Source organism: Rhinoderma darwinii, assembly GCF_050947455.1.
Source record: "Rhinoderma darwinii isolate aRhiDar2 chromosome 1 unlocalized genomic scaffold, aRhiDar2.hap1 SUPER_1_unloc_6, whole genome shotgun sequence".
NCBI classification, from domain to species: Eukaryota; Metazoa; Chordata; class Amphibia; order Anura; family Rhinodermatidae; genus Rhinoderma; species Rhinoderma darwinii.
Genome location: NW_027461670.1, coordinates 77,021 through 203,657, shown reverse-complemented (window position 1 = coordinate 203,657; position 126,637 = coordinate 77,021). Strand labels below are relative to the sequence as shown.

General features: G+C 42.6%; 1 protein-coding gene across 1 annotated transcript; it reads right to left on the bottom strand.

Moving 5' to 3' along the window:
* Positions 1–9,219: 9,219 nt before the first annotated feature.
* LOC142674681 (dynactin subunit 1-like) lies at positions 9,220–79,757 on the bottom strand. Its single transcript, XM_075847197.1, has 3 exons — positions 79,341–79,757; positions 11,220–11,468; positions 9,220–9,369 (listed from the first exon to the last, which is right to left on the bottom strand). The coding sequence occupies exons 1-3, from the start codon at positions 79,371–79,373 to the stop codon at positions 9,220–9,222; spliced, it is 432 nt and encodes a 143-aa protein (XP_075703312.1). The 5' UTR covers positions 79,374–79,757.
* Between the last annotated feature and the right edge of the window lie 46,880 nt (positions 79,758–126,637).

The following is a 126,637-nucleotide window of genomic DNA, read 5'->3' as shown; positions in this document are numbered from 1 at the left end:
TACACCATCACACAGGATATATAATATACACCATCACACAGGATATATAGTATACACCATCACACAGGATATATAATATACACCATCACACAGGATATATAATATACACCATCACACAGGATATATAGTATACACCATCACACAGGATATATAATATACACCATCACACAGGATATATAATATACACCATCACACAGGATATATAATATACACCATCACACAGGATATATAGTGTACACCATCACACAGGATATATAATATACACCATCACACAGGATATATTAGTATACACCATCACACAGGATATATAATATACACCATCACACAGGATATATAATATACACCATCACACAGGATATATAAATATACACCATCACACAGGATATATAGTATACACCATCACACAGGATATATAATATACACCATCACAGGATATAGTATACACCATCACACAGGATATATAATATACACCATCACACAGGATATATAATATACACCATCACACAGGATATATAGTATACACCATCACACAGGATATATATATACACCATCACACAGGATATAAATATACAACCATCACACAGGATATATAAATGGATTATATACACCATCACACAGGATATATATATACACCATCACACAGGATATATAATATACACCATCACACAGGATATATAGTATACACCATCACCACAGGATATATAGTATACACCATCACACAGGATATATAATATACACCATCACACAGGATATATAGTATACACCATCACACAGGATATATAGTATACACCATCACACAGGATATATAGTATACACCATCACACAGGATATATAATATACACCATCACACAGGATATAATATACACCATCACACAGGATATATAGTATACACCATCACACAGGATATATAATAATACACCATCACACAGGATATATAGTATACACCATCACACAGGATATATAGTATACACCATCACACAGGATATATACACCATCACACAGGATATATAATATACACCCACAGGATATATAGGTACCATCCACAGGATACACCATCACACAGGATATATAAATACACATCACACAGGATATATATATACACCATCACACAGGATATATAAATACACCATCACACAGGATATATAGTATACACCATCACACAGGATATATAGTATACACCATCACACAGGATATATATATATACACCATCACACAGGATATATAATATACACCATCACACAGGATATATAATATACACCATCACACAGGATATATAGTATACACCATCACACATGATATAGAATATACACCATCTCACAGGATATATAATATACACCATCACACAGGATATATAATATACACCATTACACAGGATATATACACCATCACACAGGAGATATATATATAGTATACACCATCACACAGGATATATACTATACACCATCACACAGGATATATAGTATACACCATCACACAGGATATATACTATACACCATCACACAGGATATATACTATACACCATCACACAGGATATATAATATACACCATCACACAGGATATATAATATACACATCACACAGGATATATAGTATACACCATCACACATGATATAGAATATACACCATCACACAGGATATATAATATACACCATCACACAGGATATATAATATACACCATCACACAGGATATATAGTATACCATCACACAGGATATATACTATACACCATCACACAGGATATATACACCATGTATACACCATCACACAGGATATATAGTATACACCATCACACAGGATATATAATTAACACCATCACACAGGATATATAATATACACCATCACACAGGATATATAATATACACCATAACACAGGATATATAATATACACCATCACACAGGATATATAATATACACCATCACACAGGATATATAATATACACCATCACACAGGATATATAATATACACCATCACACAGGATATATAATATACACCATCACACAGGATATATAATATACACCATCACACAGGATATATAATATACACCATCACACAGGATATATAATATACACCATCACACAGGATATATAATATACACCATCACACAGGATATATAATATACGCCATCACACAGGATATATAATATACACCATCACACAGGATATATAATATACACCATCACACAGGATATATAATATACACCATCACACAGAATATATAATATACACCATCACACAGGATATATAATATACACCATCACACAGGATATATAGTATACACCATTCACACAGGATATATAGTATACACCATCACACAGGATATATAATATACACCATCACACAGGATATATAATATACACCATCACACAGGATATATAGTGTACACCATCACACAGGATATATAATATACACCATCACACAGGATATATAATATACACCATCACACAGGATATATAGTATACACCATCACACAGGATATATAGTATACACCATCACACAGGATATATAATATACACCATCACACAGGATATATAATATACACCATCACACAGGATATATAATATACACCATCACACAGGATATATAATATACACCATCACACAGGATATATAGTATACACCATCACACAGGATATATACACCATCACACAGGATATATAATATACACCATCACACAGGATATATAGTATACACCATCACACAGGATATATAATATACACCATCACACAGGATATATAATATACACCATCACACAAGATATATAATATACACCATCACACAGGATATATAGTATACACCATCACACAGGATATATAATATACACCATCACACAGGATATATAGTATACACCATCACACAGGATATATAATATACACCATCACACAGGATATATACTATACACCATCACACAGGATATATAATATACACCATCACACAGGATATATAGTATACACCATCACACAGGATATATAGTATACACCATCACACAGGATATATAGTATGCACCATCACACAGGATATATACACCATCACACAGGATATATACACCATATATACACCATCACACAGGATATATACACCATCACACAGGATATATACACCATCACACAGGATATATAATATACACCATCACACAGGATATATAGTATACACCATCACACAGGATATATAATATACACCATCACACAGGATATATAGTATACACCATCACACAGGATATATAATATACGCCATCACACAGGATATATAATATACACCATCACACAGGATATATAATATACACCATCACACAGGAGATATATTATACACCATCACACAGGATATATAGTATACACCATCACACAGGATATATAGTATACACCATCACACAGGATATATAGTATACACCATCACACAGGATATATACACCATCACACAGGATATATAATATACACCATCACACAGGATATATAGTGTACACCATCACACAGGATATATACACCATCACACAGGATATATAATATACACCATCACACAGGATATATATTATACACCATCACACAGGATATATAATATACACCATCACACAGGATATATAGTATACACCATCACACAGGATATATAGTATACACCATCACACAGGATATATAATATACACCATCACACAGGATATATAGTATACACCATCACACAGGATATATAGTATACACCATCACACAGGATATATAATATACACCATCACACAGGATATATAGTATACACCATCACACAGGATATATAGTATACACCATCACACAGGATATATAATATACACCATCACACAGGATATATAGTATACACCATCACACAGGATATATAGTATACACCATCACACAGGATATATACACCATCACACAGGATATATAATATACACCATCACACAGGATATATAGTGTACACCATCACACAGGATATATACACCATCACACAGGATATATAATATACACCATCACACAGGATATATATTATACACCATCACACAGGATATATAATATACACCATCACACAGGATATATAGTATACACCATCACACAGGATATATAGTATACACCATCACACAGGATATATAATATACACCATCACACAGGATATATAATATACACCATCACACAGGATATATAATATACACCATCACACAGGATATATAGTATACACCATCACACAGGATATATAGTATACACCATCACACAGGATATATAATATACGCCATCACACAGGATATATAATATACACCATCACACAGGATATATAATATACACCATCACACAGGATATATAATATACACCATCACACAGGATATATAGTATACACCATCACACAGGATATATAATATACACCATCACACAGGATATATAATATACACCATCACACAGGATATATAATATACACCATCACACAGGATATATAGTATACACCATCACACAGGATATATAATATACACCATCACACAGGATATATAATATACACCATCACACAGGATATATAATATACACCATCACACAGGATATATAATATACACCATCACACAGGATATATAGTATACACCATCACACAGGATATATACACCATCACACAGGATATATAATATACACCATCACACAGGATATATAGTATACACCATCACACAGGATATATAATATACACCATCACACAGGATATATAATATACACCATCACACAGGATATATAATATACACCATCACACAGGATATATAGTATACACCATCACACAGGATATATAATATACACCATTCACACAGGATATATAATATACACCATCACACAGGATATATAGTATACACCATCACACAGGATATATACACCATCACACAGGATATATAATATACACCATCACACAGGATATATAGTATACACCATCACACAGGATATATAATATACACCATCACACGGATATATAATATACACCATCACACAAGATATATAATATACACCATCACACAGGATATATAATATACACCATCACACAGGATATATAGTACACACCATCACACAGGATATATACATCATCACACAGGATATATACACCATCACACAGGATATATAATATACACCATCACACAGGATATATAATATACACCATCACACAGGATATATAGTATACACCATCACACAGGATATATAATATACACCATCACACAGGATATATAGTATACACCATCACACAGGATATATAATATACACCATCACACAGGATATATAGTATACACCATCACACAGGATATATAGTATACACCATCACACAGGATATATAGTATACACCATCACACAGATATATAATATACACCATCACACAGGATATATAGTATACACCATCACACAGGATATATAATATACACCATCACACAGGATATATAGTATACACCATCACACAGGATATATAATATACACCATCACACAGGATATATAGTATACACCATCACACAGGATATATAATATACACCATCACACAGGATATATAATATACACCATCACACAGGATATATAATATACACCATCACACAGGATATATAATATACACCATCACACAGGATATATAATATACACCATCACACAGGATATATAATATACACCATCACACAGGATATATAATATACACCATCACACAGGATATATAGTATACACCATCACACAGGATATATAATATACACCATCACACAGGATATATAGTATACACCATCACACAGGATATATAATATACACCATCACACAGGATATATAATATACACCATCACACAGGATATATAATATACACCATCACACAGGATATATAATATACACCATCACACAGGATATATAATATACACCATCACACAGGATATATATATACACCATCACACAGGATATATAGTATACACCATCACACAGGATATATAATATACACCATCACACAGGATATATAGTATACACCATCACACAGGATATATAATATACACCATCACACAGGGATATATAGTACACACCATCACACAGGATATATACATCATCACACAGGATATATACACCATCACACAGGATATATAATATACACCATCACACAGGATATATAATATACACCATCACACAGGATATATAGTATACACCATCACACAGGATATATAATATACACCATCACACAGGATATATAGTATACACCATCACACAGGATATATAATATACACCATCACACAGGATATATAGTATACACCATCACACAGGATATATAGTATACACCATCACACAGGATATATAGTATACACCATCACACAGGATATATAGTATACACCATCACACAGGATATATAATATACACCATCACACAGGATATATAGTATACACCATCACACAGGATATATAATATACACCATCACACAGGATATATAATATACACCATCACACAGGATATATAATATACACCATCACACAGGATATATAATATACACCATCACACAGGATATATAATATACACCATCACACAGGATATATAGTATACACCATCACACAGGATATATAATATACGCCATCACACAGGATACACTATGCCGTCATACACTCCAGACTGATGTATACTAAAACTGATCAGGACAAGAGATCTGTGCTGATATCTACACTGCAGACAACTGTAACAAACCCTCAGCTGTGAGGAGCATTACGTCAGGACACATTTTCAGTCTCTTGAAATAGCGAGGAAAAAAAAAAACTACGGGGAGAAGAATCAAGACTGCGCCAGTCAATGAAAACCAGATGGAGTAAAGACGCAACAAAATTATTACGATTCACGCGCCTCCTGAAAAAGTTGTCGCATCTTTGGTTGTCCGGGCAACATTGAATGAAATCTACGCCAGCAACGCTACAACATACGAAAGTACCCAGCATAAATTATACTGGACGCGGCGGGACGGGGGAGAACACTCTCCATTTATAACCAGTGGCTACAGAGGGCCAAACGACCCAAAAGTCACAACATTTACATCATATGTGACTGATATCAGCCGCTCCTCTTATAACACTCCAGTACTATTATATCCTCCAGACATTACATCATATGTGTGACTGATATCAGCCGCTCCTCTTATATCACTCCAGTACTATTATATCCTCCAGACATTACATCATATGTGTGACTGATATCAGCCGCTCCTCTTATATCACTCCAGTACTATTATATCCTCCAGACATTACATCATATGTGTGACTGATATCAGCCGCTCCTCTTATATCACTCCAGTACTATTATATCCTCCAGAGACATTACATCATATGTGACTGATATCAGCCGCTCCTCTTATATCACTCCAGCACTATTATATCCTCCAGAGACATTACATCATATGTGACTGATATCAGGCCGCTCCTCTTATATCACTCCAGCACTATTATATCCTCCAGAGACATTACATCATATGTGACTGATATCAGCCGCTCCTCTTATAACACTCCAGTACTATTATATCCTCCAGAGACATTACATCATATGTGACTGATATCAGCCGCTCCTCTTATAACACTCCTGTACTATTATATCCTCCAGAGACATTACATCATATGTGTGACTGATATCAGCCGCTCCTCTTATATCACTCCAGCACTATTATATCCTCCAGACATTACATCATATGTGTGACTGATATCAGCCGCTCCTCTTATATCACTCCAGCACTATTATATCCTCCAGAGACATTACATCATATGTGACTGATCTCAGCTGCTCCTCTTATAACACTCCAGTACTATTATATCCTCCAGAGACATTACATCATATGTGTGACTGATATCAGCCGCTCCACTTATATCACTCCAGCACTATTATATCCTCCAGACATTACATCATATGTGTGACTGATATCAGCCGCTCCTCTTTTAACACTCCAGTACTATTATATCCTCCAGAGACATTACATCATATATGTGACTGATATCAGCCGCTTCTCTTATATCACTCGAGTACTATTATATCCTCCAGAGACATTACATCATATATGTGACTGATATCAGCCGCTCCTCTTAAACACTCCAGCACTATTACAGTATATCCTCCAGAGACATTACATCATGTATGACTGATATCAGCCGCTCCTCTTATAACACTCCAGCACTATTATATCCTCCAGAGACATTACATCATATGTGTGACTGATATCAGCCGCTCCTCTTATATCACTCCAGCACTATTATATCCTCCAGAGACATTACATCATATGTGTGACTGATATCAGCCGCTCTTCTTATATCACTCCAGCACTATTATATCCTCCAGAGACATTACATCATATGTGACTGATATCAGCCTCTCCTCTTATATCACTCCAGTACTATTATATCCTCCAGAGACATTACATCATATATGTGACTGATATCAGCCGCTTCTCTTATAACACTCCAGTACTATTATATCCTCCAGAGACATTACATCATATGTGTGACTGATATCAGCCGCTCCTCTTATATCACTCCAGCACTATTATATCCTCCAGAGACATTACATCATATGTGTGACTGATATCAGCCTCTCCTCTTATATCACTCCAGTACTATTATATCCTCCAGAGACATTACATCATATGTGTGACTGATTCAGCCGCTCTTCTTATATCACTCCAGCACTATTATATCCTCCAGAGACATTACATCATATGTGACTGATATCAGCCTCTCCTCTTATATCACTCCAGTACTATTATATCCTCCAGAGACATTACATCATATATGTGACTGATATCAGCCGCTTCTCTTATAACACTCCAGTACTATTATATCCTCCAGAGACATTACATCATATGTGTGACTGATATCAGCCGCTCCTCTTATATCACTCCAGCACTATTATATCCTCCAGAGACATTACATCATATGTGTGACTGATATCAGCCTCTCCTCTTATATCACTCCAGTACTATTATATCCTCCAGAGACATTACATCATATGTGTGACTGATATCAGCCGCTCCTCTTATATCACTCCAGTACTATTATATCCTCCAGAGACATTACATCATATGTGACTGATATCAGCCGCTCCTCTTATATCACTCCAGTACTATTATATCCTCCAGAGACATTACATCATATGTGTGACTGATATCAGCCGCTCCTCTTATATCACTCCAGCACTATTATATCCTCCAGAGACATTACATCATATGTGTGACTGATATCAGCCGCTCGTCTTATAACACTCCAGCACTATTATAAGCTTCAGATTACATGGGTTACTAGTCCCATGCACTTTCACGCCCATAGAGAACATGTAAAGCTTGATCATACGTTATAGTGACGCTCTTACCTCTCTTAAGAACCTTTGTAGCCACCGGTTCCGGGGTTTCGGGGGAGGTCGTGTCCGCTCCATCATCTACCACTTGAATCTAAAAAAAAAACAAAACACATTAGTCCACATAAGAACATCACATGGCGTCCGGCCGCTACAAACCACCAGAGACATCGCAGGGTTATAAGACGCAATTTAACCTCCACATGCTCTGGCTATAAGGGACACCTGGAATGACTAAAACTTGCTGGGAATTGTAGTTCGACAACAGTTTATAAAATACACAGGCAAACAGATGTAGCAGAGCGGAGTACATAAAGGAGATGTGTCACGAGCTTCATCTGCACAATAACCACAGAACAAACATCACAAGGTACAATAGAATAATGAACCGATCCGGAAACTGAGGTCAAGACAACCGGACAGGTCCCGGGTCACACAACACAGCCATCTCCCTGCAAACACCACGCATGACCAAATCTACACGCAGCAGATGTAAGCGGGAAACGAGAAGTCAGCTCTGCTGCAGCAAGATCTCATGACAGCTAGAGGCGCGCAGAACAGGGGGAGGGGTGCGATAGTACTGATCGCGAGAGCAACGTCTTGTATTATACTCCAGAGCTGCACTCACTATTCTGGTGGTGGAGTCACTGTGTACATACATTACATTACTTATCCTGTACTGATCCTGAGTTACATCATGTATTATACTCCAGAGCTGCACTCACTATTCTGCTGGTGGAGTCACTGTGTACATACATTACATTACTTATCCTGTACTGATCCTGAGTTATATCCTGTATTATACTCCAGAGCTGCACTCACTATTCTGCTGGTGGAGTCACTGTGTACATACATTACATTACTTATCCTGTACTGATCCTGAGTTACATCCTGTATTATACTCCAGAGCTGCACTCACTATTCTGCTGGTGGAGTCACTGTGTACATACATTACATTACTTATCCTGTACTGATCCTGAGTTATATCCAGTATTATACTCCAGAGCTGCACTTACTATTCTGCTGGTGGAGTCACTGTGTACATACATTACTTATCATGTACTGATCCGGAGTTACATTCTGTATTATACTCCAGAGCTGCACTCACTATTCTGCTGGTGGAGTCACTGTGTACATACATTACATTACTTATCCTGTACTGATCCTGAGTTATATCCTGTATTATACTCCAGAGCTGCACTCACTATTCTGCTGGTGGAGTCACTGTGTACATACATTACATTACTTATCCTGTACTGATCCTGAGTAATATCCTGTATTATACTCCAGAGCTGCAATCACTATTCTGCTGGTGGAGTCACTGTGTACATACATTACATTACTTATCCTGTACTGATCCTGAGTTATATCCTGTATTATACTCCAGAGCTGCACTCACTATTCTGCTGGTGGAGTCACTGTGTACATACATTACATTACTTATCCTGTTCTGATCCTGAGTTACATCCTGTATTATACTCCAGAGCTGCACTCACTATTCTGCTGGTGGAGTCACTGTGTACATACATTACTTATCCTGTACTGATCCGGAGTTACATCCTGTATTATACTCCAGAGCTGCACTCACTATTCTGCTGGTGGAGTCACTGTGCACATACATTACATTACTTATCCTGCACTGATCCTGAGTTACATCCTGTATTATACTCCAGAGCTGCACTCACTATTCTGCTGGTGGAGTCACTGTGTACATACATTACATTACTTATCCTGTACTGATGCTGAGTTACATCCTGTATTATACTCCAGAGCTGCACTCACTATTCTGCTGGTGGAGTCACTGTGTACATACATTACATTACTTATCCTGTACTGATCCTGAGTTACATCCTGTATTATACTCCAGAGCTGCACTCACTATTCTGCTGGTGGAGTCACTGTGTACATACATTACTTATCCTGTACTGATCCTGAGTTACATACCTGTGACTGACGCACAAATATCCCATGATTCTCTTCACAGGTGAAGTACTTCCTTCCCTGCACGTTGCCATCATTCTTCCCCTTGGCATCATCCAGGATGACTCCCACCCATTTCCCTGTGGCAAATAGTGTGGCCCCCACGAAAGCGACAGTACCGCGATGTCCCTTTCCGATCACCTCCACTCGAGAGCCCACCTTCAGGGGTTTACCCGTGGCCTCCACGCTCATCCTGGGCACCGAGCTCGGGGTCTGGAGGAGAAAAAAATACAAGTCACAGGACAAGTCAATATCACATGGTCAAAGGAGAATCACCCCAAAAATCAACTACTCCTCAGTTATGTTTATTTACATCCGTTTCCGGTAAAGCTGGGTGATAACCAATATGGCCGCCATTACAGCTACAACCCAGCGGATATAGCCCCTGCTCCTGTATCACGACACCCGAGTGACACCGACGACAGGCACCATACTAAAACCATCACAGTGTCTGCTTGTCAGGTGACCTCCGTGCCCCCAATGTGTACACTGCTGACACACAAAACCTAAAGCCACACAACAGCGGAGTGTTCTACAGAATAGCGCCCAGGCTGCGGGGGACAGCACTCTGGTCACATGACAGTCTAGCGGTATTTACAATCCTCTTCTGTATGAGAGAACATCAAGGATTAAGATTTGTACTCCAGTCACCTCCACTGCTGCAGTCACAACTGTTACACCATGTCTAATACTCCAGTCACCTCCACTGCTGCAGTCACAATTTTCACAAATGATCCAATCTAGAAGCTGCACTGTTCTAGAATTTTATACAGAGGAGGAGAGGACATTATATACAGGGAAATAGAGGAGGAGGAGGAGAGGACCTTATATACAGGGATATAGAGGAGGAGGAGGAGAGGACCTTATATACAGGGATATAGAGGAAGAGAGGACATTATATACAGGGATATAGAGGAGGAGAGGACATTATATACAGGGATATAGAGGAGGAGGAGAGGACCTTATATACAGGGATATAGAGGAGGAGAGGACCTTATATACAGGGATATAGAGGAGGAGGAGGAGAGGACCTTATATACAGGGATATAGAGGAGGAGGAGAGGACATTATATACAGGGATATAGAGGAAGAGGAGGAGGAGGAGAGGACATTATATACAGGGATATAGAGGAGGAGGAGGAGGAGAGGACCTTATATACAGGGATATAGAGGAGGAGGAGAGGACATTATATACAGGGATATAGAGGAGGAAGAGGAGGAGAGGACATTATATACAGGGATATAGAAGAGAGGACATTATATACAGGGATATAGAGGAAGAGAGGACATTATATACAGGGATAGAGAGGAGGAGAGGACATTATATACAGGGATATAGAGGAGGAGAGAACATTATATACAGGGATATAGAGGAGGAGAGAACATTATATACAGGGATATAGAGGAGGAGGAGAGGACATTATATACAGGGATATAGAGGAGGAGAGGACATTATATACAGGGATATAGAGGAGGAGAGGACATTATATACAGGGATATAGAGGAGGAGAGGACATTATATACAGGGATATAGAGGAGGAGAGGACATTATATACAGGGATATAGAGGAGGAGAGGACATTATATACAGGGATATAGAGGAGGAGGACAGGACATTAGATACAGGGATATAGAGGAGGAGAGGACATTATATACAGGGATATAGAGGAGAGGAGAGGACATTATATACAGGGATATAGAGGAGGAGGAGAGGACATTATATACAGGGCTATAGAGGAGGAAAGGACATTATATACAGGGATAGAGGAGGAGAGGACATTATATACAGGGCTATAGAGGAGGAGAGGACATTATATACAGGGATAGAGGAGGAGAGGACATTATATACAAGGCTATAGAGGAGGAGAGGACATTATATACAGGGATATAGAGGAAGAGGAGAGAGAACATTATATACAGGGATATAGAGGAAGAGGAGAGAGAACATTATATACAGGGATATAGAGGAGAGGACATTATATACAGGGATATAGAGGAGGAGAGGACATTATATACAGGGCTATAGAGGAGGAGAGGACATTATATACAGGAATATAGAGGAAGAGGAGAGAGAACATTATATACAGGGATATAGAGGAAGAGGAGAGAGAACATTATATACAGGGATATAGAGGAGAGGACATTATATACAGGGATATAGAGGAGGAGGATGAGAGAACCTTATATACAGGGATATAGAGGAGGAGGAGAGGACCTTATATACAGGGATATAGAGGAGGAGGAGAGGACATTATATACAGGGATATAGAGGAGGAGGAGGAGGAGGAGAGGACATTATATACAGGGATACAGAGGAAGAGGAGTAGAGGACATTATATACAGGGATATAGAGGAGGAGGAGAGGACATTATATACAGGGATATAGAGGAGGAGGAGAGGACATTATATACAGGGATATAGAGGAGAGGACATTATATACAGGGATAGAGGAGGAGAGGACATTATATACAGGGCTATAGAGGAGGAGAGGACATTATATACAGGGATATAGAGAAAGAGAGGACATTATATACAGGGATATAGAGAAAGAGGAGAGAGAACATTATATACAGGGATATAGAGGAGAGGACATTATATACAGGGATATAGAGGAGGAGAGGACATTATATACAGGGATATAGAGGAGGAGAGGACATTATATACAGGGATATAGAGGAAGAGAGGACATTATATACAGGGATAGAGAGGAGGAGAGGACATTATATACAGGGATATAGAGGAGGAGGAGAGGACCTTATATACAGGGATATAGAGGAGGTAGAGAGGACCTTATATACAGGGATATAGAGGAGGAGAGGAAATTATATACAGGGATATAGAGGAGAGGACATTATATACAGGAGGAGAGGACAATATATATAAAGGGATATAGAGGAGGAGGAGAGGACATTATATACAGGGATATAGAGGAGGAGAGGAAATTATATACAGGGATATAGAGGAGAGGACATTATATACAGGAGGAGAGGACATTATATACAGGGATATAGAGGAGAGGACATTATATACAGGGATATAGAAGAGGAGGGGAGGACATTATATACAGGGATATAGAGGAGGAGGAGAGGACATTATATACAGGGATATAGAGGAGAGGACATTATATACAGGAGGAGAGGACATTATATACAGGGATATAGAGGAGGAGGAGAGGACATTATATACAGGGATATAGAGGAGGAGGAGAGGACATTATATACAGGGATATAGAGGAGAGGACATTATATACAGGAGGAGAGGACATTATATACAGGGATATAGAGGAGGAGGAGAGGACATTATATACAGGGATATAGAAGAGGAGGGGAGGACATTATATACAGGGATATAGAGGAGGAGAGGACATTATATACAGGGATATAGAGGAGGAGGAGGAGGAGAGGACATTATATACAGGGATATAGAGGAGGAGGAGAGGACATTATATACAGGGATATAGAGGAGGAGGAGAGGACATTATATACAGGGATATAGAGGAGGAGGAGAGGACATTATATACAGGGATAGAGAGGAGGAGGAGAGGACATTATATACAGGGATATAGAGGAGGAGGAGAGGACATTATATACAGGGATATAGAGGAGGAGGAGAGGACATTATATACAGGGATATAGAGGAGGAGGAGAGGACATTATATACAGGGATATAGAGGAGAGGACATTATATACAGGGATAGAGGAGGAGAGGACATTATATACAGGGATATAGAGGAGGAGAGGACATTATATACAGGGACAGAGAGGAAGAGGAGGAGAGGACATTATATACAGGGATAGAGAGGAGGAGAGAACATTATATACAGGGATATAGAGGAGGAGGGGAGGACATTATATACAGGGATATAGAGGAGAGGAGGAGGAGAGGACATTATATACAGGGATATAGAGGAGGAGAGGACATTATATACAGGGATAGAGGAGGAGAGGACATTATATACAGGGATATAGAGGAGGAGAGGACATTATATACAGGGATATAGAGGAGGAGGGGAGGACATTATATACAGGGATATAGAGGAGAGGAGGAGGAGAGGACATTATATACAGGGATATAGAGGAGGAGAGGACATTATATACAGGGATATAGAGGAGGAGAGGACATTATATACAGGGATAGAGAGGAGGAGAGGACCTTATATACAGGGATATAGAGGAGAGGAGGAGGAGAGGACATTATATACAGGGATATAGAGGAGGAGAGGACATTATATACAGGGATATAGAGGAGGAGAGGACATTATATACAGGGATAGAGAGGAGGAGAGGACATTATATACAGGGATAGAGAGGAGGAGAGGACATTATATACAGGGATAGAGAGGAGGAGAGGACATTATATACAGGGATATAGAGGAGGAGAGGACATTATATACAGGGTTATAGAGGAGGAGAGGACATTATATACAGGGTTATAGAGGAGGAGAGGACATTATATACAGGGATTATAGAGGAGGAGAGGACATTATATACAGGGTTATAGAGGAGGAGAGGACATTATATACAGGGTTATAGAGGAGGAGAGGACATTATATACAGGGTTATAGAGGAGGAGAGGACATTATATACAGGGATATAGAGGAGGAGAGGACATTATATACAGGGTTATAGAGGAGGAGAGGACATTATATACAGGGTTATAGAGGAGGAGAGGACATTATATACAGGGTTATAGAGGAGGAGAGGACATTATATACAGGGATAGAGAGGAGGAGAGGACATTATATACAGGGATAGAGAGGAGAAGACATTATATACAGGGATATCGAGGAGGAGGGGAGGACATTATATACAGGGATATAGAGGAGGAGAGGACATTATATACAGGGATAGAGAGGAGGAGAGGACAGGACATTATATAGAGGGATATAGAGGAGGAGGAGGAGGAGAGGACATTATATACAGGGCTATAGAGGAGGAGAGGACATTATATACAGGGATATAGAGGAGGAGGAGAGGACATTATATACAGGGATATAGAGGAGGAGAGGACATTATATACAGGGATATAGAGGAGAGGAGGAGGAGAGGACATTATATACAGGGATATAGAGGAGAGGAGGAGGAGAGGACATTATATACAGGGATATAGAGGAGAGGAGGAGGAGAGGACATTATATACAGGGATATAGAGGAGAGGAGGAGGAGAGGACATTATATACAGGGATATAGAGGAGGAGAGGACATTATATACAGGGTTATAGAGGAGGAGAGGACATTATATACAGGGATATAGAGGAGGAGAGGACATTATATACAGGGATAGAGAGGAGGAGAGGACATTATATACAGGGTTAGAGGAGGAGAGGACATTATATACAGGGATATAGAGGAGGAGGAGGAGAGGACATTATATACAGGGATATAGAGGAGGAGAGGACATTATATACAGGGTTATTGAGGAGGAGAGGACATTATATACAGGGATATAGAGGAGGAGGACATTATATACAGGGTTATAGAGGAGGAGAGGACATTATATACAGGGATATAGAGGAGGAGAGGACATTATATACAGGGTTATAGAGGAGGAGAGGACATTATATACAGGGATAGAGAGGAGGAGAGGACATTATATACAGGGATAGAGAGGAGGAGAGGACATTATATACAGGGATAGAGAGGAGGAAAGGACATTATATACAGGGATATAGAGGAGGAGAGGACATTATATACAGGGATAGAGAGGAGGAGAGGACATTATATACAGGGATATAGAGGAGGAGGAGAGGACATTATATACAGGGATAGAGAGGAGGAGAGGACATTATATACAGGGATATAGAGGAGGAGGAGAGGACATTATATACAGGGATACAGAGGAGGAGAGGACATTATATACAGGGATATAGAGGAGGAGAGGACATTATATACAGGGATATAGAGGAGGAGAGGACCTTATATACAGGGATAAAGAGGAGGAGGAGAGGACCTTATATACAGGGATATAGAGGAGGAGGAGAGGACATTATATACAGGGATATAGAGGAGGAGGAGAGGACATTATATACAGGGATATAGAGGAGGAGGAGAGGACATTATATACAGGGATATAGAGGAGGAGGAGAGGACATTATATACAGGGATATAGAGGAGGAGGAGAGGACATTATATACAGGGATATAGAGGAGGAGAGGACATTATATACAGGGTTATAGAGGAGGAGAGGACATTATATACAGGGTTATAGAGGAGGAGAGGACATTATATACAGGGTTATAGAGGAGGAGAGGACATTATATACAGGGATAGAGAGGAGGAGAGCACATTATATACAGGGATAGAGAGGAGAAGACATTATATACAGGGATATAGAGGAGGAGGGGAGGACATTATATACAGGGATATAGAGGAGGAGAGGACATTATATACAGGGATAGAGAGGAGGAGAGGACAGGACATTATATAGAGGAGGAGGAGGAGAGGACATTATATACAGGGCTATAGAGGAGGAGAGGACATTATATACAGGGATATAGAGGAGGAGGAGAGGACATTATATACAGGGCTATAGAGGAGGAGAGGACATTATATACAGGGATATAGAGGAGAGGAGGAGGAGAGGACATTATATACAGGGATATAGAGGAGAGGAGGAGGAGAGGACATTATATACAGGGATATAGAGGAGAGGAGGAAGAGAGGACATTATATACAGGGATATAGAGGAGGAGAGGACATTATATACAGGGTTATAGAGGAGGAGAGGACATTATATACAGGGATATAGAGGAGGAGAGGACATTATATACAGGGATAGAGAGGAGGAGAGGACATTATATACAGGGTTAGAGGAGGAGAGGACATTATATACAGGGATATAGAGGAGGAGGAGGGGAGGACATTATATACAGGGATATAGAGGAGGAGAGGACATTATATACAGGGTTATAGAGGAGGAGAGGACATTATATACAGGGATATAGAGGAGGAGGACATTATATACAGGGTTATAGAGGAGGAGAGGACATTATATACAGGGATATAGAGGAGGAGAGGACATTATATACAGGGATATAGAGGAGGAGAGGACATTCTATACAGGGATAGAGAGGAGGAGAGGACATTATATACAGGGATAGAGAGGAGGAGAGGACATTATATACAGGGATATAGAGGAGGAAAGGACATTATATACAGGGATATAGAGGAGGAGAGGACATTATATACAGGGATAGAGAGGAGGAGAGGACATTATATACAGGGATATAGAGGAGGAGGAGAGGACATTATATACAGGGATAGAGAGGAGGAGAGGACATTATATACAGGGATATAGAGGAGGAGGAGGAGAGGACATTATATACAGGGATACAGAGGAGGAGAGGACATTATATACAGGGATATAGAGGAGGAGAGGACATTATATACAGGGATATAGAGGAGGAGAGGACATTATATACAGGGATAAAGAGGAGGAGAGGACATTATATACAGGGATAAAGAGGAGGAGGAGAGGACCTTATATACAGGGATATAGAGGAGGAGGAGGAGGAGGAGAGGACATTATATACAGGGATATAGAGGAGGAGGAGAGGACATTATATACAGGGATATAGAGGAGGAGGAGAGGACATTATATACAGGGATATAGAGGAGGAGGAGAGGACATTATATACAGGGATATAGAGGAGGAGGAGAGGACATTATATACAGGGATATAGAGGAGGAGGAGAGGACATTATATACAGGGATATAGAGGAGGAGGAGAGGACATTATATACAGGGATATAGAGGAGGAGGAGAGGACATTATATACAGGGATATAGAGGAGGAGGAGAGGACATTATATACAGGGATATAGAGGAGGAGGAGAGGACATTATATACAGGGATATAGAGGAGGAGGAGAGGACATTATATACAGGGCTATAGAGGAGGAGGAGAGGACATTATATACAGGGATAGAGAGGAGGAGAGGACATTATATACAGGGATATGGAGGAGGAGAGGACATTATATACAGGGATATAGAGGAGAGGAAGAGGACATTATATACAGGGATATAGAGGAGGAGGAGAGGACATTATATACAGGAGGAGAGGACATTATATACAGGGATAGAGAGGAGGAGGAGAGGACATTATATACAGGGATAGAGAGGAGGAGGAGAGGACATTATATACAGGGATATAGAGGAGGAGGAGAGGACATTATATACAGGGATATAGAGGAGGAGAGGACATTATATACAGGGATATAGAGGAGGAGAGGACATTATATACAGGGATATAGAGGAGGAGGAGAGGACATTATATACAGGGATATAGAGGAGGAGGAGAGGACATTATATACAGGGATATAGAGGAGGAGGAGAGGACATTATATACAGGGATATAGAGGAGGAGGAGAGGACATTATATACAGGGATATAGAGGAGGAGGAGAGGACATTATATACAGGGATATAGAGGAGGAGCAGAGGACATTATATACAGGGATATAGAGGAGGAGAGGACATTATATACAGGGTTATATAGAGGAGAGGACATTATATACAGGGATATAGAGGAGGAGGAGGAGGAGGAGGAGAGGACATTATATACAGGGATATAGAGGAGGAGGAGGAGATGACATTATATACAGGGATATAGAGGAGAGGACATTATATACAGGGATATAGAGGAGAGGACATTATATACAGGGATATAGAGGAGGAGGAGGAGATGACATTATATACAGGGATATAGAGGAGAGGACATTATATACAGGGATATAGAGGAGGAGGAGAGGACATTATATACAGGGATATAGAGGAGGAGAGGACATTATATACAGGGATATAGAGGAGGAGAGGACATTATATACAGGGATATAGAGGAGGAGAGGACATTATATACAGGGCTATAGAGGAGGAGAGGACATTATATACAGGGCTATAGAGGAGGAGAGGACATTATATACAGGGTTATAGAGGAGGAGAGGACATTATATACAGGGATATAGAGGAGGAGAGGACATTATATACAGGGATATAGAGGAGGAGAGGACATTATATACAGGGATATAGAGGATGAGAGGACATTATATACAGGGATATAGAGGAGGAGAGGACATTATATACAGGGATATAGAGGAGGAGAGGACATTATATACAGGGATATAGAGGAGGAGAGGACATTATATACAGGGATATAGAGGAGGAGAGGACATTATATACAGGGATATAGAGGAGGAGAGGACATTATATACAGGGATATAGAGGAGAGGACATTATATACAGGGATATAGAGGAGAGAACATTATATACAGGGCTATAGAGGAGGGGAGGACATTATATACAGGGATATAGAGGAGAGAACATTATATACAGGGATATAGAGGAGAGGACATTATATACAGGGTTATAGAGGAGGAGAGGACATTACATACAGGGATATAGAGGAGGAGGAGAGGACCTTATATACAGGGATATAGAGGAGGAGGAGAGGACATTATATACAGGGATATAGAGGAGAGGACATTATATACAGGGATATAGAGGAGGAGGAGAGGACATTATATACAGGGATATAGAGGAGAGGACATTATATACAGGGTTATAGAGGAGGAGAGGACATTATATACAGGGATATAGAGGAGGAGAGGACCTTATATACAGGGATATAGAGGAGAGGACATTATATACAGGGATATAGAGGAGAGGACATTATATACAGGGATATAGAGGAGGAGGAGAGGACATTATATACAGGGATATAGAGGAGGAGGAGAGGACATTATATACAGGGATAGAGGAGGAGAGGACATTATATACAGGGATATAGAGGAGGAGGAGAGGACATTATATACAGGAGGAGAGGACATTATATACAGGGATATAGAGGAGGAGGAGAGGACATTATATACAGGGATATAGAAGAGGAGGAGAGGACATTATATACAGGGATATAGAGGAGGAGGAGAGGACATTATATACAGGAGGAGAGGACATTATATACAGGGATATAGAGGAGGAGGAGAGGACATTATATACAGGGATATAGAGGAGAGAACATTATATACAGGGATATAGAGGAGAGGACATTATATACAGGGATATAGAGGAGAGAACATTATATACAGGGCTGGTACAGGACACATCTTGCACACACGGGACACACCTCCACCATGTCCCCGGTATACTTCACCCACCCCGCAGTTGACTGGCCCCCAGGATCCCCCGCACTTTGCCGTTATTCTGCTCTCAGTTCCGGGCACGGGCTGTGGCTCCGCTCACATCAGCCGGTGACAGCAATACCAAGCCTCGCTCTCACAACCAATCACAGCATAGGAAACAAGTCCCTCATCCAGTATCAACCAATCAGCACATCAGAAGTGGAGCACTCGTCAATCCACAGCTAATCAGAGAGCGGAAGACGCTGCCTCACACACGATTATCAAATGTGCGGGGAGGAATCAGAACGAGGCTTGAAACGCTAAAAGTGCTAGTACGCATGCGTATTATATCTGCCTATTCTATAAACCGTAAAGATACAGACCGTGCAATATATAATATCCACTGCATGTTTATAATACAATATAACATCCACTACATGTTTATAACACAATATAATATCCACTACATGTTTATAACACAATATAATATCCACTGCATGTTTATAATACAATATAATATCCACTGCATGTTTATAATACAATATAATATCCACTACATGTTTATAACACAATATAATATCCACTACATGTTTATAACACAATATAATATCCACTGCATGTTTATAATACAATATAATATCCACTGCATGTTTATAATACAATATAATATCCACTGCATGTTTATAATACAATATAATATCCACTACATGTTTATAATACAATATAATATCCACTGCATGTTTATAATACAATATAATATCCACTGCATGTTTATAATACAATATAATATCCACTGCATGCTTATAATACAATATAATATCCACTACATGTTTATAATACAATATAATATCCACTGCATGTTCATAATACAATATAATATCCACTGCATGTTTATAATACAATATAATATTCACTGCATGTTTATAATACAATATAATATCCACTGCATGTTTATAATACAATATAATATCCACTGCATGTTTATAATAGAATATAATATCCACTACATGTTTATAATACAATATAATATCCACTACATGTTTATAATACAATATAATATCCACTGCATGTTTATAATACAATATAATATCCACTGCCTGTTTATAATAGAATATAATATCCACTGCATGTTTATAATACAATATAATATTCACTGCATGTTTATAATACAATATAATATCCACTACATGTTTATAATACAATATAATATCCACTGCATGTTTATAACAGAATATAATATTCACTGCATGTCCATAATACAATATAATATCCACTACATGTTCATAATACAATATAATATCCACTGCATGTTTATAATACAATATAATATCCACTGCATGTTTATAATACAATATAATATCCACTGCATGTTTATAATACAATATAATATCCACTACATGTTTATAACAGAATATAATATCCACTGCATGTTTATAACACAATATAATATCCACTGCATGTTTATAATACAATATAATATCCACTGCATGTTTATAATACAATATAATATTCACTGCATGTTTATAATACAATATAATATCCACTACATGTTTATAATACAATATAATATCCACTGCATGTTTATAACAGAATATAATATTCACTGCATGTCCATAATACAATATAATATCCACTACATGTTCATAATACAATATAATATTCACTGCATGTTTATAATACAATATAATATCCACTCCATGTTTATAATACAATATAATATCCACTGCATGTTTATAACACAATATAATATCCACTGCATGTTTATAATACAATATAATATCCACTGCATGTTTATAATACAATATAATATCCACTACATGTTTATAATACAATATAATATCCACTACATGTTTATAATACAATATAATATCCACTGCATGTTTATAATACAATATAATATCCACTGCATGTTTATAATACAATATAATATCCACTCCATGTTTATAATACAATATAATATCCACTGCATGTTTATAATACAATATAATATCCACTACATGTTTATAATACAATATAATATCCACTGCATGTTTATAATACAATATAATATCCACTCCATGTTTATAATACAATATAATATCCACTCCATGTTTATAATACAATATAATATCCACTGCATGTTTATAATACAATATAATATCCTCTACATGTTTATAATACAATATAATATCCACTGCATGTTTATAATACAATATAATATCCACTCCATGTTTATAATACAATATAATATCCACTGCATGTTTATAATACAATATAATATCCACTACATGTTTATAACACAATATAATATCCACTGCATGTTTATAACACAATATAATATCCACTGCATGTTTATAATACAATATAATATCCACTGCATGTTTATAATACAATATAATATCCACTGCATGTCCATAATACAATATAATATCCACTGCATGTTTATAATACAATATAATATCCACTGCATGTTTATAATACAATATAATATCCACTGCATGTTTATAATACAATATAATATCCACTGCCTGTTTATAATACAATATAATATCCACTGCATGTCCATAATACAATATAATATCCACTGCATGTTTATAATACAATATAATATCCACTGCATGTTTATAATACAATATAATATCCACTGCATGTTTATAATACAATATAATATCCACTGCATGTCCATAATACAATATAATATCCACTGCATGTTTATAATACAATATAATATCCACTGCATGTTTATAATACAATATAATATCCACTGCATGTTTATAATACAATATAATATCCACTGCCTGTTTATAATACAATATAATATCCACTGCATGTTTATAATACAATATAATATCCACTCCATGTTTATAATACAATATAATATCCACTGCATGTTTATAATACAATATAATATCCACTCCATGTTTATAATACAATATAATATCCACTGCATGTTTATAATACAATATAATATCCACTACATGTTTATAATACAATATAATATCCACTGCATGTTTATAATACAATATAATATCCACTCCATGTTTATAATACAATATAATATCCACTGCATGTTTATAATACAATATAATATCCACTACATGTTTATAATACAATATAATATCCACTGCATGTTTATAATACAATATAATATCCACTACATGTTTATAATACAATATAATATCCACTGCATGTTTATAATACAATATAATATCCACTGCATGTTTATAACACAATATAATATCCACTGCATGTTCATAACACAATATAATATCCACTGCATGTTCATAATACAATATAATATCCACTGCATGTTTATAATACAATATAATATCCACTACATGTTTATAATACAATATAATATCCACTGCATGTTTATAATACAATATAATATCCACTCCATGTTTATAATACAATATAATATCCACTGCATGTTTATAATACAATATAATATCCACTACATGTTTATAATACAATATAATATCCACTGCATGTTTATAATACAATATAATATCCACTCCATGTTTATAATACAATATAATATCCACTGCATGTTTATAATACAATATAATATCCACTGCATGTTTATAATACAATATAATATCCACTACATGTTTATAATACAATATAATATCCACTGCATGTTTATAATACAATATAATATCCACTACATGTTTATAATACAATATAATATCCACTACATGTTTATAATACAATATAATATCCACTCCATGTTTATAATACAATATAATATCCACTCCATGTTTATAATACAATATAATATCCACTGCATGTTTATAATACAATATAATATCCACTGCATGTTTATAACACAATATAATATCCACTGCATGTTTATAATACAATATAATATCCACTGCATGTTTATAATACAATATAATATCCACTGCATGTTTATAATACAATATAATATCCTCTACATGTTTATAATACAATATAATATCCACTGCATGTTTATAATACAATATAATATCCACTGCATGTTCATAACACAATATAATATCCACTGCATGTTCATAACACAATATAATATCCACTGCATGTTCATAATACAATATAATATCCACTGCATGTTTATAATACAATATAATATCCACTGCATGTTTATAATACAATATAATATCCACTGCATGTTTATAACACAATATAATATCCACTGCATGTTTATAATACAATATAATATCCACTGCATGTTTATAATACAATATAATATCCACTGCCTGTTTATAATACAATATAATATCCACTACATGTTTATAATACAATATAATATCCACTGCATGTTTATAATACAATATAATATCCACTGCATGTTTATAATACAATATAATATCCACTGCATGTTTATAATACAATATAATATTCACTGCATGTTTATAATACAATATAATATCCACTGCATGTTTATAATACAATATAATATCCACTGCATGTTTATAATAGAATATAATATCCACTGCCTGTTTATAACAGAATATAATATCCACTGCATGTTTATAACACAATATAATATCCACTGCATGTTTATAATACAATATAATATCCACTGCATGTTTATAATACAATATAATATCCACTACATGTTTATAATACAATATAATATCCACTACATGTTTATAATACAATATAATATCCACTACATGTTCATAACACAATATAATATCCACTGCATGTTTATAATACAATATAATATCCACTGCATGTTCATAATACAATATAATATCCACTACATGTTCATAACACAATATAATATCCACTGCATGTTTATAATACAATATAATATCCACTGCATGTTCATAATACAATATAATATCCACTGCATGTTTATAATACAATATAATATCCACTCCATGTTTATAATACAATATAATATCCACTGCATGTTTATAATACAATATAATATCCACTGCATGTTTATAATACAATATAATATCCACTCCATGTTTATAATACAATATAATATCCACTCCATGTTTATAATACAATATAATATCCACTGCATGTTTATAATACAATATAATATCCTCTACATGTTTATAATACAATATAATATCCACTGCATGTTTATAATACAATATAATATCCACTGCATGTTCATAACACAATATAATATCCACTGCATGTTCATAACACAATATAATATCCACTGCATGTTCATAATACAATATAATATCCACTGCATGTTTATAATACAATATAATATCCACTACATGTTTATAATACAATATAATATCCACTGCATGTTTATAATACAATATAATATCCACTCCATGTTTATAATACAATATAATATCCACTGCCTGCTTATAATACAATATAATATCCACTGCATGTTTATAACACAATATAATATCCACTGCATGTTTATAATACAATATAATATCCACTGCCTGCTTATAATACAATATAATATCCACTGCATGTTTATAACACAATATAATATCCACTACATGTTTATAATACAATATAATATCCACTGCATGTTTATAATACAATATAATATCCACTACATGTTTATAATACAATATAATATCCACTACATGTTTATAATACAATATAATATCCACTCCATGTTTATAATACAATATAATATCCACTCCATGTTTATAATACAATATAATATCCACTGCATGTTTATAATACAATATAATATCCACTGCATGTTTATAACACAATATAATATCCACTGCATGTTTATAATACAATATAATATCCACTGCATGTTTATAATACAATATAATATCCACTGCATGTTTATAACACAATATAATATCCACTGCATGTTTATAATACAATATAATATCCACTGCATGTTTATAATACAATATAATATCCACTGCCTGTTTATAATACAATATAATATCCACTACATGTTTATAATACAATATAATATCCACTGCATGTTTATAATACAATATAATATCCACTGCATGTTTATAATACAATATAATATCCACTGCATGTTTATAATACAATATAATATTCACTGCATGTTTATAACACAATATAATATCCACTACATGTTTATAATATAATATCCACTGCATGTTTATAATACAATATAATATCCACTGCCTGTTTATAATACAATATAATATCCACTGCATGTTTATAATACAATATAATATCCACTGCATGTTTATAATACAATATAATATCCACTGCATGTTTATAATACAATATAATATCCACTGCATGTTTATAATACAATATAATATCCACTGCATGTTTATAATACAATATAATATCCACTGCCTGTTTATAATACAATATAATATCCACTGCATGTCCATAATACAATATAATATCCACTGCATGTTTATAATACAATATAATATCCACTGCATGTTTATAATACAATATAATATCCACTACATGTTTATAATACAATATAATATCCACTACATGTTTATAATACAATATAATATCCACTGCCTGTTTATAATACAATATAATATCCACTACATGTTTATAACACAATATAATATCCACTACATGTTTATAATACAATATAATATCCACTACATGTTTATAATACAATATAATATCCACTGCCTGTTTATAATACAATATAATATCCACTACATGTTTATAACACAATATAATATCCACTACATGTTTATAATACAATATAATATCCACTACATGTTTATAATACAATATAATATCCACTGCATGTTCATAATACAATATAATATCCACTGCATGTTTATAATACAATATAATATCCACTGCATGTTTATAATACAATATAATATCCACTGCATGTTTATAATACAATATAATATCCACTGCATGTTTATAATACAATATAATATCCACTGCATGTTTATAATACAATATAATATCCACTACATGTTTATAACACAATATAATATCCACTGCATGTTTATAATACAATATAATATCCACTGCATGTTTATAATACAATATAATATCCACTGCATGTTTATAATACAATATAATATCCACTACATGTTTATAACACAATATAATATCCACTGCATGTTTATAACACAATATAATATCCACTGCATGTTTATAATACAATATAATATCCCCTACATGTTTATAATACAATATAATATCCACTACATGTTTATAACACAATATAATATCCACTGCATGTTTATAACACAATATAATATCCACTGCATGTTCATAATACAATATAATATCCACTGCATGTTCATAATACAATATAATATCCACTGCATGTTTATAATACAATATAATATCCACTGCATGTTTATAATACAATATAATATCCACTGCATGTTTATAACACAATATAATATCTACTGCATGTTTATAATACAATATAATATCCACTGCATGTTTATAATACAATATAATATCCACTGCATGTTTATAATACAATATAATATCCACTGCATGTTTATAATACAATATAATATCCACTGCATGTTTATAATACAATATAATATCCACTACATGTTTATAATACAATATAATATCCACTGCATGTTTATAATACAATATAATATCCACTGCATGTTTATAATACAATATAATATCCACTGCATGTTTATAATACAATATAATATCCACTACATGTTTATAATACAATATAATATCCACTACATGTTTATAATACAATATAATATCCACTGCATGTTTATAATACAATATAATATCCACTGCATGTTTATAATACAATATAATATTCACTGCATGTTTATAATACAATATAAAATCCACTGCATGTTTATAATACAATATAATATCCACTGCATGTTTATAATACAATATAATATCCACTACATGTTTATAATACAATATAATATCCACTGCATGTTTATAATACAATATAATATCCACTGCATGCTTATAATACAATATAATATCCACTGCATGTTTATAATACAATATAATATCCACTACATGTTTATAATACAATATAATATCCACTACATGTTTATAATACAATATAATATCCACTGCATGTTTATAATACAATATAATATCCACTGCATGTTTATAATACAATATAATATCCACTACATGTTTATAATACAATATAATATCCACTACATGTTTATAATACAATATAATATCCACTGCATGTTTATAATACAATATAATATTCACTGCATGTTTATAATACAATATAAAATCCACTGCCTGCTTATAATACAATATAATATCCACTGCATGTTTATAACACAATATAATATCCACTGCATGTTTATAATGGTTAGAGGAGGAGCTTGTTTTTAATATTCTATTTTTACCTGTAATATTTTACACTTTGTTTCATTTTTCTATTATGTTGTGATTTATGATACCTCCTGTTTAATTTATAATAATGTGTAATATACAGTATATATATCGTCACTGGCGAGTCTCGCTCTATACAGATAACCAGGAGCCTCCTCTAAATATTCTTCATGCATATTATAAAGCATACCTTCCAACTTTCAAGTATTTTTTAAGCCAAACCTCTATCTCCGCCCATTTCCCACCCGTACACACCCAGTTCAGCCCAAACAGTATCATAATCCCATAGTGTCTCCCCATAGTAAAATGCCCCCATAGCTGCCTCCCACATATTATAATGCCCCCATAGATGCATCCATACAATATAATGCCCCCACAGCTGCCCCTATACAGTATAATGCCCTCATAGATGCCCCAAAACAGTATCATACTCCCATAGTGCCTCCCCACAGTAAAATGCCCCCATAGATGCATCCATACAATATAATACCCCACAGCTGCCCCTATACAGTATAATGCCCTCATAGATGCCCCAAAATAGTATAATACCCACTTAGCTGCCCCCATAGTATAATGCCCACATAGTTTTCACTATACAGTATAATGACCTCATAGCTTCCCCCACACAGTATAATGCCACCTTAGCTGCCCTCTTACAGTATAATGCTCCCATAGTTGTCCCCATAAAGTATATTACCTAATAGTGCCGCAATGTCCCTGTAGATACACAGTGCCCACATATAAATTGTCAGTTCTCACATATAAAGCACCAGTGTCCACTCAGTGTTCATGTAGATAGTGCCACACACAGTGCCCATGTAGATAGTGTCACACCCACCTTGGATAGCACTCCCCCCTTGTAGATAGCACTCCACCCTGTAGACAGCGCCATTGGGGCTCCCTCTAGGAGCGTAATCCCCAGCCAGAGCATTGGCCACGCTGTGGTCCGGAATTTCACCCTAGGAGGAGCCCCTGACATCATCGCATGTCAGGGGCTCCCTCCAGGAGCAGAATCCCCGGCCACAGGCAACGCTCCGGCCGGGGAGTCCGCTAATGCAGAAGCCCCTGACGTCACTGTCCATATATGGATAGTGACATCAGGGGCTTCTCCAGGAGTGGAATACCTGGCCAGAGCAACGGCAACGTTCTGGCTGGGGATTCCGCTCCAGGAGAAGCCCCTGACGTCACTGTCCATATATGGACAGTGAAGTCAAGGGCTTTCCCAAGACAGGAGTCCCGGCCATAGAGCTTGCATTGCTATGGCCGGGGACTCCATAGTTAAATGCTGAAGCAGGGAATTGACAGCTCCTTGCTGCAGCATTGTATTCAACTGTATCCGTGTCCTGAGGACGCAGATGTATTTGACATCGGTACATACCAACAGCCGCCCGAGACAGCAGGATACCTCCTGGAATCTGAGACTGTCCCGCTGAATCCAAGACCGTTGGGAGGTATGTATAAAGCAACCCCCCTCCAACCCCGGCGAAAACAGTCACACTTGGTGTCAGCCATATTTATTCAAAGGCTGAGACATTGAATTTGCCAATAACACCTAATAGCCGTATCTGATTCACCCTCCAGCACAAATCACAGAGCCGTATTGCATCACATTACAGATAAAGTGCCCCCACCTTTACGCCAGTCTCAGTCAAGGAAACAGTTGCATTTATTTGCGCCAAATTTATTTAAAAAAAATGCTCGCCACCTAATACTTTTTGCTCTATTTGAACCTGGTGGACATATTTCTTCTTCTAACTACACTGTGTAACTATGTAATACGCTGTAAGAACCACCATGACTACTGTCAGAACCACCATGACTACTGTCAGAACCACCATGACTAGTGTCTGAACCACTGTGACTACTGTCAGAACCACCATGACTACTGTCAGAACCACCATGACTACTGTCAGAATCACCATGACTACTGTTAGAATCACAATCACTACTGTCAGAACCACCATGACTACTGTCAGAACCACCATGACTACTGTCAGATCCACCGTGACTACTGTCAGAACCACCATGACTACTGTCAGATCCATCGTGACTACTGTCAGAACCACCGTGACTACTGTCAGAATCACCATCACTACTGTCAGAATTACCATGACTACTGTCAGAACCACCATGACTACTGTCAGAATTACCATAACTACTGTCAGAACCATCGTGACTACTGTCAGAACCACCGTGACTACTGTCAGAATCACCATCACTACTGTCAGAACCACCATGACTACTGTCAGAATTACCATGACTACTGTCAGAATCACCATGACTACTGTCAGAATCACCTTGACTACTGTCAGAATTACCATGACTACTGTCAGAACCACCGTGACTACTGTCAGAATCACCATCACTACTGTCAGAACCACCATGACTACTGTCAGAATTACCATGACTACTGTCAGAATCACCATGACTACTGTCAGAATCACCTTGACTACTGTCAGAATTACCATGACTACTGTCAGAATTACCATAACTACTGTCAGAACCATCGTGACTACTGTCAGAACCACCGTGACTACTGTCAGAATCACCATCACTACTGTCAGAACCACCATGACTACTGTCAGAATTACCATGACTACTGTCAGAATCACCATGACTACTGTCAGAATCACCTTGACTACTGTCAGAATTACCATGACTACTGTCAGAACCACCATGACTACTGTCAGAATCACCATCACTACTGTCAGAACCACCATGACTACTGTCAGAATTACCATGACTACTGTCAGAATCACCATGACTACTGTCAGAATCACCTTGACTACTGTCAGAATTACCATGACTACTGTCAGAACCACCGTGACTACTGTCAGAATCACCATCACTACTGTCAGAATCACCATCACTACTGTCCGAATTACCATGACTACTGTCATAACCACCATGACTAATGTCAGAATTACCATGACTACTGTCAGAATCACCATGACTACTGTCAGAATCACCATGACTACTGTCAGAACCACCATGACTACTGTCAGAATTACCATGACTACTGTCAGAATCACCATCACTACTGTCAGAATCACCATCACTACTGTCAGAATTACCATGACTACTGTCAGAACCACCATGACTACTGTCAGAATCACCATGACTACTGTCAGAATTACCATGACTACTGTCAGAACCACCATGACTACTGTCAGAATCACCATGACGACTGTCAGAATTACCATGACTACTGTCAGAACCACCGTGACTACTGTCAGAATCACCATGACTACTATCAGAATTATCATGACTACTGTCAGAACCACAGTGACTACTGTCAGAATCACGATGACTACTGTCAGAATCACCATGACTACTGTCAGAATTACCATGACTACTGTCAAAACCACCATGACTACTGTCAGAACCACCATGACTACTGTCAGAACCACCATGACTACTGTCAGAACCACCATGACTACTGTCAGAACCACCATGACTACTGTCAGAACCACCATGACTACTGTCAGAATTACCATGACTACTGTCAGAATCACCATGACTACTGTCAGAATCACCATGACTACTGTCAGAACCACCATGACTACTGTCAGAATTACCATGACTACTGTCAGAAACACCATGACTACTGTCAGAATCACCATGACTACTGTCAGAACCAACATGACTACTGTCAGAATCACCATGACTACTGTCAGAACCAACATGACTACTGTCAGAATCACCATGACTACTGTCAGAACCAACATGACTACTGTCAGAACTAACATGGCTACCTTTACATTGTCGAACCTCTGCCGCCTGCCCTGACCTATTACTACCTTTACATTGTCGAACCTCTGCCATCTGCCCTGACCTATTGCAACCTTCACCATGACGAACATCTGCCGCCTGCCCTGACCTATTACTACCTTTACCATGACGAACATCTGCCGCCTGCGCTGACCTATTACTACCTTTACCATGACGAACATCTGCCGCCTGCGCTGAGCTATTACTACCTTCACCATGACGAACATCTGCCGCCTGCCCTGACCTATTACTACCTTTACCATGACGAACATCTGCCGCCTGCCCTGACCTATTACTACCTTTACCATGACGAACATCTGCCGCCTGCCCCGACCTATTACTACCTTTACCATGACGAACATCTGCCGCCTGCCCTGACCTATTACTACCTTTACCATGACGAACATCTGCCGCCTGCCCTGACCTATTGCAACCTTCACCATGACGAACCTCTGCCGCCTGCCCTGACCTATTGCAACCTTCACCATGACAGACATCTGCCGCCTGCCCTGACCTATTACTACCTTTACCATGACGAACATCTGCCGCCTGCCCTGACCTATTGCAACCTTCACCATGACAGACATCTGCCGCCTGCCCTGACCTATTACTACCTTTACCATGATGAACCTCTGCCGCCTGCCCTGACCTATTGCAACCTTCACCATGACAAACCTCTGCCGCCTGCCCTGACCTATTACTACCTTTACCATGATGAACATCTGCCGCCTGCGCTGACCTATTACTACCTTTACCATGATGAACCTCTGCCGCCTGCCCTGACCTATTGCAACCTTCACCATGACGAACATCTGCCGCCTGCCCTGACCTATTGCAACCTTCACCATGACAGACATCTGCCGCCTGCCCTGACCTATTGCAACCTTCACCATGACAGACATCTGCCGCCTGCCCTGACCTATTACTACCTTTACCATGATGAACCTCTGCCGCCTGCCCTGACCTATTGCAACCTTCACCATGACAAACCTCTGCCGCCTGCCCTGACCTATTACTACCTTTACCATGATGAACATCTGCCGCCTGCGCTGACCTATTACTACCTTTACCATGATGAACCTCTGCCGCCTGCCCTGACCTATTACTACCTTTACCATGACGAACATCTGCCGCCTGCGCTGACCTATTGCAACCTTCACCATGACGAACCTCTGCCGCCTGCCTTTTGCTATGATTATTGTTACAAACCTCCACAGCCTGCCGAGACCTTTAGCGCCCTGAACACTCTGCTTCTACTAACATGAACTGTCACCAAGGAAGAATATTTCGGGGGTAGCGACCTGGGGTTCCCCCACATAGAAGCCAACATTTCTGTACCAGGGGTTCCCTTAGACTCTGCTCTCTGGAGTAGCCCCAAGCCAAATCCCTTGGTGACAAGAAGGTTTCACACCGCCCCCTGCTGGCCCTGCTACAGCCCACACTTCGGGCTCTATTACAGGCACCATGGGCATTACAATGAAGCTGCCACTATGACCATTACTATGAGGCTAGCACAATGGACATTTACTATTAGGCTGGCACTATGGGCATTACCATGAGGCTGGCACTATGGCCATTACTATATGGTTGGCACTCTGGCCATTACTACGAGGCTGGCCTTATAAGCATTTCTATGAGGCTGGCACTATGAGGCTGGCACTATGGACATTACTATGAGGCTGGCACTATGATAATTTCGATGGGGCTAGCACAATGGGCATTACTATGAGGCTGGCAGTATGGACATTACTATGAGGCTGGCACTGTGATTATTTCTATGGGCGTTACTATGAGGCTGGCACTATGATTATTTCTATGAGGCTGGCACTATGATTATTTCTATGAGGCTGGCACTATGATTATTTCTATGAGGCTGGCACTATGATTATTTCTATGAGGCTGGCACTATGAGGCTGGCACTATGATTATTTCTATGAGGCTGGCACTATGATTATTTCTATGAGGCTGGCACTATGATTATTTCTATGAGGCTGGCACTATGATTATTTCTATGAGGCTGGCACTATGATTATTTCTATGAGGCTGGCACTGATTATTTCTATGAGGCTGGCACTGTGATTATTTCTATGAGGCTGGCACTATGATTATTTCTATGAGGCTGGCACTGTGATTATTTCTATGAGGCTGGCACTGTGATTATTTCTATGAGGCTGGCACTATGAGGCTGGCACTGTGATTATTTCTATGGGCGTTACTATGAGGCTGGCACTATGATTATTTCTATGAGGCTGGCACTATGAGGCTGGCACTATGAGGCTGGCACTATGATTATTTCTATGAGGCTGGCACTATGAGGCTGGCACTATGATTATTTCTATGAGGCTGGCACTGTGATTATTTCTATGAGGCTGGCACTGTGATTATTTCTATGAGGCTGGCACTATGATTATTTCTATGAGGCTGGCACTATGAGGCTGGCACTATGATTATTTCTATGAGGCTGGCACTATGAGGCTGGCACTATGATTATTTCTATGAGGCTGGCACTATGAGGCTGGCACTATGATTATTTCTATGGGCGTTACTATGAGGCTGGCACTATGATTATTTCTATGAGGCTGGCACTATGATTATTTCTATGAGGCTGGCACTATGATTATTTCTATGAGGCTGGCACTATGATTATTTCTATGAGGCTGGCACTATGATTATTTCTATGAGGCTGGCACTATGAGGCTGGCACTATGATTATTTCTATGAGGCTGGCACTGTGATTATTTCTATGAGGCTGGCACTATGAGGCTGGCACTATGATTATTTCTATGAGGCTGGCACTATGAGGCTGGCACTATGATTATTTCTATGGGCGTTACTATGAGGCTGGCACTATGATTATTTCTATGAGGCTGGCACTATGATTATTTCTATGAGGCTGGCACTGTGATTATTTCTATGAGGCTGGCACTATGAGGCTGGCACTGTGATTATTTCTATGAGGCTGGCACTATGATTATTTCTATGAGGCTGGCACTATGATTATTTCTATGAGGCTGGCACTATGATTATTTCTATGAGGCTGGCACTATGAGGCTGGCACTATGATTATTTCTATGAGGCTGGCACTGTGATTATTTCTATGAGGCTGGCACTATGAGGCTGGCACTATGATTATTTCTATGAGGCTGGCACTATGATTATTTCTATGGGCGTTACTATGAGGCTGGCACTATGATTATTTCTATGAGGCTGGCACTATGATTATTTCTATGAGGCTGGCACTGTGATTATTTCTATGAGGCTGGCACTATGATTATTTCTATGAGGCTGGCACTATGATTATTTCTATGAGGCTGGCACTATGATTATTTCTATGAGGCTGGCACTGTGATTATTTCTATGAGGCTGGCACTATGATTATTTCTATGAGGCTGGCACTGTGATTATTTCTATGAGGCTGGCACTATGATTATTTCTATGGGCGTTACTATGAGGCTGGCACTATGAGGCTGGCACTATGATTATTTCTATGAGGCTGGCACTATGATTATTTCTATGAGGCTGGCACTATGATTATTTCTATGAGGCTGGCACTATGATTATTTCTATGAGGCTGGCACTATGATTATTTCTATGAGGCTGGCACTATGATTATTTCTATGAGGCTGGCACTATGATTATTTCTATGAGGCTGGCACTATGATTATTTCTATGGGCGTTACTATGAGGCTGGCACTATGATTATTTCTATGAGGCTGGCACTATGATTATTTCTATGAGGCTGGCACTATGATTATTTCTATGAGGCTGGCACTATGATTATTTCTATGAGGCTGGCACTATGATTATTTCTATGGGCGTTACTATGAGGCTGGCACTATGATTATTTCTATGAGGCTGGCACTATGATTATTTCTATGAGGCTGGCACTATGATTATTTCTATGGGCGTTACTATGAGGCTGGCACTATGATTATTTCTATGAGGCTGGCACTATGATTATTTCTATGAGGCTGGCACTATGAGGCTGGCACTATGATTATTTCTATGAGGCTGGCACTATGAGGCTGGCACTATGATTATTTCTATGAGGCTGGCACTATGATTATTTCTATGAGGCTGGCACTGTGATTATTTCTATGAGGCTGGCACTATGAGGCTGGCACTGTGATTATTTCTATGAGGCTGGCACTATGATTATTTCTATGAGGCTGGCACTATGATTATTTCTATGAGGCTGGCACTATGATTATTTCTATGAGGCTGGCACTATGATTATTTCTATGAGGCTGGCACTATGAGGCTGGCACTATGATTATTTCTATGAGGCTGGCACTGTGATTATTTCTATGAGGCTGGCACTATGATTATTTCTATGGGCGTTACTATGAGGCTGGCACTGTGATTATTTCTATGAGGCTGGCACTATGATTATTTCTATGAGGCTGGCACTGTGATTATTTCTATGAGGCTGGCACTGTGATTATTTCTATGAGGCTGGCACTATGATTATTTCTATGAGGCTGGCACTATGATTATTTCTATGAGGCTGGCACTGTGATTATTTCTATGAGGCTGGCACTATGATTATTTCTATGAGGCTGGCACTGTGATTATTTCTATGAGGCTGGCACTGTGATTATTTCTATGAGGCTGGCACTATGATTATTTCTATGAGGCTGGCACTATGATTATTTCTATGAGGCTGGCACTGTGATTATTTCTATGAGGCTGGCACTGTGATTATTTCTATGAGGCTGGCACTATGATTATTTCTATGAGGCTGGCACTATGAGGCTGGCACTGTGATTATTTCTATGAGGCTGGCACTGTGATTATTTCTATGAGGCTGGCACTGTGATTATTTCTATGAGGCTGGCACTATGATTATTTCTATGAGGCTGGCACTGTGATTATTTCTATGAGGCTGGCACTGTGATTATTTCTATGGGCGTTACTATGAGGCTGGCACTATGATTATTTCTATGAGGCTGGCACTATGATTATTTCTATGAGGCTGGCACTGTGATTATTTCTATGAGGCTGGCACTATGATTATTTCTATGAGGCTGACACTATGATTATTTCTATGAGGCTGGCACTATGATTATTTCTATGAGGCTGGCACTGTGATTATTTCTATGGGCGTTACTATGAGGCTGGCACTGTGATTATTTCTATGAGGCTGGCACTATGATTATTTCTATGAGGCTGGCACTATGATTATTTCTATGAGGCTGGCACTGTGATTATTTCTATGAGGCTGGCACTATGATTATTTCTATGAGGCTGGCACTGTGATTATTTCTATGAGGCTGGCACTGTGATTATTTCTATGAGGCTGGCACTATGAGGCTGGCACTATGATTATTTCTATGAGGCTGGCACTATGATTATTTCTATGAGGCTGGCACTGTGATTATTTCTATGAGGCTGGCACTGTGATTATTTCTATGAGGCTGGCACTATGAGGCTGGCACTGTGATTATTTCTATGAGGCTGGCACTGTGATTATTTCTATGAGGCTGGCACTATGATTATTTCTATGAGGCTGGCACTATGATTATTTCTATGAGGCTGGCACTGTGATTATTTCTATGGGCGTTACTATGAGGCTGGCACTATGATTATTTCTATGAGGCTGGCACTATGATTATTTCTATGAGGCTGGCACTGTGATTATTTCTATGAGGCTGGCACTATGAGGCTGGCACTATGATTATTTCTATGAGGCTGGCACTATGATTATTTCTATGAGGCTGGCACTATGATTATTTCTATGAGGCTGGCACTGTGATTATTTCTATGAGGCTGGCACTATGATTATTTCTATGAGGCTGGCACTATGAGGCTGGCACTATGATTATTTCTATGAGGCTGGCACTGTGATTATTTCTATGGGCGTTACTATGAGGCTGGCACTGATTATTTCTATGAGGCTGGCACTATGAGGCTGGCACTATGATTATTTCTATGAGGCTGGCACTATGAGGCTGGCACTGTGATTATTTCTATGAGGCTGGCACTGTGATTATTTCTATGAGGCTGGCACTGTGATTATTTCTATGAGGCTGGCACTGTGATTATTTCTATGAGGCTGGCACTGTGATTATTTCTATGAGGCTGGCACTGTGATTATTTCTATGGGCGTTACTATGAGGCTGGCAGTATGGGCATTACTATGATGCTGGCACTATCAGCACTGCTGTGGGTACTGTCAGTATTGTCTTGGGGGGCATCACCAGGTGGGACAGGACCAGTATTGAACTTTGGAGCTGGCGAAGAGTTTTCAGTGGATTCTTAATCACATCAAGTCCAACCTTCCAGACATGACGGGGCTGAAGCTGCGTCTAATCCCGGACATGTGTATCACCAGCAAATGCCAAAGTGGCGCCAGCAGATGACTGAGACTAATGAAGACGTGGCAGAATAACCATAAACGTGGGACCCACAATTCACCATCACTGTGATTATTGTACTGTATGGAGGTGTTCACACATGCAGACTGCTGGAGCTTTACTTTTTACACGTCCCCCTCCAATGTAGCACAAACAACAAGAGGCACAGCCCAAAAAGCATGCACATATATATATATACAGTAAGGTCATACACCAAGAAGAATGGGGGACATAAAGATGATGTTATAAATAGCGGCAGATAATGTAACAGTGACAGGTAAATAGTGCCATGCAGTACCCAGATAAATAGTGCCATGCAGTACCCAGATAAATATTGGCATGCAGTACCCAGATAAGTAGTGTCATCCAGTACCCAGATATTGCCATGCTATACCCAGATAAATAGTGCCATGCAGTTCCAAGATATTGCCATGCAGTTCCCAGATAAATAGTGCCATGCAGCACCCAGATTTTGCCATGCTATACCCAGATAAATAGTGCCATGCTGTACCCCGATAAATACTGTCATGCAGTACCCAGATAAATAGTGTCATGCAGTACCCATATATTGCCATCCAGTACCCAGATATTGCCATCCAGTACCCAGATATTGCCATCCAGTACCCATATATTGCCATCCAGTACCCATATATTGCCATCCAGTACCCAGATATTGCCATCCAGTACCCAGATATTGCAGTCCAGTACCCATATATTGCCATCCAGTACCCAAATATTGCCATCCAGTACCCATATATTGCCATCCAGTACCCAGATATTGTCATCCAGTACCCAGATATTGCCATCCAGTACCCAAATATTGCCATCCAGTACCCAGATATTGCCATCCAGTACCCATATATTGCCATCCAGTACCCAAATATTGCCATCCAGTACCCAGATATTGCCATCCAGTACCCAGATATTGCAGTCCAGTACCCATATATTGCCATCCAGTACCCAAATATTGCCATCCAGTACCCATATATTGCCATCCAGTACCCAGATATTGCCATCCAGTACCCAGATATTGCAGTCCAGTACCCATATATTGCCATCCAGTACCCAAATATTGCCATCCAGTACCCATATATTGCCATCCAGTACCCAGATATTGCCATCCAGTACCCAGATATTGCCATCCAGTACCCATATATTGCCATCCAGTACCCAAATATTGCCATCCAGTACCCATATATTGCCATCCAGTACCCAGATATTGCCATCCAGTACCCAGATATTGCAGTCCAGTACCCATATATTGCCATCCAGTACCCAAATATTGCCATCCAGTACCCATATATTGCCATCCAGTACCCATATATTGCCATCCAGTACCCAGATATTGCCATCCAGTACCCATATATTGCCATCCAGTACCCAGATATTGCCATCCAGTACCCATATATTGCCATCCAGTACCCAGATATTGCCATCCAGTACCCAGATATTGCCATCCAGTACCCATATATTGCCATCCAGTACCCATATATTGCCATCCAGTACCCAGATATTGCCATCCAGTACCCAGATATTGCCATCCAGTACCCATATATTGCCATCCAGTACCCAGATATTGCCATCCAGTACCCAGATATTGCCATGCTATACCCAGATAAATAGTGCCATGCTGTACCCAGATAAATAGTGCCATGCTGTACCCAGATAAATAGTGCCATGCAGTACACAGATAAATAGTGTCATGCAGTACCCATATATTGCCATCCAGTACCCAGATATTGCCATCCAGTACCCAGATATTGCCATCCAGTACTTATATATTGCCATGCAGAACCCAGATATTGCAGTATAGTACCCATATATTGCCATCCAGTACCCAGATATTGCCATCCAGTACCGAGATATTGACATCCAGTCTCCGGTAATATGGAATTGTCTCTGGTAATATAGAATTGTCTCCGGTTGTAAAGGATCTGCCAGACACAGCTTCTGTGTCGACGCCCGTGGTTAGTCAGTCTGCACCTGCTCCTAAGTCTGATCGAATGACCCCTCCTTCTACCAATCAGGCTGGGAGGCTGAGGAGTGGGAGAGCCTATCACAGCCTGGCCAGACGGAGCTAGCTCCCGCCCTCTGTCTATTTATACCTTCACTTCCTGCTCCTCCTTTGCCTGTGATTCTCCTGTTTCCTGATCTCTTCAATCAGGTTCAGGGGGCCCAATGGTTCTCTAAGTTTGATTTACGGGGGGCTTATAACCTTATCCGCATCAAAGAGGGGGATGAGTGGAAGACTGAGTTTAACACGCCCGAAGGTCATTTTGAATACCTCGTCATGCCCTTTGGGTTGTGTAATGCTCCCGCGGTCTTCCAGAATTTTATAAATGAGATTTTAAGAGACTACCTGGGGGTATTTCTTGTAGTGTACCTTGATGACATACTTGTGTTTTCCAAGGACTGGTCCTCCCACATTGAGCATGTCAGGAAGGTGCTCCAGGCCCTTCGGGAAAACAAACTGTTTGCTAAAACCGAAAAATGTGTGTTTGGGGTACAGGAGATACCATTTTTGGGTCAAATCCTCACTCCTCATGCATTCCGCATGGACCCCGCCAAGGTCCAGGCTGTGGTGGAATGGGTCCAACCTGCCTCCCTGAAGGCGTTACAGTGCTTCTTGGGGTTCGCTAATTATTACAGGAGATTTATTGCTAACTTCTCGGTCATCGCTAAGCCTCTTACGGATCTCACTCGCAAAGGTGCTGATCTCCTCCACTTGCCTCCAGAGGCTGTCCAGGCTTTTGAGGTCCTTAAGAAGTGATTTATCTCGGCCCCAGTGCTGATTCAGCCTAACCAAATGGAGCCATTCATTGTGGAGGTTGACGCCTCCGAGGTGGGAGTGGGTGCTGTCTTGTCCCAGGGTACCAGGTCCCTCACCCATCTCCGTCCCTGTGCCTACTTCTCCAGGAAGTTCTCGCCCACTGAGAGTAACTATGATATTGGCAACCGCGAACTCTTAGCCATTAAGTGGGCATTTGAAGAGTGGCGCCACTTCCTGGAGGGGGCTAGGCACCAGGTAACGGTCCTTACCGACCACAAGAATCTGGTTTTCCTAGAATCTGCCCGGAGGCTTAACCCGAGACAAGCTCGATGGGTGTTATTTTTTACTAGATTCAACTTTGTGATCACCTATAGGGCTGGGTCTAAAAATATTAAGGCCGATGCACTGTCGCGTAGCTTCATGGCCAGCCCTCCTTCGGAGGAAGATCCTGCTTGTGTTTTGCCTCCAGGTATAATCATTTCCTCTATTGATTCTGACCTAGTCTCCGAAATTGCGGCTGATCAAGGTTCAGCTCCCGGGAACCTTCCTGAGAACAAGCTGTTTGTTCCCCTGCAATTCCGGCTAAGGGTACTCAGGAAAAATTATGACTCTGCACTATCTGGCCATCCAGGCATCCTGGGTACCAAGCACCTCATTTCCAGAAACTATTGGTGGCCTGGGTTGCTTAGAGATGTTAAGGCCTACGTCACCGCTTGTGAAATTTGTGCTAGGTCCAAGACTCCCAGGTCCCGACGAGCGGGCTTACTATGTTCTTTGCCCATTCCTCAGAGACCTTGGACCCATATCTCCATGGATTTTATCAACGATTTGCCTCCATCTCAAGGCAAGTCGGTCGTGTGTGTTGTAGTAGACCGCTTCAGTAAGATGTGCCATTTTGTGCCCCTCAAGAAACTACCCAATGTTAAGACGTTAGCTACCTTGTTTGTCAAACACATCCTGTGTCTCCATGGGGTCCCTGTCAATATTGTTTCGGACAGAGGGGTACAATTTGTTTCTTTGTTTTGGAGAGCCTTCTGTAAAAAGTTGGAGATTGATCTGTCCTTCTCCTCGGCCTTCCATCCTGAAACTAATGGCCAAACTGAGAGGACTAATCAGTCTCTAGAACAATATTTAAGGTGTTTTATCTCTGATTGTCAATATGATTGGGTCTCCTTCATTTCCCTCGCCGAATTTTCCCTTAATTATCGGGTCAGTAACTCGTCAGGGGTCTCCCCCTTTTTCTGTAATTTTGGGTTTAATCCACGGTTCTCCTCCGTTTCACCTGGTAGTTCCAACAATCCCGAGGTAGAGGTCGTTCATCGGGAACTGTGCACAGTCTGGGCCCAGGTTCAGAAGAACCTAGAGGCGTCCCAGAGCATACAAAAGACTCAGGCAGATAGAAGACGTTCTGCTAACCCCTTGTTTGTTGTCGGGGATCTGGTGTGGCTGTCTTCAAAAAATTTGCGCCTTAAAGTCCCGTCCAAAAAGTTTGCTCCCCGGTATATAAGGCCGTACAAGGTCATTGAAGTCCTTAACCCTGTCTCCTTCCGACTGGAGTTACCCCCGTCTTTTCGAATACACGACGTGTTTCATGCCTCCCTCCTGAAACGCTGCTCCCCGTCCTTGGCTCCCTCGAGGAAACCTCCGGTCCCTGTTCTCACCCCTGAAGGGGTAAAATTCGAGGTGGCCAAGATTGTGGACAGCAGGATGGTCCAAGGCTCTCTCCAGTACCTGGTCCATTGGATAGGATACGGGCCTGAGGAGAGGACTTGGGTACCCGCCCGGGATGTTCACGCTGGGGTATTGCTCAGGAGGTTCCATCTTCGGTTCCCCAATAAGCCAGGTCCACCTAAAAAGGGTCCAGTGGCCCCTCATAAAAGGGGGGGTACTGTAAAGGATCTGCCAGACACAGCTTCTGTGTCGACGCCCTTGGTTAGTCAGTCTGCACCTGCTCCTAAGTCTGATCGAGTGACCCCTCCTTCTACCAATCAGGCTGGGAGGCTGAGGAGTGGGAGAGCCTATCACAGCCTGGCCAGACGGAGCTAGCTCCCGCCCTCTGTCTATTTATACCTTCACGTCCTGTTTCCTGGCTCTGCTGCTTAAACTATTTGTCCCTGCTTCATACTGACCCTGGCTTACTGACTACTCTCCTGCTCTGCGTTTGGTACCTCGTACACTCCTGGTTTGACTCGGCTTGTTCACTACTCTCCTGCTCTGCGTTTGGTACCTCGTACACTCCTGGTTTGACTCGGCTCGTTCACCACTCTTGTTGCTCACGGTGTTGCCGTGGGTAACTGCCCCATTTCCCTTAGCTTCTGTGTACCCTTGTCTGTTTGTCTGTCGTGCACTTATTGAGCGTCGGGACCGTCGCCCAGTTGTACGCCGTCGCCTAGGATGGGCCGTTGCAAATAGGCAGGGACTGAGTGGCGGGTAGATTAGGGCTTACCTGTCTGTCTCCCTTCCCCGTCATTACACCGGTAATATAGAATTCTCTACGGTAATATAGAATTGTCTCCGGTAATATGGAATTTTCTCCGGTAATATGGAATTGTCCCCGGTAATATAGAATTGTCTCCGGTAATATGGAATTGTCTCCGGTAATATGGAATTGTCTCTGGTAATATAGAATTGTCTCCGGTAATATGGAATTGTCTCCGCTAATATAGAATTGTCTCCGGTAATATGGAATTGTCTCCGCTAATATAGAATAGTCTCTGGTAATAAGATTTTCAGAGCATTTATGAGGTGGTGGGACTTATCCCCTTGGAGTATATAACGAATAAGCAGATGATATAATTGCTCATAGATGTATTTGATTTGGCCGGTTGCTGAGATCGCTGCCATTTCCACATGTTATGTTTGAATTATCGTCCTTATTATTTACCACCATAAATATGGGCCGGTAATAATAGAGAAGTCCCTGGGTGCAGCGGATCCATAATTAATGAATTGTTTGGTTGTCACGCCAGATAACACAGCCGGAGGTTAACACTTGACGTTACATCACTGTAGTATTATGTTTTGTTTAAAGGGGTTGCACCATTATTTTATATATTAGAGAAGCAAGAGAGCTGGGGTCAGAGAGTGGAGCTAGGGTGAGAGAGGAGAGCTGGGGAGACAAAGGAGAGCTGGGGAGACCGAGGAGAGCTGCGGTGAGAGAGGAGAGCTGGGGTGAGAAAAGGGAGCTGGGGTGAGAGAGGGGAGCTGGGGTGAGAGAGGGGAGCTGGGGTGAGAGAGGAGAGCTGGGGTGAGAGAGGGGGGCTGGGGAGACAGAGGATAGCTGGGGTGAGAGAGGAGAGCTGGGGTGAGAGAGGGGAGCTGGGGTGATAGAGGAGAGCTGGGGTGAGAGAGGAAAGCTGGGGTGAGAGAGGGGAGCTGTTGTGAGAGAGGAGAGCAGGGGTGAGAGAGGAGAGCTGGGGTGGGAGAAGAGAGCTGGGCTGAGAGAGGGGAGCTGGTGTGAGAGAGGAGAGCTTGGGTGAGAGAGGGGAGCTGGGGAGACAGAGGAGAGCTGGGGTGAGAGAGGAGAGCTGGGGAGAGAGAGGAAAGCTGGGGTGAGAGAGGAAAGCTGGGGAGAGAGGGGAAAGCTGGGGTGAGAAAGGAGAGCTGGGGTGAGAGAGGAGAGCTGGGGTGAGAGAGGAGAGCTGGGGTGAGAGAGGAGAGGTGGGGTGAGAGGGGAGCTGGGGTGAGAGAGGATAGCTGGGGTGAGACAGGAGAGCTGGTTAGAGAGAGGAGAGCCGGGGTGAGAGAGGAGAGCTGGGGTGAGAGAGGAAAGCTGGGGAGAGAGATGAGAGCTGGGGTGAGAGGGGAAAGCTGGGGTGAGAAAGGAGAGCTGGGGTGAGAAAGGATAGCTGGGGTGAGACAGGAGAGCTGGTTAGAAAGAGGAGAGCCGGGGTGAGAGAGGAGAGCTGGGGTGAGAGAGGAGAGCTGGGGAGAGAGTTGTGGGGTGAGAGAGGAGAGCTGGGGTGAGAGAGGAGAGCTGGGGAGACAGAGGAGAGCTGGGGTGAGAGAGGAGAGCTGGGGTGAGAGAGGAAAGCTGGGGAGAGAGGTGAGAGCTGGGGTGAGAAGGGAGAGCTGGGGTGAGGGAGGAGAGGTGGGGTGAGAGGGGAGCTGGGGTGAGAGAGGAGAGCTGGGTGAGAGAGGTGAGCTGGGGAGAGAGAGAGGACCTGGGGTGAGAGAGGAGAGCTGGGGTGAGAGAGGGGAGCTGGGGTGAGAGAGGAGAGCTCGGGAGAGAGAGGGGAGCTGGTGTGAGAGAGGAGAGCTGGGGTGAGAGAGGAGAGCTGGGAAGAGATAGGGGAGCTGGCGTGAGAGAGGAGATCTGGGGAGAGAGGGGAACTGGTGTAAGCGAGGAGAGCTGGGGTGAGAGAGGAGAGCTGGTGTGAGAGAAGAGAGCTGGGGTGAGAGACGGGAGCTGGTGTGAGAGAGGAGAGCTGGGGTGAGAGAGGAGAGCTGGTGTGAGAAGGAGAGCTGTGGTGAGAGAGGAGAGCTGGGCTGAGAGAGGAGAGCTGGGGTGGGAGAGGGTCGCTGGGGTGAGAGAAGGAAGCTGGGGAGAGAGAGGAGAGCTGGGGTGAGAGAGGGGAGCTGGGGTGAGAGAGGAGAGCTGGGCTGAGAGAGGGGAGCTGGGGTGAGAGAGAGAGCTGGTGTGAGAGAGGGGAGCTGGTGTGAGAGAGGGGAGCTGGTGTGAGAGAGGAGAGCTGGTGTGAGAGAGGAAAGCTCGGATGAGAGATGAGAGCTGGGGTGAGAGAGGAGAGCTGGGATGAGAGAGGGGAGCTGGGGTGAGAGAGGAGAGCTGGTCTGTGAGAGTGGAGCTGGGGTGAGAGAGGAGAGCTGGGGTGGGGGAGGGGAGCTGAGAACCCCTGTTTTTTCTCTTCACTCATTCTGACCACCATAATTTTTTTGCGGGACGAGTTGTAGATTTTTAGCCATTATTTTGGGTTACACGTAAGTTGATTTTTTCCTTTCTGTACATTTTTCCTAATGGCAGAAGTAATAAAAGAGCAGATACGCTATTGTTTTTGGTTTTCCATAAACCCGTGAGGCTTTGCTTATAACCGACACCAAGAGGCACGACTGTTTCCATCATGTGGACCCTAATGAATAACAAGGGGTCCGCCAGGACAGAAAAAATAGCGCTGCTTGGAAAAACCAAGCCATTGACGTTACTTCCAACGGAGGCTCCGAATCTTACATGTGAACGTAGACTTACAGGGATGCTAAATATATACCGTATATGTTGATTTTTTATTTTTTATTATTTTATTATTTAAAAAAAATTGGGTTTATTCTATTTTTCCACGTAAGACTATGATACTATGATATTATAGTGATCAGCGGGACATGACGTGATGAGTGGAGGTAATGGCGGACCTACGATGGTGAGAATATCCGATATAACAAGTCTGCAGGAAGAGAATAACCTCGATGAAGAGACCAGAGACGCCTGAACATCCCTCCAGGTCCTGATGATATCATTTCAGCATCGCTTCCAGTTACCACGGCAACTCCGAAAGCTTCATTTATAGACATTACAATACACAAAAACCCCAATTGTGGAGAGAAGTCCCCAAGAGACGTTCCCAGTATCACATCCCGTAGAGAACAATCACCGCTCTATATCCGGATACTGGATCCATGTCATAGTAACTGATCACCAAAAAATAAACTGCCAAGCAGATTTCATATATTCTCCCTAATGAACAACTTATCTTTACGATACCAGGGTAAACAGGAGGGGTGGTGCAGAACCGGACAGCGGTGGCAAAGGAGAGGAGTTTTGGACATTTTGCAGACCTTAAACCTACAAAACACCTTTAACTTAATATCTATGGAGACAGACACTGAGAGAGATCAGACAGGTTAGATATACATCCCATATAATACCACCATACAGTGCCAAGATAATACTGCCATATACATCCCATATAATACCACCATATAGTGCAAGATAATACTGCCATATACAGTCCACATACCACCAAACAGTGCCAAGATAATACTGCCATATACATCCCATATAATACCACCATATAGTGCTAAGATAATACTATCATATACAGCCCACATAATATCACCATATAGTGACAAGATAATACTGCCATATACAGCCCACATAATACCACCATATAGTACCAAGATAATACTGCCATATACAGCTCACATAATACCACCGTATAGTGCCAAGATAATACTATCATATACAGCCCACATAATACCACCATATAGTGCCAAGATAATACTGCCATATACAGCCCATATAATACCACCATATAGTGCCAAGATAATACTGCCATATACAGCCCACATAATACCACCATATAGTGCCAGGATTATACTGCCACATACAGCCCACATAATATCACCATATAGTGCCAAGATAATACTGCCATATACAACCTACATAATATCAACATATAGTGCCAAGATAATACTGCCATATACAGCCTGCATAATACCCCCATATAGTGCCAAGATAATACTATCATATACAGCCCACATAATATCACCATATAGTGCCAAGATAATACTGCCATATACAGCCCACATAATACCACCATATAGTACCAAGATAATACTGCCATATACAGCTCACATAATACCACCGTATAGTGCCAAGATAATACTATCATATACAGCCCACATAATACCACCATATAGTGCCAAGATAATACTGCCATATACAGCCCATATAATACCACCATATAGTGCCAAGATAATACTGCCATATACAGCCCACATAATACCACCATATAGTGCCAAGATAATACTGCCATATACAGCCCACATAATACCACCATATAGTGCCAGGATTATACTGCCACATACAGCCCACATAATATCACCATATAGTGCCAAGATAATACTGTCATATACAGCCCACATAATACCACCATATAGTGCCAAGATAATACTGCCATATACAGCCCACATAATATCACCATATAGTGCCAAGATAATACTGTCATATACAGCCCACATCATGCCATCATACAGTGCCAAGATAATACTGTCATACAGCTCACATAATACCACCATATACTGCCAAAATATTACTGCCATATACAGCCCACATAATATATCCATATAGTGCCAAGATAATACTGCCATATACAGCCCACATAATACCACCATATAGTGCCAAGATAATACTATCATATATAGCCCACATAATACCACCATATATTGCCAAAATAATACTGCCATATACAGCCCACATAATATCACCATATAGTGCCAAGATAATACTGACATATACAGCCCACATAATACCACCATATAGTGCCAAGATAATACTGCCATATACATCCCATATAATACCACCATATAGTGCAAGATAATACTGCCATATACAGCCCACATAATATCACCATACAGTGCCAAGATAATAATGCCATATACAGTCCACATACCACCAAACAGTGCCAAGATAATACTGCCATATACATCCCATATAATACCACCATATAGTGCCAAGATAATACTATCATATACAGCCCACATAATATCACCATATAGTGCCAAGATAATACTGCCATATACAGCCCACATAATACCACCATATAGTACCAAGATAATACTGCCATATACAGCTCACATAATACCACCGTATAGTGCCAAGATAATACTATCATATACAGCCCACATAATACCACCATATAGTGCCAAGATAATACTGCCATATACAGCCCATATAATACCAGCATATAGTGCCAAAATAATACTGCCATATACAGCCCACATAATACCACCATATAGTGCCAGGATTATACTGCCACATACAGCCCACATAATATCACCATATAGTGCCAAGATAATACTGCCATATACAACCCACATAATACCACCATATAGTACCAAGATAATACTGCCATATATAGCTCACATAATACCACCGTATAGTGCCAAGATAATACTATCATATACAGCCCACATAATACCACCATATAGTGCCAAGATAATACTGCCATATACAGCCCACATAATATCACCATATAGTGCCAAGATAATACTGCCATATACAGCCCACATAATACCAACATATAGTGCCAAGATAATACTGCCATATACAGCCCATATAATACCACCATATAGTGCCAAGATAATACTGCCATATACAGCCCACATAATACCACCATATAGTGCCAGGATTATACTGCCACATACAGCCCACATAATATCACCATATAGTGCCAAGATAATACTGCCATATACAGCCCACATAATATCACCATATAGTGCCAAGATAATACTGCCATATACAGCCCACATAATACCACCATATAGTACCAAGATAATACTGCCATATACAGCTCACATAATACCACCGTATAGTGCCAAGATAATACTATCATATACAGCCCACATAATACCACCATATAGTGCCAAGATAATACTGCCATATACAGCCCATATAATACCACCATATAGTGCCAAGATAATACTGACATATACAGCCCACATAATACCACCATATAGTGCCAAGATAATACTGCCATATACAGCCCACATAATACCACCATATAGTGCCAGGATTATACTGCCACATACAGCCCACATAATATCACCATATAGTGCCAAGATAATACTGTCATATACAGCCCACATAATACCACCATATAGTGCCAAGATAATACTGCCATATACAGCCCACATAATATCACCATATAGTGCCAAGATAATACTGTCATATACAGCCCACATCATGCCATCATACAGTGCCAAGATAATACTGTCATACAGCTCACATAATACCACCATATACTGCCAAAATATTACTGCCATATACAGCCCACATAATACCCCCATATATTGCCAAAATAATACTGCCATATACAGCCCACATAATATCACCATATAGTGCCAAGATAATACTGACATATACAGCCCACATAATACCACCATATAGTGCCAAGATAATACTGCCATATACATCCCATATAATACCACCATATAGTGCAAGATAATACTGCCATATACAGTCCACATACCACCAAACAGTGCCAAGATAATACTGCCATATACATCCCATATAATACCACCATATAGTGCCAAGATAATACTATCATATACAGCCCACATAATATCACCATATAGTGCCAAGATAATACTGCCATATACAGCCCACATAATACCACCATATAGTACCAAGATAATACTGCCATATACAGCTCACATAATACCACCGTATAGTGCCAAGATAATACTATCATATACAGCCCACATAATACCACCATATAGTGCCAAGATAATACTGCCATATACAGCCCATATAATACCAGCATATAGTGCCAAAATAATACTGCCATATACAGCCCACATAATACCACCATATAGTGCCAGGATTATACTGCCACATACAGCCCACATAATATCACCATATAGTGCCAAGATAATACTGCCATATACAACCCACATAATACCACCATATAGTACCAAGATAATACTGCCATATATAGCTCACATAATACCACCGTATAGTGCCAAGATAATACTATCATATACAGCCCACATAATACCACCATATAGTGCCAAGATAATACTGCCATATACAGCCCATATAATACCACCATATAGTGCCAAGATAATACTGCCATATACAGCCCACATAATACCACCATATAGTGCCAGGATTATACTGCCACATACAGCCCACATAATATCACCATATAGTGCCAAGATAATACTGCCATATACAGCCCACATAATACCACCATATAGTGCCAAGATAATACTGCCATATACAGCCCACATAATATCACCATATAGTGCCAAGATAATACTGTCATATACAGCCCACATCATGCCATCATACAGTGCCAAGATAATACTGTCATACAGCTCACATAATACCACCATATACTGCCAAAATATTACTGCCATATACAGCCCACATAATATATCCATATAGTGCCAAGATAATACTGCCATATACAGCCCATATAATACCAGCATATAGTGCCAAAATAATACTGCCATATACAGCCCACATAATACCACCATATAGTGCCAGGATTATACTGCCACATACAGCCCACATAATATCACCATATAGTGCCAAGATAATACTGCCATATACAACCCACATAATACCACCATATAGTACCAAGATAATACTGCCATATATAGCTCACATAATACCACCGTATAGTGCCAAGATAATACTATCATATACAGCCCACATAATACCACCATATAGTGCCAAGATAATACTGCCATATACAGCCCATATAATACCACCATATAGTGCCAAGATAATACTGCCATATACAGCCCACATAATACCACCATATAGTGCCAAGATAATACTGCCATATACAGCCCACATAATACCACCATATAGTGCCAGGATTATACTGCCACATACAGCCCACATAATATCACCATATAGTGCCAAGATAATACTGTCATATACAGCCCACATAATACCACCATATAGTGCCAAGATAATACTGCCATATACAGCCCACATAATATCACCATATAGTGCCAAGATAATACTGTCATATACAGCCCACATCATGCCATCATACAGTGCCAAGATAATACTGTCATACAGCTCACATAATACCACCATATACTGCCAAAATATTACTGCCATATACAGCCCACATAATATATCCATATAGTGCCAAGATAATACTGCCATATACAGCCCACATAATACCACCATATAGTGCCAAGATAATACTATCATATATAGCCCACATAATACCCCCATATATTGCCAAAATAATACTGCCATATACAGCCCACATAATATCACCATATAGTGACAAGATAATACTGCCATATACAGCCCACATAATACCACCATATAGTGCCAAGATAATACTGCCATATACAGCCCACATAATATCACCATATAGTGCCAAGATAATACTGTCATATACAGCCCACATCATGCCATCATACAGTGCCAAGATAATACTGTCATACAGCTCACATAATACCACCATATACTGCCAAAATATTACTGCCATATACAGCCCACATAATATATCCATATAGTGCCAAGATAATACTGCCATATACAGCCCACATAATACCACCATATAGTGCCAAGATAATACTATCATATATAGCCCACATAATACCCCCATATATTGCCAAAATAATACTGCCATATACAGCCCACATAATATCACCATATAGTGACAAGATAATACTGCCATATACAGCCCACATAATACCACCATATAGTACCAAGATAATACTGCCATATACAGCTCACATAATACCACCGTATAGTGCCAAGATAATACTATCATATACAGCCCACATAATACCACCATATAGTGCCAAGATAATACTGCCATATACAGCCCATATAATACCACCATATAGTGCCAAGATAATACTGCCATATACAGCCCACATAATACCACCATATAGTGCCAGGATTATACTGCCACATACAGCCCACATAATATCACCATATAGTGCCAAGATAATACTGCCATATACAACCTACATAATATCAACATATAGTGCCAAGATAATACTGCCATATACAGCCTGCATAATACCCCCATATAGTGCCAAGATAATACTATCATATACAGCCCACATAATATCACCATATAGTGCCAAGATAATACTGCCATATACAGCCCACATAATACCACCATATAGTACCAAGATAATACTGCCATATACAGCTCACATAATACCACCGTATAGTGCCAAGATAATACTATCATATACAGCCCACATAATACCACCATATAGTGCCAAGATAATACTGCCATATACAGCCCATATAATACCACCATATAGTGCCAAGATAATACTGCCATATACAGCCCACATAATACCACCATATAGTGCCAAGATAATACTGCCATATACAGCCCACATAATACCACCATATAGTGCCAGGATTATACTGCCACATACAGCCCACATAATATCACCATATAGTGCCAAGATAATACTGTCATATACAGCCCACATAATACCACCATATAGTGCCAAGATAATACTGCCATATACAGCCCACATAATATCACCATATAGTGCCAAGATAATACTGTCATATACAGCCCACATCATGCCATCATACAGTGCCAAGATAATACTGTCATACAGCTCACATAATACCACCATATACTGCCAAAATATTACTGCCATATACAGCCCACATAATATATCCATATAGTGCCAAGATAATACTGCCATATACAGCCCACATAATACCACCATATAGTGCCAAGATAATACTATCATATATAGCCCACATAATACCACCATATATTGCCAAAATAATACTGCCATATACAGCCCACATAATATCACCATATAGTGCCAAGATAATACTGACATATACAGCCCACATAATACCACCATATAGTGCCAAGATAATACTGCCATATACATCCCATATAATACCACCATATAGTGCAAGATAATACTGCCATATACAGCCCACATAATATCACCATACAGTGCCAAGATAATAATGCCATATACAGTCCACATACCACCAAACAGTGCCAAGATAATACTGCCATATACATCCCATATAATACCACCATATAGTGCCAAGATAATACTATCATATACAGCCCACATAATATCACCATATAGTGCCAAGATAATACTGCCATATACAGCCCACATAATACCACCATATAGTACCAAGATAATACTGCCATATACAGCTCACATAATACCACCGTATAGTGCCAAGATAATACTATCATATACAGCCCACATAATACCACCATATAGTGCCAAGATAATACTGCCATATACAGCCCATATAATACCAGCATATAGTGCCAAAATAATACTGCCATATACAGCCCACATAATACCACCATATAGTGCCAGGATTATACTGCCACATACAGCCCACATAATATCACCATATAGTGCCAAGATAATACTGCCATATACAACCCACATAATACCACCATATAGTACCAAGATAATACTGCCATATATAGCTCACATAATACCACCGTATAGTGCCAAGATAATACTATCATATACAGCCCACATAATACCACCATATAGTGCCAAGATAATACTGCCATATACAGCCCACATAATATCACCATATAGTGCCAAGATAATACTGCCATATACAGCCCACATAATACCAACATATAGTGCCAAGATAATACTGCCATATACAGCCCATATAATACCACCATATAGTGCCAAGATAATACTGCCATATACAGCCCACATAATACCACCATATAGTGCCAGGATTATACTGCCACATACAGCCCACATAATATCACCATATAGTGCCAAGATAATACTGCCATATACAGCCCACATAATATCACCATATAGTGCCAAGATAATACTGCCATATACAGCCCACATAATACCACCATATAGTACCAAGATAATACTGCCATATACAGCTCACATAATACCACCGTATAGTGCCAAGATAATACTATCATATACAGCCCACATAATACCACCATATAGTGCCAAGATAATACTGCCATATACAGCCCATATAATACCACCATATAGTGCCAAGATAATACTGACATATACAGCCCACATAATACCACCATATAGTGCCAAGATAATACTGCCATATACAGCCCACATAATACCACCATATAGTGCCAGGATTATACTGCCACATACAGCCCACATAATATCACCATATAGTGCCAAGATAATACTGTCATATACAGCCCACATAATACCACCATATAGTGCCAAGATAATACTGCCATATACAGCCCACATAATATCACCATATAGTGCCAAGATAATACTGTCATATACAGCCCACATCATGCCATCATACAGTGCCAAGATAATACTGTCATACAGCTCACATAATACCACCATATACTGCCAAAATATTACTGCCATATACAGCCCACATAATACCCCCATATATTGCCAAAATAATACTGCCATATACAGCCCACATAATATCACCATATAGTGCCAAGATAATACTGACATATACAGCCCACATAATACCACCATATAGTGCCAAGATAATACTGCCATATACATCCCATATAATACCACCATATAGTGCAAGATAATACTGCCATATACAGTCCACATACCACCAAACAGTGCCAAGATAATACTGCCATATACATCCCATATAATACCACCATATAGTGCCAAGATAATACTATCATATACAGCCCACATAATATCACCATATAGTGCCAAGATAATACTGCCATATACAGCCCACATAATACCACCATATAGTACCAAGATAATACTGCCATATACAGCTCACATAATACCACCGTATAGTGCCAAGATAATACTATCATATACAGCCCACATAATACCACCATATAGTGCCAAGATAATACTGCCATATACAGCCCATATAATACCAGCATATAGTGCCAAAATAATACTGCCATATACAGCCCACATAATACCACCATATAGTGCCAGGATTATACTGCCACATACAGCCCACATAATATCACCATATAGTGCCAAGATAATACTGCCATATACAACCCACATAATACCACCATATAGTACCAAGATAATACTGCCATATATAGCTCACATAATACCACCGTATAGTGCCAAGATAATACTATCATATACAGCCCACATAATACCACCATATAGTGCCAAGATAATACTGCCATATACAGCCCATATAATACCACCATATAGTGCCAAGATAATACTGCCATATACAGCCCACATAATACCACCATATAGTGCCAGGATTATACTGCCACATACAGCCCACATAATATCACCATATAGTGCCAAGATAATACTGCCATATACAGCCCACATAATACCACCATATAGTGCCAAGATAATACTGCCATATACAGCCCACATAATATCACCATATAGTGCCAAGATAATACTGTCATATACAGCCCACATCATGCCATCATACAGTGCCAAGATAATACTGTCATACAGCTCACATAATACCACCATATACTGCCAAAATATTACTGCCATATACAGCCCACATAATATATCCATATAGTGCCAAGATAATACTGCCATATACAGCCCATATAATACCAGCATATAGTGCCAAAATAATACTGCCATATACAGCCCACATAATACCACCATATAGTGCCAGGATTATACTGCCACATACAGCCCACATAATATCACCATATAGTGCCAAGATAATACTGCCATATACAACCCACATAATACCACCATATAGTACCAAGATAATACTGCCATATATAGCTCACATAATACCACCGTATAGTGCCAAGATAATACTATCATATACAGCCCACATAATACCACCATATAGTGCCAAGATAATACTGCCATATACAGCCCATATAATACCACCATATAGTGCCAAGATAATACTGCCATATACAGCCCACATAATACCACCATATAGTGCCAAGATAATACTGCCATATACAGCCCACATAATACCACCATATAGTGCCAGGATTATACTGCCACATACAGCCCACATAATATCACCATATAGTGCCAAGATAATACTGTCATATACAGCCCACATAATACCACCATATAGTGCCAAGATAATACTGCCATATACAGCCCACATAATATCACCATATAGTGCCAAGATAATACTGTCATATACAGCCCACATCATGCCATCATACAGTGCCAAGATAATACTGTCATACAGCTCACATAATACCACCATATACTGCCAAAATATTACTGCCATATACAGCCCACATAATATATCCATATAGTGCCAAGATAATACTGCCATATACAGCCCACATAATACCACCATATAGTGCCAAGATAATACTATCATATATAGCCCACATAATACCCCCATATATTGCCAAAATAATACTGCCATATACAGCCCACATAATATCACCATATAGTGCCAAGATAATACTGACATATAGAGCCCACATAATACCACCATATAGTGCCAAGATAATACTGCCATATACAGCCCATAAAATACCACCATATAGTGCCAAGATAATACTGCCATATACAGCCCACATATCACCATATAGTGCCAAGATAATACTGCTATATACAGCCCACATAATACCACCATATAGTGCCAAGAAATTACTGCCATATACAGCCCACATATCACCATATAGCGCCAAGAGAATACTGTCATATACAGCTCACATAATACCATCATATAGTCCCAAGATAATACTGCCATATACAGCCCACATAATACCACCATATAGTGCCAAGATAATACTGGCATATACAACCAGATAATACCATCATATAGCGCCAAGATAATACTGTCATATACAGCTCACATAATACCACCATATAGTGCCAAGATAATACTGCCATATACATCCCACATAATACCACCATATAGTGCCAAGATAATACTGCCATATACAGCCCACATAATATCACCATATAGTGCAAAGACTATACTGCCATATACAGCCCACATAATATCACCATATAGTGCCAAGATAATACTGCCATATACAGCCCACATAATGTCATCATATAGTGTCAATATAATACTGCCATATACAGCCCACATAATATCACCATATAGTGCCAAGATAATACTGCCATATTCAACCCACATAATATCACCATATAGTGCCAAGATAATACTGCCAAATACAGCCCACATAATATCATCATATTGTGCCAAGATAATACTGCCATATACAACCACATAATACCATCATATAGTGCCAAGATAATACTGTCATATAGAGCCCATATAATATCATCATATAATGCCAAGATAATACTGCCATCTACAGCCCACCTAATACCACCATACAGTGCCAAGATAATACTGCCATATACAAACCACATAATATCACCATACAGTGCCAAGATAATACTGGCATATACAGCCCACCTAATACCACAATATAGTGCCAAGATAATGCTGCCATACACAACCCACATAATATGACCATATAGGGCCAAGATAATACTGCCATATATAGCTCACATAATACCACCATATAGTGCCAAGATAACACTGCCATATAAAGCCCACATAATATCACCATATAGTGCAAAAATAATACTGACATTTACAGCCCATATAATACCACCATATAGTGCCAAGATAATACTGGCATATACAGCCCACATAATATCACCATATAGTGCCAAGATAATACTGCCACATACAGCCCACATAATATTACCATATAGTGCCAAGATAATACTGCCATATACAGCTTACATAATACCACCATATAGTGCCAACATAATACTGCCATATACAGCTCACATAATATCACCATATAGTGCCAAGATAATACTGCCATATACAGCCCACATAATATCACCATATAGTGCCAAGATAATACTGCCATATACAGCCCACATAATACCACCATATAGTGCCAAGATTATACTGCCATATACAGCCCACATAATACCACCATTACGTGCCAAGATAATACTGCCATATACAGCCCATATATAGGTACCCACATTGCTGTCATCTACTTAGACTCTACAGAAAAAAAGGTCTCCAGGAAATATCCCCAGCAGTACTACCACTGTTGCTACTAGTCACTAATATTATACTGAGAAATGCAACATGTATCCACGCTGCTGCTACTACTACTAATACTCCTCCTCCTCCTCCCAGGAGTACTCCAGGTATTCACACTGTTACTACTACTAAGTCACTAATACTTTCCCCAGCAGTACTACAGATATCCACACTGCTGCTACTACTACTACTAAGTGACTAATATTACCCCCCAACAGCACTACCGTTATCCACACTGCTACTACTTCTATTATATCACTAATATTACCCCAGCAGTACTACCAGTATCTACACTGCTGCTACTACTAAGTCACTAATATTACCCCAGCAGTACTACAGGTATCTACACTGCTATTACTTCTAAATCACTAATATTACCCCCAGCAGTACTACAGGTATCCACACTGCTACTACTACTAAATCACTAATATTACCCCCAGCAGTACTACAGGTATCCAAACTGCTACTACTACTAAATCACTAATATTACCCCCAGCAGTACTACAGGTATCCGCACTGCTATTACTACTAAATCACTAATATTATCCCCAACAGTACTACAGATATCCACACTGCTATTACTACTAAATCACTAATATTACCCCCAGCAGTACTACAGATATCTACACTGCTATTACTACTAAATCACTAATATTACCCCAGCAGTACTACAGGTATCTACACTGCTGCTACAAAATCACTAATATTACCCCCGGCAGTACTACAGATATCCACACTGCTACTACTACAAAATCACTAATATTACCCCCGGCAGTACTACAGATATCTACACTGCTACTACTACTAAATCACTAATATTACCCCAGCAGTACTACAGGTATCTACACTGCTACTACTACTAAATCACTAATATTACCCCCAGCAGCACTACGGGTATCTACACTGCTACTACTGCTAAATCACTAATATTACCCCCAGCAGAACTACAGGTATCTACACTGCTGCTACTACTAAATCACTAATATTACCCCCAGCAGTACTACAGGTATCCACACTGCTACTACTACTAAATCACTAATATTACCCCAGCAGTACTACAGATAGCTACACTGATACTACTACTAAATCACTAATATTACCCCCAGCAGTACTACAGGTATCTACACTGCTACTACTACTAATCACTAATATTACCCCAGCAGTACTACAGATATCTACACTGCTACTACTACTAAATCACTAATATTACCCCCGGCAGTACTACAGATATCCACACTGCTATTACTACTAAATCACTAATATTACCCCCAGCAGTACTACAGGTATCCACACTGCTATTACTACTAAATCACTAATATTACCCCCAGCAGTACTACAGATATCTACACTGCTATTACTACTAAATCACTAATATTACCCCCGGCAGTACTACAGGTATCTACACTGCTACTACTACTAAATCACTAATATTACCCCAGCAGTACTACAGATATCTACACTGCTGCTACTACTAAATCACTAATATTACCCCAGCAGTACTACAGGTATCTACACTGCTGCTACTACTAAATCACTAATATTACCCCCAGCAGTACTACAGATATCTACACTGCTGCTACTACTAAATCACTAATATTACCCCAGCAGTACTACAGATATCTACACTGCTACTACTAAATCACTAATATTACCCCCGGCAGTACTACAGGTATCTACACTGCTATTAATACTAAATCACTAATATTACCCCCAGCAGTACTACAGATATCTACACTGCTGCTACTACTAAATCACTAATATTACCCCAGCAGTACTATAGGTATCTACACTGCTACTACTACTAAATCACTAATATTACCCCCAGCAGTACTACAGATATCTACACTGCTGCTACTACTAATCACTAATATTACCCCAGCAGTACTACAGGTATCTACACTGCTATTACTACTAAATCACTAATATTACCCCCAGCAGTACTACAGGTATCCATACTGCTACTACTACTAAATCACTAATATTACCCCCAGCAGTACTACAGATATCCACACTGCTGCTACTACTAAATCACTAATATTACCCCTGCAGTACTACAGGTATCTACACTGCTATTACTACTAAATCACTAATATTATACCCAGCAGTACTACAGGTATCTACACTGCTATTACTACTAAATCATTAATATTACCCCCAGCAGTACTACAGATATCCACACTGCTATTACTACTAAATCACTAATATTATCCCCAGCAGTACTACAGGTATCTACACTGCTATTACTACTAAATCACTAATATTACCCCCAGCAGTACTACAGGTATCTACACTGCTACTACTACTAAATCACTAATATTATCCCCAGCAGTACTACAGGTATCTACACTGCTGCTACTACTAAATCGCTAATATTATCCCCAGCAGTACTACAGGTATCTACACTGCTACTACTACTAAATCACTAATATTACCCCCAGAAGTACTACAGGTATCTACACTGCTACTACTACTAATCACTAATATTACCCCCAGCAGTACTACAGGTATTTACACTGCTATTACTACTAAATCACTAATATTACCCCCAGCAGTACTACAGATATCTACACTGCTATTACTACTAAATCACTAATATTACCCCCAGCAGTACTACAGATATCCACACTGCTATTACTACTAAATCACTAATATTATCCCCAGCAGTACTACAGGTATCTACACTGCTACTACTACTAATCACTAATATTACCCCCAGCAGTACTACAGGTATCTACACTGCTACTACTACTAAATCACTAATATTACCCCCAGCAGTACTACAGATATCTACACTGCTGCTACTACTAAATCACTAATATTACCCCCAGCAGTACTACAGATATCCACACTGCTACTACTACTAAATCACTAATATTACCCCCAGCAGCACTACAGGTATCTACACTGCTATTACTACTAAATCACTAATATTACCCCCAGCAGTACTACAGGTATCTACACTGCTGCTACTACTAAATCACTAATATTACCCCCAGCAGCACTACAGGTATCTACACTGCTATTACTACTAAATCACTAATATTACCCCCAGCAGTACTACAGGTATCTACACTGCTGCTACTACTAAATCACTAATATTACCCCCAGCAGTACTACAGGTATCTACACTGCTACTACTACTAAATCACTAATATTACCCCAGCAGTACTACAGGTATCCACACTGCTGCTACTACTACTAAATCACTAATATTACCCCCAGCAGTACTACAGGTATCTACACTGCTATTACTACTAAATCACTAATATTACCCCAGCAGTACTACAGATATCTACACTGCTGCTACTACTAAATCACTAATATTACCCCCAGCAGTACTACAGGTATCTACACTGCTACTACTACTAAATCACTAATATTACCCCAGCAGTACTACAGGTATCCACACTGCTGCTACTACTACTAAATCACTAATATTACCCCCAGCAGTACTACAGGTATCTACACTGCTATTACTACTAAATCACTAATATTACCCCAGCAGTACTACAGATATCTACACTGCTGCTACTACTAAATCACTAATATTACCCCCAGCAGTACTACAGGTATCTACACTGCTACTACTAAATCACTAATATTACCCCCGGCAGTACTACAGGTATCTACACTGCTGCTACTACTAAATCACTAATATTATCCCCAGCAGTACTACAGATATCTACACTGCTACTACTAAATCACTAATATTACCCCCGGCTGTACTACAGGTATCTACACTGCTGCTACTACTAAATCACTAATATTACCCCCGGCAGTACTACAGGTATCTACACTGCTACTACTACTAAATCACTAATATTACCCCCAGTAGTACTACAGATATCTACACTGCTGCTACTACTAAATCATTAATATTACCCCAGCAGTACTACAGGTATCTACACTGCTACTACTACTAAATCATTACTATTACCCCCGGCAGTACTACAGGTATCTACACTGCTACTACTACTAAATCACTAATATTACCCCCAGTAGTACTACAGATATCTACACTGCTTCTACTACTACTAAATCACTAATATTACCCCCGGCAGTACTACAGGTATCTACACTGCTACTACTACTAAATCACTAATATTACCCCCGGCAGTACTACAGGTATCTACACTGCTGCTACTACTAAATCACTAATATTACCCCCAGCAGTACTACAGGTATCTACACTGCTACTACTACTAAATCACTAATATTACCCCAGCAGTACTACAGGTATCTACACTGCTGCTACTACTAAATCACTAATATTACCCCAGCAGTACTACAGGTATCTACACTGCTGCTACTACTAAATCACTAATATTATCCCCAGCAGTACTACAGATATCTACACTGCTATTACTACTAAATCACTAATATTACCCCCAGCTGTACTACAGGTATCTACACTGCTAATACTACTAAATCACTAATATTACCCCCGGCAGTACTACAGATATCCAAACTGCTATTACTACTAAATCACTAATATTATCCCCAGTAGTACTACAGGTATCTACACTGCTATTACTACTAAATCACAAATATTACCCCCAGCAGTACTACAGATATCCACACTGCTATTACTACTAAATCACTAATATTACCCCCGGCAGTACTACAGATATCTACACTGCTACTACTACTAAATCACTAATATTACCCCCAGCAGTACTACAGGTATTTACACTGCTATTACTACTAAATCACTAATATTACCCCCGGCAGTACTACAGATATCTACACTGCTACTACTACTAAATCACTAATATTACCCCCGGCAGTACTACAGGTATACACACTGCTACTACTAAATCACTAATATTATCCCCAGCAGTACTACAGGTATCTACACTGCTACTACTACTAATCACTAATATTACCCCCAGCAGTACTACAGGTATTTACACTGCTATTACTACTAAATCACTAATATTACCCCCAGCAGTACTACAGATATCTACACTGCTACTACTACTAAATCACTAATATTACCCCCAGCAGTACTACAGATATCTACACTGCTATTACTACTAAATCACTAATATTACCCCAGCAGTACTACAGATATCCACACTGCTATTACTACTAAATCACTAATATTATCCCCAGCAGTACTACAGGTATCTACACTGCTACTACTACTAATCACTAATATTACCCCCAGCAGTACTACAGGTATCCAAACTGCTATTACTACTAAATCACTAATATTACCCCGGCAGTACTACAGGTATACACACTGCTATTACTACTAAATCACTAATATTACCCCCAGCAGTACAACAAATATCTACACTGCTACTACTAAATCACTAATATTACCCCCGGCAGTACTACAGGTATCTACACTGCTACTACTACTAAATAACTAATATTACCCCCAGCAGCACTACAGGTATCTACACTGCTATTACTACTAAATCACTAATATTACCCCCAGCAGTACTACAGATATCTACACTGCTACTACTACTAAATCACTAATATTACCCCCAGCAGCACTACGGGTATCTACACTGCTATTACTACTAAATCACTAATATTACCCCCAGCAGTACTACAGGTATCTACACTGCTATTACTACTAAATCACTAATATTACCCCAGCAGTACTACAGATATCTACACTGATACTACTACTAAATCACTAATATTACCCCCAGCAGTACTACAGGTATCTACACTGCTGCTACTACTAAATCACTAATATTACCCCAGCAGTACTACAGGTATCTATACTGCTACTACTACTAATCACTAATATTACCCCAGCAGTACTACAGATATCTACACTGCTGCTACTACTAATCACTAATATTACCCCCAGCAGTACTACAGGTATCTACACTGCTGCTACTACTAATCACTAATATTACCCCCAGCAGTACTACAGATATCTACACTGCTATTACTACTAAATCACTAATATTACCCCAGCAGTACTACAGATATCTACACTGCTGCTACTACTAATCACTAATATTACCCCCGGCAGTACTACAGATATCTACACTGCTGCTACTACTAATACACTAATATTACCCCAGCAGTACTACAGATATCCACACTGCTATTACTACTAAATCACTAATATTACCCCCAGCAGTACTCTAGGTATCTACACTGCTACTACTACTAAATAACTAATATTACCCCCAGCAGCACTACAGGTATCTACACTGCTATTACTACTAAATCACTAATATTACCCCCAGCAGTACTACAGATATCTACACTGCTACTACTACTAAATCACTAATATTACCCCCAGCAGCACTACGGGTATCTACACTGCTATTACTACTAAATCACTAATATTACCCCCAGCAGTACTACAGGTATCTACACTGCTATTACTACTAAATCACTAATATTACCCCAGCAGTACTACAGATATCTACACTGATACTACTACTAAATCACTAATATTACCCCCAGCAGTACTACAGGTATCTACACTGCTACTACTACTAATCACTAATATTACCCCAGCAGTACTACAGATATCTACACTGCTGCTACTACTAATCACTAATATTACCCCCAGCAGTACTACAGGTATCTACACTGCTGCTACTACTAATCACTAATATTACCCCCAGCAGTACTACAGATATCTACACTGCTACTACTACTAAATCACTAATATTACCCCCGGCAGTACTACAGATATCCACACTGCTATTACTACTAAATCACTAATATTACCCCCAGCAGTACTACAGGTATCTACACTGCTGCTACTACTAAATCACTAATATTACCCCAGCAGTACTACAGATATCTACACTGCTACTACTAAATCACTAATATTACCCCCGGCAGTACTACAGGTATCTACACTGCTGCTACTACTTAATCACTAATATTACCCCCAGCAGTACTACAGGTATCTACACTGCTGCTACTACTAAATCACTAATATTACCCCAGCAGTACTACAGGTATCTACACTGCTGCTACTACTAAATCACTAATATTACCCCAGCAGTACTACAGGTATCTACACTGCTATTACTACTAATCACTAATATTACCCCCAGCAGTACTACAGATATCCACACTGCTGCTACTACTAAATCACTAATATTACCCCAGCAGTACTACAGATATCTACACTGCTATTACTACTAAATCACTAATATTACCCCTGCAGTACTACAGGTATCTACACTGCTACTACTACTAAATCATTAATATTACCCCCAGCAGTACTACAGGTATCCACACTGCTATTACTACTAAATCACTAATATTACCCCCAGCAGTACTACAGATATCTACACTGCTACTACTACTAAATCACTAATATTACCCCCAGCAGTACTACAGGTATCTACACTGCTATTACTACTAAATCACTAATATTACCCCCAGCAGAACTACAGGTATCTACACTGCTAATACTACTAAATCACTAATATTACCCCAGCAGTACTACATGTATCTACACTGCTACTACTACTAAATCACTAATATTACCCCAGCAGTACTACAGATATCTACACTGCTACTACTACTAAATCACTAATATTACCCCCAGCAGAACTACAGGTATCTACACTGCTGCTACTACTACTAAATCACTAATATTACCCCCAGCAGTACTACAGGTATCTACACTGCTATTACTACTAAATCACTAATATTACCCCAGCAGTACTACAGATATCCACACTGCTACTACTGCTAAATCACTAATATTATCCCCAGTAGTACTACAGATATCTACACTGCTATTACTACTAAATCACTAATATTACCCCAGCAGTACTACAGATATCTACACTGCTACTACTACTAAATCACTAATATTACCCCAGCAGTACTATAGGTATCTACACTGCTACTACTACTAAATCACTAATATTACCCCAGCAGTACTACAGATATCTACACTGCTACTACTACTAATACACTAATATTACCCCCGGCAGTACTACAGGTATCTACACTGCTACTACTACTAAATCACTAATATTACCCCCAGCAGTACTACAGATATCTACACTGCTACTACTACTAAATCACTAATATTACCCCCGGCAGTACTACAGCTATCCACACTGCTACTACTACTAAATCACTAATATTACCCCCAGCAGTACTACAGATATCTACACTGCTACTACTGCTAAATCACTAATATTACCCCTGGCAGTACCACAGGTATCTACACTGCTATTACTACTAATCACTAATATTACCCCCGGCAGTACTACAGGTATCTACACTGCTATTACTACTAAATCACTAATATTACCCCCAGCAGTACTACAGGTATCTACACTGCTATTACTACTAAATCACTAATATTACCCCCGGCAGTACTACAGATATCTACACTTCTATTACTACTAAATCACTAATATTACCCCAGCAGTACTACAGATATCTACACTGCTACTACTAAATCACTAATATTACCCCCAGCAGTACTACAGGTATCTACACTGCTACTACTACTAAATCACTAATATTATCCCCGGCAGTACTACAGATATCTACACTGCTGCTGCTACTACTAATACACTAATATTACCCCAGCAGTACTACAGATATCCACACTGCTATTACTACTAAATCACTAATATTACCCCCAGCAGTACTCTAGGTATCTACACTGCTACTACTACTAAATAACTAATATTACCCCCAGCAGCACTACAGGTATCTACACTGCTATTACTACTAAATCACTAATATTACCCCCAGCAGTACTACAGATATCTACACTGCTACTACTACTAAATCACTAATATTACCCCCAGCAGCACTACGGGTATCTACACTGCTATTACTACTAAATCACTAATATTACCCCCAGCAGTACTACAGGTATCTACACTGCTATTACTACTAAATCACTAATATTACCCCAGCAGTACTACAGATATCTACACTGATACTACTACTAAATCACTAATATTACCCCCAGCAGTACTACAGGTATCTACACTGCTACTACTACTAATCACTAATATTACCCCAGCAGTACTACAGATATCTACACTGCTGCTACTACTAATCACTAATATTACCCCCAGCAGTACTACAGGTATCTACACTGCTGCTACTACTAATCACTAATATTACCCCCAGCAGTACTACAGATATCTACACTGCTATTACTACTAAATCACTAATATTACCCCAGCAGTACTACAGGTATCTACACTGCTATTACTACTAATCACTAATATTACCCCCAGCAGTACTACAGGTATCTACACTGCTACTACTACTAAATCACTAATATTACCCCCGGCAGTACTACAGATATCCACACTGCTATTACTACTAAATCACTAATATTACCCCCAGCAGTACTACAGGTATCTACACTGCTATTACTACTAAATCACTAATATTACCCCCGGCAGTACTACAGATATCTACACTGCTATTACTACTAAATCACTAATATTACCCCAGCAGTACTACAGATATCTACAGTGCTACTACTACTAAATCACTAATATTACCCCCAGCAGTACTACAGATATCTACACTGCTATTACTACTAAATCACTAATATTACCCCAGCAGTACTACAGGTATCTACACTGCTGCTACTACTAAATCACTAATATTACCCCCAGCAGTACTCTAGGTATATACACTGCTACTACTAAATCACTAATATTACCCCCAACAGGACTACAGGTATCTACACTGCTACTACTAAATCACTAATATTACCCCCAGCAGTACTACAGATATCTACACTGCTATTACTACTAAATCACTAATATTACCCCCGGCAGTACTACAGGTATCTACACTGCTACTACTACTAAATCACTAATATTACCCCCAGTAGTACTACAGGTATCTACACTGCTATTACTACTAAATCACTAATATTACCCCAGCAGTACTACAGCTATCCACACTGCTACTACTAAATCACTAATATTACCCCCAGTAGTACTACAGGTATCTACACTGCTATTACTACTAAATCACTAATATTACCCCAGCAGTACTACAGCTATCCACACTGCTACTACTAAATCACTAATATTACCCCCAGTAGTACTACAGGTATCTACACTGCTATTACTACTAAATCACTAATATTACCCCAGCAGTACTACAGGTATCTACACTGCTGCTACTACTAAATCACTAATATTACCCCCAGCAGTACTACAGGTATCTACACTGCTGCTACTACTAAATCACTAATATTACCCCCAGCAGTACTACAGCTATCCACACTGTTATTACTACTAAATCACTAATATTACCCCCAGCAGTACTACAGGTATCTACACTGCTACTACTAAATCACTAATATTACTTCTAGCAGTACTACAGGTATCTACACTGCTATTACTACTAATCACTAATATTACCCCCAGCAGTACTACAGGTATCTACACTGCTACTACTAAATCACTAATATTACCCCCAGCAGTACTCTAGGTATCTACACTGCTACTACTACTAAATCACTAATATTACCCCCAACAGGACTACAGGTATCTACACTGCTACTACTACTAAATCACTAATATTACCCCCAGCAGTACTCTAGGTATCTACACTGCTACTACTACTAAATCACTAATATTACCCCCAACAGGACTACAGGTATCTACACTGCTACTACTAAATCACTAATATTACCCCCAGCAATACTACAGGTATCTACACTGCTGCTACTACTAAATCACTAATATTACCCCAGCAGTACTACAGGTATCTACACTGCTACTACTAAATCACTAATATTACCCCCAGCAGTACTACAGATATCTACACTGCTGCTACTACTAAATCACTAATATTACCCCAGCAGTACTACAGGTATCTACACTGCTACTACTACTAAATCACTAATATTACCCCCAGTAGTACTTCAGGTATCTACACTGCTATTACTACTAAATCACTAATATTACCCCAGCAGTACTACAGCTATCCACACTGCTACTACTAAATCACTAATATTACCCCCAGTAGTACTACAGGTATCTACACTGCTATTACTACTAAATCACTAATATTACCCCAGCAGTACTACAGCTATCCACACTGCTACTACTAAATCACTAATATTACCCCCAGTAGTACTACAGGTATCTACACTGCTATTACTACTAAATCACTAATATTACCCCCAGCAGTACTACAGGTATCTACACTGCTATTACTACTAAATCACTAATATTACCCCAGCAGTACTACAGATATCTACACTGCTATTACTACTAAATCACTAATATTACCCCAGCTGTACTACAGGTATCTACACTGCTACTACTACTAATCACTAATATTACCCCCAGCAATACTACAGGTATCTACACTGCTGCTACTACTAAATCACTAATATTACCCCCAGCAGTACTACAGGTATCTACACTGCTGCTACTACTAAATCACTAATATTACCCCCAGCAGTACTACAGGTATCTACACTGCTGCTACTACTAAATCACTAATATTACCCCCAGCTGTACTACAGGTATCTACACTGCTGCTACTACTAAATCACTAATATTACCCCCAGCAGTACTACAGGTATCTACACTTCTATTACTACTAAATCACTAATATTACCCCCAGCAGTACTACAGATATCTACACTGCTACTACTACTAATACACTAATATTACCCCCGGCAGTACTACAGGTATCTACACTGCTGCTACTACTAAATCACTAATATTACCCCCAGCAGTACTACAGATATCTACACTGCTACAACTACTAAATCACTAATATTATCCCCAGCAGTACTACAGGTATCTACACTGCTACTACTACTAAATCACTAATATTACCCCTGCAGTACTACAGGTATCTACACTGCTGCTACTACTAAATCACTAATATCACCCCCGGCAGTACTACAGGTATCCACCCTGCTATTACTACTAAATCACTAATATTACCCCAGCAGTACTACAGGTATCTACACTGCTGCTACTACTAAATCACTAATATTACCCCCAGCAGTACTACAGGTATCTACACTGCTACTACTACTAAATCACTAATATTACCCCCAGCAGTACTACAGGTATCTACACTGCTATTACTACTAAATCACTAATATTACCCCCGGCAGTACTACAGGTATCTACACTGCTATTACTACTAAATCACTAATATTACCCCCGGCAGTACTACAGATATCTACACTGCTACTACTACTAATCACTAATATTACCCCCAGCAGTACTACAGATATCTACACTGCTATTACTACTAATCACTAATATTACCCCCAGCAATACTACAAGTATCTACACTGCTGCTACTACTAAATCACTAATATTACCCCCAGCAGGACTACAGGTATCTACACTGCTACTACTAAATCACTAATATTACCCCCAGCAGTACTACAGGTATCTACACTGCTACTACTAAATCACTAATATTACCCCCAGCAGTACTACAGGTATCTACACTGCTATTACTACTAAATCACTAATATTACCCCCGGCAGTACTACAGATATCTACACTGCTATTACTATTAAATCACTAATATTACCCCAGCAGTACTACAGATATCTACACTGCTACTACTGCTAAATCACTAATATTACCCCCAGCAGTACTACAGATATCTACACTGCTATTACTACTAAATCACTAATATTACCCCAGCAGTACTACAGATATCTACACTGCTACTACTAAGTCACTAATATTACCCCCGGCAGTACTACAGGTATCTACACTGCTATTACTACTAAATCACTAATATTACCCCCAGCAGTACTCTAGGTATCTACACTGCTACTACTAAATCACTAATATTACCCCCAACAGGACTACAGGTATCTACACTGCTACTACTAAATCACTAATATTACCCCCAGCAGTACTACAGATATCTACACTGCTATTACTACTAAATCACTAATATTACCCCCGGCAGTACTACAGGTATCTACACTGCTACTACTACTAAATCACTAATATTACCCCCAGTAGTACTACAGGTATCTACACTGCTATTACTACTAAATCACTAATATTACCCCAGCAGTACTACAGGTATCCACACTGCTACTACTAAATCACTAATATTACCCCCAGTAGTACTACAGGTATCTACACTGCTATTACTACTAAATCACTAATATTACCCCAGCAGTACTACAGCTATCCACACTGCTACTACTAAATCACTAATATTACCCCCAGTAGTACTACAGGTATCTACACTGCTATTACTACTAAATCACTAATATTACCCCAGCAGTACTACAGGTATCTACACTGCTGCTACTACTAAATCACTAATATTGCTTCCAGCAGTACTACAGGTATCTACACTGCTGTTACTACTAAATCACTAATATTACCCCCGGCAGTACTACAGGTATCTACACTGCTGCTACTACTAAATCACTAATATTACCCCCAGCAGTACTACAGCTATCCACACTGTTATTACTACTAAATCACTAATATTACCCCCAGCAGTACTACAGGTATCTACACTGCTGCTACTAAATCACTAATATTACCCCCGGCTGTACTACAGGTATCTACACTGCTGCTACTACTAAATCACTAATATTACTTCTAGCAGTACTACAGGTATCTACACTGCTATTACTACTAATCACTAATATTACCCCCAGCAGTACTACAGGTATCTACACTGCTACTACTACTAAATCACTAATATTATCCCCAGCAGTACTACAGATATCTACACTGCTACTACTACTAAATCACTAATATTACCCCCAGCAGTACTACAGATATCCACACTGCTACTACTAAATCACTAATATTACTTCTAGCAGTACTACAGATGTCTACACTGCTGCTACTACTAAATCACTAATATTACCCCAGCAGTACTACAGGTATCTACACTGCTATTACTACTAAATCACTAATATTACCCCCAGCAGTACTACAGATATCTACACTGCTACTACTACTAAATCACTAATATAACCCCCAGCAGTACTACAGATATCCACACTGCTACTACTAAATCACTAATATTACTTCTAGCAGTACTACAGATATCTACAGTGCTACTACTACTAAATCACTAATATTACCCCAGCAGTACTACAGGTATCTACACTGCTATTACTACTAAATCACTAATATTACCCCCAGCAGTACTACAGATATCTACACTGCTACTACTACTAAATCACTAATATAACCCCCAGCAGTACTACAGATATCCACACTGCTACTACTAAATCACTAATATTACTTCTAGCAGTACTACAGATATCTACACTGCTACTACTACTAAATCACTAATATTACCCCCAGCAGTACTACAGGTATCTACACTGCTACTACTACTAAATCACTAATATTACCCCCAGCAGTACTACAGATATCCACACTGCTACTACTAAATCACTAATATTACTTCTAGCAGTACTACAGATGTCTATACTGCTACTACTACTAAATCACTAATATTACCCCAGCAGTACTACAGGTATCTACACTGCTACTACTACTAAATCACTAATATTACCCCCAGCAGTACTACAGATATCCACACTGCTACTACTAAATCACTAATATTACTTCTAGCAGTACTACAGATATCTACACTGCTACTACTACTAAATCACTAATATTACCCCCGGCAGTACTACAGGTATCTACACTGCTACTACTACTAAATCACTAATATTACCCCCAGCAGTACTACAGATATCTACACTGCTATTACTACTAAATCACTAATATTACCCCCAGCAGTACTACAGATATCTACACTGCTACTACTAAATCACTAATATTACCCCCAGCAGTACTACAGATATCTACACTGCTACTACTACTAATCACTAATATTACCCCCAGCAGTACTACAGGTATCCAAACTGCTATTACTACTAAATCACTAATATTACCCCCAGCAGTACTACAGATATCTACACTGCTATTACTACTAAATCACTAATATTACCCCCAGCAGTACTACAGATATCTACACTGCTACTACTGCTAAATCACTAATATTACCCCAGCAGTACTACAGGTATCCAAACTGCTATTACTACTAAATCACTAATATTACCCCAGCAGTACTACAGGTATCTACACTGCTACTACTGCTAAATCACTAATATTACCCCAGCAGTACTACAGGTATCCAAACTGCTATTACTACTAAATCACTAATATTACCCCAGCAGTACTACAGATATCTACACTGCTATTACTACTAAATCACTAATATTACCCCCGGCAGTACTACAGATATCTACACTGCTATTACTACTAAATCACTAATATTACCCCCAGCAGTACTACAGGTATCTACACTGCTATTACTACTAAATCACTAATATTACCCCAGCAGTACTACAGATATCTACACTGCTATTACTGCTAAATCACTAATATTACCCCAGCAGTACTACAGATATCCACACTGCTATTACTACTAAATCACTAATATTACCCCCAGCAGTACTACAGATATCTACACTGCTACTACTGCTAAATCACTAATATTACCCCCAGCAGTACTACAGGTATCTACACTGCTACTACTACTAAATCACTAATATTATCCCCAGCAGTACTACAGATATCTACACTGCTGCTACTACTAATCACTAATATTACCCCAGCAGTACTTCAGGTATCTACACTGCTATTACTACTAAATCACTAATATTACCCCCAGCAGTACTACAGATATCTACACTGCTACTACTACTAAATCACTAATATTACCCCCGGCAGTACTACAGATATCTACACTGCTGCTACTACTAATCACTAATATTACCCCAGCAGTACTACAGGTATCTACACTGCTATTACTACTAAATCACTAATATTACCCCAGCAGTACTACAGGTATCTACACTGCTGCTACTACTACTAAATCACTAATATTATCCCCAGCAGTACTACAGGTATCTACACTGCTACTACTAAATCACTAATATTACCCCCAGCAGTACTACAGGTATCTACACTGCTATTACTACTAAATCACTAATATTACCCCCAGCAGTACTACAGGTATCTACACTGCTACTACTACTAAATCACTAATATTACCCCCAGCAGTACTACAGGTATCTACACTGCTGCTACTACTAAATCACTAATATTACCCCAGCAGTACTACAGGTATCTACACTGCTATTACTACTAAATCACTAATATTACCCCCAGCAGTACTACAGGTATCTACACTGCTACTACTACTAAATCACTAATATTACCCCAGCAGTACTACAGGTATCTACACTTCTGCTACTACTAAATCACTAATATTACCCCAGCAGTACTACAGGTATCTACACTGCTACTACTAAATCACTAATATTACCCCAGCAGTACTACAGATATCTACACTGCTATTACTACTAAATCACTAATATTACCCCCAGCAGTACTACAGGTATCTACACTGCTGCTACTACTAAATCACTAATATTACTTCCAGCAGTACTACAGGTATCTACACTGCTACTACTACTAAATCACTAATATTACCCCCAGCAGTACTACAGATATCCACACTGCTGCTACTACTAAATCACTAATATTACCCCAGCAGTACTACAGGTATCTACACTACTACTACTAAATCACTAATATTACCCCCAGCAGTACTACAGATATCTACACTGCTGCTACTACTAAATCACTAATATTACCCCCAGCAGTACTACAGGTATCTACACTGCTACTACTACTAAATCACTAATATTACCCCCAGCAGTACTACAGGTATCCACACTGCTACTACTACTAAATCACTAATATTACCCCCAGCAGTACTACAGGTATTTACACTGCTGCTACTACTAAATCACTAATATTACCCCAGCAGTACTACAGGTATCTACACTACTACTGCTAAATCACTAATATTATCCCCAGCAGTACTACAGATATCTACACTGCTATTACTACTAAATCACTAATATTACCCCAGCAGTACTACAGGTATCTACACTACTACTGCTAAATCACTAATATTACCCCCAGCAGTACTACAGGTATCTACACTGCTACTACTACTAAATCACTAATATTATCCCCAGCAGTACTACAGATATCTACACTGCTATTACTACTAAATCACTAATATTACCCCAGCAGTACTACAGGTATCTACACTGCTACTACTAAATCACTAATATTACTTCCAGCAGTACTACAGGTATCTACACTGCTATTACTACTAATCACTAATATTACCCCAGCAGTACTACAGGTATCTACACTGCTGCTACTACTAAATCACTAATATTACCCCAGCAGTACTACAGGTATCTACACTGCTGCTACTACTAAATCACTAATATTACCCCCGGCAGTACTACAGGTATCTACACTGCTACTACTACTAAATCACTAATATTACCCCCAGCAGTACTACAGATATCCACACTGCTACTACTACTAAATCACTAATATTACCCCAGCAGTACTACAGATATCCACACTGCTACTACTACTAAATCACTAATATTACCCCAGCAGTACTACAGATATCCACACTGCTACTACTACTAAATCACTAATATTACCCCCAGCAGTACTACAGGTATCTACACTGCTACTACTAAATCACTAATATTACCCCCAGCAGTACTACAGGTATCTACACTGCTGCTACTACTAAATCACTAATATTACCCCCAGCAGTACTACAGGTATCTACACTGCTAATACTACTAATCACTAATATTACCCCCAGCAGTACTACAGATATCCACACTGCTGCTACTACTAAATCACTAATATTACCCCCAGCAGTACTACAGGTATCTACACTGCTACTACTACTAATCACTAATATTACCCCCAGCAGTACTACAGATATCCACACTGCTGCTACTACTAAATCACTAATATTACCCCCAGCAGTACTACAGGTATCTACACTGCTGCTACTACTAAATCACTAATATTACCCCAGCAGTACTACAGGTATCTACACTGCTACTACTACTAAATCACTAATATTACCCCCAGCAGTACTACAGATATCTACACTGCTATTACTACTAAATCACTAATATTACCCCCGGCAGTACTACAGGTATCTACACTGCTACTACTAAATCACTAATATTACCCCCAGTAGTACTACAGATATCTACACTGCTGCTACTACTAAATCATTAATATTACCCCCGGCAGTACTACAGGTATCTACACTGCTACTACTACTAATCACTAATATTACCCCCAGCAGTACTACAGATATCCACACTGCTGCTACTACTAAATCACTAATATTACCCCCAGCAGTACTACAGGTATCTACACTGCTGCTACTACTAAATCACTAATATTACCCCAGCAGTACTACAGGTATCTACACTGCTGCTACTAGTAAATCACTAATATTACCCCCGGCAGTACTACAGGTATCTACACTGCTACTACTAAATCACTAATATTACCCCCAGCAGTACTACAGGTATCTACACTGCTATTACTACTAAATCACTAATATTACCCCCAGCAGTACTACAGATATCTACACTGCTATTACTACTAAATCACTAATATTACCCCCAGCAGTACTACAGATATCCACACTGCTATTACTACTAAATCACTAATATTACCCCCGGCAGTACTACAGGTATCTACACTGCTATTACTACTAAATCACTAATATTACCCCAGCAGTACTACAGATATCTACACTGCTACTACTACTAAATCACTAATATTACCCCCGGCAGTACTACAGATATCCACGCTGCGAGTATGTTTCTTGTATCTTTAAGCCTTTAGTTGCTCATCTCATGTAATATTTTGTATTTCTACGTGAAGCAGAGCAGATACATTGTTTGCCACGTGCGCCACATTTAAGAATGAATTGCACCTTACAACAGTTCAGCCATTTTTTGGCCATTGTAAGGGGCGCGGTTATGGTTAGATAATGATATGGAATGCAATATATTTATAAACGTGATACGTCATGTCGCAGCGCCATAAACGACACCATATAAGCCATAGACTACATCTGCGGCATGCGTTTCACATTACACAAAGTATGCGCCATATTATAATGTGCAAAATATTAACGCATGTGTCGCACCGACCTACCGGAAAGTGTCAATGCCTTACAATGTTTCCATTCATGTCCGTATTTATACAGGTGACGCAATGGCCGGACTGGATACGATAAACGGCCGCGCCGCCTTTTCGCTGGGTCGCAGACAAAACCACAAATATGTCCAGTATCAGTATATGTTGGCGATATATAAATACGGTATATTATCATTATCATTATTATTGTCCATTGTTCTCTCTCCTCCACATAGGACGGGCTCTACACCCACTTACATCATTCCTATGCAGCTCTGCTGCCCCTCCACCCTATAGATGTAGCAGCGCCCCCTCTTACCCGGCTGTACGTGTGCCTCTTGCTTTGGGCCATGCCGCTCGGGTCTCTCCTCCTTTATTCTGCTGATTTGCTTTTATCATGCATGGCTGCTGGTGGAGTCACAGGCTCAGGGCTGGGCTGTCTTCAGCCAGGCAGATGTTGCTGTATGTTAGTGCTGCTATACGTCTAGAGACCCCCGGCATCCCCTCCTGATGCCCGGCTGATGCTGCCCAGTGCTGACATGTCCATCCTAGTGCAGCACAGGGCTGGGGGCCCACCTGGGTCCTAGTGTCCGGCAGATAATACAGAATGCAGCAGTGCCCACCTCTTGTGGCATCAGATGCCAGCCGAGCAGGAATAGCACCTCAGCTCTTTATTAGCTAGAGAAGAGGATTGACTTGTACGCTCGGCAAAGCAACACTGAGCCAATAAGTGGATCGCTAGAATCCGAGCAGCTCCCTCTCCCATCTGAAGAGACTTGTATTACAGACGATTAACCCTTACACTGACCCCCTGGATCCCCAGGAAATGTCAAGTTGTTATTCAGCCATTTACCTAATTATATCTCTTACTGGGAAAGCTGAGTAATAGCCAACAGGACTACAACCACCATGAACCACAGGGGAAGTCACTCAGCTTTTCTAGAACCCTGAATGGTAAAAATGACAACCATGCCAATCATTCCTCTCTGCTGAGGGCTCACAATAAACCACACAAAAATGCACCATCACAGTAAACATGCCAAGTTATACAGTGATACCCACAACACTCCTGTAGAGTGTAAGCTCTTATGATCAGCGGGGTCCTCTCTCCTGTAGAGTGTAAGCTCTTATGGTCAGCAGTGTCCTCTCTCCTGTAGAGTGTAAGCTCTTATGGTCAGCAGTGTCCTCTCTCCTGTAGAGTGTAAGCTCTTATGGTCAGCAGGGTCCTCTCTCCTGTAGAGTGTAAGCTCTTATGATCAGCGGGGTCCTCTCTCCTGTAGAGTGTAAGCTCTTATGATCAGCGGGGTCCTCTCTCCTGTAGAGTGTAAGCTCTTATGATCAGCAGTGTCTCTCCTGTAGAGTGTAAGCTCTTATGGTCAGCGGGGTCCTCTCTCCTGTAGAGTGTAAGCTCTTATGGTCAGCGGGGTCCTCTCTCCTGTAGAGTGTAAGCTCTTATGATCAGCAGGGTCCTCTCTCCTATAGAGTGTAAGCTCTTATGGTCAGCAGTGTCCTCTCTCCTGTAGAGTGTAAGCTCTTATGGTCAGCAGTGTCCTCTCTCCTGTAGAGTGTAAGCTCTTATGGTCAGCAGGGTCCTCTCTCCTGTAGAGTGTAAGCTCTTATGGTCAGCGGTCTCCTCTCTCCTGTAGAGTGTAAGCTCTTATGGTCAGTGGGGTCCCCTCTCCTGTAGAGTGTAAGCTCTTATGGTCAGCAGTGTCCTCTCTCCTGTAGAGTGTAAGCTCTTATGGTCAGCGGTCTCCTCTCTCCTGTAGAGTGTAAGCTCTTATGGTCAGTGGGGTCCCCTCTCCTGTAGAGTGTAAGCTCTTATGGTCAGCAGGGTCCTCTCTCCTGTAGAGTGTAAGCTCTTATGGTCAGCAGTGTCTCTCCTGTAGAGTGTAAGCTCTTATGGTCAGCAGGGTCCTCTCTCCTGTAGAGTGTAAGCTCTTATGGTCAGCAGTGTCTCTCCTGTAGAGTGTAAGCTCTTATGGTCAGCAGTGTCCTCTCTCCTGTAGAGTGTAAGCTCTTATGGTCAGCAGTGTCCTCTCTCCTGTAGAGTGTAAGCTCTTATGGTCAGCAGTGTCCTCTCTCCTGTAGAGTGTAAGCTCTTATGATCAGCGGGGTCCTCTCTCCTGTAGAGTGTAAGCTCTTATGGTCAGCAGTGTCCTCTCTCCTGTAGAGTGTAAGCTCTTATAGTCAGCGGGGTCCTCTTTCCTGTAGAGTGTAAGCTCTTATGGTCAGCATGTTCCTCTCTCCAGTAGAGTGTAAGCTCTTATGGTCAGCGGTGTCTCCTGTAGAGTGTAAGCTCTTATGGTCAGCAGTGTCCTCTCTCCTGTAGAGTGTAAGCTCTTATGGTCAGCAGTGTCTGCTGTAGAGTGTAAGCTCTTATGATCAGCAGTGTCCTCTCCTGTAGAGTGTAAGCTCTTATGGTCAGCAGTGTCTCTCCTGTAGATTGTAAGCTCTTATGATCAGCAGTGTCCTCTCTCCTGTAGAGTGTAAGCTCTTATGGTCAGCAGTGTCCTCTCTCCTGTAGAGTGTAAGCTCTTATGATCAGCAGTGTCCTCTCTCCTGTAGAGTGTAAGCTCTTATGGTCAGCGGGGTCCTCTCTCCTGTAGAGTGTAAGCTCTTATGGTCAGCAGTGTCCTCTCTCCTGTAGAGTGTAAGCTCTTATGGTCAGCAGTGTCCTCTCTCCTGTAGAGTGTAAGCTCTTATGGTCAGCAGTGTCCGCTCTCCTGTAGAGTGTAAGCTCTTATGGTCAGCAGTGTCCTCTCTCCTGTAAAGTGTAAGATCTTATGGTCAGCAGTGTCTCTCCTGTAGAGTGTAAGCTCTTATGGTCAGCAGTGTCCTCTCTCCTGTAGAGTGTAAGCTCTTATGGTCAGCAGTGTCCTCTCTCCTGTAGAGTGTAAGCTCTTATGGTCAGCAGTGTCCTCTCTCCTGTAGAGTGTAAGCTCTTATGGTCAGCGGGGTCCTCTCTCCTGTAGAGTGTAAGCTCTTATTATCAGCAGTGTCCTCTCTCTTGTAGAGTGTAAGCTCTTATGGTCAGCAGTGTCTCTCCTGTAGAGTGTAAGCTCTTATGGTCAGCAGGGTCCCCTCTCCTGTAGAGTGTAAGCTCTTATGGTCAGCAGTGTCCTCTTTCCTGTAGAGTGTAAGCTCTTATGATCAGCAGGGTCCTCTCTCCTGTAGAGTGTAAGCTCTTATAGTCAGCGGGGTCCTCTCTCCTGTAGAGTGTAAGCTCTTATGGTCAGCAGTGTCCTCTCTCCTGTAGAGTGTAAGCTCTTATGGTCAGCAGTGTCCTGTCTCCTGTAGAGTGTAAGCGCTTATGATCAGCAATGTCCACTCTCCTGTAGAGTGTAAGCTCTTATGGTCAGCAGTGTCCTCTCTCCTGTAGAGTGTAAGCTCTTATGGTCAGCAGTGTCCTCTCTCCTGTAGAGTGTAAGCTCTTATGGTCAGCAGTGTCCTCTCTCCTGTAGAGTGTAAGCTCTTATGGTCAGCGGGGTCCTCTCTCCTGTAGAGTGTAAGCTCTTATGATCAGCAGTGTCCTCTCTCCTGTAGAGTGTAAGCTCTTATGATCAGCGGGGTCCTTTCTCCTGTAGAGTGTAAGCTCTTATGGTCAGCAGGGTCCTCTCTCCTGTAGAGTGTAAGCTCTTATGATCAGCAGGGTCCTCTCTCCTGTAGAGTGTAAGCTCTTATGGTCAGCAGTGTCCTCTCTCCTGTAGAGTGTAAGCTCTTATGGTCAGCGGGGTCCTCTTTCCTGTAGAGTGTAAGCTCTTATGGTCAGCATGTTCCTCTCTCCAGTAGAGTGTAAGCTCTTATGGTCAGCGGTGTCTCCTGTAGAGTGTAAGCTCTTATGGTCAGCGGGGTCCTCTCTCCTGTAGAGTGTAAGCTCTTATGGTCAGCAGTGTCTGCTGTAGAGTGTAAGCTCTTATGATCAGCAGTGTCCTCTCCTGTAGAGTGTAAGCTCTTATGGTCAGCAGTGTCTCTCCTGTAGAGTGTAAGCTCTTATGATCAGCAGTGTCCTCTCTCCTGTAGAGTGTAAGCTCTTATGGTCAGCAGTGTCCTCTCTCCTGTAGAGTGTAAGCTCTTATGGTCAGCGGGGTCCTCTCTCCTGTATAGTGTAAGCTCTTATGATCAGCAGTGTCCTCTCTCCTGTAGAGTGTAAGCTCTTATGGTCAGCGGGGTCCTCTCTCCTGTAGAGTGTAAGCTCTTATGGTCAGCAGTGTCCTCTCTCCTGTAGAGTGTAAGCTCTTATGGTCAGCAGTGTCCTCTCTCCTGTAAAGTGTAAGATCTTATGGTCAGCAGTGTCTCTCCTGTAGAGTGTAAGCTCTTATGGTCAGCAGTGTCCTCTCTCCTGTAGAGTGTAAGCTCTTATGGTCAGCAGTGTCCTCTCTCCTGTATAGTGTAAGCTCTTATGATCAGCAGTGTCCTCTCTCCTGTAGAGTGTAAGCTCTTATGGTCAGCAGTGTCCTCTCTCCTGTAGAGTGTAAGCTCTTATGGTCAGCGGGGTCCTCTCTCCTGTAGAGTGTAAGCTCTTATTATCAGCAGTGTCCTCTCTCTTGTAGAGTGTAAGCTCTTATGGTCAGTGGGGTCCCCTCTCCTGTAGAGTGTAAGCTCTTATGGTCAGCAGTGTCCTCTTTCCTGTAGAGTGTAAGCTCTTATTGTCAGCAGTGTCCTCTCTCCTGTAGAGTGTAAGCTCTTATGGTCAGAGGTGTCCTCTCTCCTGTAGAGTGTAAGCTCTTATGGTCAGCAGTGTCCTCTCTCCTGTAGAGTGTAAGCTCTTATGGTCAGCAGTGTCCTCTCTCCTGTAGAGTATAAGCTCTTATGGTCAGCAGTGTCCTCTCTCCTGTAGAGTGTAAGCTCTTATGGTCAGAGGTGTCCTCTCTCCTGTAGAGTGTAAGCTCTTATTGTCAGCAGTGTCCTCTCTCCTGTAGAGTGTAAGCTCTTATGGTCAGCAGTGTCCTCTCCTGTAGAGTGTAAGCTCTTATGGTCAGCAGTGTCCTCTCCTGTAGAGTGTAAGCTCTTATGGTCAGCAGTGTCCTCTCTCCTGTAGAGTGTAAGCTCTTATGGTCAGCAGTGTCCTCTCTCCTGTAGAGTGTAAGCTCTTATGATAAGCAGTGTCCTCTCTCCTGTAGAGTGTAAGCTCTTATGGTCAGCAGTGTCTCTCCTGTAGAGTGTAAGCTCTTATGGTCAGCAGGGTCCTCTCTCCTGTAGAGTGTAAGCTCTTATGGTCAGCAGTGTCCTCTCTCCTGTAGAGTGTAAGCTCTTATGGTCAGAGGTGTCCTCTCTTCTGTAGAGTGTAAGCTCTTGTGGTCAGCAGTGTCTCTCCTGTAGAGTGTAAGCTCTTACGATCAGCGGGGTCTTCTCTCCTGTAGAGTGTAGGCTCTTATGGTCAGCAGTGTCCTCTCCTGTAGAGTGTAAGCTCCTATGGTCAGAGGTGTCCTCTCTTCTGTAGAGTGTAAGCTCTTGTGGTCAGCAGTGTCTCTCCTGTAGAGTGTAAGCTCTTACGATCAGCGGGGTCTTCTCTCCTGTAGAGTGTAAGCTCTTATGGTCAGCAGTGTCCTCTCCTGTAGAGTGAAAGCTCTTATGGTCAGCAGTGTCTCTCCTGTAGAGTGTAAGCTCTTATGGTCAGCAGGGTCCTCTCTCCTGTAGAGTGTAAGCTCTTATGGTCAGCAGTGTCCTCTCCTGTAGAGTGTAAGCTCTTATGGTCAGCTGTGTCCTCTCCTGTAGAGTGTAAGCTCTTATGGTCAGCAGGGTCCTCTCTCCTGTAGAGTGTAAGCTCTTATGGTCAGCAGGGTCCTCTCTCCTGTAGAGTGTAAGCTCTTATCGTCAGCAGTGTTCTCTCTCCTGTAGAGTGTAAGCTCTTATGGTCAGCAGGGTCTTCTCTCCTGTAGAGTGTAAGCTCTTATGGTCAGCACTGTCCTCTCTCCTGTAGAGTGTAAGCTCTTATGGTCAGCAGGGTCCTCTCCCTGTAGAGTTTAAGCTCTTATGGTCAGCAGTGTCCTCTCTCCTGTACAGTGTAAGCTCTTATGGTCAGCGGGATCCTCTCTCCTGTAGAGTGTAAGCTCTTATGATCAGCAGTGTCTCTCCTGTAGAGTGTAAGCTCTTATGATCAGCGGGGTCCTCTCTCCTGTAGAGTGTAAGCTCTTATGGTCAGCAGGGTCCTCTCTCCTGTAGAGTGTAAGCTCTTATGATCAGCGGGGTCCTCTCTGCTGTAGAGTGTAAGCTCTTATGGTCAGCGGGATCCTCTTTCCTGTAGAGTGTCAGCTCTTATGATCAGCGGGGTTCTCTCTCCTGTAGAGTGTAAGCTCTTATGGTCAGCTGTGTCCTCTTTCCTGTAGAGTGTAAGCTCTTATGATCAGCAGGGTCCTCTCTCCTGTAGAGTGTAAGCTCTTATGGTCAGCGGGGTCCTCTCTCCTGTAGAGTGTAAGCTCTTATGATCAGCGGGCTCCTCTCTCCTGTAGAGTGTAAGCTCTTATGGTCAGCAGGGTCCCCTCCCTGTAGAGTGTAAGCTCTTATGATCAGCAGGGTCCCCTCTCCTGTACAGTGTAAGCTCTTATGATCAGCGGAGTCCTCTCTCCTGTAGAGTGTAAGCTCTTATGGTCAGCAGTGTCCTCTCTCTTGTAGAGTGTAAGCTCTTATGGTCAGCAGTGTCTCTCCTGTAGAGTGTAAGCTCTTATGGTCAGCAGGGTCCTCTCTCCTGTAGAGTGTAAGCTCTTATGGTCAGCGGGGTCCTCTCTCCTGTAGAGTGTAAGCTCTTATGGTCAGCAGGGTCCTCTCTCCTGTAGAGTGTAAGCTCTTATGGTCAGCAGTGTCCTCTCTCCTGTAGAGTGTAAGCTCTTATGATCAGCGGGCTCCTCTCTCCTGTAGAGTGTAAGCTCTTATGGTCAGCAGGGTCCCCTCTCCTGTACAGTGTAAGCTCTTATGATCAGCAGGGTCCTCTCTCCTGTAGAGTGTAAGCTCTTATGGTCAGCAGAGTCCTCTCTCCTGTAGAGTGTAAGCTCTTATGATCAGCGGAGTCCTCTCTCCTGTAGAGTGTAAGCTCTTATGGTCAGCAGTGTCCTCTCTCCTGTAGAGTGTAAGCTCTTATGGTCAGCGGGGTCCTCTCTCCTGTAGAGTGTAAGCTCTTATGGTCAGCAGGGTCCTCTCTCCTGTAGAGTGTAAGCTCTTATGATCAGCGGGGTCCTCTCTCTTGTAGAGTGTAGGCTCTTATGATCAGCAGTGTCTCTCCTGTAGAGTGTAAGCTCTTATGATCAGCAGTGTCCTCTCTCCTGTAGAGTGTAAGCTCTTATGATCAGCGGTGTCCTCTCTCCTGTAGAGTGTAAGCTCTTATGGTCAGCGGGCTCCTCTCTCCTGTAGAGTGTAAGCTCTTATGGTCAGCGGGATCCTCTTTCCTGTAGAGTGTCAGCTCTTATGATCAGCGGGGTTCTCTCTCCTGTAGAGTGTAAGCTCTTATGGTCAGCAGTGTCCTCTTTCCTGTAGAGTGTAAGCTCTTATGATCAGCAGGGTCCTCTCTCCTGTAGAGTGTAAGCTCTTATGGTCAGCGGGGTCCTCTCTCCTGTAGAGTGTAAGCTCTTATGATCAGCGGGCTCCTCTCTCCTGTAGAGTGTAAGCTCTTATGGTCAGCGGGGTCCCCTCTCCTGTAGAGTGTAAGCTCTTATGGTCAGCGGGGTCCTCTCTCCTGTAGAGTGTAAGCTCTTATGGTCAGCGGGGTCCTCTCTCCTGTAGAGTGTAAGCTCTTATGGTCAGCGGGGTCCTCTCTCCTGTATAGTGTAAGCTCTTATGATCAGCAGGGTCCTCTCTCCTGTAGAGTGTAAGCTCTTATGATCAGCAGGATCCTCTCTCCTGTAGAGTGTAAGCTCTTATGGTCAGCAGGGTCCCCTCTCCTGTAGAGTGTAAGCTCTTATGATCAGCAGGGTCCTCTCTCCTGTAGTGTGTAAGCTCTTATGATCAGCAGTGTCTCTCCTGTATAGTGTAAGCTCTTATGATCAGCAGGGTCCTCTCTCCTGTAGAGTGTAAGCTCTTATGGTCAGCGGGGTCCTCTCTCCTGTATAGTGTAAGCTCTTATGATCAGCAGGGTCCTCTCTCCTGTAGAGTGTAAGCTCTTATGATCAGCAGGGTCCTCTCTCCTGTAGAGTGTAAGCTCTTATGGTCAGCAGTGTCCTCTCTCCTGTAGAGTGTAAGCTCTTATGGTCAGCAGGGTCCTCTCTCCTGTAGAGTGTAAGCTCTTATGGTCAGCAGTGTCCTCTCTCCTGTAGAGTGTAAGCTCTTATAATCAGCAGTGTCTCTCCTGTAGAGTGTAAGCTCTTATGGTCAGCGGGGTCCTCTTTCCTGTAGAGTGTAAGCTCTTATGGTCAGCAGTGTCTCTCCTGTAGAGTGTAAGCTCTTATGGTCAGCAGTGTCCTCTCTCCTGTAGCGTGTAAGCTCTTATGATCAGCAGGGTCCTCTCTCCTGTAGAGTGTAAGCTCTTATAGTCAGCGGGGTCCTCTCTCCTGTAGAGTGTAAGCTCTTATGGTCAGCTGTGTCCTCTCTCCTGTAGTGTGTTAGCTCTTATGATCAGCAGTGTCTCTCCTGTAGAGTGTAAGCTCTTATGGTCAGCGGGGTCCTCTCTTCGGCAGAGTGTAAGCTCTTATGGTCAGCAGTGTCCTCTCTCCCTGTAGAGTGTAAGCTCTTATAGTCAGCGGGGTCCTCTCTCCTGTAGAGTGTAAGCTCTTATGGTCAGCAGGGTCCTCTCTCCTGTAGAGTGTAAGCTCTTATGGTCAGCAGTGTCCTCTCTCCTGTAGAGTGTAAGCGCTTATGGTCAGCAGGGTCCTCTCTCCTGTAGAGTGTAAGCTCTTATGGTCAGCAGTGTCCTCTCTCCTGTAGAGTGTAAGCTCTTATGGTCAGCGGGGTCCTCTCTCCTGTAGAGTGTAAGCTCTTATGGTCAGCAGTGTCCTCTCTCCTGTAGAGTGTAAGCTCTTATGATCAGCAGTGTCCTTTCTCCTGTAGAGTGTAAGCTCTTATGGTCAGCAGTGTCCTCTCTCCTGTAGAGTGTAAGCTCTTATGGTCAGCGGGGTCCTCTCTCCTGTAGAGTGTAAGCTCTTATGATCAGCGGGGTCCTCTCTCCTGTAGAGTGTAAGCTCTTATGATCAGCAGGGTCCTCTCTCCTGTAGAGTGTAAGCTCTTATGGTCAGCAGTGTCCTCTCTCCTGTAGAGTGTAAGCTCTTATGGTCAGCCGGGTCCTCTCTCCTGTAGAGTGTAAGCTCTTATGGTCAGCAGTGCCCTCTCTCCTGTAGAGTGTAAGCTCTTATGGTCAGCAGTGTCCTCTCTCCTGTAGAGTGTAAGCTCTTATGATCAGCAGTGTCCTCTCTCCTGTAGAGTGTAAGCTCTTATGGTCAGCAGTGTCCTCTCTCCTGTAGAGTGTAAGCTCTTATGAACAGCAGGGTCCTATCTCCTGTAGAGTGTAAGCTCTTATGGTCAGCAGTGTCCTCTCTCCTGTAGAGTGTAAGCTCTTATAGTCAGCAGTGTCCTCTCTCCTGTAGAGTGTAAGCTCTTATGATCAGCAGTGTCCTCTCTCCTGTAGAGTGTAAGCTCTTATGGTCAGCACTGTCCTCTCTCCTGTAGAGTGTAAGCTCTTATGGTCAGCAGTGTCCTCTCTCCTGTAGAGTGTAAGTTTTTATGATCAGCAGGGTCCTCTCTCCTGTAGGGTGTAAGCTCTTATGGTCAGCGGTGTCCTCTCTCCTGCAGAGTTTAAGCTCTTATGATCAGCAGTGTCCTCTCTCCTGTAGAGTGTAAGCTCTTATGGTCAGCGGGGTCCTCTCTCCTGTAGAGTGTAAGCTCTTATGATCAGCGGGGTCCTCTCTCCTGTAGAGTGTAAGCTCTTATGATCAGCAGGGTCCTCTCTCCTGTAGAGTGTAAGCTCTTATGGTCAGCAGTGTCCTCTCTCCTGTAGAGTGTAAGCTCTTATGGTCAGCCGGGTCCTCTCTCCTGTAGAGTGTAAGCTCTTATGGTCAGCAGTGCCCTCTCTCCTGTAGAGTGTAAGCTCTTATGGTCAGCAGTGTCCTCTCTCCTGTAGAGTGTAAGCTCTTATGATCAGCAGTGTCCTCTCTCCTGTAGAGTGTAAGCTCTTATGGTCAGCAGTGTCCTCTCTCCTGTAGAGTGTAAGCTCTTATGGTCAGCAGTGTCCTCTCTCCTGTAGAGTGTAAGCTCTTATGGTCAGCAGTGTCCTCTCTCCTGTAGAGTGTAAGCTCTTATGGTCAGCAGTGTCCTCTCTCCTGTAGAGTGTAAGCTCTTATGATCAGCAGGGTCCTCTCTTCTGTAGAGTGTAAGCTCTTATGGTCAGCAGGGTCCTCTCTCCTGTAGAGTGTAAGCTCTTATGGTCAGCAGTGTCCTCTCTCCTGTAGAGTGTAAGCTCTTATGATCAGCAGTGTCCTCTCTCCTGTAGAGTTTAAGCTCTTATTGTCAGCAGTGTCCTCTCTCCTGTAGAGTGTAAGCTCTTATGGTCAGCACTGTCCTCTCTCCTGTAGAGTGTAAGCTCTTATGGTCAGCGGGGTCCTCTCTCCTGTAGAGTGTAAGCTCTTATGGTCAGCAGTGTCCTCTCTCCTGTAGAGTGTAAGCTCTTATGATCAGCGGGGTCCTCTCTCCTGTAGAGTGTAAGCTCTTATGGTCAGCAGTGTCCTCTCTCCTGTAGAGTGTAAGCTCTTATGGTCAGCGGGGTCCTCTCTCCTGTAGAGTGTAAGCTCTTATGGTCAGCAGGGTCCTCTCTCCTGTAGAGTGTAAGCTCTTATTATCAGCAGTGTCCTCTCTCCTGTAGAGTGTAAGCTCTTATTATCAGCAGTGTCCTCTCTCCTGTAGAGTGTAAGCTCTTATTATCAGCAGTGTCCTCTCTCCTGTAGAGTGTAAGCTCTTATGGTCAGCACTGTCCTCTCTCCTGTGGAGTGTAAGCTCTTATGGTCAGCAGTGTCCTCTCTCCTGTAGAGTGTAAGCTCTTATGGTCAGCAGGGTCCTCTCTCCTGTAGAGTGTAAGCTCTTATGGTCAGCAGGGTCCCCTCTCCTGTAGAGTGTAAGCTCTTATGGTCAGCAGTGTCCTCTCTCCTGTAGAGTGTAAGCTCTTATGGTCAGCAGGGTCCTCTCTCCTGTAGAGTGTAAGCTCTTATGGTCAGCAGGGTCCTCTCTCCTGTAGAGTGTAAGCTCTTATGGTCAGCAGTGTCTCTCCTGTAGAGTGTAAGCTCTTATGGTCAGTAGGGTCCTCTCTCCTGTAGAGTGTAAGCTCTTATGGTCAGCAGTGTCCTCTCTCCTGTAGAGTGTAAGCTCTTATGGTCAGCGGGGTCCTCTCTCCTGTAGAGTGTAAGCTCTTATAGTCAGCAGGGTCCTCTCTCCTGTAGAGTGTAAGCTCTTATGGTCAGTGGGGTCCCCTCTCCTGTAGAGTGTAAGCTCTTATGGTCAGCAGGGTCCTCTCTCCTGTAGAGAGTAAGCTCTTATGGTCAGCAGTGTCCTCTCTCCTGTAGAGTGTAAGCTCTTATGGTCAGCGGAGTCCTCTCTCCTGTAGAGTGTAAGCTCTTATGATCAGCAGTGTCCTCTCCTGTAGAGTGTAAGCTCTTATGGTCAGTGGGGTCCCCTCTCCTGTAGAGTGTAAGCTCTTATGGTCAGCAGGGTCCTCTCTCCTGTAGAGAGTAAGCTTTTATGGTCAGCAGTGTCCTCTCTCCTGTAGAGTGTAAGCTCTTATGGTTAGCAGTGTCCTCTCTCCTGTAGAGTGTAAGCTCTTATGGTCAGCATGTTCCTCTCTTCAGTAGAGTGTAAGCTCTTATGGTCAGCGGTGTCTCCTGTAGAGTGTAAGCTCTTATGATCAGCAGTGTCCTCTCTCCTGTAGAGTGTAAGCTCTTTTGGTCAGCAGTGTCCTCTCTCCTGTAGAGTGTAAGCTCTTATGATCAGCGGGGTCCTCTCTCCTGTAGAGTGTAAGCTCTTATGATCAGCAGGGTCCTCTCTCCTGTAGAGTGTAAGCTCTTATGATCAGCGGGGTCCTCTCTCCTGTAGAGTGTAAGCTCTTATGATCAGCACTGTCCTCTCTCCTGTAGAGTGTAAGCTCTTATGATCAGCGGGGTCCTCTCTCCTGTAGAGTGTAAGCTCTTATTATCAGCAGTGTCCTCTCTCCTGTAGAGTGTAAGCTCTTATGATCAGCGGGGTCCTCTCTCCTGTAGAGTGTAAGCTCTTATGATCAGCACTGTCCTCTCTCCTGTAGAGTGTAAGCTCTTATGATCAGCAGTGTCCTCTCTCCTGTAGAGTGTAAGCTCTTATGATCAGCGGGGTCCTCTCTCCTGTAGAGTGTAAGCTCTTATGATCAGCAATGTCCACTCTCCTGTAGAGTGTAAGCTCTTATGGTCAGCAGTGTCCTCTCTCCTGTAGAGTGTAAGCTCTTATGATCAGCAGGGTCCTCTCTCCTGTAGAGTGTAAGCTCTTATGGTCAGCAGGGTCCCCTCTCCTGTAGAGTGTAAGCTCTTATGGTCAGCAGGGTCCTCTCTCCTGTAGAGTGTAAGCTCTTATGGTCAGCAGTGTCCTCTCTCCTGTAGAGTGTAAGCTCTTATGATCAGCAGTGTCCTCTCTCCTGTAGAGTGTAAGCTCTTATGATCAGCAGTGTCCTCTCTCCTGTAGAGTGTCAGCTCTTATGGTCAGCAGGGTCCTCTCTCCTGTAGAGTGTAAGCTCTTATGGTCAGCAGTGTCCTCTCTCCTGTAGAGTGTAAGCTCTTATGATCAGCAGTGTCCTCTCTCCTGTAGAGTGTAAGCTCTTATGATCAGCAGTGTCCTCTCTCCTGTAGAGTGTAAGCTCTTATGGTCAGCGGTGTCCTCTCTCCTGTAGAGTGTAAGCTCTTATGATCAGCGGGGTCCTCTCTCCTGTAGAGTGTAAGCTCTTATGATCAGCAATGTCCACTCTCCTGTAGAGTGTAAGCTCTTATGGTCAGCAGTGTCCTCTCTCCTGTAGAGTGTAAGCTCTTATGATCAGCAGTGTCCTCTCTCCTGTAGAGTGTAAGCTCTTATGATCAGCAGTGTCCTCTCTCCTGTAGAGTGTCAGCTCTTATGGTCAGCAGGGTCCTCTCTCCTGTAGAGTGTAAGCTCTTATGGTCAGCAGGGTCCTCTCTCCTGTAGAGTGTAAGCTCTTATGATCAGCAGTGTCCTCTCTCCTGTAGAGTGTAAGCTCTTATGATCAGCAGGGTCCTCTCTCCTGTAGAGTGTAAGCTCTTATGATCAGCAGGGTCCTCTCTCCTGTAGAGTGTAAGCTCTTATGATCAGCAGTGTCCTCTCTCCTGTAGAGTGTAAGCTCTTATGGTCAGCAGTGTCCTCTCTCCTGTAGAGTGTAAGCTCTTATGGTCAGTAGTGTCTCTCCTGTAGAGTGTAAGCTCTTATGATCAGCAGTGTCCTCTCTCCTGTAGAGTGTAAGCTCTTATGGTCAGCAGTGTCTCTCCTGTAGAGTGTAAGCTCTTATGATCAGCAGTGTCCTCTCTCCTGTAGAGTGTAAGCTCTTATGGTCAGCAGGGTCCTCTCTCCTGTAGAGTGTAAGCTCTTATGGTCAGCAGTGTCCTCTCTCCTGTAGAGTGTAAGCTCTTATGATCAGCAGTGTCCTCTCTCCTGTAGAGTGTAAGCTCTTATGATCAGCAGTGTCCTCTCTCTTGTAGAGTGTAAGCTCTTATGGTCAGTGGGGTCCCCTCTCCTGTAGAGTGTAAGCTCTTATGGTCAGCAGTGTCTCTCCTCTAGAGTGTAAGCTCTTATGGTCAGCAGTGTCCTCTCTCCTGTAGAGTGTAAGCTCTTATGATCAGCAGTGTCCTCTCTCCTGTAGAGTGTAAGCTCTTATGGTCAGCACTGTCCTCTCTCCTGTAGAGTGTAAGCTCTTATGGTCAGCAGGGTCCTGTCTCCTGTAGAGTGTTAGCTCTTATGATCAGCAGTGTCCTCTCTCCTGTAGAGTGTAAGCTCTTATGGTCAGCAGTGTCCTCTCTCCTGTAGAGTGTAAGCTCTTATGGTCAGCAGTGTCTCCTGTAGAGTGTAAGCTCTTATGATCAGCAGTGTCCTCTCTCCTGTAGAGTGTAAGCTCTTATGGTCAGCTGTGTCCTCTCTCCTGTAGAGTGTAAGCTCTTATGATCAGCAGTGTCCTCTCTCCTGTAGAGTGTAAGCTCTTATGGTCAGCAGGGTCCTCTCTCCTGTAGAGTGTAAGCTCTTATGGTCAGCAGGGTCCCCTCTCCTGTAGAGTGTAAGCTCTTATGGTCAGCAGTGTCCTCTCTCCTGTAGAGTGTAAGCGCTTATGGTCAGCAGTGTCTCTCCTGTAGAGTGTAAGCTCTTATGGTCAGCAGTGTCCTCTCTCCTGTAGAGTGTAAGCTCTTATGGTCAGCAGGGTCCTCTCTCCTGTAGAGTGTAAGCTCTTATGGTCAGCAGGGTCCTCTCTCCTGTAGAGTGTAAGCTCTTATGGTCAGCAGTGTCTCTCCTGTAGAGTGTAAGCTCTTATGGTCAGTAGGGTCCTCTCTCCTGTAGAGTGTAAGCTCTTATGGTCAGCAGTGTCCTCTCTCCTGTAGAGTGTAAGCTCTTATAGTCAGCAGGGTCCTCTCTCCTGTAGAGTGTAAGCTCTTATGGTCAGTGGGGTCCCCTCTCCTGTAGAGTGTAAGCTCTTATGGTCAGCAGGGTCCTCTCTCCTGTAGAGAGTAAGCTCTTATGGTCAGCAGTGTCCTCTCTCCTGTAGAGTGTAAGCTCTTATGGTCAGCAGGGTCCTCTCTCCTGTAGAGTGTAAGCTCTTATAGTCAGCAGTGTCTCTCCTGTAGAGTGTAAGCTCTTATGGTCAGTAGGGTCCTCTCTCCTGTAGAGAGTAAGCTTTTATGGTCAGCAGTGTCCTCTCTCCTGTAGAGTGTAAGCTCTTATGGTTAGCAGGGTCCTCTCTCCTGTAGAGTGTAAGCTCTTATGGTCAGCATGTTCCTCTCTTCAGTAGAGTGTAAGCTCTTATGGTCAGCGGTGTCTCCTGTAGAGTGTAAGCTCTTATGGTCAGCGGGGTCCTCTCTCCTGTATAGTGTAAGCTCTTATGATCAGCAGTGTCCTCTCTCCTGTAGAGTGTAAGCTCTTATGGTCAGCAGTGTCCTCTCTCCTGTAGAGTGTAAGCTCTTATGATCAGCGGGGTCCTCTCTCCTGTAGAGTGTAAGCTCTTATGATCAGCAGGGTCCTCTCTCCTGTAGAGTGTAAGCTCTTATGATCAGCGGGGTCCTCTCTCCTGTAGTGTGTAAGCTCTTATGGTCAGCAGGGTCCTCTCTCCAGTAGAGTGTAAGCTCTTATGGTCAGCAGTGTCCACTCTCCTGTAGAGTGTAAGCTCTTATGATCAGCGGGGTCCTCTCTCCTGTAGTGTGTAAGCTCTTATGGTCAGCAGGGTCCTCTCTCCAGTAGAGTGTAAGCTCTTATGGTCAGCAGTGTCCACTCTCCTGTAGAGTGTAAGCTCTTATGATCAGCGGGGTCCTCTCTCCTGTAGTGTGTAAGCTCTTATGGTCAGTAGGGTCCTCTCTCCTGTAGAGAGTAAGCTTTTATGGTCAGCAGTGTCCTCTCTCCTGTAGAGTGTAAGCTCTTATGGTCAGCAGTGTCCTCTCTCCTGTAGAGTGTAAGCTCTTATGGTCAGCAGTGTCCTCTCTCCTGTAGAGTGTAAGCTCTTATGGTCAGCGGGGTCCTCTCTCCTGTAGAGTGTAAGCTCTTATTATCAGCAGTGTCCTCTCTCTTGTAGAGTGTAAGCTCTTATGGTCAGCAGTGTCTCTCCTGTAGAGTGTAAGCTCTTATGGTCAGCAGGGTCCCCTCTCCTGTAGAGTGTAAGCTCTTATGGTCAGCAGTGTCCTCTTTCCTGTAGAGTGTAAGCTCTTATGATCAGCAGGGTCCTCTCTCCTGTAGAGTGTAAGCTCTTATAGTCAGCGGGGTCCTCTCTCCTGTAGAGTGTAAGCTCTTATGGTCAGCAGTGTCCTCTCTCCTGTAGAGTGTAAGCTCTTATGGTCAGCAGTGTCCTGTCTCCTGTAGAGTGTAAGCTCTTATGGTCAGCAGTGTCCTCTCTCCTGTAGAGTGTAAGCTCTTATGGTCAGCAGTGTCCTCTCTCCTGTAGAGTGTAAGCTCTTATGGTCAGCAGTGTCCTCTCTCCTGTAGAGTGTAAGCTCTTATGGTCAGCAGTGTCCTCTCTCCTGTAGAGTGTAAGCTCTTATGGTCAGCAGTGTTCTCTCTCCTGTAGAGTGTAAGCTCTTATGGTCAGCAGTGTCCTCTCTCCTGTAGAGTGTAAGCTCTTATGGTCAGCAGTGTCCTCTCTCCTGTAGAGTGTAAGCTCTTATGGTCAGCTGTGTCCTCTCTCCTGTAGAGTGTAAGCTCTTATGATCAGCAGTGTCCTCTCTCCTGTAGTGTGTAAGCTCTTATGATCAGCAGTGTCTCTCCTGTAGAATGTAAGCTCTTATGGTCAGCAGTGTCCTCTCTCCTGTAGAGTGTAAGCTCTTATGGTCAGCGGGGTCCTCTCTCCTGTAGAGTGTAAGCTCTTATGATCAGCAGTGTCCTCTCTCCTGTAGAGTGTAAGCTCTTATGATCAGCGGGGTCCTTTCTCCTGTAGAGTGTAAGCTCTTATGGTCAGCAGGGTCCTCTCTCCTGTAGAGTGTAAGCTCTTATGATCAGCAGGGTCCTCTCTCCTGTAGAGTGTAAGCTCTTATGGTCAGCAGTGTCCTCTCTCCTGTAGAGTGTAAGCTCTTATGGTCAGCAGTGTCCTCTCTCCTGTAGAGTGTAAGCTCTAATGGTCAGCGGGGTCCTCTTTCCTGTAGAGTGTAAGCTCTTATGGTCAGCATGTTCCTCTCTCCAGTAGAGTGTAAGCTCTTATGGTCAGCGGTGTCTCCTGTAGAGTGTAAGCTCTTATGGTCAGCGGGGTCCTCTCTCCTGTAGAGTGTAAGCTCTTATGGTCAGCAGTGTCTGCTGTAGAGTGTAAGCTCTTATGATCAGCAGTGTCCTCTCCTGTAGAGTGTAAGCTCTTATGGTCAGCAGTGTCTCTCCTGTAGAGTGTAAGCTCTTATGATCAGCAGTGTCCTCTCTCCTGTAGAGTGTAAGCTCTTATGGTCAGCAGTGTCCTCTCTCCTGTAGAGTGTAAGCTCTTATGGTCAGCGGGGTCCTCTCTCCTGTATAGTGTAAGCTCTTATGATCAGCAGTGTCCTCTCTCCTGTAGAGTGTAAGCTCTTATGGTCAGCGGGGTCCTCTCTCCTGTAGAGTGTAAGCTCTTATGGTCAGCAGTGTCCTCTCTCCTGTAGAGTGTAAGCTCTTATGGTCAGCAGTGTCCTCTCTCCTGTAAAGTGTAAGATCTTATGGTCAGCAGTGTCTCTCCTGTAGAGTGTAAGCTCTTATGGTCAGCAGTGTCCTCTCTCCTGTAGAGTGTAAGCTCTTATGGTCAGCAGTGTCCTCTCTCCTGTATAGTGTAAGCTCTTATGATCAGCAGTGTCCTCTCTCCTGTAGAGTGTAAGCTCTTATGGTCAGCAGTGTCCTCTCTCCTGTAGAGTGTAAGCTCTTATGGTCAGCGGGGTCCTCTCTCCTGTAGAGTGTAAGCTCTTATTATCAGCAGTGTCCTCTCTCTTGTAGAGTGTAAGCTCTTATGGTCAGTGGGGTCCCCTCTCCTGTAGAGTGTAAGCTCTTATGGTCAGCAGTGTCCTCTTTCCTGTAGAGTGTAAGCTCTTATTGTCAGCAGTGTCCTCTCTCCTGTAGAGTGTAAGCTCTTATGGTCAGAGGTGTCCTCTCTCCTGTAGAGTGTAAGCTCTTATGGTCAGCAGTGTCCTCTCTCCTGTAGAGTGTAAGCTCTTATGGTCAGCAGTGTCCTCTCTCCTGTAGAGTATAAGCTCTTATGGTCAGCAGTGTCCTCTCTCCTGTAGAGTGTAAGCTCTTATGGTCAGAGGTGTCCTCTCTCCTGTAGAGTGTAAGCTCTTATTGTCAGCAGTGTCCTCTCTCCTGTAGAGTGTAAGCTCTTATGGTCAGCAGTGTCCTCTCTCCTGTAGAGTGTAAGCTCTTATGGTCAGCAGTGTCCTCTCTCCTGTAGAGTGTAAGCTCTTATGATCAGCAGTGTCCTCTCTCCTGTAGAGTGTAAGCTCTTATGGTCAGCAGTGTCTCTCCTGTAGAGTGTAAGCTCTTATGGTCAGCAGGGTCCTCTCTCCTGTAGAGTGTAAGCTCTTATGGTCAGCAGTGTCCTCTCTCCTGTAGAGTGTAAGCTCTTATGGTCAGAGGTGTCCTCTCTTCTGTAGAGTGTAAGCTCTTGTGGTCAGCAGTGTCTCTCCTGTAGAGTGTAAGCTCTTACGATCAGCGGGGTCTTCTCTCCTGTAGAGTGTAGGCTCTTATGGTCAGCAGTGTCCTCTCCTGTAGAGTGTAAGCTCCTATGGTCAGAGGTGTCCTCTCTTCTGTAGAGTGTAAGCTCTTGTGGTCAGCAGTGTCTCTCCTGTAGAGTGTAAGCTCTTACGATCAGCGGGGTCTTCTCTCCTGTAGAGTGTAAGCTCTTATGGTCAGCAGTGTCCTCTCCTGTAGAGTGTAAGCTCTTATGGTCAGCAGAGTCCTCTCTCCTGTAGAGTGAAAGCTCTTATGGTCAGCAGTGTCTCTCCTGTAGAGTGTAAGCTCTTATGGTCAGCAGGGTCCTCTCTCCTGTAGAGTGTAAGCTCTTATGGTCAGCAGTGTCCTCTCCTGTAGAGTGTAAGCTCTTATGGTCAGCTGTGTCCTCTCCTGTAGAGTGTAAGCTCTTATGGTCAGCAGGGTCCTCTCTCCTGTAGAGTGTAAGCTCTTATGGTCAGCAGGGTCCTCTCTCCTGTAGAGTGTAAGCTCTTATCGTCAGCAGTGTTCTCTCTCCTGTAGAGTGTAAGCTCTTATGGTCAGCAGGGTCTTCTCTCCTGTAGAGTGTAAGCTCTTATGGTCAGCACTGTCCTCTCTCCTGTAGAGTGTAAGCTCTTATGGTCAGCAGGGTCCTCTCCCTGTAGAGTTTAAGCTCTTATGGTCAGCAGTGTCCTCTCTCCTGTACAGTGTAAGCTCTTATGGTCAGCGGGATCCTCTCTCCTGTAGAGTGTAAGCTCTTATGATCAGCAGTGTCTCTCCTGTAGAGTGTAAGCTCTTATGATCAGCGGGGTCCTCTCTCCTGTAGAGTGTAAGCTCTTATGGTCAGCAGGGTCCTCTCTCCTGTAGAGTGTAAGCTCTTATGATCAGCGGGGTCCTCTCTGCTGTAGAGTGTAAGCTCTTATGGTCAGCGGGATCCTCTTTCCTGTAGAGTGTCAGCTCTTATGATCAGCGGGGTTCTCTCTCCTGTAGAGTGTAAGCTCTTATGGTCAGCTGTGTCCTCTTTCCTGTAGAGTGTAAGCTCTTATGATCAGCAGGGTCCTCTCTCCTGTAGAGTGTAAGCTCTTATGGTCAGCGGGGTCCTCTCTCCTGTAGAGTGTAAGCTCTTATGATCAGCGGGCTCCTCTCTCCTGTAGAGTGTAAGCTCTTATGGTCAGCAGGGTCCCCTCTCCTGTAGAGTGTAAGCTCTTATGATCAGCAGGGTCCCCTCTCCTGTACAGTGTAAGCTCTTATGATCAGCGGAGTCCTCTCTCCTGTAGAGTGTAAGCTCTTATGGTCAGCAGTGTCCTCTCTCTTGTAGAGTGTAAGCTCTTATGGTCAGCAGTGTCTCTCCTGTAGAGTGTAAGCTCTTATGGTCAGCAGGGTCCTCTCTCCTGTAGAGTGTAAGCTCTTATGGTCAGCGGGGTCCTCTCTCCTGTAGAGTGTAAGCTCTTATGGTCAGCAGGGTCCTCTCTCCTGTAGAGTGTAAGCTCTTATGGTCAGCAGTGTCCTCTCTCCTGTAGAGTGTAAGCTCTTATGATCAGCGGGCTCCTCTCTCCTGTAGAGTGTAAGCTCTTATGGTCAGCAGGGTCCCCTCTCCTGTACAGTGTAAGCTCTTATGATCAGCAGGGTCCTCTCTCCTGTAGAGTGTAAGCTCTTATGGTCAGCAGAGTCCTCTCTCCTGTAGAGTGTAAGCTCTTATGATCAGCGGAGTCCTCTCTCCTGTAGAGTGTAAGCTCTTATGGTCAGCAGTGTCCTCTCTCCTGTAGAGTGTAAGCTCTTATGGTCAGCGGGGTCCTCTCTCCTGTAGAGTGTAAGCTCTTATGGTCAGCAGGGTCCTCTCTCCTGTAGAGTGTAAGCTCTTATGATCAGCGGGGTCCTCTCTCTTGTAGAGTGTAGGCTCTTATGATCAGCAGTGTCTCTCCTGTAGAGTGTAAGCTCTTATGATCAGCAGTGTCCTCTCTCCTGTAGAGTGTAAGCTCTTATGATCAGCGGTGTCCTCTCTCCTGTAGAGTGTAAGCTCTTATGGTCAGCGGGATCCTCTTTCCTGTAGAGTGTCAGCTCTTATGATCAGCGGGGTTCTCTCTCCTGTAGAGTGTAAGCTCTTATGGTCAGCAGTGTCCTCTTTCCTGTAGAGTGTAAGCTCTTATGATCAGCAGGGTCCTCTCTCCTGTAGAGTGTAAGCTCTTATGGTCAGCGGGGTCCTCTCTCCTGTAGAGTGTAAGCTCTTATGATCAGCGGGCTCCTCTCTCCTGTAGAGTGTAAGCTCTTATGGTCAGCGGGGTCCCCTCTCCTGTAGAGTGTAAGCTCTTATGGTCAGCGGGGTCCTCTCTCCTGTAGAGTGTAAGCTCTTATGGTCAGCGGGGTCCTCTCTCCTGTAGAGTGTAAGCTCTTATGGTCAGCGGGGTCCTCTCTCCTGTATAGTGTAAGCTCTTATGATCAGCAGGGTCCTCTCTCCTGTAGAGTGTAAGCTCTTATGATCAGCAGGATCCTCTCTCCTGTAGAGTGTAAGCTCTTATGGTCAGCAGGGTCCCCTCTCCTGTAGAGTGTAAGCTCTTATGATCAGCAGGGTCCTCTCTCCTGTAGTGTGTAAGCTCTTATGATCAGCAGTGTCTCTCCTGTATAGTGTAAGCTCTTATGATCAGCAGGGTCCTCTCTCCTGTAGAGTGTAAGCTCTTATGGTCAGCGGGGTCCTCTCTCCTGTATAGTGTAAGCTCTTATGATCAGCAGGGTCCTCTCTCCTGTAGAGTGTAAGCTCTTATGATCAGCAGGGTCCTCTCTCCTGTAGAGTGTAAGCTCTTATGGTCAGCAGTGTCCTCTCTCCTGTAGAGTGTAAGCTCTTATGGTCAGCAGGGTCCTCTCTCCTGTAGAGTGTAAGCTCTTATGGTCAGCAGTGTCCTCTCTCCTGTAGAGTGTAAGCTCTTATAATCAGCAGTGTCTCTCCTGTAGAGTGTAAGCTCTTATGGTCAGCGGGGTCCTCTTTCCTGTAGAGTGTAAGCTCTTATGGTCAGCAGTGTCTCTCCTGTAGAGTGTAAGCTCTTATGGTCAGCAGTGTCCTCTCTCCTGTAGCGTGTAAGCTCTTATGATCAGCAGGGTCCTCTCTCCTGTAGAGTGTAAGCTCTTATAGTCAGCGGGGTCCTCTCTCCTGTAGAGTGTAAGCTCTTATGGTCAGCTGTGTCCTCTCTCCTGTAGTGTGTTAGCTCTTATGATCAGCAGTGTCTCTCCTGTAGAGTGTAAGCTCTTATGGTCAGCGGGGTCCTCTCTTCGGCAGAGTGTAAGCTCTTATGGTCAGCAGTGTCCTCTCTCCCTGTAGAGTGTAAGCTCTTATAGTCAGCGGGGTCCTCTCTCCTGTAGAGTGTAAGCTCTTATGGTCAGCAGGGTCCTCTCTCCTGTAGAGTGTAAGCTCTTATGGTCAGCAGTGTCCTCTCTCCTGTAGAGTGTAAGCGCTTATGGTCAGCAGGGTCCTCTCTCCTGTAGAGTGTAAGCTCTTATGGTCAGCAGTGTCCTCTCTCCTGTAGAGTGTAAGCTCTTATGGTCAGCGGGGTCCTCTCTCCTGTAGAGTGTAAGCTCTTATGATCAGCAGTGTCCTTTCTCCTGTAGAGTGTAAGCTCTTATGGTCAGCAGTGTCCTCTCTCCTGTAGAGTGTAAGCTCTTATGGTCAGCGGGGTCCTCTCTCCTGTAGAGTGTAAGCTCTTATGATCAGCGGGGTCCTCTCTCCTGTAGAGTGTAAGCTCTTATGATCAGCAGGGTCCTCTCTCCTGTAGAGTGTAAGCTCTTATGGTCAGCAGTGTCCTCTCTCCTGTAGAGTGTAAGCTCTTATGGTCAGCCGGGTCCTCTCTCCTGTAGAGTGTAAGCTCTTATGGTCAGCAGTGCCCTCTCTCCTGTAGAGTGTAAGCTCTTATGGTCAGCAGTGTCCTCTCTCCTGTAGAGTGTAAGCTCTTATGATCAGCAGTGTCCTCTCTCCTGTAGAGTGTAAGCTCTTATGGTCAGCAGTGTCCTCTCTCCTGTAGAGTGTAAGCTCTTATGAACAGCAGGGTCCTATCTCCTGTAGAGTGTAAGCTCTTATGGTCAGCAGTGTCCTCTCTCCTGTAGAGTGTAAGCTCTTATAGTCAGCAGTGTCCTCTCTCCTGTAGAGTGTAAGCTCTTATGATCAGCAGTGTCCTCTCTCCTGTAGAGTGTAAGCTCTTATGGTCAGCACTGTCCTCTCTCCTGTAGAGTGTAAGCTCTTATGGTCAGCAGTGTCCTCTCTCCTGTAGAGTGTAAGTTTTTATGATCAGCAGGGTCCTCTCTCCTGTAGAGTGTAAGCTCTTATGGTCAGCGGGGTCCTCTCTCCTGTAGAGTGTAAGCTCTTATGATCAGCGGGGTCCTCTCTCCTGTAGAGTGTAAGCTCTTATGATCAGCAGGGTCCTCTCTCCTGTAGAGTGTAAGCTCTTATGGTCAGCAGTGTCCTCTCTCCTGTAGAGTGTAAGCTCTTATGATCAGCAGTGTCCTCTCTCCTGTAGAGTGTAAGCTCTTATGGTCAGCGGGGTCCTCTCTCCTGTAGAGTGTAAGCTCTTATGATCAGCGGGGTCCTCTCTCCTGTAGAGTGTAAGCTCTTATGATCAGCAGGGTCCTCTCTCCTGTAGAGTGTAAGCTCTTATGGTCAGCAGTGTCCTCTCTCCTGTAGAGTGTAAGCTCTTATGGTCAGCCGGGTCCTCTCTCCTGTAGAGTGTAAGCTCTTATGGTCAGCAGTGCCCTCTCTCCTGTAGAGTGTAAGCTCTTATGGTCAGCAGTGTCCTCTCTCCTGTAGAGTGTAAGCTCTTATGATCAGCAGTGTCCTCTCTCCTGTAGAGTGTAAGCTCTTATGGTCAGCAGTGTCCTCTCTCCTGTAGAGTGTAAGCTCTTATGATCAGCAGTGTCCTCTCTCCTGTAGAGTTTAAGCTCTTATGGTCAGCAGTGTCCTCTCTCCTGTAGAGTGTAAGCTCTTATGGTCAGCACTGTCCTCTCTCCTGTAGAGTGTAAGCTCTTATGGTCAGCGGGGTCCTCTCTCCTGTAGAGTGTAAGCTCTTATGGTCAGCAGTGTCCTCTCTCCTGTAGAGTGTAAGCTCTTATGATCAGCGGGGTCCTCTCTCCTGTAGAGTGTAAGCTCTTATGGTCAGCAGTGTCCTCTCTCCTGTAGAGTGTAAGCTCTTATGGTCAGCGGGGTCCTCTCTCCTGTAGAGTGTAAGCTCTTATGGTCAGCAGGGTCCTCTCTCCTGTAGAGTGTAAGCTCTTATTATCAGCAGTGTCCTCTCTCCTGTAGAGTGTAAGCTCTTATTATCAGCAGTGTCCTCTCTCCTGTAGAGTGTAAGCTCTTATTATCAGCAGTGTCCTCTCTCCTGTAGAGTGTAAGCTCTTATGGTCAGCACTGTCCTCTCTCCTGTAGAGTGTAAGCTCTTATGGTCAGCAGTGTCCTCTCTCCTGTAGAGTGTAAGCTCTTATGGTCAGCAGGGTCCTCTCTCCTGTAGAGTGTAAGCTCTTATGGTCAGCAGGGTCCCCTCTCCTGTAGAGTGTAAGCTCTTATGGTCAGCAGTGTCCTCTCTCCTGTAGAGTGTAAGCTCTTATGGTCAGCAGGGTCCTCTCTCCTGTAGAGTGTAAGCTCTTATGGTCAGCAGGGTCCTCTCTCCTGTAGAGTGTAAGCTCTTATGGTCAGCAGTGTCTCTCCTGTAGAGTGTAAGCTCTTATGGTCAGTAGGGTCCTCTCTCCTGTAGAGTGTAAGCTCTTATGGTCAGCAGTGTCCTCTCTCCTGTAGAGTGTAAGCTCTTATGGTCAGCGGGGTCCTCTCTCCTGTAGAGTGTAAGCTCTTATAGTCAGCAGGGTCCTCTCTCCTGTAGAGTGTAAGCTCTTATGGTCAGTGGGGTCCCCTCTCCTGTAGAGTGTAAGCTCTTATGGTCAGCAGGGTCCTCTCTCCTGTAGAGAGTAAGCTCTTATGGTCAGCAGTGTCCTCTCTCCTGTAGAGTGTAAGCTCTTATGGTCAGCAGTGTCCTCTCTCCTGTAGAGTGTAAGCTCTAATGGTCAGCGGGGTCCTCTTTCCTGTAGAGTGTAAGCTCTTATGGTCAGCATGTTCCTCTCTCCAGTAGAGTGTAAGCTCTTATGGTCAGCGGTGTCTCCTGTAGAGTGTAAGCTCTTATGGTCAGCGGGGTCCTCTCTCCTGTAGAGTGTAAGCTCTTATGGTCAGCAGTGTCTGCTGTAGAGTGTAAGCTCTTATGATCAGCAGTGTCCTCTCCTGTAGAGTGTAAGCTCTTATGGTCAGCAGTGTCTCTCCTGTAGAGTGTAAGCTCTTATGATCAGCAGTGTCCTCTCTCCTGTAGAGTGTAAGCTCTTATGGTCAGCAGTGTCCTCTCTCCTGTAGAGTGTAAGCTCTTATGGTCAGCGGGGTCCTCTCTCCTGTATAGTGTAAGCTCTTATGATCAGCAGTGTCCTCTCTCCTGTAGAGTGTAAGCTCTTATGGTCAGCGGGGTCCTCTCTCCTGTAGAGTGTAAGCTCTTATGGTCAGCAGTGTCCTCTCTCCTGTAGAGTGTAAGCTCTTATGGTCAGCAGTGTCCTCTCTCCTGTAAAGTGTAAGATCTTATGGTCAGCAGTGTCTCTCCTGTAGAGTGTAAGCTCTTATGGTCAGCAGTGTCCTCTCTCCTGTAGAGTGTAAGCTCTTATGGTCAGCAGTGTCCTCTCTCCTGTATAGTGTAAGCTCTTATGATCAGCAGTGTCCTCTCTCCTGTAGAGTGTAAGCTCTTATGGTCAGCAGTGTCCTCTCTCCTGTAGAGTGTAAGCTCTTATGGTCAGCGGGGTCCTCTCTCCTGTAGAGTGTAAGCTCTTATTATCAGCAGTGTCCTCTCTCTTGTAGAGTGTAAGCTCTTATGGTCAGTGGGGTCCCCTCTCCTGTAGAGTGTAAGCTCTTATGGTCAGCAGTGTCCTCTTTCCTGTAGAGTGTAAGCTCTTATTGTCAGCAGTGTCCTCTCTCCTGTAGAGTGTAAGCTCTTATGGTCAGAGGTGTCCTCTCTCCTGTAGAGTGTAAGCTCTTATGGTCAGCAGTGTCCTCTCTCCTGTAGAGTGTAAGCTCTTATGGTCAGCAGTGTCCTCTCTCCTGTAGAGTATAAGCTCTTATGGTCAGCAGTGTCCTCTCTCCTGTAGAGTGTAAGCTCTTATGGTCAGAGGTGTCCTCTCTCCTGTAGAGTGTAAGCTCTTATTGTCAGCAGTGTCCTCTCTCCTGTAGAGTGTAAGCTCTTATGGTCAGCAGTGTCCTCTCTCCTGTAGAGTGTAAGCTCTTATGGTCAGCAGTGTCCTCTCTCCTGTAGAGTGTAAGCTCTTATGATCAGCAGTGTCCTCTCTCCTGTAGAGTGTAAGCTCTTATGGTCAGCAGTGTCTCTCCTGTAGAGTGTAAGCTCTTATGGTCAGCAGGGTCCTCTCTCCTGTAGAGTGTAAGCTCTTATGGTCAGCAGTGTCCTCTCTCCTGTAGAGTGTAAGCTCTTATGGTCAGAGGTGTCCTCTCTTCTGTAGAGTGTAAGCTCTTGTGGTCAGCAGTGTCTCTCCTGTAGAGTGTAAGCTCTTACGATCAGCGGGGTCTTCTCTCCTGTAGAGTGTAGGCTCTTATGGTCAGCAGTGTCCTCTCCTGTAGAGTGTAAGCTCCTATGGTCAGAGGTGTCCTCTCTTCTGTAGAGTGTAAGCTCTTGTGGTCAGCAGTGTCTCTCCTGTAGAGTGTAAGCTCTTACGATCAGCGGGGTCTTCTCTCCTGTAGAGTGTAAGCTCTTATGGTCAGCAGTGTCCTCTCCTGTAGAGTGTAAGCTCTTATGGTCAGCAGAGTCCTCTCTCCTGTAGAGTGAAAGCTCTTATGGTCAGCAGTGTCTCTCCTGTAGAGTGTAAGCTCTTATGGTCAGCAGGGTCCTCTCTCCTGTAGAGTGTAAGCTCTTATGGTCAGCAGTGTCCTCTCCTGTAGAGTGTAAGCTCTTATGGTCAGCTGTGTCCTCTCCTGTAGAGTGTAAGCTCTTATGGTCAGCAGGGTCCTCTCTCCTGTAGAGTGTAAGCTCTTATGGTCAGCAGGGTCCTCTCTCCTGTAGAGTGTAAGCTCTTATCGTCAGCAGTGTTCTCTCTCCTGTAGAGTGTAAGCTCTTATGGTCAGCAGGGTCTTCTCTCCTGTAGAGTGTAAGCTCTTATGGTCAGCACTGTCCTCTCTCCTGTAGAGTGTAAGCTCTTATGGTCAGCAGGGTCCTCTCCCTGTAGAGTTTAAGCTCTTATGGTCAGCAGTGTCCTCTCTCCTGTACAGTGTAAGCTCTTATGGTCAGCGGGATCCTCTCTCCTGTAGAGTGTAAGCTCTTATGATCAGCAGTGTCTCTCCTGTAGAGTGTAAGCTCTTATGATCAGCGGGGTCCTCTCTCCTGTAGAGTGTAAGCTCTTATGGTCAGCAGGGTCCTCTCTCCTGTAGAGTGTAAGCTCTTATGATCAGCGGGGTCCTCTCTGCTGTAGAGTGTAAGCTCTTATGGTCAGCGGGATCCTCTTTCCTGTAGAGTGTCAGCTCTTATGATCAGCGGGGTTCTCTCTCCTGTAGAGTGTAAGCTCTTATGGTCAGCTGTGTCCTCTTTCCTGTAGAGTGTAAGCTCTTATGATCAGCAGGGTCCTCTCTCCTGTAGAGTGTAAGCTCTTATGGTCAGCGGGGTCCTCTCTCCTGTAGAGTGTAAGCTCTTATGATCAGCGGGCTCCTCTCTCCTGTAGAGTGTAAGCTCTTATGGTCAGCAGGGTCCCCTCTCCTGTAGAGTGTAAGCTCTTATGATCAGCAGGGTCCCCTCTCCTGTACAGTGTAAGCTCTTATGATCAGCGGAGTCCTCTCTCCTGTAGAGTGTAAGCTCTTATGGTCAGCAGTGTCCTCTCTCTTGTAGAGTGTAAGCTCTTATGGTCAGCAGTGTCTCTCCTGTAGAGTGTAAGCTCTTATGGTCAGCAGGGTCCTCTCTCCTGTAGAGTGTAAGCTCTTATGGTCAGCGGGGTCCTCTCTCCTGTAGAGTGTAAGCTCTTATGGTCAGCAGGGTCCTCTCTCCTGTAGAGTGTAAGCTCTTATGGTCAGCAGTGTCCTCTCTCCTGTAGAGTGTAAGCTCTTATGATCAGCGGGCTCCTCTCTCCTGTAGAGTGTAAGCTCTTATGGTCAGCAGGGTCCCCTCTCCTGTACAGTGTAAGCTCTTATGATCAGCAGGGTCCTCTCTCCTGTAGAGTGTAAGCTCTTATGGTCAGCAGAGTCCTCTCTCCTGTAGAGTGTAAGCTCTTATGATCAGCGGAGTCCTCTCTCCTGTAGAGTGTAAGCTCTTATGGTCAGCAGTGTCCTCTCTCCTGTAGAGTGTAAGCTCTTATGGTCAGCGGGGTCCTCTCTCCTGTAGAGTGTAAGCTCTTATGGTCAGCAGGGTCCTCTCTCCTGTAGAGTGTAAGCTCTTATGATCAGCGGGGTCCTCTCTCTTGTAGAGTGTAGGCTCTTATGATCAGCAGTGTCTCTCCTGTAGAGTGTAAGCTCTTATGATCAGCAGTGTCCTCTCTCCTGTAGAGTGTAAGCTCTTATGATCAGCGGTGTCCTCTCTCCTGTAGAGTGTAAGCTCTTATGGTCAGCGGGATCCTCTTTCCTGTAGAGTGTCAGCTCTTATGATCAGCGGGGTTCTCTCTCCTGTAGAGTGTAAGCTCTTATGGTCAGCAGTGTCCTCTTTCCTGTAGAGTGTAAGCTCTTATGATCAGCAGGGTCCTCTCTCCTGTAGAGTGTAAGCTCTTATGGTCAGCGGGGTCCTCTCTCCTGTAGAGTGTAAGCTCTTATGATCAGCGGGCTCCTCTCTCCTGTAGAGTGTAAGCTCTTATGGTCAGCGGGGTCCCCTCTCCTGTAGAGTGTAAGCTCTTATGGTCAGCGGGGTCCTCTCTCCTGTAGAGTGTAAGCTCTTATGGTCAGCGGGGTCCTCTCTCCTGTAGAGTGTAAGCTCTTATGGTCAGCGGGGTCCTCTCTCCTGTATAGTGTAAGCTCTTATGGTCAGCAGTGTCCTCTCTCCTGTAGAGTGTAAGCTCTTATGGTCAGCAGTGTCCTCTCTCCTGTAGAGTGTAAGCTCTTATGATCAGCAGGATCCTCTCTCCTGTAGAGTGTAAGCTCTTATGGTCAGCAGGGTCCCCTCTCCTGTAGAGTGTAAGCTCTTATGATCAGCAGGGTCCTCTCTCCTGTAGTGTGTAAGCTCTTATGATCAGCAGTGTCTCTCCTGTATAGTGTAAGCTCTTATGATCAGCAGGGTCCTCTCTCCTGTAGAGTGTAAGCTCTTATGGTCAGCGGGGTCCTCTCTCCTGTATAGTGTAAGCTCTTATGATCAGCAGGGTCCTCTCTCCTGTAGAGTGTAAGCTCTTATGATCAGCAGGGTCCTCTCTCCTGTAGAGTGTAAGCTCTTATGGTCAGCAGTGTCCTCTCTCCTGTAGAGTGTAAGCTCTTATGGTCAGCAGGGTCCTCTCTCCTGTAGAGTGTAAGCTCTTATGGTCAGCAGTGTCCTCTCTCCTGTAGAGTGTAAGCTCTTATAATCAGCAGTGTCTCTCCTGTAGAGTGTAAGCTCTTATGGTCAGCGGGGTCCTCTTTCCTGTAGAGTGTAAGCTCTTATGGTCAGCAGTGTCTCTCCTGTAGAGTGTAAGCTCTTATGGTCAGCAGTGTCCTCTCTCCTGTAGCGTGTAAGCTCTTATGATCAGCAGGGTCCTCTCTCCTGTAGAGTGTAAGCTCTTATAGTCAGCGGGGTCCTCTCTCCTGTAGAGTGTAAGCTCTTATGGTCAGCTGTGTCCTCTCTCCTGTAGTGTGTTAGCTCTTATGATCAGCAGTGTCTCTCCTGTAGAGTGTAAGCTCTTATGGTCAGCGGGGTCCTCTCTTCGGCAGAGTGTAAGCTCTTATGGTCAGCAGTGTCCTCTCTCCCTGTAGAGTGTAAGCTCTTATAGTCAGCGGGGTCCTCTCTCCTGTAGAGTGTAAGCTCTTATGGTCAGCAGGGTCCTCTCTCCTGTAGAGTGTAAGCTCTTATGGTCAGCAGTGTCCTCTCTCCTGTAGAGTGTAAGCGCTTATGGTCAGCAGGGTCCTCTCTCCTGTAGAGTGTAAGCTCTTATGGTCAGCAGTGTCCTCTCTCCTGTAGAGTGTAAGCTCTTATGGTCAGCGGGGTCCTCTCTCCTGTAGAGTGTAAGCTCTTATGATCAGCAGTGTCCTTTCTCCTGTAGAGTGTAAGCTCTTATGGTCAGCAGTGTCCTCTCTCCTGTAGAGTGTAAGCTCTTATGGTCAGCGGGGTCCTCTCTCCTGTAGAGTGTAAGCTCTTATGATCAGCGGGGTCCTCTCTCCTGTAGAGTGTAAGCTCTTATGATCAGCAGGGTCCTCTCTCCTGTAGAGTGTAAGCTCTTATGGTCAGCAGTGTCCTCTCTCCTGTAGAGTGTAAGCTCTTATGGTCAGCCGGGTCCTCTCTCCTGTAGAGTGTAAGCTCTTATGGTCAGCAGTGCCCTCTCTCCTGTAGAGTGTAAGCTCTTATGGTCAGCAGTGTCCTCTCTCCTGTAGAGTGTAAGCTCTTATGATCAGCAGTGTCCTCTCTCCTGTAGAGTGTAAGCTCTTATGGTCAGCAGTGTCCTCTCTCCTGTAGAGTGTAAGCTCTTATGAACAGCAGGGTCCTATCTCCTGTAGAGTGTAAGCTCTTATGGTCAGCAGTGTCCTCTCTCCTGTAGAGTGTAAGCTCTTATAGTCAGCAGTGTCCTCTCTCCTGTAGAGTGTAAGCTCTTATGATCAGCAGTGTCCTCTCTCCTGTAGAGTGTAAGCTCTTATGGTCAGCACTGTCCTCTCTCCTGTAGAGTGTAAGCTCTTATGGTCAGCAGTGTCCTCTCTCCTGTAGAGTGTAAGTTTTTATGATCAGCAGGGTCCTCTCTCCTGTAGGGTGTAAGCTCTTATGGTAAGCGGTGTCCTCTCTCCTGCAGAGTTTAAGCTCTTATGATCAGCAGTGTCCTCTCTCCTGTAGAGTGTAAGCTCTTATGGTCAGCGGGGTCCTCTCTCCTGTAGAGTGTAAGCTCTTATGATCAGCGGGGTCCTCTCTCCTGTAGAGTGTAAGCTCTTATGATCAGCAGGGTCCTCTCTCCTGTAGAGTGTAAGCTCTTATGGTCAGCAGTGTCCTCTCTCCTGTAGAGTGTAAGCTCTTATGGTCAGCCGGGTCCTCTCTCCTGTAGAGTGTAAGCTCTTATGGTCAGCAGTGCCCTCTCTCCTGTAGAGTGTAAGCTCTTATGGTCAGCAGTGTCCTCTCTCCTGTAGAGTGTAAGCTCTTATGATCAGCAGTGTCCTCTCTCCTGTAGAGTGTAAGCTCTTATGGTCAGCAGTGTCCTCTCTCCTGTAGAGTGTAAGCTCTTATGATCAGCAGTGTCCTCTCTCCTGTAGAGTTTAAGCTCTTATTGTCAGCAGTGTCCTCTCTCCTGTAGAGTGTAAGCTCTTATGGTCAGCACTGTCCTCTCTCCTGTAGAGTGTAAGCTCTTATGGTCAGCGGGGTCCTCTCTCCTGTAGAGTGTAAGCTCTTATGGTCAGCAGTGTCCTCTCTCCTGTAGAGTGTAAGCTCTTATGATCAGCGGGGTCCTCTCTCCTGTAGAGTGTAAGCTCTTATGGTCAGCAGTGTCCTCTCTCCTGTAGAGTGTAAGCTCTTATGGTCAGCGGGGTCCTCTCTCCTGTAGAGTGTAAGCTCTTATGGTCAGCAGGGTCCTCTCTCCTGTAGAGTGTAAGCTCTTATTATCAGCAGTGTCCTCTCTCCTGTAGAGTGTAAGCTCTTATTATCAGCAGTGTCCTCTCTCCTGTAGAGTGTAAGCTCTTATGGTCAGCAGTGTCCTCTCTCCTGTAGAGTGTAAGCTCTTATGGTCAGCAGGGTCCTCTCTCCTGTAGAGTGTAAGCTCTTATGGTCAGCAGGGTCCTCTCTCCTGTAGAGTGTAAGCTCTTATGGTCAGCAGTGTCTCTCCTGTAGAGTGTAAGCTCTTATGGTCAGTAGGGTCCTCTCTCCTGTAGAGTGTAAGCTCTTATGGTCAGCAGTGTCCTCTCTCCTGTAGAGTGTAAGCTCTTATGGTCAGCGGGGTCCTCTCTCCTGTAGAGTGTAAGCTCTTATAGTCAGCAGGGTCCTCTCTCCTGTAGAGTGTAAGCTCTTATGGTCAGTGGGGTCCCCTCTCCTGTAGAGTGTAAGCTCTTATGGTCAGCAGGGTCCTCTCTCCTGTAGAGAGTAAGCTCTTATGGTCAGCAGTGTCCTCTCTCCTGTAGAGTGTAAGCTCTTATGGTCAGCAGGGTCCTCTCTCCTGTAGAGTGTAAGCTCTTATAGTCAGCGGGGTCCTCTCTCCTGTAGAGAGTAAGCTTTTATGGTCAGCAGTGTCCTCTCTCCTGTAGAGTGTAAGCTCTTATGGTTAGCAGTGTCCTCTCTCCTGTAGAGTGTAAGCTCTTATGGTCAGCATGTTCCTCTCTTCAGTAGAGTGTAAGCTCTTATGGTCAGCGGTGTCTCCTGTAGAGTGTAAGCTCTTATGATCAGCAGTGTCCTCTCTCCTGTAGAGTGTAAGCTCTTATGGTCAGCAGTGTCCTCTCTCCTGTAGAGTGTAAGCTCTTATGATCAGCGGGGTCCTCTCTCCTGTAGAGTGTAAGCTCTTATGATCAGCAGGGTCCTCTCTCCTGTAGAGTGTAAGCTCTTATGATCAGCGGGGTCCTCTCTCCTGTAGAGTGTAAGCTCTTATGATCAGCACTGTCCTCTCTCCTGTAGAGTGTAAGCTCTTATGATCAGCGGGGTCCTCTCTCCTGTAGAGTGTAAGCTCTTATTATCAGCAGTGTCCTCTCTCCTGTAGAGTGTAAGCTCTTATGATCAGCGGGGTCCTCTCTCCTGTAGAGTGTAAGCTCTTATGATCAGCACTGTCCTCTCTCCTGTAGAGTGTAAGCTCTTATGATCAGCAGTGTCCTCTCTCCTGTAGAGTGTAAGCTCTTATGATCAGCGGGGTCCTCTCTCCTGTAGAGTGTAAGCTCTTATGATCAGCAATGTCCACTCTCCTGTAGAGTGTAAGCTCTTATGGTCAGCAGTGTCCTCTCTCCTGTAGAGTGTAAGCTCTTATGATCAGCAGGGTCCTCTCTCCTGTAGAGTGTAAGCTCTTATGGTCAGCAGGGTCCCCTCTCCTGTAGAGTGTAAGCTCTTATGGTCAGCAGGGTCCTCTCTCCTGTAGAGTGTAAGCTCTTATGGTCAGCAGTGTCCTCTCTCCTGTAGAGTGTAAGCTCTTATGATCAGCAGTGTCCTCTCTCCTGTAGAGTGTAAGCTCTTATGATCAGCAGTGTCCTCTCTCCTGTAGAGTGTCAGCTCTTATGGTCAGCAGGGTCCTCTCTCCTGTAGAGTGTAAGCTCTTATGGTCAGCAGTGTCCTCTCTCCTGTAGAGTGTAAGCTCTTATGATCAGCAGTGTCCTCTCTCCTGTAGAGTGTAAGCTCTTATGATCAGCAGTGTCCTCTCTCCTGTAGAGTGTAAGCTCTTATGGTCAGCGGTGTCCTCTCTCCTGTAGAGTGTAAGCTCTTATGATCAGCGGGGTCCTCTCTCCTGTAGAGTGTAAGCTCTTATGATCAGCAATGTCCACTCTCCTGTAGAGTGTAAGCTCTTATGGTCAGCAGTGTCCTCTCTCCTGTAGAGTGTAAGCTCTTATGGTCAGCAGTGTCCTCTCTCCTGTAGAGTGTAAGCTCTTATGATCAGCAGTGTCCTCTCTCCTGTAGAGTGTAAGCTCTTATGATCAGCAGTGTCCTCTCTCCTGTAGAGTGTCAGCTCTTATGGTCAGCAGGGTCCTCTCTCCTGTAGAGTGTAAGCTCTTATGGTCAGCAGGGTCCTCTCTCCTGTAGAGTGTAAGCTCTTATGATCAGCAGTGTCCTCTCTCCTGTAGAGTGTAAGCTCTTATGATCAGCAGGGTCCTCTCTCCTGTAGAGTGTAAGCTCTTATGATCAGCAGGGTCCTCTCTCCTGTAGAGTGTAAGCTCTTATGATCAGCAGTGTCCTCTCTCCTGTAGAGTGTAAGCTCTTATGGTCAGCAGTGTCCTCTCTCCTGTAGAGTGTAAGCTCTTATGGTCAGTAGTGTCTCTCCTGTAGAGTGTAAGCTCTTATGATCAGCAGTGTCCTCTCTCCTGTAGAGTGTAAGCTCTTATGGTCAGCAGTGTCTCTCCTGTAGAGTGTAAGCTCTTATGATCAGCAGTGTCCTCTCTCCTGTAGAGTGTAAGCTCTTATGGTCAGCAGGGTCCTCTCTCCTGTAGAGTGTAAGCTCTTATGGTCAGCAGTGTCCTCTCTCCTGTAGAGTGTAAGCTCTTATGATCAGCAGTGTCCTCTCTCCTGTAGAGTGTAAGCTCTTATGATCAGCAGTGTCCTCTCTCTTGTAGAGTGTAAGCTCTTATGGTCAGTGGGGTCCCCTCTCCTGTAGAGTGTAAGCTCTTATGGTCAGCAGTGTCTCTCCTCTAGAGTGTAAACTCTTATGGTCAGCAGTGTCCTCTCTCCTGTAGAGTGTAAGCTCTTATGATCAGCAGTGTCCTCTCTCCTGTAGAGTGTAAGCTCTTATGGTCAGCACTGTCCTCTCTCCTGTAGAGTGTAAGCTCTTATGGTCAGCAGGGTCCTGTCTCCTGTAGAGTGTTAGCTCTTATGATCAGCAGTGTCCTCTCTCCTGTAGAGTGTAAGCTCTTATGGTCAGCAGTGTCCTCTCTCCTGTAGAGTGTAAGCTCTTATGGTCAGCAGTGTCTCCTGTAGAGTGTAAGCTCTTATGATCAGCAGTGTCCTCTCTCCTGTAGAGTGTAAGCTCTTATGGTCAGCTGTGTCCTCTCTCCTGTAGAGTGTAAGCTCTTATGGTCAGCAGTGTCCTCTCTCCTGTAGAGTGTAAGCTCTTATGGTCAGCAGGGTCCTCTCTCCTGTAGAGTGTAAGCTCTTATGGTCAGCAGGGTCCTCTCTCCTGTAGAGTGTAAGCTCTTATGGTCAGCAGGGTCCCCTCTCCTGTAGAGTGTAAGCTCTTATGGTCAGCAGTGTCCTCTCTCCTGTAGAGTGTAAGCGCTTATGGTCAGCAGTGTCTCTCCTGTAGAGTGTAAGCTCTTATGGTCAGCAGTGTCCTCTCTCCTGTAGAGTGTAAGCTCTTATGGTCAGCAGGGTCCTCTCTCCTGTAGAGTGTAAGCTCTTATGGTCAGCAGGGTCCTCTCTCCTGTAGAGTGTAAGCTCTTATGGTCAGCAGTGTCTCTCCTGTAGAGTGTAAGCTCTTATGGTCAGTAGGGTCCTCTCTCCTGTAGAGTGTAAGCTCTTATGGTCAGCAGTGTCCTCTCTCCTGTAGAGTGTAAGCTCTTATAGTCAGCAGGGTCCTCTCTCCTGTAGAGTGTAAGCTCTTATGGTCAGTGGGGTCCCCTCTCCTGTAGAGTGTAAGCTCTTATGGTCAGCAGGGTCCTCTCTCCTGTAGAGAGTAAGCTCTTATGGTCAGCAGTGTCCTCTCTCCTGTAGAGTGTAAGCTCTTATGGTCAGCAGGGTCCTCTCTCCTGTAGAGTGTAAGCTCTTATAGTCAGCAGTGTCTCTCCTGTAGAGTGTAAGCTCTTATGGTCAGTAGGGTCCTCTCTCCTGTAGAGAGTAAGCTTTTATGGTCAGCAGTGTCCTCTCTCCTGTAGAGTGTAAGCTCTTATGGTTAGCAGTGTCCTCTCTCCTGTAGAGTGTAAGCTCTTATGGTCAGCATGTTCCTCTCTTCAGTAGAGTGTAAGCTCTTATGGTCAGCGGTGTCTCCTGTAGAGTGTAAGCTCTTATGGTCAGCGGGGTCCTCTCTCCTGTATAGTGTAAGCTCTTATGATCAGCAGTGTCCTCTCTCCTGTAGAGTGTAAGCTCTTATGGTCAGCAGTGTCCTCTCTCCTGTAGAGTGTAAGCTCTTATGATCAGCAGGGTCCTCTCTCCTGTAGAGTGTAAGCTCTTATGATCAGCAGTGTCCTCTCTCCTGTAGAGTGTAAGCTCTTATGGTCAGCAGGGTCCTCTCTCCTGTAGAGTGTAAGCTCTTATGGTCAGCAGTGTCCTCTCTCCTGTAGAGTGTAAGCTCTTATGGTCAGCGGGGTCCTCTCTCCTGTAGAGTGTAAGCTCTTATGGTCAGCAGTGTTCTCTCTCCTGTAGAGTGTAAGCTCTTATGATCAGCAGGGTCCTCTCTCCTGTAGAGTGTAAGCTCTTATGATCAGCGGGGTCCTCTCTCCTGTAGTGTGTAAGCTCTTATGGTCAGCAGGGTCCTCTCTCCTGTAGAGTGTAAGCTCTTATGGTCAGCAGTGTCTCTCCTGTAGAGTGTAAGCTCTTATGATCAGCGGGGTCCTCTCTCCTGTAGTGTGTAAGCTCTTATGGTCAGTAGGGTCCTCTCTCCTGTAGAGAGTAAGCTTTTATGGTCAGCAGTGTCCTCTCTCCTGTAGAGTGTAAGCTCTTATGGTCAGCAGTGTCCTCTCTCCTGTAGAGTGTAAGCTCTTATGATCAGCACTGTCCTCTCTCCTGTAGAGTGTAAGCTCTTATGATCAGCAGTGTCCTGTCTCCTGTAGAGTGTAAGCGCTTATGATCAGCGGGGTCCTCTCTCCTGTAGAGTGTAAGCTCTTATGATCAGCAATGTCCACTCTCCTGTAGAGTGTAAGCTCTTATGGTCAGCAGTGTCCTCTCTCCTGTAGAGTGTAAGCTCTTATGATCAGCAGTGTCCTCTCTCCTGTAGAGTGTAAGCTCTTATGATCAGCAGTGTCCTCTCTCCTGTAGAGTGTCAGCTCTTATGGTCAGCAGGGTCCTCTCTCCTGTAGAGTGTAAGCTCTTATGGTCAGCAGGGTCCTCTCTCCTGTAGAGTGTAAGCTCTTATGATCAGCAGTGTCCTCTCTCCTGTAGAGTGTAAGCTCTTATGATCAGCAGGGTCCTCTCTCCTGTAGAGTGTAAGCTCTTATGGTCAGCGGGGTCCTCTCTCCTGTAGAGTGTAAGCTCTTATGATCAGCAGGGTCCTCTCTCCTGTAGAGTGTAAGCTCTTATGATCAGCAGTGTCCTCTCTCCTGTAGAGTGTAAGCTCTTATGGTCAGCAGTGTCCTCTCTCCTGTAGAGTGTAAGCTCTTATGGTCAGTAGTGTCTCTCCTGTAGAGTGTAAGCTCTTATGATCAGCAGTGTCCTCTCTCCTGTAGAGTGTAAGCTCTTATGGTCAGCAGTGTCTCTCCTGTAGAGTGTAAGCTCTTATGGTCAGCAGTGTCCTCTCTCCTGTAGAGTGTAAGCTCTTATGATCAGCAGTGTCCTCTCTCCTGTAGAGTGTAAGCTCTTATGATCAGCAGTGTCCTCTCTCTTGTAGAGTGTAAGCTCTTATGGTCAGTGGGGTCCCCTCTCCTGTAGAGTGTAAGCTCTTATGGTCAGCAGTGTCTCTCCTCTAGAGTGTAAGCTCTTATGGTCAGCAGTGTCCTCTCTCCTGTAGAGTGTAAGCTCTTATGATCAGCAGTGTCCTCTCTCCTGTAGAGTGTAAGCTCTTATGGTCAGCAGTGTCCTCTCTCCTGTAGAGTGTAAGCTCTTATGGTCAGCAGGGTCCTCTCTCCTGTAGAGTGTAAGCTCTTATGGTCAGCAGGGTCCTGTCTCCTGTAGAGTGTTAGCTCTTATGATCAGCAGTGTCCTCTCTCCTGTAGAGTGTAAGCTCTTATGGTCAGCAGTGTCCTCTCTCCTGTAGAGTGTAAGCTCTTATGGTCAGCAGTGTCTCCTGTAGAGTGTAAGCTCTTATGATCAGCAGTGTCCTCTCTCCTGTAGAGTGTAAGCTCTTATGGTCAGCTGTGTCCTCTCTCCTGTAGAGTGTAAGCTCTTATGATCAGCAGTGTCCTCTCTCCTGTAGTGTGTAAGCTCTTATGATCAGCAGTGTCTCTCCTGTAGAGTGTAAGCTCTTATGGTCAGCAGTGTCCTCTCTCCTGTAGAGTGTAAGCTCTTATGGTCAGCGGGGTCCTCTCTCTCCTGTAGAGTGTAAGCTCTTATGATCAGCAGGGTCCTCTCTCCTGTAGAGTGTAAGCTCTTATGGTCAGCAGTGTCCTCTCTCCTGTAGAGTGTAAGCTCTTATGGTCAGCTGGGTCCTCTCTCCTGTAGAGTGTAAGCTCTTATGGTCAGCTGTGTCCTCTCTCCTGTAGAGTGTAAGCTCTTATGATCAGCAGTGTCCTCTCTCCTGTAGAGTGTAAGCTCTTATGGTCAGCGGGGTCCTCTCTCCTGTAGTGTGTAAGCTCTTATGATCAGCAGTGTCTCTCCTGTAGAGTGTAAGCTCTTATGGTCAGCAGTGTCCTCTCTCCTGTAGAGTGTAAGCTCTTATGGTCAGTAGTGTCTCTCCTGTAGAGTGTAAGCTCTTATGATCAGCAGGGTCCTCTCTCCTGTAGAGTGTAAGCTCTTATGGTCAGCGGGGTCCTCTCTCCTGTAGAGTGTAAGCTCTTATGATCAGCAGGGTCCTCTCTCCTGTAGAGTGTAAGCTCTTATGATCAGCAGTGTCCTCTCTCCTGTAGAGTGTAAGCTCTTATGGTCAGCAGTGTCCTCTCTCCTGTAGAGTGTAAGCTCTTATGGTCAGTAGTGTCTCTCCTGTAGAGTGTAAGCTCTTATGATCAGCAGTGTCCTCTCTCCTGTAGAGTGTAAGCTCTTATGGTCAGCAGTGTCTCTCCTGTAGAGTGTAAGCTCTTATGGTCAGCAGTGTCCTCTCTCCTGTAGAGTGTAAGCTCTTATGATCAGCAGTGTCCTCTCTCCTGTAGAGTGTAAGCTCTTATGATCAGCAGTGTCCTCTCTCTTGTAGAGTGTAAGCTCTTATGGTCAGTGGGGTCCCCTCTCCTGTAGAGTGTAAGCTCTTATGGTCAGCAGTGTCTCTCCTCTAGAGTGTAAGCTCTTATGGTCAGCAGTGTCCTCTCTCCTGTAGAGTGTAAGCTCTTATGATCAGCAGTGTCCTCTCTCCTGTAGAGTGTAAGCTCTTATGGTCAGCAGTGTCCTCTCTCCTGTAGAGTGTAAGCTCTTATGGTCAGCAGGGTCCTCTCTCCTGTAGAGTGTAAGCTCTTATGGTCAGCAGGGTCCTGTCTCCTGTAGAGTGTTAGCTCTTATGATCAGCAGTGTCCTCTCTCCTGTAGAGTGTAAGCTCTTATGGTCAGCAGTGTCCTCTCTCCTGTAGAGTGTAAGCTCTTATGGTCAGCAGTGTCTCCTGTAGAGTGTAAGCTCTTATGATCAGCAGTGTCCTCTCTCCTGTAGAGTGTAAGCTCTTATGGTCAGCTGTGTCCTCTCTCCTGTAGAGTGTAAGCTCTTATGATCAGCAGTGTCCTCTCTCCTGTAGTGTGTAAGCTCTTATGATCAGCAGTGTCTCTCCTGTAGAGTGTAAGCTCTTATGGTCAGCAGTGTCCTCTCTCCTGTAGAGTGTAAGCTCTTATGGTCAGCGGGGTCCTCTCTCTCCTGTAGAGTGTAAGCTCTTATGGTCAGCAGTGTCCTCTCTCCTGTAGAGTGTAAGCTCTTATGGTCAGCTGGGTCCTCTCTCCTGTAGAGTGTAAGCTCTTATGGTCAGCTGTGTCCTCTCTCCTGTAGAGTGTAAGCTCTTATGATCAGCAGTGTCCTCTCTCCTGTAGAGTGTAAGCTCTTATGGTCAGCGGGGTCCTCTCTCCTGTAGTGTGTAAGCTCTTATGATCAGCAGTGTCTCTCCTGTAGAGTGTAAGCTCTTATGGTCAGCAGTGTCCTCTCTCCTGTAGAGTGTAAGCTCTTATGGTCAGCGGGGTCCTCTCTCTCCTGTAGAGTGTAAGCTCTTATGATCAGCAGGGTCCTCTCTCCTGTAGAGTGTAAGCTCTTATGGTCAGCAGTGTCCTCTCTCCTGTAGAGTGTAAGCTCTTATTATCAGCAGTGTCCTCTCTCCTGTAGAGTGTAAGCTCTTATGGTCAGAGGTGTCCTCTCTTCTGTAGAGTGTAAGCTCTTATTGTCAGCAGTGTCCTCTCTCCTGTAGAGTGTTAGCTCTTATGGTCAGAGGTGTCCTCTCTTCTGTAGAGTGTAAGCTCTTATGGTCAGCAGTGTCTTCTCTCCTGTAGAGTGTAAGCTCTTATGGTCAGCGGTGTCCTCTCTCCTGTAGAGTGTTAGCTTTTATGGTCAGAGGTGTCCTCTCTTCTGTAGAGTGTAAGCTCTTATGGTCAGCAGTGTCTCTCCTGTAGAGTGTAAGCTCTTACGATCAGCGGGGTCTTCTCTCCTGTAGAGTGTAGGCTCTTATGGTCAGCAGTGTCTCTCCTGTAGAGTGTAAGCTCTTACGATCAGCAGTGTCCTCTCTCCTGTAGAGTGTAAGCTCTTATGGTCAGCAGTGTCCTCTCCTGTAGAGTGTAAGCTCTTATGGTCAGCAGAGTCCTCTCTCCTGTAGAGTGTAAGCTCTTATGGTCAGCGCGGTCCTGTCTCCTGTAGAGTGTAAGCTCTTATGATCAGCGGGGTCCTCTCTCCTGTAGAGTGTAAGCTCTTATGATCAGCAGTGTCCTCTCTCCTGTAGAGTGTAAGCTCTTATGGTCAGCATTCTCCTCTCTCCTGTAGAGTGTAAGCTCTTATGATCAGCAGGGTCCTCTCTCCTGTAGAGTGTAAGCTCTTATGATCAGCGGGGTCCTCTCTCCTGTAGAGTGTAAGCTCTTATGGTCAGCAGTGTCCTCTCTCCTGTAGAGTGTAAGCTCTTATGGTCAGCAGTGTCCTGTCTCCTGTAGAGTGTAAGCTCTTATGATCAGCAGGGTCCTCTCTCCTGTAGAGTGTAAGCTCTTATGATCAGCTGGGTCCTCTCTCCTGTAGAGTGTAAGCTCTTATGATCAGCAGTGTCCTCTCTCCTGTAGAGTGTAAGCTCTTATGATCAGCGGGGTCCTCTCTCCTGTAGAGTGTAAGCTCTTATGATCAGCAGTGTCCTCTCTCTTGTAGAGTGTAAGCTCTTATGGTCAGTGGGGTCCCCTCTCCTGTAGAGTGTAGGCTCTTATGGTCAGCAGGGTCCTCTCTCCTGTAGAGTGTAAGCTCTTATGATCAGCAGGGTCCTCTCTCCTGTAGAGTGTAAGCTCTTATGATCAGCAGGGTCCTGTCTCCTGTAGAGTGTTAGCTCTTATGATCAGCAGTGTCCTCTCTCCTGTAGAGTGTAAGGTCTTATGGTCAGCAGTGTCCTCTCTCCTGTAGAGTGTAAGCTCTTATGGTCAGCGGGGTCCTCTCTTCTGTAGAGTGTAAGCTCTTATGGTCAGCTGTGTCCTCTCTCCTGTAGAGTGTAAGCTCTTATGGTCAGCAGTGTCTCTCCTGTAGAGTGTAAGCTCTTATGGTCAGCGGTGTCCTCTCTCCTGTAGAGTGTAAGCTCTTATGGTCAGCGGGGTCCTCTCTCCTGTAGAGTGTAAGCTCTTATGATCAGCAGTGTCTCTCCTGTAGAGTGTAAGCTCTTATGGTCAGCAGTGTCCTCTCTCCTGTAGAGTGTAAGCTCTTATGGTCAGCGGGGTCCTCTCTCTCCTGTAGAGTGTAAGCTCTTATGGTCAGCGGGGTCCTCTCTCTCCTGTAGAGTGTAAGCTCTTATGGTCAGCCGGGTCCTCTCTCCTGTAGAGTGTAAGCTCTTATGGTCAGCACTGTCCTCTCTCCTGTAGAGTGTAAGCTCTTATGATCAGCAGGGTCCTCTCTCCTGTAGAGTGTAAGCTCTTATGGTCAGCAGTGTCCTCTCTCCTGTAGAGTGTAAGCTCTTATGTTCAGCAGTGTCCTCTCTCCTGTAGAGTGTAAGCTCTTATGGTCAGCGGTGTCCTCTCTCCTGTAGAGTGTAAGCTCTTATTGTCAGCAGTGTCCTCTCTCCTGTAGAGTGTTAGCTCTTATGGTCAGAGGTGTCCTCTCTTCTGTAGAGTGTAAGCTCTTATGGTCAGCAGTGTCTCTCCTGTAGAGTGTAAGCTCTTATGGTCAGAGGTGTCCTCTCTTCTGTAGAGTGTAAGCTCTTATGGTCAGCAGTGTCTCTCCTGTAGAGTGTAAGCTCTTACGATCAGCGGGGTCTTCTCTCCTGTAGAGTGTAGGCTCTTATGGTCAGCAGTGTCTCTCCTGTAGAGTGTAAGCTCTTATGGTCAGCAGTGTCCTCTCCTGTAGAGTGTAAGCTCTTATGGTCAGCAGAGTCCTCTCTCCTGTAGAGTGTTAGCTCTTATGGTCAGCGCGGTCCTGTCTCCTGTAGAGTGTAAGCTCTTATGGTCAGCATTCTCCTCTCTCCTGTAGAGTGTAAGCTCTTATGATCAGCAGGGTCCTCTCCCTGTAGAGTGTAAGCTCTTATGGTCAGCAGGGTCCTCTCTCCTGTAGAGTGTAAGCTCTTATGGTCAGCAGGGTCCTCTCTCCTGTAGAGTGTAAGCTCTTATGGTCAGCAGGGTCCCCTCTCCTGTAGAGTGTAAGCTCTTATGGTCAGCAGGGTCCTCTCTCCTGTAGAGTGTAAGCTCTTATGATCAGCAGTGTCCTCTCTCCTGTAGAGTGTAAGCTCTTATGGTCAGCAGTGTCCTCTCTCCTGTAGAGTGTAAGCTCTTATGGTCAGCAGTGTCCTCTCTCCTGTAGAGTGTAAGCTCTTATGGTCAGTAGTGTCTCTCCTGTAGAGTGTAAGCTCTTATGATCAGCAGTGTCCTCTCTCCTGTAGAGTGTAAGCTCTTATGATCAGCAGTGTCCTCACTCCTGTAGAGTGTAAGCTCTTATGATCAGCAGTGTCCTCTTTCCTGTAGAGTGTAAGCTCTTATGGTCAGCAGTGTCCTCTCTCCTGTAGAGTGTAAGCTCTTATGGTCAGCGGGGTCCTCTCTCCTGTAGAGTGTAAGCTCTTATGGTCAGCGGGATCCTCTCTCCTGTAGAGGCTGTTATGATTAGCAGTGTCCTCTCTCCTGTAGATTGCCCTCATACAGTATATTGGCCCTCCATAGCTGTCCCCACAGTATAATGACCTCATACAGTATAATGCCCCACATATAGCAAAATATTCCTATAGCTGCCACCATATCAGCCCCCCTTCCCTAACCAGTATAATGCCCCATAGTGCCTAATTGAAAAATGATAACAAAATTACTTACCTATCCCCGTTCCCATGATGGGTCGAGATCCTTCTCCTCCGGTCTGTGCTGTCAATGACTCAGTGCAGACAGGCGCGATGACATCACAACATCGTGCCTGCCTGCGCGGAGCTGCTCATGGCAGAGTGCATGCTGGAGCAAGGAGCCGTCAGCTCTTTGCTCCAGGCTTTCAGTAAGCGGGACCAGCGCTGTGTGGCTACAGGGGCTCTGTGGGCTTGGGGCCTAGTCGCAATTACGACCGTTGCGACCCCTAGAGCTATGCCACTATTACAGTAGCCTATGGTAAAGCAGAGAGAGACCTCCCTGCACTGTCATAGTGTTCAATAGCATCTACGTCGAAGACCATAAAGGCTGCTAGCGGAGCCTCCAGGCATGGGGGGGCCCCGCTATGGCTGCTACAGCGGTAGTTACGCCACCGTGCTGAGTTGGTTCTGGTGCTGTATATATGTACTGAGTGTATCGTCCATGGCCATGGGCCGTCGGGTTTACCCACCTCCCGACCCCCGCAGCCATGGATCCGTGAGTGCTCGTTCCCATCTCCTTCCTAGGAGACGCCAGCGCTCACTTCCGCTTCGGTCTGCTGTGTCCCATAGGGTGTGCGTGCACGCTCGTGCCCGCTCTTAAAGGGCCAGCGCGCACACCTGTAAAACAGTAATCATTATCAACCACATGAGCTTTGTTCTGGTGCTGTATACATGTAGTAAGCTTTGTTCTGGTGCTGTATATATGTACTGAGCTTGGTTCTGGTGCGGAATTTATATGCTTAGCTTGGTTCTGGCGTTGTATATATGTACTGAGCTTGGTTCTGCAGCTGTATATATGTACTGAGCTTCGTTCTGGTGCTATATATATTTATTGAGCATTGTTCTGATGCTGTATATATGTACCGAGCTTTGTTCTGGTGCTGTTTATATGTACTAAGCTTTGTTGTTGTGCTGTATATACGTACTGCGCTTTGTTCTGGTGCTGTATTTATGTAGTGAGCTTTGTTCTGGTGCTGTATATATGTACTGAGCTTGGTTGTTTATGTACTGAGCTTTGTTCTGGTGCTGTATTTATGTAGTAAGCTTTGTTCTGGTGCTGTATATATGTAGTAAGCTTTGTTCTGGTGCTGTATATATGTACTGAGCTTGGTTCTGATATTGTATATATGTACTAAGCTTTGTTGTGGTGCTGTATATACATACTGAGCTTTGTTCTGGTGCTGTATTTGTAACGTCCATGGCCGCGGGCCGTCGGGTTTACTCACCCCCCGAAGCCCGCAGCCATGGATCCGTGAGTGCTGGTCCCTGTCTCCTTCCTAGGAGATGCCAGCGCTCACTTCCGCTCCATCCTGCTGTGTCCCGTAGGCTGCTCGCGCTCGCTCGCGCACGGCCTTAAAGGGCCAGCGCGCGCACAAATTATTCGTCATCATCATTAACTGTCCTGATTTCCTGGTCTATAAGAAGGCCCCAGGCCTTCTGATCATTGCCTGAGCATTGTTAGTCTATCCCAGTCTGTCTCGCAAATGGTCCCTTAGTGTTTCCCGTTCTAGCGGTTACCCGTGCCCTGTTACCCGTTTCTGTATTCCGTATTGTTCTAGATCCTGTGCCTACCTGCGTTGGAGTAGTGTCTTCTGCCACGTCCAGTGTCGTCTGCCTTGTCCAGCATCGTCTGCCACGTCCAGTGTCGTTTGCCACGTCCAGTGTCGTTTGCCACGTCCAGTGTCTTCTGCCACGTCCAGTGTTTTCTGCCACGTTCAGTGCTTTCTGCCACGTCCAGTGTCTTCTGCCATGTCCAGTGTCTTCTGCTTCATTGGATACTGCCCGCCACGTCAGGCGCGACCTGCCGCACCAGCTTCCATCCGTGCTGAAGCCACAGCCACCATCCGGACTATTTCAGGTACCCAAGCGTTACTGTCTGCCATTGACTTTCGTATAGACTGTGACCTGGTCAGTTGCCTCCCCGCTACGGCGGAGCGGCCTAGTGGGTCCACATACCCTGTGTCCGTGACACATACCCTGTGTCCGTGACAGTATTTATGTACTGAGCTTGGTTCTGGTGCTGTATATATGTACTGAGCTTTGTTCTGGTGCTGTATATATGTATTGAGCTTTGTTCTAGTACTGAATATATGTACTGAGCTTTGTTGTGGTGCTGTATATGCGCACTGAGCTTTGTTCTGGTGCTGTATTTATGTACTGAGCTTGGTTCTGGTGCTGTATATATGTACTGAGCTTAATTGTTTATGTCCTGAGCTTTGTTCTTGCTGTATTTATGTACTGAGCTTGGATCTGGTGCTGTATATATGTACTGAGCTTGATTCTGGTGCTGTATATTTGTATTGAGCTTTGTTCTGGTGCCGTATTTATGTACTGAGCTTTGTTCTGGTGCTGTATATATGTACTGAGCTTAGTTGTTTATGTACTGAGCTTTGTTCTGGTGCTGTATATATGTAGTGAGCTTTGTTCTGGTGCTGTATATATGTAGTAAGCTTGTTCTGGTGCTGTACATATGTACTGAGCTTGGTTCTGATATTGTATATATATGTACTAAGCTTTGTTCTGGTGCTGTATATATGTACTGAGCTTGGTTCTGGTGTTGTATTTATGTACTGAGCTATGTTCTGGTGTTGTATTTATATGCTTAGCTTGGTTTTGGAGTTGTATATATGTACTGAGCTTTGTCCTGGTGCTGTATATATGTACTGAGCTTGGTTCTGGTGCTATATTTATGTACTGATCTGGTGCTGTATATATGTAGTGAGCCTTGTTCTGGAGCTGTTTGGTTCTGGGGCTGTATTTATGTACTGATCTTGGTTCTGGTGCTGTATATATGTACTGATCTTAGTTCTGGTGCTGTATATATGTAGTGAGCTTTGTTCTGGTGCTGTATATATGTACTGATCTTGGTTCTGGGGCTGTATTTATTTACTGATCTTTGTTCTGGTGCTGTATGCACTGACCTTTGTTCTGGTGCTGTATATATGTATTGATCTTGGTTCTGGGGCTGTATATATGTACTGATCTTGGTTCTGGTGCTGTATATATATGTAGTGAGTGTGGTTCTAGTGTTGTATTTATGTACTGATCTTGGTTCTGGTGCTGTATATATGTATCGAGCTTGGTTCTGGTGCTGTATTTATGTACTGATCTTTGTTGTGGTGCTGTATATATGTACTGAGCTTCGTTCTGGTGTTGTATATATGTACTGAGCTTTGTTCTGGTCCTGTATATATGTAGTGAGCTTTGTTCTGGTGTTGTATATATGTACTGAGCTTGGTTCTGGTGCTGTATATATGTACTGAGCTTTGTTCTGGTGTTGTATATATGTACTGAGCTTGGTTCTGGTGCTGTATATATGTACTGAGCTTTTCTCTGGTGCTGCATTTATGTAGTGAGCTTTGTTATGGAGATGTGTATATGTACTGAGATTTGCTCTGGTGCTGTATATATGTATTGAGCTTTATTCTGGGGCTGTATTTATGTAGTGAGCTTGGGTCTGGAGTTGTATATATGTACTGAGCTTGGTTCTGCAGCTGTATTTATGTACAGATCTTTGTTCTGGTGCTGTATATATATGTAGTGAGTGTGGTTCTAGTGTTGTATTTGTGTACTGATCTTGGTTTTGGTGCTGTATAGATGTATCGAGCTTGGTTCTGGTGCTGTATATATGTACTGATCTAGGTTGTGGGGCTGTATTTATGTACTGATCTTTGTTGTGGTGCTGTATATATGTACTGAGCTTCGTTCTGGTGTTGTATATATGTACTGAGCTTTGCTCTGGTCCTGTATATATGTAGTGAGCTTTGTTCTGGTGTTGTATATATGTACTGAGCTTGGTTCTGGTGCTGTATATATGTACTGAGCTTTGTTCTGGTGTTGTATATATGTACTGAGCTTGGTTCTGGTGCAGTATATATGTACTGAGCTTTGCTCTGGTGCTGCATTTATGTAGTGAGCTTTGTTATGGAGATGTGTATATGTACTGAGCTTTGCTCTGGTGCTGTATATATGTATTGAGCTTTATTCTGGGGCTGTATTTATGTAGTGAGCTTGGGTCTGGAGTTGTTTATATGTACTGAGCTTGGTTCTGCAGCTGTATTTATGTACAGATCTTTGTTCTGGTGCTGTATATATGTCATGTGCTTTGTTCTGGTGCTGTATATATGTACTGATCTTGGTTCTGGGGTTGTATTTATGTACTGATCTTTGTTGTGTGGCTGTATATATGTACTGAGCTTTGCTCTGGTGCTGTATATATGTAGTGAGCTTGGTTCTGGTGTTGTATATATGTACTGAGCTTGGTTCTTGTGCTGTATATATGTACTGAGCTTTGTTCTGGTGCTGTATTTATGTAGTGAGCTTTGTTCTGGTGCTGTATATATGTACTGAGCTTTGTTCTGGTGCTGTATTTATGTAGTGAGCTTTGTTCTGGTGTTGTATATATGTACTGAGCTTTGTTCTGGTGTTGTATATATGTAATGAGCTTGGTTCTGGAGTTGTATATATGTACTGAGCTTTGTTCTGGTGCTGTATATATGTATTGAGCTTGGTTGTTATGATGTATATAACCCCAGAACCAAGCTCAGTATTTATTTACAGCACCAGCACAAATACAGATCTGTACTGAGGTCATTTGAAAATTCAGTTTAACCTCTGCCATATAAGTTTGTACGGCCTAAAACTTCATCTCCCAGTAAAGTCAGAACGGTGACCACTTCCCAGATTTTCTCTTTTCTTCTCCATCCGGTCCAGACCTCTATGATGACTTCTCCCAGCCATGACCCATTTCTGCAGTTTGCCGCACAGATGTCTTCAGCTTTTCACTTTTCCAACATTTCTGTACTTATATATTTGTGTATATTGTAGTTGGTTGTGTATGTTTGTGTATATTGTAGTTGGTTGTGTATATTGTAGTTGGTTGTGTATGTTTGTGTATATTGTAGTTGGTTGCGTATATTGTAGTTGGTTGTGTATATTTGTGTATATTTTAGTTGGTTGTGTATATTGTAGTTGGTTGTGTATATTTGTGTATATTGTAGTTGGTTGTGTATATTGTAGTTGGTTGTGTATATTTGTGTATATTGTAGTTGGTTTTGTATATTTGTGTATATTGTAATTGGTTGTGTATATTGTAGTTGGTTGTGTATATTGTAGTTGGTTGTGTATATTTGTGTATATTGTAGTTGGTTGTGTATATTGTAGTTGGTTGTATATATTGTAGTTGGTTCTGTATATTTGTGTATATTGTATATGTTTTCTGTATGTTTGTGTTTATTGTATATGTTTTCTGTATATTTGTTTGTGTATAGTGTAGTTGGTTGTGTATATTTGTGCATATTGTAGTTGGTTGTGTATATTGTAGTTGGTTGTGCA

Coding starts and splice junctions, on each gene's coding strand:
- LOC142674681 (XM_075847197.1), bottom strand. CDS start 79,373: ATGGCCCAAAGCAAGAGGCACACGTACAGCCGG. Junction 11,469..79,340: donor AGAGGCACACGTACAGCCGG/GTAAGAGGGGGC, acceptor TTTCTCCTCCAG/ACCCCGAGCTCGGTGCCCAG. Junction 9,370..11,219: donor TATTTGTGCGTCAGTCACAG/GTATGTAACTCA, acceptor TTTTTTTTTTAG/ATTCAAGTGGTAGATGATGG.